Raw genomic sequence first — 129619 nt, 5'->3', positions numbered from 1 at the left:
ACTTACCATTGATACAAAAATACAGGGCAAAACAATACCCAAACAGAGTCCATTTTAAAAACCTAGACTGGGACTTTCAAAGGAGCCCAAGGGAATTTCAGTTAGATTTGGGCATCTAACTCCTTAAGGCTCCTTTGCAGATCTTATTAGACCTTGGCTTTTGTGGTCTGTGCCTCATGCTACCCATCTGTAAATGAGGACTAATGTTTCAATGACATGGTGTTCAAACCCCACAAGTCAGGAATGGTTTAATGGGCTGCTAGGAACCCAATCACCCCCCTGACACCTGAAGCAGGTGCCAGGCTTCAAGGGAGAAGCTATAAAGGTGAGAGCCCAGCTCTGTTGGCAGCTAGCAAGGAGGGGGAGCAGACTCTCACTGCAGGAGAGAAGGCTCGCAGGGGCCAGAAATTGAGGAAAATGCTGCCTATAAGAGTGTCCCTGAGGGAAGTTAGGCCCTGCCCAGGACCATTGCCTTGTTTAGCTGCCAATGACAACTTAGGCTTGCATGAGGTGAAGCAGGGCAGAGGCATTTGTTCTTGGTGTGCTGCAGAGCCCTGGAGAGCTGAAGATTCTGCTGAGGACTGAGCCCGGGGTGAGGGGGAGGAATGTGTTTCTCTGTGTGTATGTTTTGAGTGACTAAAATACACTTTTGCTGCTTTTTATTCCTGTTAAGCAATGGGTTTGCCCAAGAGAAACAGAGGTTATAATTTGACATGCAGCATCTTTACTTGTGATGATTTCAAAAGGAAAGAGCCCAGCTTGACTTTACAGATCCCCTGGTTACGCTCACAGGCTGGCAGTTATAAAACTCCTTTTTTTGACTCAACAGAGCAAGAAACAAATCTGGAACCCCATATTGCCATTTTTATCAAAATTGTGTATGTGCTATAAAATGGTATCTGTTGAATGACACTTGGACCAATGACTTAAACACTAAAAAAAATCTTAATATTGAATTAATTAATCCGCTTCTTTGGTAAACAAAGACTTTTCTGTATTTGTTGATCTGAAACTTGCTTGTTCATTTTGTCAGGAAAGAAAACACAACCAATAGCGATCTAGACACTCCTGCTTTTGCATATCAAATATAATATTTATTTGTGTCAGTGACTGTCACACAGTACAATATTGGTAAAGGGAAATCTAAGTACACAATTATTCCTAGGAAGCAATTTTTTCATATGAGCTGTATAGTTTTTGATGATTAATCAGAACAATGGTTTTAACCTGAAATGAAAACACATCTCTTGAGATAAAGAAACTAGAGCAAAAAGTTTATGCTGACAGCTTTGGAAGTGACTTGGATCACAACTAATAACAACACAAATCATCACTATGCCCATTTCTCTCCTTCCAAGTCTATAACATTTATTAATGAAGAGATCTGATTTACATGGGAACACTTACAAAAATATGTCAGTTTCAAGGGAAATGCAGTTAACTTTGGTACAGTATTAAATATAAGGGAAAGGTTTTATTCTGCAGAGATTAAACCAGAAAGCAGGTAGCCAGACCTTTGGGGGCCAGATCCTCAACTGGTATAACCTGTCAGTCAATGGAGCTCTGGTATTTTACGCCACCTGAGGATTGGGCCCCGGGATTCTACTTCCAGCTCTGTCACTGATTCTTGGTAAAACTTTGGGCAAGTCATTTAACCTCTCTTGCCTCATTTTAGCCATCTGTAACACAAGTATAAGAATATATCTCCTGGAGGTATTAGGAGAATTTTATTAACTAGCAATTGTAATACACTTGAGATTATTAGACCATGAGGGGTATATAAGAATTATTACTCTGCAAAGTGAAAGATTTACCTGCAATATATAGTAATGGCTGACAGACAAATAATGTAGCTAGATTATCATTTTCTTATTAAACATACACATGGCAAAGTAAATTCCACAAGTGCACAGACCAGCCATAAAACATTAATGCAAAGATATTGAATTCAAAGTATTTACAACAGATGGAGCTATATATTTCACTTTGATCAACTCACATTTTGTTCAAAGGTAGCATGTATATCGAGGCAGGGGGGAAAAAATCGGTAGCTAACAGCACTACCCACTCAAGGATTGCATAAAGTCACTAGGAAGGCATTTTAGAAATGATTGTAATAAGCTCTCCTGAAGATTATCTTTGCAAGTCAAAAATTACCTACATACATGTTATTAATATCTAAGGACAGAGGTGTTGGTCAAGTCTGAGACTGTTGCAAATGTATAAGCCATAGGCGCCGACTTCGTGGGTGCTCCGGGGCTGGAGCACCCATGGGGAAAAATTAGTGGGTGCTCTGCACCCACTGGCAGCCAAGCTCCCCTCCTCCCCCCTCCGAGCGGCCACCACCAAACAGCTGTTTGGCAGCTTTAGCACATCCTGGGAGGGGGGCAGGGTAGAGCGGGAACATGGTGCACTCAGAGGAAGAGGTGGGGCCAGGGAAGGGATTTGGGGAAGGAGTTGGAATAGGGGCAGGGAGGGGGCTGAGTTGGGGTGGGGACTTTGGGAAGGGGTTGGAATGGGGGTGGGGCCTCATGGAAGGGGTGGAGTGGGGGCATGGTGGGGGCAGAGGTGGGGTCGAGCACCCAGGGGAAAGAGGGAAAGTCGGCGCCTATGGTACAAGCAATTACATGTGGCATTACTTTCAGCTCCTAGTAATCCAAGTCCATCCACTCATACATTCCCAGTGTTCAAATCCTGCACTCCATACACACACGACTCCTAAGGCCTGTAGAACTTTGGCCCTACACGCTTGGGCCTCAATTCTGCAGTTAAGATTCACCTGATATCAGGATCTCACCAAGCCTGCTAAGTACTTAGGCAGTATCCTTAGCCACTGTACCACAACAGTGCACTGAAATGCTACCCCAACCAACAGCCTTAGTGCTAAAGGCCTACAGACCCACAGCAGCCACACCCCAGGCCCCTCATTGGATGGCCCGGCAGCACTCTCATTAGGTACCGGGGCTATTTAAAGACCCCAACAGGAAGAGGATGGAAGCTATCTGAGCAATAGACCATTGCCTGTTGGATGCTGCCTAGATCGCCTTGCCTGACCCTGCCTTGCTGCCTCACCCAACCTCACCTCCCCAATCAGCTGATCTAGCCCCATGGATTGGAGCTTCCGGCTACAGACTCTTGTGAGAATGCCAACCATTGCCCCAGACTGCCTCTGATACTGATTGACCTCCTGCCAACCTGACCACCCATGCACACTTGACTGCTGCTTGGACTGCCCCTAGTCCACCTTGACAACCAGGCATTACATCTGAACAGTCCCAATTGCAGGATCAGGGCCACATATTGCAACAAATGTTGCAAATGTTTTTGTTTTGTTCCTAACTCTATCCTCATGCAAGAACCATTAAAAACCACAAGCTGAGTTCCATTGTTCTAAGCATTTATTATATCTAGGGACCAGATCTTGCATTGCTGAAGTGAGTGGAAGTTTTGCATTTACACCACTGGAAGCAGGATTGGGCCAGTATTAGTAACAGATCCTTAGAGGTACTTACTACCTGCAGGATTTAGGTGGGAAAGGATGGTCCAATGGTTAAGTACTTCCCTACCTCAGTGGGGTATTGTGGAGGATAACTACATTAAACAGTGTGAGGTGTGTGGATTCTACAGTAAAGGGGGGCCATTTAAAGTACCCAAGATAGATAGCCCATTAAACTTTCTGCTCTGATTCAGGCTATCACACATTTATTGAAAGATAACCCACAATTCTCTTCCCTACCACCTTCCTTTGTTTATGTGCATGTCTAAGTTTGTCCGTTTTAGATTGTAAGCTCTTGAGGACAGAGATCCAGGCCCTGGTTCTCTGTGTTTCATTGTGCTTCTGCTACTTCCCCATCACTGATGTTCTGCAAGAGAAGTGACTGGGGAACACTGTAAAATGGATCCAGGCATCAGCTATTCACCTATTGAGCCACCAGTTCAAATGCTTAAAATCATAAGTGAAAAGGAGCTCAGTAAGTCTTATTCTAAAGTTGACATTTATCCACCTCTGGAAATGCATGATTCAGCAAAATTATTTTTGGAAGCTTACATAAGGCTTGACCCGATATACCTGATTCTACATGCTGGTAAACCTTCACCTTCCTAAACTCAACATCTACTCCTTTTAAAAAGTGACTGGGAGAGAAAATTAGGCTCCTGTTTTCTAACAATCACTGTCTGTAAGTTTTCTGCTTGTCAAACTGTTTCTTAAGATTTCTTTATAACAAGCAAATACAGTCTCTTAGCATGAAAATAACATTATTGGAAACAGAATGGTTTCTCCTGAAAAAGTAAATGTAGCAAAGGAATTTCTCAGCATGGGAAAATATGCAGACAACAGATACGTACAGAAATTCTGTCCGTTTATTTCAAAATTGGAGGTTTTATAAAATAAATTTTGAAGCTATTCACTCTTGCATCCTAGTGTGATTACAGAGCAACAGTTTCCAAAAGTTACCTCTTTTTGCTATTTGTATCAACTCTACACAAAACATTTTATTTCTCTTAATTTTTTCTTCACAAAAATCAGCATTGAACAATAATTGCAACCATTCAGGGTGGATCACTGTACTGACCAAGAAAATATTCAGAAGTATTTACAGATAAACGTCACTGTCTTTTAAATACATACTTCCTTCTTAATACCAGTTAGAGTTTCAGATTCTCCTCGCTATTCAATACAATGCAAGTGTGTGTGTGTGTGTATAGAACGAAGAGGGCCAAGTTCTGCCCTCAGTTATCTCCCTGGAACAAGTCAATGGGGGTCTAACAATCAGATCAGTGGGGTTGCATTAATGTAACCAAATTAAAGAATTTGGCACATATATTTGAACAACTTGCACAGAGTTGGTTTGATGGTGAGGCAGCAAACACTCATTTAAATAACGAGCATCCTTGACAATTAGTCAAAGAAAGGGAATGCTAATTAAAAACAAATGTACATTCATTTAAGTTTGCTGATGGATGTTTACTCCTGGCACAAAAGTCCCTCTAACTCCTTCAGTAACCTAGCACTTTACATATTAAAATTTAAACTGGAAAACAGTAACGAAAGTACAGTAAGTTAAGTAAGTTCATCTGCATTTTACAGGTAAGAGTAACATAGCTGAAAGTGTTAGCATACCTGAAGCACCAGTTAAGTTATGGCCCGTTAAGTCAATTATAATGAGATCACAAATGAAAGAAGATGGTATGATCCTTATAATTAAAAACAGAAGAGTTTGACTAAACAAAAGTAATACATTATTCCATGTTTCAAAAAAAAAAAAAAGTGAACAGACGGGATCACTGATTTCTAAGGATGGGCAGCATTTAGTCATCGAGATGAGATTCTCCACCCTTAATCGTTTTGAGGGTACCTAACCAGACATTATTAATATTTATTTGTTACCATAGCACCGCGGAGCCCCAGTCATGGACCAAGACCTCATTGTGCTAGGCCCTGTACAAGCACAAAACAATTTACAAGAAGAATTTACAAGAAGTCCCACTGAAACTAATGAGGCTATTTGTGGAGTAAGGTACCACAGAACATGAGCAAGGTTATTGGAATCTGGTCCTTGTTGAATTGGCATGTTTTTGTATTCTCGTGAGGTGAATTTGTTTCCCATTCCCCAGCAGTAAAACCACAAATCAGGCTGTTAGTGACATTTTATTTCCTTCTCATATAGAAGTTAAAAATATAATAACCACTACTTAAGGGGTGATTTCATGTCCCTTAAGCAGAGATAGCTATTGCTAACATAAGCCTAGTGTTTCTTTCAGAGTGTGAAAATAAGGTATAATTCTCTCTCTTTTTTTTTTTTTTTACCAGCAATAACCATTGCCTGGAAAGGGGCAGGGCCGGCTCTAGGATTTTTGCCGCCCCAAGCAAAAACAATTTTGGCCGCCCCCCCGTTTTTTTCTTACCCCACCCCCGGCCCCGCCTCAACTCCGCCCCGTCCCCAAATCCCCAGCCCTGCCTCCTCCCCCCAGGCTCTCAAGCCTAGGAGGGAGGGAGGGGGAGAAGCGGCGCGCGCGCCGCGGCCACTCGGAGTCTCCCCCTCCCTCCCAGGTTTGAGAGCCTGGGAGGGAGGGCGAGCAGCGGCGCGCGAATCAGCTGTTTCGCGCGCCGCAGCCGCTCGGGATCTCCCCCTCCCCCCCAGGTTTGAGAGCCTGGGAGGGAGGGCGAGCAGCGGCGTGCGAATCAGCTGTTTCGCGCGCCATGGCGCGCGAGCGGCAGCAGCGGAGGTGAGCTAGGGTGGCCGGGGCACATTTTTAGGGGCGGCAGGGGCGGCATTCTGGTGCCGGCCTTGCCGCCCCTAAAAATGTGCCGCCCCAAGCACCAGCTTGTTTTGCTGGTGCCTAGAGCCGGCCCTGGAAAGGGGGTAGCAGAAATTCTACTGAAGAGGAAGGACACTTTTTCTGACAAAGACTTCAGAGTGAAAGAACAATGCTTTGATGGTCACTCAAGAAATGAAACATGGCTTTAGCCCTTGAGAGTAAAGGCATCATCCAAGGTTCCTAAAAATAAGAAGCATGATTCCATTTCCCTCCCATGCCTTATTGTCGTATTCTGTTTAAATAAATTATATAAATGGATTAAGCATTCTGATTATACTTTCCCACATAAATTAATACCTAAACATCCACTCCTTCACTGTACCGCTTTGGCAGTTTTGTGCTGTTCCAAAAAAATAAAAAAAATAAAAAATAGTGCAACTGGTATACTTATTGAAGAGAGGATTATAACAATTACAAATTAGACGTCATCGAAGTAGCATTATCACTGCACACAGTATTGCTTCTTGAGAAAAAAACAACTTTTTTACTGCAGTGTTAAGGTTGCAAAGTAAATAAATAACAACATTAGGAAATGGAAAATGTAAGGTTCCTACAGCAATGCTAACCTGTCCCCATTGCACATAAATGTATGCAATAAAATACTACACATGGGCAGATTGCGGCCCAGCTCGCATGGCAGTGCAGGGACATAATGGGGGTACCGTGCAAGATATTGTATATCAAGATACTTCCTCCACCCTGCACAGATGGAGACAGATTGTCAGATCTTATCGGCAAGGACTGTCTTTTAGTTCTGTATTTGTATAGTGCATATCTCAATTGTGTCTTGGTCCCGGCCTAGGGCTTCTAGGCACTATGGTAAAACAAATAAAGAATAATGAGGAAGTGGAATGGGGCAGGTGGAACCACAGCTCTGCTCCCCAATGCACCAGGTGGCACAGCTATGCCTGGTATGGATCCAGCACAGTTAACTCCCTCCTTGGAGAAGGGGAAACCAGGAGGGAGAGTGACACTCTCTAAATCACAATCTCCCCACTTGTGCTCCAGAGGTCACGTGCCCATGTGCTGCCCCTCACTTAAGTCTGGTCTACACTTAAATATTAGAACAACCTAGTAGCTATGTCACTCAGAGCTGTGAAAAATTTCACACCCTGAGCACCATAATTAGGTTGACCTAATCCCCAGGACAGACACAGCTAGGTCAGAGAGGTGGACTGACTACATGGATGGAAAAACCCCTTCTGATGATGTAGGAAGCAACTACATTACTGCGCCTCAAAGGTGTAGCTGCAGCCCTGCAACTGTGCCACGGTAGCGTTTGTAGTGTAGATATAGCCTCTGTCCAAATACCTATCTCACAATCTAGCCCTTAAGAAAATGAGGAACAGAAAGTGAGCAACATAGCATCAGTACTGTAGGAACCTTCACTCCTGCATTTCGTGGGCTTTTAGAAACCCCATATTAACTGTGCAATCTTAATATTGCATTTGTACATTTTTGCATTTAATTTCCCTGTTTTTCTTCTCGTGTGGGTGGGAGGAAGGGGGGGGGTTAAAAAGTCTCCATTAACTTGCTTGAAAGACTAAGGTTCTGATCCTGCAACTCTTATTCATGCAAATAAATCATCTTGTTCACATCGGGAGACTCAATGAAGTGAATGGGACTATTAAGTGAATAAGGACCTAGGTAAGCTGGCTCTTAAAGTGGCAGGTGCTCTTAGTCTGCTTTATGGTGTATGTGCTTAAGCTGATTTAAAGCCACCATAAGGTTCTGATCTTGCAAGCTACTGAGTGCCAATACGTCCTATTGACTTCAATGGAAGTTGAGGACACTTAGATTTCATAGGACACACTCAATGCCTTGGCAGGATTTAGCCCTAAATCCTTAAAGCTGGCACAGATTAATTGACTATTAGATTACATTGCTAAGTGCTCACTTTTGAAAGACCCCATTTCTTTAAGGTCCTGGTCCTGCAATTGGATCAGTGCAGGTGAACTCCTGCGCCTGCGTGAAGTCCCACTGAAATCAATGGGGCACTGTACACCTGTTACATCTGTATAAATCAGAATAAATTCATTGACATCAATAGAGTTATTCCGGACTTACATTTCTTTAGATGAGAGCAGTGTTTTGAGCAATGCATGGAAAATTTCAGCCCCTAAAGTGAGTTTTTTAAAAAGCTAAGGATGCAGTGAGGAAAAGTGGGTCATCACTTAACCTATTTTGCAACCTTAACTACAAGTTTTACCACAAAACAAAAGCTGTAAAGCATCTATTTTAAAGGTTGTATTATATACAATTTTATATGATCATTCACCATATTTTTCAAGACTACTATTTATTGACTCACCTGACATATTTGCAGTTATTTTGTCATGTCTGCAAATTATGCGTGAAATTGCATTACTTATTTGATATTAAATTTTCTCATGATTTACAATGATTAATAAGTATAACATTCATACAATTATACATACTCTTAAAATGTTTTTACAGCTTTCAAACATAGATAAAATAAATCATTGTGATACAAAATAATATTTCATCTTTAAAACAGTTTTTAATAGCTGAACTTTTAAGCTTTCTATAAGATTCTGTAGACACTTCAATTACACTGTAGAAATTCCACTAAAATAAGTTTTAGAGCTCAATCCATCAAAAATATTGATGGTATTTAAAATGGGACTGTATTTTTTAAGGCTACACAAATGAAACTTGTATGGGTCACACCCACTGTGCTGACCCATTATTATCTATTTGGCAAGGGCTGCATTAATTTTCAGTTTGATTATATGCTTGCCTAATTTTGCATCTGAAAATGGAGTAAGAATCTGCCAGATAATTTATATGAAATTTCCTCCTTAAACATCATACCCTTTTTTACATAGGCCCAGATTATTAAAGATAATTATGCATTGCTGCACTCAGCGTCACAATGCCTACTTGATTTAGGAGCCTACATGTAATTTGCAAAAGGGATTTAGGCACCTATGAGTAAAAAACTGAGGCCCCAATTCAGGAATGCATCCTTATTCAGGAAGGGCACTTAAGTAAGTACATGCCTAGGTTTAAGCGTATGCTTAAGTGCTTCCCTGAATCAGGGCTTAATTAAGTGCCTGAATATGGATTTGTGTGTCTAACTTTAGACACTCAGATTAACAACTTTGGCCTCGGTGACTAGATCAATGTTACACAGCTAGGAACAGAACTGAAGAATCCCAGTCCTCTGCTCTAATCACCCACTTTTAATTTCTCCTCATTTCTGCCAAGCAACATTCCTATTGCTGCTGACATTGCCCACCAGCTCTTAAAACATTAGATACCCCTGGCTAGTCCTGCATTCTTTAGGCAAAACTCTCATGAACTTAAATGGGAGTTTTTCCGAAGTAAAGACTTCAGGATCAGGCTCCCAGGCTGCAACATACCAATAGTGTACACAAAGTCTGATTACAGGTTAAATGCCTTGGTACATTTTAAGTACGCTGCTTGTGGAATGCATTATTGAAAGGAATGGGAGTTTTTTCATGGACTTGAATAGGAGCAGGATTGAGCCCTAAATGCATATCATTGTAATTAATGGGACTTGAGTGCTTAAATGGGTGCCATTTGTGTCCAGTGCTGAGTATTCCAATAGACTGAGTGTTCCTTAAGGTGGGTGAGATCATATCTTTTATTGGACCAACTTCTGTTGGTGAGATAGACAAGCTTTCGAGCTACACAGAGCTCTTCTTCAGGTCGGGGAAAGGTACTAAGAGTGTCACAGCTAAATACAAGATTGAACAGATAGTTTAGCATAATTAGTTGCACATATTGTAAGGGACCATTCAAGCTGAATTGTCCTGCTAACACCCCTGTAGTTTTAGGACAAAAAGGGGGGTTAGTGGGTTACAGATTGTTATATATAATAAGCCATAAATCCAGTGTCCCTATTAAGACCATGATTTTTAGTGTCTAGCAAAGTTATGAATTTAAGCTCCCAGGCTCATCTTTCGAAAGTGTTGTGCAGATTTCCTTTGAGGATGAGGACTGATCGGTCAGATAAGGAGTTCCTTAAGGAGTTTATCAGAGGTTAATCACACCAGTAAGAATCACCCTTTGTTCTTTACCCTCAGTCCCCTTATTTAACAGCTGAATAACAGAGGCAAGATCAATTTTGTAGCAGTGAAAACAGCTCAATACATCATGGGTCCATCTAGAACTGTACTCATCCTTTTAACACAAAGGGACATAACCCCACCCCACCCCCACCTCTGTTCATGGGATAGATTTGATAGCATTATGTTTAATCTGAATGATCTGTTATTAACTGCATGTTTAAGACAACAGCTGCAGACTATATGAGGTTTAATCTGCATGATCTGTTGCTTGACTAGATATTAATCAGTGGGCTGGAATGGAAAATAATATAGCTGTCCTTGTAGCCAGGTATTTCCTGGCAAGGAGATCTTTTTGGAAGGCTCTCACAGACACTACTAGCATCAAGCTGTGTTATATAGTTTCTGAGTTATCATGATGATCTTTATGGTTGACTTTGTTTATTTCCTTGAGACATCCAATGAGCTCCTCTTGGTGAAATCAGTTTTTTGAGGAGGGATGTTTGGTTTCTTTGTTATAACAATGCCAGCTTTCTAAATATTTGGGAAACAGGAGATTATATCCAAGTTCCAAGTGATTTCTCTTGAAGCTCAAGAGTCTTGCAAGAACCAGAAAGAGCCTGATAAAATAATCTATTCAAGAATTTGTCATGAACAGAAGGAGTCTCCCTGTAGCGTTAACCAAATGTTACAGAGAAGTGAAGTCTTTTGCCCTAAATTACGGTATAGTGTTACTATGTGTGTTAAACAGCTGCCATGCTGTACCTCGGAGTTGGCTGCACTTCAGAAGTGGGTGCAGTGATTCTCATATTATGTTTTGCAAAGGGATCCTTTGGGAGAAAAGGCACTAGTTCAACACAAGATATTTATCTAAATATGAAGATTCCAGAATTGTCATTGTGTGTGTGTCACTGAAACCTAAAATGTTTGAGTCAGTGTGAAGTGATGGAAACAGCTACAAGCATGGCTATGAGTTTTTCTTGTTCAGACTATCACCAGGTTCAACCATCACTGGAATTCGTGGCCTCTTACTGTCTATTTTTTTGAGTATTCAGACATTTTGACTTCACAAATTACATTCGTGCAGTGTACAGCTACAGTAAGGCATGTACAGTAACTCCTCGCTTAACGTTGTAGTTATGTTCCTGAAAAATGCGACTTTAAGCAAAACAATGTTAAGCAAATCCAATTTCCTCATAAAAATTAATGTAAATAGGGGGGTTAGGTTCCAGGGAAATTTTTTTCACCAGACCAAAAACTATATATATATATATATACACACATACATACATACATACACACACACACACACACACACACACACACACACAGTATAAGTTTTAAACAAACAATTTAATACTGTACACAGCAATGATGATTGTGAAGCTTGGTTGAGATGGTGAAGTTAGAGGGTGGAAGAAGGTGGGATATTCCCAGGGAATGCCTTACTACTAAATGATGAACTAGCAGTTGGCTGAGCCCTCAAGGGTTAACACGTTGTTAATGTAGCCTCACACTCTACAAGGCAGCACAAATGGAGGGGAGGGGAGACAGCATGGCAGACAGAGACACACACCCTGTGTGTGTGTGAGAGAGAGATGCGCATTGCCCCTTTAAGTATGCTAACCCCACTCTAAGTACATTGCCTTTTTAAGTAGATCAGCAAGTTGATACAGCAGCTGCTGTCAGCAAGCTCCCTCCGTCCTGAGCCCTGTTGTATGTCCCTTCTGCTCTATGGAGATGGGGTAAGCGGGGGGCAGGGGGAGGGGGACACCCTGACATTAGCCCCCTTCTTCTCCCCTCCATCCCCCCCGCACAGCAAGCAGAAGGCTCCCGGGAGCAGCTCCAAGGCAGAGGGCAGGAGCAGCATATGGCTGGTGTGGGGGGAGGGACAGCTGAACTGCCAGCAATTGATAGCCTGCTGGGCAGCTGCCACACAGGGAACTTAGGGGAGCGGGGAGCTGATGGAGGGCTGCCAGTCCACCCTGGTTCCAAGCCCCCACCACTAGTTCCAAGGGGCTGCTCTTTCTGCAAGCAGTGGACAAAACAGGCAGCTGCCAAACAACATTATAAGGGAGCATTGCACAACTTTAAACAAGCATGTTCTCTAATTGATCATCAACGTAACAACATTAACCAGGATGACGTTAAGTGAGGAGTTACTGTATCTATGCCATGCCAAGAGTCCTAGTCCATTGTGAGATCAGAGGTAACTCAACCAATCACTGCCCTTACACTACAGCTAAGTTGCATCCAACGATTTGATTGGTTGTATAGGGAGACTGCACAGATGATGGATTAGTTGGCCCACTTGCCATAACCGTGCAACAGCACAGGCTTTTGGCCACTAATTATTAAATAACTCGTCAGACTTCAGGGATAGCTGCATGAAGTAAATGTCACAATACAAAAATCAGTTATCGTCCAATTGTCTGATCAACAAAAAGTGTACTCAGCTCAGTGTCTGGTTTGTGGTACTTTTTTTCCTTTTTAACGAAGGCAGTGAGACTTTATCCAGGATCACCCAGAGTTCCTCCAGAGAAGTGCCAGTTATGCGGAGACTTTTCTCAGTTCTGTCATCTCTCTTCTAGAGATAGGCCTGAACCAAAACCTTGGACCTACTTCCCCTCAAATTTTGGGTGAAGTCCAGATCTGAATCTGCTTCTCAAATTTATGGCTTGGACCCATCTCTACTCTCGTCTGATGTTGGCAAAGGACTAGAAGATCCTTATAACGGACAGATGGAAAGAGCCCAAGGGTGAAATCCTGGCTTCAGTGATATCAGTGGCAATATGCGTATTGACTTAAATGGGCCATGATTTCACCCCAAGTGTTTAAACTATCATCCTATGCAGCATTATCCTCTAATCCTAATTGCACCTCCAAGATGAGGTGTTACTGAAAGAGGTCATAACAAGCTAATATCAAGAACCTATACAATAATTTAGTGCAGTGTGCAACGAAGGAAATACTCAGCAGACAGCAAGCCTTTAACAACTTTGAAGCATGTGCAAATGAAGTGCTTAACATTCAAGTACATATATATGTCCTGTCTCCAAAGAGCTTTTATTTAAGATAAGCACTAAAAATAGCGTACTGAAAGGGAATCTTAAACATACAGCCTCTTATTATAAATACTTTTTATTCTAACAAAGTTGAGTGCAAGCCCATGAAACACCTTTTTTTTTATGAGGCGCTTTGTGGTCTGATGTATGGATGTTTAAATAGAACCAGCAACATTACATGTCCTCATGAGGGCATCGTGAAGTCAAAATGTGCCTGTGGTGGCAGATGACTACACCAGAAATACCATGGGTAGAAGTTATTGCTATTGCCAAGTAGGCGACCCCAAGCTTATACCTGATTCCCATTCTGGCTAAAAGCTCAGTATAAGCTATAAAGAAATCACTGACGTCTTCATGCTTTTACTGTCCCATTTCTATACTGTTTTTGATCAAAAGACTAAGACCAAATGCAAGCCAGGATTTTTGTTATTTGTCTGGCGCTAGAAGTCCCTTCATATGTACTCGAAATTTTCAGAAAGAAGAAATATAGGCTGCCGACATTTTTCTGGATCTATTTCTCCAGTAGTCATTTCTTCCCCTATTGATCTCAGTGCTTATAATCCTCTTGAGTTGCACCTCCACCTCAGAAGGTGATAAGCTGGGTTTTTTATGATTTTTAGTGTCTTCAAAGGCAGAGTCTTCATATGATCTGATAAGTGCAATTCACTGATGCACCTGATCCAGAGGCTGAATGGTAAAGGACAAGGAAGTAGATAACTCAGCAGAAGAGGCAAGAGATCCCAACTGATGTTTTCCTTCTGTAAAAATCTGCTTTGGAGTGAATGATTAATAATTTATTTTAGACAGATGCTCCTTGAAAGATATTTTAGAGGGTGGCCTCTTTGTCAGTGGTGTATAAAAAGAAGAAATGTCAATGTTTCCTGAGGTATCCTCTATCAAAGTCTCTATACCAGGCTCTCCTTTCCTTCCTTTAAATCTCTTCTGGTAAGCAGCTACCTTGATCTTTCTTTTTTCACAGCCAATTTGCTAATATAGAGGGTACAATGTTCAAAGATGAGAGGACAAAGATGAGAGGGCTCAGAATAATGTTTCCTTGTATTTCACTAATGGAAATGTATTAGCTTCTCCTTCACCTTCACTCCAGACTTGAGCAAAGAATCTATATACAACAGAAAAACTTGCCCAACACCACAGATTCTGAGTGCCTTCCAGTAACGCATGACTATACATCTGTCATGTACTATTTGTTCTCTCACATTATTCCCAGGAGAAGTGTGTGCAATAGAGTATCTTGTTTTGGTAGCATTTTAGGTTTTTATTAATTATAGCAAGATTTATATTTGCAATTCCTCTGCCAAGACACAGTAACAATATGGGCCAAATTTTGATCTCAGTTAATGAAGTCAATGAAGTTATAGGTGCAACTGAGATCAGAATTTGCTCCCATGTGTTTGAAAAGTCCTTTCAACTGAAAACAAAACATACGATGGAAGAATAATTGATGGAGGAAGGTTAAGCTTCTTCTACCAAAGTATTTCCACTGGAAATACAGAAAAGAGCTTATTTCAAGCCCTGCCAATGTGGATGACCAAGCTTTGACATGAAGTCACACATTACCCTTCTTTCACAGCTACATGGCCCTACGTAAATAAGTGTAGCCAGAGGAACAATTTTTGAAGAACCATTTTTGAAGAGTGGAGCTCTAAATCATCTGTGTCTCTACTAATAATTATCAATTTTATTTAGCATTTTATAAAGCAAGGCACAAATGTACAAAAATTGTGTATATTAAATCATCCCATTTTCATATATATATCTATATATATATATCTACACAATGTCACAATATAAAATGTGCTACAACATTATAAATAGCACAATAGTAAGTTAAGACTAATCTTCGTATCAGCTTTAAAACCAGACCCTATATTTATCTGTGCTTCACCTGAAGGAACCGATTTATATGCATACACATGAAAAAAATCAAGCCACTGTCTTTTATTATTCCCACACTCACAGAGATCAAAATTTGTTACTAACAAGATGCGGAAGGAGCAACAGGCAGTAGACCAGCACCCAGAGGAAAACAATGAAGTAAAATAACTCGGGTTGCTCTACATATGGAGGTTCAGGAGGTGGAATAGCATTCTCCGGAGCCTCTAAGTCTTTTTTCTTCCTGCAAAAATGGATGAGAGAGAGGTTGGGTTGGGGGAGGAAAACAACTGTAAATGTGCAGTGGATTGACTGAAGTTGTTGATGGAAAGATGGGCAGAACTATGAGGCAGTAGTTCAATTAATCTTACAGTCCAGCCAGCTAGAGAGCGAGTCAGAACTGTGAGGTACACAAGGGGGTTGTGCAGTATCACTTCTTAGAAGCCAATGCACACAACTGTTTTAAGCCTCTGACAACTTCGGGCTGATTCTCAGGTAGCGTCAATCAGTGCAACTCCCACTGAAGTCAATGGAGTTATGCCAATTTACATCAGTTGAGGTTCCACCCCTAACTGTAAACACCTATGAATATTGGGCAGTGTTCAAATATGGATTTTTAATTGAAACAAAGCTAAGATTATCAAAAATTGTTAGTGATATTGGGTGTCCAACTTGAGACATCTTAAAGGGACTTCATTTTCACAGGGTGGACCCGCAGCACTTTTTGAAAATCAGATCCCATTCAGGTTTCTCAAGATGGGCACTCACAAATCGCTAGTCACTTCTGAAAATGCTCTCTGAAAAGGGTTTCAAATACTTGGAGTAATGAAGCCATTTATTTTGAAAGTTCTTGCCCAGATGGGTTTTGAACAATTTAATTATACATCGATAGCATACATTGGAAATCTTTTCTTGAGGGTGGGTGGATTCTCTGATGCTATTTGGTCAAAGTTCTCAAAAGTCTGAAATGAAATTTAAGGACTAACAAGAGCAACTCCAACATTTGCAAACTGGGAGATTTCATTGGGTCCTGTAATGCAAAACCACCACCACTTGGCACTTATATAGAGCTTTCCTTCTTCAGAGTGCCATAATTAAATCAGGAGAGACCTCAGGAGCACATTTTAAATGACACAAGATGACCCGGGACAGCAAACCATCCACATTTTACTAATGTGAACACAGCATCTTCTTCAGTGTGGTTCTTTTTAAATTTTAACTTTGAATACATTTGCCAGTTTTTCAGTGAAATATATTCCTATGTTCTCTTTTGGTTTCGGAGTAACTCTGCAGATTTGCTTTCATTCTTCTTACTGAAAATCTGACTGGATATCAAAGGTAGTGAGTTTCATGCTAGAGTTTCGCAAACAGTCATAATGTGATACATTGTTTACACAGTTTTCAGAAAGTCTGGCACTATCAATCATGTAAGTGAGAACTGGACACTCCTGTTTCCAATAGCATTTTTGCATGTTTTCCGTAATTAACTCCTGTGACCACTAATTAAGAGCCAAATTCTGGCTCCACTCAAGTCAATGCAAAACCCCCTTTGGCCTCAAGTAGAGGCCTTATCTACACTGTAGCTGCATTCCTGCAAAAAAAAGTCCCAGGATAGACAAGGCCATGCACTGGCTGGAACAGTCTCCTAGGGGCCACTGGCCCAGGATCATTGGAGCACATCACATTTTAACTCCACCCTCTCCCATTCTTTCCTTGTCCTGGAATGTCCCCTCCACCAAGTGTGGTATGCTGTAGGCTCATGGGGGATCCTCAGCATCCCAATTAACACAGCTCTAAGTCTCCCTTGCTATGTGCAAAGAAGATCTAGCCAAGGCTGACAATCTGCCACTATATATCTATACCTACCAAATTTTGTACTTCAGACTTGTGAGGAGTTGTGCTGAATCCTATTCCATGCCAGTGCCTGTAATTTTCTAAAGTATACATCAGTCTCAACCACTGCAGAATAATTCTGAATCTCACTTTAGAACACTTGTACAAGATTCTAGAAGTCTTGGATGCCATGAAAAAGACACTACCCACCTGATAATTAACAGATTTGTGCTTTCATTTATGTCTGTGTTCTTCTGTTTATTTTCACTAACGTGTTCCTAAAATTACATATTTATAAACAAAATTACAATGAAAAGAGTCAAATGGCTTTCAAACAAGCATCAAAGACAGCGACAAAGATAGCAGCTGATTTTAAGTTATGTACAAAAATCTTTCTAAATTTTACTCCAACAAAATAATATCTGGCTTCTAATACATTCCCCTTGCATCCAACACCTCAGTCTGATATCAACAATAGTGAAACACAAGCAGCCACAGACATTGCTGCTTCCAATATTTTTTATTCACAGTGGGTGACATTCTCGTTCCTTGCATACAATTTGAGTAGCTGAGCTTTATGGATGAAGTGTGTGTGTGCATTAAATCCTGGCTCCACTGAAATTAATGCAAAATTCCTATTGACTTCAAGGTTGTCTGGATTTCACCTTGTGTTTGGCAGAGCCACAGTCCCAGCCCAAAGAGGTGGAATGCAGCTGCATCATCACCTATTGCCTCTTTGTGCCACATACATCAATCTAGGGCCCAGTGAGGTAATGAACACCTCTTGAGAGAACAAGACAAACCACGTCTACCACTGTGTTCTATTGTGCTATTAATTTCAGTGGCATAGGACTGAGCCATTAGTCAAGTGGCATGATGCAACAACCAGTGCAGGTTTGAGGCAATAAACCCAATCCTGTGAGGTACTTGTGAAATGCTCAGCAATTTGCAGGACGGGTCATAAATGAGGTGTTGGGAGGCTACTGCACATAAAATACAGAGCATACATCATGTTCCTTGCTATTTACTGAAAGCAGAAAGGGTCACTGTAGAATTAAAGAAAACTCACTATGCAAAGAATGGCAGCCTCAGTGAAATGTCAAGTCACTGACTGCTACAAAAATATTGAAATTACAATGTAGTCCCCAAATAGTTTGTATAATTGCATGATTAGACATTCCTTTGTGGATATACTTAATAACCCGAGGTTTGATTAAAAATTGTTTGTATTTTCCTTTAAAGCTTTTCTTTATTCCTAATATCTTAGTGCTTAAACCAGAAATTCTATGACTTTCATTTAATCAACAGGTTTATATTTGGTTGTGTTTTAGCAATCACATATAATTACTTTTTATAATTAGTAGTCTACCACTTATTAGGCCTGTGATTTTAGGAGATAATTAGAGGAAATGAATGGGAGACACTAAATTTTTCCACATACTAACCTTTTCACTGGGATTAGGAATCCTTTTTCGGAGGTAAACATTGGAGTCGCTGTAGCTAACCCTGAAAAGTAAATAAAAATAAAACTTTAAGTTCACAGAGGCAAATTTTCATAGGGGCTTTGACCTCAACAAATGCCCCTGCAGTTTTATGTACATCATCTTCAAGATATGCAAAACTTCAAATACACATTCAAATTCATGTTTTTATGCATACAAAATGTTCAGGTGCAACTTCAGAAGCTGCTTTGGAAAATCTGGCCATGATATGAAAAACTAGCAACATTCCACTTTGAATAATTTCTGAAAAGCAATATCTTGATAGGTGTTGAAGGTGCACAAACCTAGGGCTACCATATGTCTGGATTTCCCCGGACATGTCCGGCTTTTCGGTCTATAAATAGCCGTCCGGGGGGGATTTCTAAAAATCTAAAAATGTCTGGGATTTCCCCCCGGTCGGCTATTTATAGACAGAAAAGCGGCGGCCAAGCGCCATTCGGCAGCCAAAGCCCCTTCTCTGCTCCCCCCATCCCCTGCAGCCTTACCACGCCGTCCGGCCCCGCAGCTGTCTTCCCCCTCCTCCCCTCCCCTGAACGCTCCACCCCCGTGCTTCTCCCCCTCCCCTGCTTCCTGCAAATCAGATCTTCGCAGGAAGTCTGAAAAGAAGCAGGGGCAGGCAGGCGGCAGCAGCAGGTAAGCTGGGGCGGGAGAGCTCCGGGGAGGCGCGGCCCTGGCCGAGCGGCTCCCTCCGGCCCGGACCGAGCAGCGCCCGGCAGCCCCAGCGGCTCCGGCCCTGGCCCCAGCGGCTCGGGCCCGGCTTGGGCCCTGGGGCACCGGCACCGGTTCCGGCCGAGTGCGCTGGTCCAACCCCGGCCGAGCACCTCCGGCCCGGCCCCAAGCCCTGCGGAGCGAGCCCGATTCCTGGGCTTTTTAAAGCCGGCCCTGGTCAGGGGACAGGGAGGGGGGGGGTTGGGGATTCTGAGGGGGGCGGTCAGGGGATGGGAAGTGGGAGGGAGTGGATGGGGGCGGGGCAGGGCAGGGGCGGGGCTAGAGCGGGGCTCCTCCCCCCCAGTGTCCTCTTTTTTGCTTGTGGAAATATGGTAACCCTAACAAACCCCATTAGATTGAAGTGAGACTAGATCCCCAAACTGTTACCATTTGTGCTCTGTTTTCTTTTTTGAACTTATTTTATCATGAAAGGTATTAGAATGGTGGTTAATGTATAGGAAGCTTGGAGAAACTGAGTTAATGGGATTCTGGAAGTGAATTTCTATTGAGTTTGTTGCAGCTCTGATTAAACTCTTCACCAAAATGGCACAAATCCATTTTTGTTCAAATATTGCAACTAAACTAATATTCAAAAGAAACAGGAGTGAGAGTTAACTGAATGTTTCAATCATATATGTATAGAAATAATATGGGACATCAACCATTAAAGTAGTACAGTTGACACAGTGTCCATGGTTATCTCTCCACTATAAGTACAACACAGTTGTGTGTTAAACATGTTTAGGAATCTGTTTGGCTTTGCACGTGTAGACAAATCCAGTTGTGTTATGACAACGTCACATTGTTATTGGTTTGTGACTGTAACATAGAGAAGCCCAGTGCGGATAACATGTTCTAGCTAAATGAGATTTGTTCAGAAACATACTACTGAAACACAGTTTCACATCAAGGCATATTGAAGACTCCATAAAAGTTAATTAATTACCTGGAAAACTCCTGATAATCAATGATTTCTTCTTTTTGTTTATCAGGTAACTGTGTAGTCCCAGTTTCTGAAGTCTGAAAGTTTTCTGCTTGGATCACATTTTTCCTTTTTTCCTTCCTTTTACTGCTTATTTCTGATCTCAACATTGCTGATGATATATCCTCCAACTGGTCTACCATGACCTGTTTTAAAAAGAGATTTTCCATTAGACAATGACAAAAATAATACAGCTTTGCCATGACCCAGCTTTCAGATGTCTAATGTCTAGTCTGCGCTCCATAGCAGGGAATTGCATTTAATGCATAAAGATCTCACTGAACAAGGTAAAAAAGAACAGTTCTTCTTAGTAAGCAAGTTGTTGCTTAAAGGTTGAATTCGGCACATAGGGCTACATCATGCTACCAGTTCTTAAATAAAACTCCTCATTTCTTTCAAAGTGGAATTTTGTATAAGAAATAATGGCACAACATGGCCCCTGGAAAGGATCACTTCAGATTTTTCTAACACATCTCTGATAAAAGCAAACAGCCTGTACTCTGTAGTAGTTTTAGTTCAGATAATCTATATAAGGGTCTGTCTTCACATTAAAGTTCTAGCAGAATACGATAAAGTGTGAATTTAAACTGCTGTAGTTATACCAGTGTAACTCCCCAGGTGAACACGCTTATTACAGAATAAAAATGCCCCTTTCCAGTTTATCTTATGTCATTTTGGAAGGGGTTTAAGCTAAACTGAAAAAAGACACTCTTATTCCAGAATAAGTGTGTCCACATAGTGAATTAGACTGGTATATCACTTTAACTATACCAGTGTAATTATAACAGTATAGCTGGTACAAGCCTTAACTTTACTTGTGTGGTTAGTCCCATTCAAGTTAATATGACTACTTATGTGAGGAAAGTTACTCAAGTGTGTGAGTGCAGGCCCTTAGATTTATACTCTTTAGGGCAGGAATTGTCTTCACTTGTATGTTTTGTATAGCAAGCATGCCGCTGGCCCTTAACAGCAACAGCTGTAATACCTAGGAGCCATCCCCATGACTGAAGGTTTATAAGCCAATATGATCACAATGTCAGCTACACAGACACATTAGACAGTTATTTTAAATGCTAGTGGTATCCCATGAAAAAGTCGCATTTGGGTAGTAGTATTAGGGCTCATATTATATTGCCTGCAGCTGTTATGAGAACAACATTATCACACGAGCCAATTCTGACATTCCATCCAGCAGAGGGCAGTGGTAAACAATGTTTTGCGAGAATAGACATAGCATATTTAATACAATTATTCAAAAGTCTTGTAGTGAAATTAAGGTGTTGGGGCCAATTTATACAAGCTAGTAGATGGCTGAAATTTAAAAATCAAGATGAGTACCTCAGGATTTTCTGGATTTGTAGAATCTTGAGAGTTTGTGGATATGCTGCTGTCTTCCTTGAGTTCCATATTCTTTCCTATTCGGGCAGCCTGTACTTTTTCAGAGGAGGACTTAGTGGAACTGTCAGGATCCACCTTCTCCTCTTCCATGTCCTCAACAACCATTTCTGCTGGAGAGACACTCAGGTTGGTTTGCAGACCTGGGTCCAGAATGCCTCCTTCATTGTTTAGTACCAATGGCTCCCCTTCATGCAAATAATTCACTGATAGCTCACCACAGTTTTTGCTGTTTTCTGAAACATAAGAGGCAGGACTAGGCTTAGCAAAAGCTTCCAAAACTGCTGATATGGGAACATTGTAATGTGGGTAGTAGAAAAGATCGTGGGGAATTACAGAAACTTTCAAAGAATTTGATGACATTTTAGCTGAAGATCCATCTTCACTATGACTATCGAGATTCTCAGGAATTTTTGTAACTGGTGAGGTTGAATTTTCAGATTTGCAAGACAAAGATATTTCCATTTGACCTTTGAGATCAGAATCCTTGGATGAACAATTGGTATCTTGTACTGTCTGAAAAACAGGTGATTGTTCTGGATGTTCATACCCGTCTGGAAGTTTTTTAGATATTTCTTCATCTAGTAGACACAAAACATATTTACGTATATCCTCTTCTTTGGAAGCATTTTCCTGTAGAAAAGTTGAAGTTATGGGTTCAGTGTTTTCTACTAGATTTGTTGGTTCATTTGTATGTGCATCTGAAGTCTGAGATAATGGGCTCAAAGAACAACTATCCCCTGTTTTGTTGACTAATGAGTCCTTAATTTCATTGTTGCATTCAGGAGACATCTTTATAGTAAATTCTTCTTTAGAAGATGATTCTGAATCAACTGTGTCAACAGCATTTTTCTGATCAGGCAAAATAGTTGCTGAAAGGTCATCATTCTGTTTCAGTTGATCATCAGATATGCTCCTCTCATTCTGAATCAGTTTATCACTAAGAACTTCCCAAGAGGAACTGGATTCAAAACTGACAGATCCTGTAATTTGCAAAGAGGTAGGCCTCTGAGGTTCTTCTGCAGACAACAAAACCAATGACTCTTCTGAGACTCTCTGTGAATTATCTGATAGTGATTGATTCAATCTGTCATTAAGTTCTTCATCTGCAATTTCTGACTGGAGTTCCTCAGGCAAATCACGGACACAAACCTTTGTAGGAGGAGAGTGGCTCCTTTCATGGTTAACAGTGTACGTACGTTCTCCATTTTCATTCAATATCAAGATCTTGCCCTCTTGTTCTGAAGATGCATCTTTGATTTGGACATATGTGGCTTCAATTGGGATTTTCTTATCAGGATCCGAAAAATCTTCCTGTAAAGGATGATATAGCATTAAACAGTAATTTACATATCACTTTACATTTTCAAATTGCTATAGAAAGAGTCATTAATCAACCCTTACATCATCCTTTGAACTAGTCAAGTAATGATTGTCCCATTTTGTAAGTCAGGAAACTGAATTAACGAGGTTAAACTGTACAAGGCCACACAGCAAGTCCCTGACACAGCCAGATTAGAATGAGAAGATTCTAATCAGGGTGACCAGATGTTCCGATTTTAAAGGAAAAATAACAGGAGTACTTGTGGCACCTTAGAGACTAACAAATTTATTAGAGCATAAGGTTTCGTGGGCTACAACCCACTTCTTCGGATGCATATCCAGAAGTGGGTTGTAGCCCACGAAAGCTTATGCTCTAATAAATTTGTTAGTCTCTAAGGTGCCACAAGTACTCCTGTTATTTTTGCGGATACAGACTAACACGGCTGCTACTCTGAAACCGATTTTAAAGGGACAGTCCCGATTTTTGGGTCTTTATCTTACATAGACTCCTATTACCCCCCACCCCTGTCCCGATTTTTCACATTTGCTGTCTGGTCACCCTAATCCCAGTTCTCAATCATTAATTCAATTCACCTCTCCATACGGCCTTTTTGGGGATACCTGCTTTATTAAATACAGAAACTGGAGTAAAATAAACCCAAGAGTCCACTAACTCTACTGTAGATCATATTGATCTGCTAGTCTGATTTTTTTATTTACAATCTGAGCTCGGCAGCTTATCTGAAAAGTAGGAAGAAATTTGAGTTTTTTTTCTCACTCATAAAATACAATTAACGAACCGTAAAAATTGATGCTGTAAAACACAAGTAGCTTGAATAATGCAACTGGAGGCTTTATTAAACATAAATCTGAAGAAAACTAGTAGCAAAGTAACTTGAATGTGTAAGAGCTGTGTTTTTATCTGCTACTTGAGGAAGAACAAGAAAACTATCATCCTGCTTCTCCTGGGGAACAAACATCCTTGGAATCGCCTTTTCATACCAAAAAGGTGTAATTTAAATTAGTGATGACCAACCTCAAGAGGTCTGAGGTTCAGATAAGCCCTGAAATGTCTGCCTGCTTATACAGATTTAAATGTGATCTCTCCAGTTCCTACTTCGCTCTCATTCTCTTCAGCTCTTTGAATGTCTCCTATCCTTTAATTTCCCTTCCTCTGTTCCACAAGAAACTCCTCTACCAGAGCCCCAGAAGGCCCTCTTCATCCCCGACATGAAGTTTGCTTATCTATCAGCTCTTTCCCATAAATCCCAAACTGGCCCCTTATCAAAGGTAAGGACTGTAGTGAAATCCTGGCCCCATTTAAGTCAATTGAAGTTTTTTCCACTGACTTCAGTGAGACCATGATTTCACCTCTGCGGTCTTGAATCTGGTACTATGTCTTTTGAACATCACCACCAATCTGAGCTCAAATCTCATGAGATTTGAAGACAGAAACCAGTCCAACAAAGTCTGCCAAATTGTCTGAAATCTGGAGGTAGATTTTAGCACAAGGAGAAAACCTATTAAGATTCAGGGATGAGAGAGGAGTGGGGTAGTACTTATTTGCATTGATCCTAACTTTTGTAAAACAGCTTTGGGTTTAATGTTTGGATTGAGTCTTATTTTCTCCAAAGCAGTTTCATGGCCCCAACTTAAAACCTAAGGTATTGGATCAGACAAACACAACAGGAATCACTAAAATATGATGTGGCTTTTAAACCACTTGGAATAAATTGTTTGTAATAATTATGAAGGTAAAAATGAGAACATATATCTGACTTCCTCAAGGATGCCATGACAAATTATGAAAATACTACTTTATGAAAGAAAAGCGTACCCCTTCTATCTCTTGGAAATGCTCCAGAAATTGTGCCACATACGTCATAATTGATTGTTCATCAGGTGACTCAACCATTATATCTATGGAGAAAAAACACAAAGCACTTGGCCCTTAAATACTGAAAGAGGACTTGCACAGAAATGGGCCTTCAGAAGCATATCCTACTTTTATGATTCAAGGTAGAAACATTCTTATGAAAACCCAGACTTCTTATTTTATTTTATTTTTGAGGAGAGAAGGCAGAATCCTCTTAATCACTGATGGAACCCAGAGGATCCCTCAGTCTCCTCCACCTTAATACCCTTCCCCCACTCCCCAAACTCAAACAAGTCCTAGGTCAAGGTCACCCTCCTTAGGATATTCCATCATAGCCTGACAGTGCTGCTCTTTCACCAGTTAGTGGTTTCGTTGAGTGACAGGCAGTGATTTGTTTCCAGTGGGAAAGCCAGGGATATCCTATGGCTCTAAATGGGTACCACTTGCATGCAGCCATCTGCCCACTTGCCATCAATTGCAGGATCGAGGCCCAACTTCAATTTAGGCTTGAATCAGACAGAGTAGGGACAGGTATTACAGCAGAAGTTTCATTTACTCAAGTAGAAAAAAAATGTGAGGCAAGGAAAATTTAAAACTAAATTTAAGACAATTCAAAATAGGCAAAAAGGAAAAAAAGGAATTTTAGAATAAGCAAGGACAATTTTAAAAAAGGAACAGAGAGAAAATAACTGGAGCTAGCAAGACATATGCCTACCATCCACCTGATCATTTTGCTCATGTACTGGATCCCTTTATCCCACCCTTTGCTCATTTTGTCTTTTTAGATTGTAAGTACTTTGGGACAAAGACTGCTTTTGTACAGTACCCAGCACAATGGGGACCCGATACTGACTGATGCTAATGGGAACTATTGCAATAAAAATAAAGAGTCATACATTTTTAATTATTTGACAGATGCACCAAGGAAGGCTGCTGTGAATGTGTTACCTTCTGGCTCCAGAAGTCTAGGAACACCAAGATTATCTTGTGCTATGCTGAAAGCATCCTCTAAGTTTTCCCGAGCTGATTTCTCCAAAGCTTGCTTCATGTCTACCAAGTTGGAATCTATTGCTTTTATTATAGCTAAGAAAGCAAGGCCACTCCGCCAACTGCTGGCAAAATCTTGAACTGCAACACCATATCTAAATTAAAAAACCAACAACAACAACAAATATATACTGTAGAAATATATATTAAAAATAACAACCACCATCCCACAACAAAAGCAGTGCCACCATCTAAAGCTCCTGAACTATAAGTAAAGTTGTCTGGCTATAGTCATTACAGGAGAGAGTTTCTTGGCTCTAGGACAGTAGGAAACGCTTTTATACAATATAAAGATTCACTGTAAGTTGAGCCAACAGTTTGGCTACCAACTGAGACCAACCTGCTTATAGGAAGTAGTTAACAAAAACAAAACCCACAAGTACGTAGCAACTGTATTTAACATTTACAAAACCAAATGTCTGAGTAATTACTGATTTTACTTTGCTATAGCGTTTTAATGCCATAGTATGGGGAAGGGGCCAACACATAAGCATGTTAAAACCTATCATAAATGAGTCACATTTTGTGTACACTTGGCATCAAATATAGAAATTTATGCCATACAGGATACAAAAAAGTCCACATTTGACAACTTTTGCATTTTTACAAGAACGAAAATGAAAGACAGAGAGTTTTGAAAGTTTCATTGTTTAAAACGCTACAACCAAGTTTTCACTATCCTGGTACTTTGTATTTTCTTTCTATGGAAGCTATAAAATGATTCATTTCCCAACCATTGATTTCCTTCCAAACTGTATTTCTGAGTGGCACTGAAAACACGATGGCCTTGTTTATCGTTTCCTTATTGGTATTCCACAGTTATCAATCGTATTGGTCAGCGTCATAGTTCTAGAAATAGGATTTATTCATTAACTTGTTCTTTCTTTGCTGTCTGGATTGGCAGCAGCTGATCACGAAACAACAGGCCAAATTCATCCCTGGTTTTTCAATTCCACTGACTTCACTGGAGTTTCACCAGGGATGGATGTGGTCCAATGGAGAAGATTTTTAGAAATGACCTTTTAATTTTGCATTTGCAATGTGGGCCCAAGTGTTCTCTTGTGAACAGCAAAGATTTGTACATGTCAATCCCTAATATATTAATTTGGGTAAGTGAATTTTGACCCATATGCCTCATATAAACTCTGGCTTTTTCTTTACCATTTCTTTATGATTCAATGGGACTATATGAAAAATCCAGAAGAGACCTCTGCACTACAACAATTTTACAGTAACTAATATTTTTGGCCTAAACTACGTGACAGTGTCCCTGTCAGTAATGTTTCATTTGAAATCATAACCTGGTTTTATTACAGAGTATCTTGAGATGCAAAGGTCAGATTAAGATGCAAGTTTCACCAAAGTTTAAGGGAGTTTTTCATCCAGTGTTCCCATTGGAGCCCACCTCTTGTTGCATAACACATGAAATGGCAGTTCTTATGCAAGGACAGGTCTGATTCTTTAGAATGAACAGAGCAATCCCAAAGAGGAAAACAACAACAACAATTATCTTAAATGCAATCAAAATATGTTGATATTAATTATTAGCAGATTCAAATCCTTCATTTATATCTAATCTTTTGATTTACACAAAACACTCAATAGATTGCAAATACCTCAGGACAGGGGATGAGTCTGCATCTGTGTCTTGCATACTGCCAAGCATACTGATTGCAGTTAACATATAATGCACAATATTGTGAAATCAGTGGCGGATTAGCCACTGGGCCAACAGGGGCCCCGGCCAATTCAGGGCCCCCTGAAAAATGGGCGCCCTTGCACTCCGCCCCCTCCAGCGCTCCAGCTGGGGAGCAGGGTTAGGACTTGGGGGCTTGCCCTGCTCCGCCCCTCCCCGCCGCTCCAGCCAGGGACTGGGGTCAGGACACGGGGACTTGCCCCGCTCCATCCCCCCGCCCGGTGCTCCTGAGGGGATGCGGAGTCAGGACGCAGGGCTTGCCCTGCTCCGCTCACCTGGTGCTCCTGCCAGGGAGCAGCAGGAGCGTCGGGCAGGCAGAGCGGGGCAAGTCCCCGCACCCCAACCCTGCTTCCTGGCTGGAGCATGGGGGAGATGCAGGGGGACTGCAGATAGAAGGGGTGGGGAGGGACCCCCACTTGCTCTGGCCCAGGGCCCCATAACATCCTAATCCGCCCCTGAGTGAAATAAGGAAGATACAGGACCTGATATTCTGCCAGTTTAAGTCAGTCAATTTAAACCACCTGAGGATCTCACCCAAAATATGTGAAAATATAAATTGCTCACTCTAAAACTTGAACACACTAAAACAAGGAAGATCCTACAACATGTGTTATTGTCATAGATTCCTCCCATGGACTACAGAGGGAAATTAGTTTCAACCTCAGAAACAAACCCATTCACAGCTGGTAAAATGGAGACTCTTCTAAGCTACCAAAAGGAGGTTGGCTTACTTTCTGGTTTTCCTTTGAACCCAGGTTAAAAGGGCTCGGATTGCTTTTCGCTGATCCTTCACTGAAAGAGACATGCTTCTCTCTATATTAGGAGTGCTCGGATGAGATGTGTCTGAGTCAGCCCCGCTGGGCCCAGATGACAGGCTGGAAGAGGAGGAGTTCCTATTGAGGTTGCCTGTCAGTTCTTTAATCTGTGTTGAAAAAGGTAAAACACAAGGTATTTCAATTTGATACAGACATTCAATCATCCATAAATCCTGCTTTCAAGAAAAGTAACTCTTTTGTTTCCTCTGAAATTCAGTTAACAGTCTAATTATAGGTCTGTGCATTAAAGAATTCAGCAACAACTACACCAACCAGAATAGACCTAACTAGCAGCACCCTTGTTGGCAGTCTCAACAGAGATGTCAAGACTGATGGGCAAGGATACATGCAGTGTTGTTATAGCCATGTCGGTATTAGAGAGACAAAGTGGGTGAGGTAATATTTTTTATTTGAGCAACTTCTGTTGGCCCGAGAGACAAGCTTTCAAGATTATACAAAGCTCAGATCTGGCAAGGATATAGATATTAGTTTGCACTGGTTGAAAATTTTAGAACAAAAAAATTGTCCCATGGGGAAATGGGTTTTAATTGAAATCAAAGGATAGATTTTGGTAGAATTTCCTGTTGAGAAAATCTAAATGAAATGCTAACCAGAGGGGATGGGTTACTTCGCCTTTTAATAACGAGTTCTTCGAGATGTGCTGTCCATATGCATAATAGTGCACTTCAGGTTGTGCATGTGCTCCATGCATCCAGAGCCAGAAATTTTTCCTCTAGCAGTGTTCATCTGGGCCACGCATGGTCTCCCCACACTCCACACCAAGGAGATAAAGGGGGCTGACAGACCGCTGCCATCTTAGTTCCCTCTCTACCACCAGTTCCAGGTTGAGGTTGACCAGGCAGTGGAGAAAGAGGGTGGGTAGTGCACTGCAAATGTCAAAGAACTCAAGCTGCTGCAAGGTGAGTAACTTTCAAGTGATTGTTCCTATGTGCAGTGCACAAAGAGTGTCTCTTTCAAGGAGGTGGGTGCCTGAAATCTTATGACACAACAGATTGCAGACTGAACTGCCCTGCCCAAAGTAGTATCAGAAACTGCTGCTTCCACCAGTGCATATTGTCTAGCAAAGGTGTGACCAGAACTCCAAGCTGCTGCTCTGTAGATGTCAGTAGTAGGGACATCTCTAAGGTAAACTACCCATGCTGCCTGAGCTCTTGTCAAATGTGCTCTCACATTGCTTTTGAGGGGGGATATTGTTCATCTCATAGCAGAGTAGGATGCATCCTGAGATCCATTATGACAGCCTCAGGGAGAAAATGGCCTCTTTTCATTTGTTCCACCAATGATACAGAGAGCCTAGGAGACTTTTGAAATGATTTTGTCCTTTGGAGGTAAAAGGCAAGAGTTCTAGGCATGTCCGTTGAGAGTCACACCACTTCTTCCCTGATAAAGTGAGGTTTAGAGTAAAACACCAGTAGGTGGATACTTTGGTTATGATGAAAGTCCACCACCACCTTCAGAAAGAACTTTGGATGCAGTCTCATGGATACCTCATCCTTGAGAAAAACTGTATTGGGAGGGGGGTCTGCCAGAAGCGCTCCATATTCCCTAGCTCTTCTGGCCAATGTGATAGCAACTGAAAATGCTATCTTCATAGAGAGATGTAGCAGACATGAATCTAGAGGCTTGAATGGCAATTTAGTCAGGGATGATAAAACAAAGTTAAAGTTCCAGGCTGGTACAGGTTTAGCCACTAGAGGGAAGGCCTAAATCATACTCTTCAAGAAGTGGAAAATGACGGGGTGAGAAAAAACAGAATAGGTAACTACCGGTGGATGAAAGGTGATGATGGTTGGCAGGTGTATTCTGGGGGAACTAATAGACAGCACCATGGATTTTAAGGACAGCAGGTAATCCAATAAATTCAGACTCTTAGCCTATAAGGGGAAACTCCTCATTGGTCATACCAAAACACAAATATTTTCCACTTTGCTTCATAACATTTCTGGTAGAGTCCTTCCTACTACTGCTCAGGATTGCCCGGACGTCAGCCAAATAGGCTTTTCTAACTCCAACTTCCATCCAAACACCATGCCCTCAGATGAAGCATGACTGGGTTGGTGCAGTAAATCCTTCCCTAATTCTCAGTTAAAAGGTGAAATATGCTGAAGATTCCTGACATATTGTCTGACAACCTCTAGGAACCCTTCAGGGCATATTCTGGAGATGGGCATCAGTCATAGTCCTTTCCAACTCGAGGATTTGGACTGCAGATCCAGTGGAGCTCTGGGTACTGGAGGAGGCGGCCACAACCTGCCTCAGCTAGTTGATGGTACCAGTGCAAGTCTGGCTCAACTGCTACTCAAGGTCGGGGGTGAAGAGAGATACCATAGGGAACTCAGTACCAGCTGAAGTCCCAGTACTTGGTGCTGGGCTCTGGAAAGCTGAGGGGATTCTGGTTCCAGGAATACCAAGAGATCATCTGGAGCCAAGAAACAAGCCAAAGTCGATGAAGTCATTTCTGTAACCCAAGTCATTGAGGCAGATGGCACCAGCAGCGCTGATTTTGTAGATTTTGGTGCCCAAGTTCCAACCCTGGTACTGGAAGGAGCTGAAGTCTTCCCTTCAAAGAAATCCCAGTACGGTCCTTCCCAGTACCAGACCGTCCCGCTCTGGAGCATGAAGCTCCAATTACTTGGTTTGGAATGTGGACTTCTGCCTCTTCTCAGATGGCTTGGAAGGGGATCCTTCCCTCTTGCTGTTGGGGAGGCCCCTATGTTTTTCCCTCCCATTTGTCTGTCCTGGCTCTGCTCTCCAGAGTCTGTCTGAGCCAAAAGAGGGGTGGAAGTCTTGGAACCACCCAGGACTGAAGAAGTGGGGCCTCTCCTACCTTCTTCAGGTCAATATACAGGCAATCTGTATGGTCAGAGGCTGTTCTCACCTCCAGGAGGAATCTTTAGAGTTTAGTCCTACTTGGGAACAACCTGGAGGTACTGTACCTGGATGGGATATGCGCTTCCTCCAGGCAGTAGAGACAGGTGTTGTGATGGTTTGTGACTTGGAAGGGCTTGTGGTACATATCGTAGTTTTAAAGCCAGGGATCTTTGGCATACTGCCCTGCAAGCTGGTTCTCTTTGGATTGGGGGTGTGGGGGAGAGATACATCCTGGCTGGGGGGTTCCAAACTCGGGAACCAACCCCCTAAAACTATCCTAAGTAACTATATTAAAGAGCAAACTAAACAGACTTTTTTTTAAGAAACTATTTACAGAGAGAACCTGAAGAAGTCAGCATGGACACAAACTCCATCTCAGATCACAAGAGGTGAGAAGGAACTAAGATGGCAGTACTCCAGCAGCCCCCTTTGTCCCTACATTGTAGAGCAGGAGGAGAGTGGGGATGCATGTGTAGACCAGATGAATACTGCTAGGGGAAAATGTCCAGTTCTGGGTGCTTGGAGCACATGCACAACCTGAAATGCACTACACAGAAAAATCACTCAAGCAGAACAAAGTGTTTCATTTTGGGTCAACATTAACTTTACCATCTGCCTTAGGCCTGGTCTACACTAAAAATTTAGATCAACAAAGCTACGTCACTCGGGTGTGAATCACAATGCTAAGTACTGCAGCTGTGTTGATCTAACCCCTGGTATAGACACAGCTAGGTCAATGGAAGAATGTTGACGTTGACCTAGTTACTGTCACTCAGAGAGGTGCAGTTCCTACAGTGACGAGGTATGCCATTGTAGCCCCCATAGTGTAGACAAGTCCTTAGCAACTGTGTTGCTTCACTGTACTTGTAGTTCTAGGTCCCTCAACCCCCATTCTCCCCTCTGGGCCCTGCCCCCTGGTTAGGCTACATCTTCTTTGATGCACCAGTTCCTCTCTGTAGCTGAGCTGCTGCAATGCATCCCACAATGCTCAGCCACAGGGGAGAGACCATGGTGCATCTTGGAAGATGAAGTCAGGCTCCTAGACTTGTAGATCACTACTACAGGTGATACCTCTAGATCAGGGTTGAGATACTAGGTATAAAACTGATGTAAGTTAGAGGACGATCAATCCCTCTGTGCTTTATTTCTGTCTTTATGGATATAGGTCAGTACAGGTCTGTCGCATCTTACGCGCATTTAACATGCGCGATTTCAACTTTACGCGGTCGGCAAAAACAAAAAAAACAAAAAGAGAAAAACAACAGTTTTAATACTATACCTGTAGTGCGGGCGATTTCGCACTCCATTGAACTCAGTGGGGTTTTGGCTATACGCGGTTTTCGCTTTACGCGCTTACCGCGGAACGGAACCCCCGCGTAAGATGAGACAGACCTGTATTCTGCTGGAACTGAATGATTTTATAGACATAGTTCTCTTGTGATTACAGCATATAAATGGTTTTACCTGAAAAAACAGGATTATATTCCATATTAGTCCAAGTACCAGAGAAGAGTTTCCATCCACTATTTCTGCTGCATCAATGCTAACCAGTTTTACCTATAGAAAAGTAGGTTATAAGCTTAAGGGGATCTGTATATACGGATTACATAAGAAACACAGTTTAAATGTAGAAAATGCATCAATTCAAACCCAGACATAGGACAGTCACAGAACCCTTCTACATCCCAAGAAAGAGTCAGTTCTTGGAATGAGCTAACAAAAAATTGTCCTTGACTGGGTAACTTTTTTTTTTGGTAAAAAACAGTCCATAAAGGCATCAAAAACTGCACACAGTCTCCAGAGCTGTTCTGGACACTCTTCAGAGGTGTCTGTCCTAAAGTCATTACAAAGAAAATGACTGCAAAAGTTAGACATCATAAGGAATATATATTTACTGGCCTACTCTTTTCTTTAAAGACCACTTGGGCTACCAGCTTTCTCTCATCTGCAGGGAAGATGCTGTTTTTATACACTCCCTATTTCCCAGCAAGCTTTACCAGGAATTAGGGTTATACATATGGCTGCTCGGAGGGACTACAAGTCCCAGCCCCACCCTGTTTTCATGGATCTCAGAGAGAGATGAGAGCTTGGAACTACCAAGAGTCAACCTTGTCTCTCACCATGAAGGAGATGGGTAAGTCCTAGCCCACGCTGCTCATTTCCAGCCTCAGTCCCTTTAGCCAAGGTCAGCAGAGCAAGTATAAACCCAGTACCACTTCCCTGAGACTATACTTCCTCCCCATCAGTGTCAGCATCTCCTTCCCTCTCATACTGGTATTTCTTCAATACAAACTTGGAACAGGCTTGTTCTGGCTCAGAAGGATTCCACTTGTAAGCCTCAAAGGGTCTGCATACCTCATTACACTTTCTATACTTATAGTGAGAAATGAGACCACTTCAAAATTCAGACAGTTTGGATTAAATACAGTACAAACTCAAGGGAAGGGTAATGTGATCTGAAATCACTTTCTGTGCAAAGGAAAATAAAGCTTCCCAAGACTTCACTTTTCTTTTTAACATGCATCTCCCTTCCCCACACTTTACCTTATGGCTTCTTAAAGAGTTTATCGCTGATCTCTGACAAGATCAATTAGAATAATTGCTGGGTTTGCCTAATCCTAGCAGATCCCAAAGTTCCCACATTGTGGTTTCCTTCACATAACAACACCACGATATTATTCATTTAGACAATGCTGCCTTGTTGTTGGCAAAGTAGCAGAGCAGGAAGCAAGGAAGTTGTCAATATTGCAAATGAACCTCCAACTGAGTTAAAGCCCAGTATATAGTCTGTATTTATCACTCAGAAATGTCATTCATGTGAATCACTTTATCCCACTACCCTACAGAACTGCAGACTGTGACAGGTTCCACCCCATTTGTGGTTTAATAAATAAACTTATAGCTCCATATAGCCAAGGCATTTTGCCAACATTTTCATCACCACCCTTCACTCCCAGTTTGGTTTAAACTGAAATAAGATTAAAATAGCATTGCAACCTGTGTTTTACAGAATAGTTTGCTATCCCAGTAAGAGGACTTCTCTAGCTGTCATACTTCAAGATTCAAATTTTCTTACAAAATAGATGGCATGGGACAATTTTTTAGCCTATTGCATTTTTTAAATGCCAGTCTGTCTAAGGTGGGAGCTCTCAGCTGGAGGTTACTGTTGGACTGCTTCCAATATCAGCTGTTGTCTATCACTGCTGCTTACCTTTGTCAACCCATCCCTGTACAGATGACATTCAGTTGTAAGGTTTTAGCCGCCTACGCTCTTATGGAAACAATCAACATAGATTTGACTGTCAAATTGGCACTCAGTTAAAAGGCTGATTGTGCCTTGGGAAAGCTCTACCCACTCTGTTCTGCCTTTAGAATCTGTAAGTGGGTTACAGACTATGACATAGAAGGGCCCTTAGCAACAGGGTGAGTGTAGACTGTGATGACAGCAGCATATGTAGAATTTAGTGCTATCAATGGGTGGAGCAACATGGGAAGAGAGGTGTTTTCAGTCTGCCCCTGGGTGTTGACTGGCTTTGTGACTGAATTGTCAGCTAGGATGGGCTTACTTGTGTATTTATTGCAAAGCTGGAGGGGATGACTTCACAAAGATGGGTCATCTCCCCCCAGTCAGCCCTCTCTGTATCCGCAAAGCTTAACCCTGCAGAGAGGCCACCGAGGAGCTGCCATGGGGTCAGTGACAAAAGAGTATACTGTAGAAGCAGTGTTTTCTCTCACAGCCCAGATCCTCTCCATTCATGGAAGTGGAGGAGATGGTCTGCAGATCCAGCAGTCCTTACTGAGGCAAAATACTCATGGGCAACAAATCGCACTAAAGAAATAGGATTTTGCCTTAATAAGGACTAAGGACTGCATGATTTGGCCTTTCCCTTTCTTAATCTAGTCACATTCTGTGGTCTGCATTACGTACATTAAACACAGAAGAATTAGGGCACTGAATTTACTGTTTAAAAACGGTATTTGTTTTAAGAAACCTGCTGTACAGGCTTCTATTATCTCACTCTTCTTGTATACACATGGATTGTCAAGAGCTCTTTAACACTATGGGGTAATCCTCTGTGTTCCACCACTTAATAGGAGGCCACATAACTCCATATTAATTTGTCTCATCTCATGCCTACTACTCTGTGCATATAGCCACTGGAAGAGAGTAACACGGGAGACAGTGTAACAAGGCAATTTCTGTTTAATTTTTTTTTTTAAATGAAACCCATTGCAAATGCTACTAATGTGTTGTTTTTAAATATACAGAACCTGGTTATGGTGTCAGTTACACTGCTCTAAATCTGGAGTAGAATATATTTTTGAAATCAATGGGGTTACACCAGCATAGATGACAGCAAAATTTGGCCCAATATTCAGGAGTGGGAGGTCTAGGAAAATGGCTCCTAGGCAGCAGTGGAGTGGAACAGAAGAGACACAGTATCTGGGAAGGCAGAAGCACAGAACAGCAAGGAGAGTTAGGTTGGTGGTAGGATCGTAGACAAGTAGCAGCTGGCTTCCAGCATAAAGTTAGCAGCTTTAGTTGTGCTAGACAGCTAGCACAGGGGTGGAGCTGTACAATGGCCAATAGGTGCGGCATTTGAGGAGCTGCAGATTTAGCTGAGTTGAAGAAAGAAAGGGCTGCAGTATGATGAGAATGCTGCCACCCTTCCATCTCACTATGAGACACTTTAAAGGGAGTCTCACTATTATAGGGTTAATTTACCTATTAAAAAGAGTTGGGATATGTGATATACAGGAATCATGACAGAGAAAGTATAGCATGGGACTTGGATGTTTCCACCATCACTTCCAATATCTCTCTGCCATGTTGTATCTTATAAGCAGTAGAGAATATTTTCATAAAACATCCATAACACCTGAACGTAAAAAAACTCTGGAGGAAAAAATCAATATGGATTATTTCATTTTAAAATACTGGGCCAATGGTGTAAATTAGTAGCTCCACTTAAATCAGTGACATTGCACTAGTGTAAAAGTGGCACGAGAAGAAAGTGCGCTCTTATACTGTTTTGCTTGCAAAAGTTATATATTTATTTATTATCTAATTTTTCCAGATTTAATTTTCTCCTGCCTTGGACTCATGATCAGCTGCTGCTGCAATTTAGTAGAGAAATGCAGAATTTATGATACTTAAAATACTTTTAATCAAAGGAAAAAAGAAAGAAGTCAATTATTACCTTCAAAGTAACTGAAATCAAGGCACTTAGAATCAATTCAGTAAAGATTACTTGAATTTCTAGTTATTTTCTTTTAATATTGGTCTCCTGATCCTTTAATCCTGTTGAACTTTTACATTATAAAATGAAAACATAATCCTTGTTTTTTAGACTCTGTAGGTGTTCTTCTACATTTTGTGTGGTATTTTAGCCTTGCTGTTAAACAAGGCACAACTTTTTTCGATCAGTGCACTCCTCTTATGGGCATGCTGCGTAGAAAATTAGGTGCAATTATATTTGCAACAGATACTGAGGAAAGTACGAAATTGAGACCGAGCTTTGGAAATACTTACATTACTATCCTCCAAAAACTTCAGTGCTTTAGCTATGTTGTTCAACCGAAAAATACGATGGGTTGAGGACTTATATTCATGCAGCTAGAAAACAGAAATATGTATTGTTTTAAAATGCAGACTAGTGATGAACACTTTGGATTATTTAAGTGATTTGTTTAACATGAAGAAAAAAAGCACACAGCTGATCACAATGGTTCCTTCTGGTCTCAGAATCTAAGAATCTCTAAGACATTGTGCATGTGTAAAAAACAAACACCACCCCCAACCCTCCCCCTCATCCCCACTGTCTTCACTTCAGTGGCTAGCAAAGTGATAGAAACAGTCATGAAAAAGGGCCAGTGCATAGCTTAGTGAGTTAATCATTTAGGCTTTGTCTGCACCAGTGTTTCTCCATGACCGGTTAGTGGACTAGTGCCAGTCCCTGCTATCTCCCTGACACAGTTTAGGAAGCAGGGCCGGCTCCAGGCACCAGCCCAGCAAGCAGGTGCTTGGGGCAGCCAACGGAGAGGGGCAGCACGTCCAGCGGCAATTTGGCAGCAGGTCCCTCACTCCTTCTCGGAGCGAAGGACCAGCCGCCGAATTCTGAAGCGGCGGCAGCGCCGCAGATCACGATCGCGGCTTTTTTTTTTTTTTTTGCTGCTTGGGGCGGCAAAAACCCTAGAGCTGGCCCTGTTAGGAAGGCAGTAAGCCAGTCCCCGGTATCAAAAAATGTTGAGAAAAACTGGTCTACACTATATATTTAATCAAGTTTATAATTAGTTAGTGGCATGACCGGTTCTAAACAGGTTTTGTCCGCACATGATATGGTCAAGACTTAGTTAATAATCATCGCAACTAACAGCATTTCACCCTTGCCCGAGATCTAGGGTTTGTTTTCACTGCTAAAAAAACCCCTACTTTTTACCTCAAGGTAACTAATGAGCATGAGCTAGCCCAAGGTAAAACACATGAAGACCAGCACTGTAGTTTTACCATGAGGTAAACAGCCAGGGGTTGACCTTGGCACATTTATCTCATGATAAAACTAAATGCCTTGTCTTCATTGTATTTTTACCTCAGGATAGCTCAAGCACATCAGTTACCACAAGGTAAAAAACGCACCTTTCTTAGCAGTGAAGTGTGAAGACAAGCCGCTAGCTGCCCCATGGCCTTGTAACTCCAGTTTGGTGTACTGTTTTTTGTTATGTGGCTAGACTTCTGCCTGTGTAACCAGTTTGGCCAATTCTCTTTCCTCCAGGCTACCTGTGCAGTAGGACGTCCCAGGATGCATTGCTACACAGGTTGCTCACGCCATTCTGTGTGCATGCCCTGAGGACCTCTATCCCCTGCTGAGTCAGTGTGAGAGAGCAGCACAGATTTCCCCAGGCCGCACTAATACATACCCAGTTAGACAGGATGATAGGTGTGGACACACAAAATTGGTGACGCACAAAAACTGCAGTGTGCAGACAACTCTCATGCTTTCTGTACCCAATTCAGATGGGAGTTTCACCAGCTGATTATGAGAACACAATTACATCTGTAATGTGGAGTGGATCGTGGGGCCAATTTCTACTCTTACTACAAAGCAGGATTACATCCACATAAGAGGGGCAAATCTGGTACTTAGCAAGTATGAACAAAAAGACCTACCAAGCAGTTAAAATGGGCAGAGGATTATCATCTGTAATTGATTGCTCATGTCTATAGCAGATGTTTCTATTTTCCAGGCACTGGGAACTTTGTACACAGTTTTTCAAGGTAATAAATGCCAGCAAGGTCAAAATCTGGAAACACATAGCTCCACATACCAGAGGGATTGAACTAATCTGAACCAAGGTATCAGGACTGAAACCAAGGGCTACTTCAGAAAATAAATCACATGCATTAAGCCACAGATCTTTTGGTTTAGTGAAATCTACCAAAAAATAAAACTATAATTTATAAATAAAAAATACAGCTCTACCAAAAATACTTTGCCCCTTCCACAGTACCCTCCATTTGAAGAAGATCTCAAGGCACTGAACAAACATTAATAAAAACTTGACAAAACTCCTGTGAGGTAAAGGAGTTTACGCTGGTCCCTCACCAGTGTAAGGTCCCGTAAGGACCACATGACAGTGGGGGTAAGTTAGACCACAGGAGGCCAACCCACAGATAAGGGAACTGTACTGGGCTCACTGATGTGACCCTCTCCCCCACTCTGCTGTGCGTGGGAGAATCTGGCCTATTACACGTTCACACATGTACCCACACAAGGATAATTCCATACTACGTACAGGTTTTTCATCCTTGTATACATACCAGATTTTGCCCCGACAGGACCTCCAGCAAAGCCATCAAGATTTTCCCATCTTGAATATCAAGAAACAAATCTTTCACTTCCAGAGGAGGATTGCACTGTGAGGAAAGGAAGCAGTGTTATCTGGATAGTGCTGGATAATCTTTTAAAAGCAGGACTTGGTAAATCATCATTATTTTTGAAGGAAATATGTGGAACTTTACAAAACAGGGATGCTTCTTCTTCTTCACTATTTGTATTACTGTAGCACGAGAAGGCTTCTTATAGAATCACAGAATCGTAGGACTGGAAGGGACCTCAAGAGGTCATCTAGTCCAGTCCCCTGCACTCAAGGCAGAACTAAGTATTATCTAGACCATCCGAGAGAAGTGTTTGTCTAACCTGCCCTTAAAAATCTCCAATGACCTCTCTAGGCAATTCATTCCAGGTGCTTAAGTACCCAGACAGTTAGGAAGTTTTTCCTAATGCCCAATCTAAACAGCCCTCGCTGCAATTTAAGCCCATTGCTTCTTGTCCTATCCTCAGAGATTAAGAAGAACAATTTTTCTCCCTCCTTGTTGTAAGAGCCTTTTATGTACTTGAAAACTGTTACCATGTCTCAGTCTTCTCTTCTCCAGACTAAACAAACCCAATTTTTTCAATCTTCCCTCACAGGTCATGTTTTCTAGACCTTTAATCATTTTTGTTGCTCTTCTCTGGACTTTCTCCAATTTGTCCACATCTTTCCTGAAATGTGGCGCCCAGAACTGAACACAATACTCCAGTTGAGACCTAATCAGTGCAGAGTAGAGCAGAAGAATTACTTCTTGTGTCTTATTTACAACACTCCTGTTAATACATCCCAGAATGATGTCTGCTTTTTCTGCAACAGTGTTACACTGCTGACTCATATTTAGCTTGTGATCCACTATGACCCCCAGATCCCTTTCCACATTACTTCTTCCTAGGCAGTCATTTCCCATTCTGTATGTGTGCAACTGATTGTTCCTTCCTAAGTGGAGTGCTTTCCATTTGCCCTTATTGAATTTCATCCTATTTACTTCAGACCATTTCTCCAGTTTGTCCAGATCATTTTGAATTTTAATGCTGTCCTCCAAAGCACTTGCAACCACTCCCAGCTTGGTATTGTCCGCAAACTTATAAATATAATATGTTTATATCTACTGTGGGCTCTATTCTGAAGTTCTTCCTCCGCTTCTCAGTCAAAACTCTTATTAGCATCTATGGAAGTTTTGCCCAAGTAAGGACTGAGTTAAAACTGAGGGCCAGATTCTGATCTCATTACACCAGTATGTTGGAGTCAAGAGAGTTATTTCAGATTTACATCAGTGTAACAGAGACCAGACTCTAGCCATATAGACTTCTGGGCTAGGCCCTATGTAAGTATTGGATAGGCCAAGGGCCAGATTCTGATCTCTTACGCCAGTGTCACTCTAATAGACATCAGTGCTGTTACTCCTGCTTTACCTTGGGATAAAGAAGATTACAGTCCAGGTCAATGACAGTATTCGGTTGCTTATGCTGTAAAGTTTTCCTTGGTGCCATTATACTTCCAAGTATACTGAATATATTTAAAATGACATGGCAACTTCATATATAGCAGCTCTCCTTTTCCTGCAAAGCCCTCCGAAGGGAACCATCTCCTCCACCCACATAAGTGTCTCATGATGTGTGCACTGTGAGGCACACGGCCAAATCTGCTCACTCCTCCAGAGTCAGTCCCAGCTGCAGAAATTACCTTCCGTTTGGGCGTCACTTGCTCATTCATCCCTAAGGAGACACTTCTTTACTTCTTTGGTTGGACTGCATACTACTGTTTGATTAAGCACAACTTCTGGCAATTTGGAACTGGGCCTTTTTGTAAATAGTCTTCCTCCCATGCAGCCAAAAAATATTATTCAATGCTACCCATGGGTCTGAGAAAGATATTAGTTTCTAAAGCAATAACCCACTTTGAACCAAAAACTTCTTTTATAACTTCCAACACCAGAAGGACCAAAACCTGCAATGTGCGGAGCATCCACAACTCCTTCATTACGGGGGTTGTGAGTAACCAGCTGTTCCCAAAACCGGGCACATACCAAGGGGAGCAGTGGGGGGCAAAACGTTTAACTCACTTCAAGACTGATCTTGCTAAGTTTATGGAGGGGATGGTACGATGAGACTGCTTACAGTGGCATATAGCCAATCTGCAACTGATAGCAGTGAATATCTCCAACGGCCAGTGATGGGACACTAGATGGGAAGGGTTACTACAGAGAATTCTTTCCCAGGTGACTAGCTGGTGGGTCTTGCCCACATGCTGAGGGTCTAACTGATCGCCATAGTTGGGGTTGGGAAGGAATTTTTCCCTGAGTCAGATTGACAGAGGAGACCTTGGGGAATTTTTGCCTTCCTCTGCAACATTGGGCATGGGTCACTTGCAGGTTTAAACTAGCGTAAATGGTGGATTCTCTGTAACTTTAAGTCTTTAAACCATAATTTGAGGACTTCAGTAACTCAGCCAGAGGTTAGGGGTCTATTACAGGAGTGGGTGGGTGAGGTTCTGTGGCCTGCAATGTGCAGGAGGTCAGACAAGATGATCATGATGGTCCCTTCTGACCTTAAAGTCTATGAATCTGCACTGTGGAAAATAAGGACACACCAAGTCACAGAAGACACTTGAAAGAAGTTTTTCGTATCTGTAAAGGCAAAGCAACAAAATACCCATCCTTTAGTCGTATCCCCAGTTTCTGGAAATCTCACCATCATCATGAAGTGTTCTGGCAATGCTCTCGTTCAGTTCAATATGTTTACTTTGACAGTTTCAGCAAACCTAGCGTCATCAACAGCAGACATTGGCTGTTGTCAAAGAGCATTTTGCTTTGTTGCAGCCGGGGAGAAAAAAAAATGGTAAGTAATCCAGAGAAAACACTCCACTTGCCCATAACGTTCCTAAGACTTCATGTGCTTGGTATGGCAGAATTAACAGCACCCCGCAGCCTTTTCATGATCTAATTCCTTTTGTAAATTAAAGAACTTTTTCAGAAGCCAGATGCTCAGCAAGCATTTCTGACAGCCTTCAAATTGCAGTTAGTTTAAAATCCTAAAGTCTAATTCACAAAGGAATTACACATTTTCTATTTATAATGTGGATTGTTCCCAAAGATCTTTCGGTCAAAACATCACTGCTAATCTTATTCTGTATTTCCAATGAGATTTAAGAAGATCCTTTCATCTCTTCAGTAACATAAACTGCAAAACTCTTAAGAAATAATATATTTAGTGACTTTTATCTGAAAACTCTTTACAAATCACATACCTACACCACCACTGAAATGCAGCCACCTCTGTCAGGAATTGTGGCAACTAGACCAAAAACTGCACAAAAATACAGCACATGTAGCACAATCCCGCACTTCCTGAAGCTTGGCCATTGATTCCAATGGGAGTAGGATTAGTCACCTCAGATAGAAGACTCTTCAGGGCAGAGACTTAGGCCTGGTCTACACTACAAGTTTAGGTCGACTTTAGCAGCGTTAAATCGAATTAAGCCTGGACACGTCCACATGACAAAGCCCTTTTTTCCGACTTAAAGGGCCCTTTAAACCGGTTTCTTTACTCCACCTCCAACGAGGGGATTAGCGCTAAAATCGGCCTTTGCGGGTCGGATTTGGGGTAGTGTGGACGGAATTCGATGTTATTGGCCTCCGGGAGCTATCCCACAGTGCTTCATTGTGACCGCTCTGGACAGCGCTCTCAACTCAGATACACTGACCAGGTAGACAGGAAAAGCCCCGCAAACTTTTGAATTTCATTTCCTGTTTGCCCAGCGTGGAGAGCACAGGTGACCACGCAGAGCTCATCAGCACAGGTAACCATGATGGAGTCCCAGGATCGCAAAAGAGCTCCAGCATGGACCGAACGGGAGGTACGGGATCTGCTCGCCATATGGGGAGACGAATCAGTGCTAGCTGAACTCCGTAGCAGTAAACGAAATGGCAAAATATTAGAAAAAAAGTCTCAAAGGCCATGAAGGACAGAGGCCATAACAGGGATGCACAGCAGTGCCGCGTGAAAATTAAGGAGCTAAGGCAAGCCTACCACAAAGCCAGAGAGGCAAACGGAAGGTCTGGGGCAGAGCCGCAAACATGCCGCTTCTACGCGGAGCTGCATGCCATTCTAGGGGGTGCAGCCACCACTACCCCAACCGTGTGCTTTGACTCCATCAATGGAGAATCACGCAACAGGGAAGCGGGTTCGGGGTACGCGGAAGATGATGATGATGAAGACAATGAAGATAGCTCACAGCAAAGAAGCGGAGAAACCGGTTTCCCCAACAGCCAGGATATGTTTATCACCCTGGACCTGGAACCAGTAACCCCCAAACTCACCCAAGGCGTGCTCCCAGACCCTGAGGGCACACAAGGGACCTCTGGTGAGTGTACCTTTGTAAATATTACACATGGTTTAAAAGCAAGCGTGTTTAATGATTAATTTGCCCTGGCAATCGCGGCCAGTACAGCTACTGGAAAAGTCTGTTAACGTGTATGGAGATGGAGCAGAAATCCTCCAGGGACATCTCCAGAAAGCTCTCCTTCATGTACTCCCAAAGCCTTTGCAAAAGGTTTCTGGGGAGGGCTGCCTTATCCCGTCCGCCATGGTAGGACACTTTACCACGCCAGGCCAGTAGCACGTAGTCTGGAATCATTGCATAACAAAGCATGGCAGCGTATGGTCCCGGTGTTTGCTGGCATGCAGACAACATCCATTCCTTATCTCTCTTTGTTATCCTCAGGAGAGTGATATCATTCACGGTCACCTGGTTGAAATGGGGTGATTTTATTAAGGGGACATTCAGAGGTGCCCGTTCCTGCTTGGCTGAATAGAAATGTTCCCCGCTGTTAGCCACGCGGTGGCGGGGAGGGGTGAAGTGATCATCCCAGAGAATTGGGTGTGTGTGTGGGGGGGGGAGTAGTTGGGTTTGTGCTGCATGTTAACCCGGAAACTGCAGCCCCTCCTTTTACATTGCAAACCCATTTTAAATGGCCAACCCAACGGGTCCTTGGTATGGGAAATGAGGGCGCTGCTGTTTGAAACCATTCCCACATGTTATGAAAGTTAAAAAAGCCAAAAGACTGTGGCTTACCATGGCTGCCTGCAAGCAGAATTCTGTTGCCTAGCACTGCGTGAGTGATCTCTCACACCAAACCGGCAGGCCCTTAATATAAGAGGAAAAATGCGACCTTGTAATGAAAGCACATGTGCTGTGTAATGTGAACAGCAAAATTTAACATGAAAGAGTGTACCCATTGTTCTCTAAAATGTGTCTTTTTTAACCACCTCTCCCTTCTCCTCCACCAGCTGCAAATGTTTCTCCTTCGCAGAGGCTAGTGAAGATTAGAAGGAGAAAACGGCGGACTCGGGATGATATGTTCTCGGAGCTCCAGATGTCCTCCCACGCTGACAGAGCACAGCAGAATGCGTGGAGGCAGTCAATGTCAGAGTGCAAAAAAGCACAATATGAACGAGAGGAGAGGTGGCGGGCTGAAGAGAGCAAGTGGCGGACTGAAGAGGATAGGTGGCGTCAGCTTGCTGACAGAAGGCAAGAGTCGATGTTCCGGCTGCTGGAGCATCAAACTGAAATACTCCAGCCTATGGCTGAGCTGCAGGAAAGGCAGCAGGAGCAGAGACTGCTGCTACAGCCCCTGTGTAACCAACAGCCCTCCTCCCCAAGTTCCATAGCCTCCTCACCCAGACGCCCAAGAACACGGTGGGGGGGCCTCCGGCCACCCAGCCACTCCACCCCAGATGATTGCCCAAGCATCAGAAGGCTGGCCTTCAATAAGAGTTAACGTTTTAAAGTTTTAAACTGCAGTGTGCCCTTGTCCTTCCCTCCTCCCCCACCCCACCCGGCGCTTCCCTCCTCCCCCACCCCTCCCGGGCTACCTTGGCAGTTATCCCCCTAGTTGTGTGATGAATTAATAAAGAATGCATGAATGTGAAGTAACAATGACTTTATTGCCTCTGCAAGCGGTGCTCGAAGCGGGGAGGGGAGGGTGGGGTGGTTAGTTTACACGGAAGTAGAGTGAACGGGGGGGGGGGGCGGCGGAGGGTTCATCAAGGAGAAACAAACAGAAGTTTCACACCGTAGCCTGGCCAGTCACAAAACTTGTTTTCAAAGCTTCTCTGATGCGCACCGCGCCCTGCTGTACTCTTCTAATCGCCCTGGTGTCTGGCTGCGCGTAATCAGTGGCCAGGCGATTTGCCTCAACCTCCCACCCCGCCATAAATGTCTCCCCCTTACTCTCACAGATATTGTGGAGCGCACAGCAATGGGGATATTGGTTTCGCTGAGGTCTATCCGAGTCAGTAAGCTGCGCCAGCGCGCTTTTAAACGTCCAAATGCACATTCCACCACCATTCGGCACTTGCTCAGCCTATACTCCAGGACGATGCGCGTGGTGTTCATAGTGCTCATAATTGCCGCGGTGATCTGAGCGGGCTCCATGATCCCAGTGCTATGGCGTCTGGGCTGAAAAAAGGCGCGAAACTAGTGTCTGACGGAGGGCGGGAGGGTGGGGCGAGTAACGACATGGTGTACAGGTACAGGGAATTAAAATCAACAAAGGTGGCTGTGCATCAGGGAGAAACACAAACAACTGTCACACAGAATGGCCCCCCCAAAGATTGAACTCAAAACCCTGGGTTTAGCAGGCTGTTGATTTCACGGAGGGAGGGGGAAGCAAATGAATACAGAACAAATCTGGTCCATCTATTTTTACATCTTAAGCTGGCAGCAGACGGTGCAGCATGACTGATAGCCATCGGCATCTTCTGGGTGCTTGGCAGAAAATGCTGTATTACGACTGCTAGCCATCATCGTCAAGACGGTTCAATAGGACTGCCGGGTCTCCAGGAGACAAAATGAAGAATCAGATGCCCAGAGTGGAAAGTTTGGTTCAGTATTTCTTAGAGGAATCTGCTGAAGAAGTTTCCCGGGTGCCTCTGATTGAACTCACTGAGGAATATGACGATGACGGATATCAATCGTAATACACCATCCACTGCCAAAAGGCAATTAGCTGCTGCTGTGTAGCAATGCAGTACCACGTCTGCCGGCACCCAGATGACATATGGTGACGGTGAGCTGAGCTGAGCGGGCTCCATGCTTGCCGTGGTATGTTGTCTGCACAGGTAACCCAGGTAAAAAGGCGCGAATTGATTGTCTGCTGTTGCTCTGACGGAGGGGGAGGAGCCTGACGACATGTACCCAGAACCCCCCGCGACACTGTTTTTGCATCATCGGGCATTGGGATCTCAACCCAGAATTCCAATGGGCAGCGGAGACTGTGGGAACTGTGGGATAGCTACCCACAGTGCAACGCTCTGGAAGTCGACGCTAGCCTCGGTACTGTGGACGCGGTCAGCCGACTTAATGCACTTAGAGCATTTTATGTGGGGACACACACAATCGGCTGTATACAACCGATTTCTATAAAACCGGCTTCTATAAATTCAACCTAATTTCGTAGTGTAGACATACCCTTAGTTGTGGGTCTTGTGCTGCACTGAGCACACTATTGCCACATTAGTAATAATAATTTCCTTTTCTGCAACCTTCCCACATTGAGTAGCGCTTACTCCTGAGAGTAGTCTGACTCTCAATGGGACTATTCAACCAAGAAACTACTTTTCAATGTTAGTAGGAGTTGCAGAATCAGATCCAAAGCACAGTGTGCGCGTGTCTGTGTGTGGGAGGGCGGGGGGAGACACAGAGGAGATTGAGACAAATGACTCATTATGAAAAATACCATGGGGTCTTTAATATCTACAGAGCGCAGAAAAGACCTCATTTTTAAGGTCTCATCTTACCAACCCACAAATAATAAAATACAAGGAACTTAAATTATCAATCTGAGATGAAGGGTTGAGCTATGTTCCAAGGAACGCATGTATCTTAAATGTGACATTTAGAACTCTGACTTGCTAACCCAATTTGAAAAGGACACTGTCAAATTTCTATTATGTATTTCCCAATGTGATGCCCAGAGCAACCAAACCACACACATCTATTTCTCTGTTATTTCTTTAGATTTAAAAAGACAATAAAAATCTCCTACGCAGAAATTTCCATGTGCCCTAACGCTAACAATTAATTTAATCACATAATGACCACCCCACAGCATTAAATAATCATACACATGTAACAAATAAACTCAGTCAGCCAATGAATCAAAGCAACAGAAAAGCGCCTTTCACCCACACAGGAACATGCCCTCAACCTTCCCCACAAAATAAAGAAACATTTCAACTTCGCTATTTATTTTCTTTTAAAATAAGAATAATCCTGAAGTTCCAGAGTCTTTAATCTGACACTTTTTAAACGCTTTTCGCATTGTGTTGTTCTTACATATCAGTATATAGCTAGTTTCCACTTTTCCTTCACACCACAGATGTGTAATTTTAGCTTTAACTCTTCTTTTGTTGACAACCACTTTCTTTTCTGGAGGATCATTCTTTTCAGGGCTCCAGTACAGTATAACCTAAGGAACCACTCCAGCAAAAGGAATGTAGTAGGATCAGGCCTATATTTTATATAGGCATACTGTATTCTAAAACTCTTTACAGTAACAGTATATATGAATAACACCAGAAGGTACATGAAATCAAGAAATATGCCTGGGTAAGGCAGAAGTTACGTTTTCAGCAGACTGGTGTGTGTATATATATATATATATATATATACACACACCAATCTTAGCATGGAGGTATTTATGGAAGATGTATGAACAGTTGTCCATTTGTAAAAATAAAAAAAGTATTTGTTGGCCTTACCTTCTCCAAATGTAGATTTATCCACCTGGTAAAGGTTCTCTTCTGCACATTTTCCCTCTCCACTACAAATAAAAAAGTAGGTGATTTATTTTTCAGAAGTGGAAAAATTCACAGCAGTTTCTAATGCATTACAAAAATAATCAAACCCCATACAATAAAGAAGTTGTGTGGCCAGTGGATCACACACAGTACCGTGAGTCAGGAGACCTTGGTTTGATTCCTGGCTCTGACATGGGGTAGGTCTACACTTTGAGTTGGGGGTGTAATTCCCAGCTCAAGGAGGCATACCTGTGCTAGCTCTGATCCAACTAGCATGCTAAAAATAGAGTGTCGCTGCAGTGGCATGAGGGTCCAGCCGCTGTGAATACATAGCCATTTGAGGCGGTAGGCACGTACGTGGGAAAGCTACCCCTCTTGCCACTCAGCATGAATCCCATGGACTCAGCATGTGACCCTGGGCAAACCATTTACGCCTACATTTTGAAGCATATGGGTGTAAAACCACAGAGACCCAGATTCTAGCAGCTGATTCATAAAGGTAAACCCTTCTGTGTGCACAGAGCTCTATTCCAGTTAATAGGGCTCTGCACAAGCACAGTTCCACTCACACAGATCAACTTGTGGGATAATCAGGACCCGGAGACACTCGGGATGGCATAATGCTCCAAGGTGTTTGAATGCGCATTTTGAAAATAATAGTGCTAAACCTCTCTCTGTCTCCCCATCAATAAAAAGTGTAAAGGATAATTATATTTAGATCTATGGATGAAAAAACACTACAGCCTATTATGATTATGTATTTTTCTATTATTGCCATGATGAGATGTTGCCTGCTGCTGGGAGTACAATGTCAGCCTAAAATGGGTGCAGTGAATATAGGCTGTCTAGACACTTTATATGAGTGACAAATGGGAGTTGGGGAAAAGGTTCAAAAATGGAGAAGATTACAGTTTCTCTCCATTTTAAGCTTTCATGCATGGGATTAAGTGAAAGACTAGCCATTGCTACTTCAGTTATGAGCTAAACTGTTTTAAAAATAAGAATACATGTAGTTGCTATGAACAGTGAATTTTTGGTTTTGGTAATGAAAGAATTAGAATGAAGCCTTTACCCCTTTAAAGATGCTTTAGAGACAGGCTTTTGGCTAAGATCTACTGTAGTATGAGGTTATTATCTGATATTGGGATACTAAATCCTGCATTCACTGAGAGATGTTCTTGATTACCTAACAAGTGTTTTCCATTTCTAAATACTAGAAGACTAAGTAGCCTGGATTTTATTAACTTTAAATATTTAAAACCTAAATTAACAACATGAACTAAATCTATTTCCATTAAGATAAAAGCAAATTTTAGTGGCTAAATTTAGCAGGAATAAAGATAAAGAGCCAGCTGGTGTGAATCAGCATAGCACCACCGAGCTATACTAATTGACATCAGTCGTGGGTTTGGCCAAAAACTAATAGTAGTAGTAATAATAGTACCTAGGAGTCCGAGCCATGGACCAGGACTCCATTGTGCTAAGCAATGTAGAAACAGAACAAAATGATGGTCCTTGCCCCCAGGAGCTTATAATTTAAGTATAAAACAAGGGACAACTGATGGGGGAAGTATAAAGAAACAATGAGACAATATCGGTCACCATGATAGGTATGAGTCATGATAGGCACAAGTCTCATTATAAAAAGTTTGATTTACGCATCTTTTAGGGAAATGTTCCCATCTTGATTTAAGCCATTAGATAAGACTCTCATCTTCCGAACCTCTGAGCTATTGTATTTTGCATCAAAATGCCAACTTCCCTCAAAGAATTTATTATTATTTATATTGTGATAACACCGACAGGCTCCAATTAGGACTAGTGCCCCATTATGCTACGTGTTGTACAAGTACTTAGGAAGACACAGTCCTCACCACAAAAAGAGTTTACAACCTAATGTAAAAGGACTCAGCAAATGGTACATTTCCCTATTAAACAAAAGGGACAGCATAAAAAAAAGAGTCATATTTTTGCCTGATTTCTATTTACCTACTATTATAAAAAGTAACACCCACATTTCTTTTAACTGAAAGAGATTAAAGAGAAAATATTTTCATTTCAGGCATACAGTTATTCTCAGGTGGTTCTCAGCTTTCACTTAAATGAAGGAAATTTGACAACTTGCTAACAAAAATACCATATTAAACTAGTCATGTTGTGTTTCAACTTACTTGAAGAGCATATCACAAATATATTTAAATTATTTTGTTTCTTTAGCAATAAGAAAATAATAGCTAAGCTACCTCCTGGGTAATCATGTCCTGTAGAAGTCTGAATTGTTTTTATTGGTCAGCCTAATTATGGGTTAAGCAGTAGCTTCCATAAATCACATTTTTAATATTGTGCTTTTTGATCATTTTAATTCAAGGGTCAGCAACCTCTAATGACACATACAATTTTTTGTATTTTGATGTATAGGAATTGAGCTTTCAGTGTGAATTGTATCTGTCACTGCCAGCCATTCAAGCCTTTTAAATCAGCTTATTTCTGCAAAATCTGATTTTATGTAGGACTGAATAAAAGAAATTCATTACCCTTTAAGTGCTTTAGAAATCACAAAAAATGCCAAACTAATTATTGCTATTGGCTTTTTTTCCCCAAAATATTTCAGAAAGTATGTGCACAGATTTCCTCACACGTGAAACTGAAAGGTCACATTTATGGCTTTAGAATATCAATAAAAAAAGTATCATCTATTACCTGCAGGTTTCAATATAAAGTATGGACAATGGCACATGCTTCCAGCACCTCCCCCCCTTTTGACAGTCTGTAAAGCACCAGAAATGGCGTTATATATGGTCAGGAAACTGAGTCTACCCAGGCTATGTGCCGGCTGTCCTACAGAGCGAGGGATGTATATCTTTTTTGGTTTAGAAAAGGACTGGAGATATCAGGAGACTAGATTAGTGTTTTTCCAATTCTAGTTAGGAAGAAAATACTGTCAGAGCAGTATTCTGGAATTTCTGCCCCAGGTGAAACCAGGTAGTCCAGAAGCATACAAAAGTCAGAGATGGGAGAAGGGAAGTTAACATTTTCTAACTCAGAAGAGGTTTCATTTCGGTCAGTTTCTATTTTATCCCAATCAGTTTGTGCATCACTGTTTCTAGGGTAAAGAAAAAATATTCTGCAGGCTGCATGTTACAAATGGGTACCTGCAAAAGTGAGCGTACAGTATGGCATACACCTAATTTAGCTATATAAATCCTGCGATGCACGCAAGGCTGGGTTGCACATATACATGCAGATGTGTGCACACAAATCCAACTTGTACATCAGATGATTTACATACTTAGGCATGCTCATGCTTTTGCCCACAACCATATGAAAATTCAGGACATAATTTCTACAGAGAATAATCACTGGGCACAAAACTGCTACGAGGAAGAACAGTGACCCTGACAGAAACACACTAATCGCCTATGTGATATTCCAGTGCTACAGCGTAGCAGTAATTGGACTGGGAAAAGAATATAACAGCTTATGCAGTCCATATGCTGATCTGGAGAATTAATGGGGGAAAGGTCCACACAGGTATTTTACTGACATGTGCCTTAAGTGTTTTTCTCCTCTAGTTTTGTGGACCTCCCAGTTTTGATGCAGCCTCCCCTCTCTACAAGCCTTCTTCATTTGTGAGGGTTGTAGAGACTCAATAAACTTTATACAGTTTCCATAAATCAAATGGAACCTTTTTTCTTTGCACCTACCATTGCATAAAGGTGCAGAAAATCAGTCAAGTCTAAGATTTCTGCCCTGATATATACAGTTTACTGAAATTGTGCTGGGTTTACTGGGCAACTAGAGAGCAATAACAGCATTATAAAAGAATAATTACACACACCATATGGCCAGCCTGCACACAAATCGAGTGCAAATGCTGGAAAGGAAGAATGCCTGCTGTGAGGGCTGAATTTAGGGACATAATGTTAGATGGTAGTAAAGCTATAGCATTCTGGTTTTGGTTTAACATTTGAGTTTCAGGGGTCAAGCTCAGCTTTGACCTTATCATAAAAGCCAAACAAAAATTCAAGATGTGAAGTGACTCACAAGGCAGTGACTGCTGTTTTCAGAGAGCCAAATCTTGAGTCCTTTCTCAGGTAAGACTTCTATTCAACTTAATGGGAGATGTGCCCAAGTGAGTACTCAGAGACAAATGCTGTACTCTAATACCACACCCCAGTACACAGACTTGGTGCAAATATTATGTGTAATAACTGAAAGGGAAGGAAAGTCCCTAGAGGCTACAGAGAAAACAGTGGCGTTATTGCAACCTTGGGAATTCCTCCCTGGCCTACAGCTACACCCTAGAGGATGGCAGGAATTGGATCAGAGATATTAAGTGTATGTTAATTATTAGAAAAAGTTTGTATCTCCTGCTACTCAGAGCCAGAAAACACATGCTACTATGGTGATATCTGTCAAACAGATTGCCATCTTCCTTTTGCTAACTAAACTGCATTCTGGGGTTTAAATTTTGAGTCCTAACTGGGATCAATCAATGCAATTTTTCTGGTTCCCCTTGTCTGCTAATGGCACCATCCCCATCCCCATCTTCTCCATCAAGGATTCCAGCCTTGAATCTATTCCTGTACTAATCTTTGAGGCCACTACTTTCTCCTCCTTCAAATTCCTCTTCAGGACCTACCTCTGCTGTGATGCCTACAAGAAATTCACCCACTAATGGTGGTGACATTGAGTGGCAATTGGAGATAGCGGTTTTTGATTTGTTTTAAAGTCCTCTTTCTTCTGTTGTGGTAAAGCCAGCTGTAAACAGCCCTTTGGTATATGGTATCAATGGGCTGGGCACATTGAGGAGTTGTGAAACATGGAGAAATACCAGACCCTCTGATTTGAGAGCTAAAAGCTTTTAGATGTAATTAGAAATCATATTATTCTATAAGACTAATTACATGTCCAATTGTAAATTAGGAAGCCCATAGGGCCAAGAGAGAAAGTCACTAAGAACAGGACTGATGGCACCAAGCAGCCATCAGGTCACAACAACTTTTAATAACTACCGATCTGAGCTGTAGCTGAATCAGCAAACTAGAGGTGAAAGGATCCCATTATCAGTCTCCTGAACCCACCCACTCCCCCATGCTCTGCTCAGGTATACTTTCATTTTGTGGATTTTATACTGTTTCACTTGGGAAATAAAATTACAAAATGGAAATGGCAGTGCTAATGAAAAAGGCTTTGTGTTTGTTTGTATAAACAGAGAATATCCTACCCAATAAGGTCTGGTTAAGGGGGCTGTGGGAGCTTCACTTCAACTTCCGCCCTTTAATGGATTTAAGGTAGAGTTGTAACATGGTTTTAATATGCTCTAGCTGCATGTATTTAATTTCCTTTGTCCCCCCCCCCCCCTTTTTTTTTTTTGGAATGGCAGCATGATGACCATGGATTGACATCATTTCATGACCTGGCCTTGATTATTTCCACCTTAATGACATATTTTAATATAATATGAACTCTCGATTCAGGTGGAGTAGTCAGGGATGGGTTGATGGTCATACAAGCATTAAAACACTGAATCCCACTCACCCTCAGTAGCTATTTCTGTTTCTTTGAAACTCTTTTCTTACCTGTGTTTTGTAATGTCTGTAAGTGAACTGCCGACTAAGAACTGGCTTCAGTAAACTTCCCCTGTGCAGAGCAGTTAGCATATCTGACTCCTAACTTGCTACACCCCTTGCAGTTCTACTCTAGGGCTTCTCTCCATGTTTTGTCATCTGAGCAAACGAGGACTAGGAGCAACACGAAAAGTGGACTGAAAACAGTCTATTGTATGTATGGGGGGAATTTATTTTGATCTGGGAGCAGCAGCCTAGGTAAGGCAGTGCTTAAAATCTCAAAGACATGGCTTGATTTAAAAAAAAAAATTGTGTCAAGTCTGCAATCCCTTCCCACACACTTTAAGCGTTGACTAGGATTGTTTGTTTGTTTAGGTAGTGGTGTCTTACATGACGCTTTACAGAACCAAAACGCATGTGCAAGAACTAGAAGATCGGTGTGGGAAGGATCCATGAAAAAAGTAGCTTTTCCAGGAAGGATTTAAAGGAAAAGAGAAGGAGGGGACCTGGAGAGTGGAAGATTGATAAAAGTTGTAGAAGGCAGCATGAAAGAAGTTACAAAGGCAAGTGTGGGAGGAGTTGATGAAGGGAGCGATGAAGAAAGATTGGATGACGGGAGGGTAAAGTAGTGACTAGGCCTAGGATATTGCATTTATTTTCCCTTGTGATCCAATCACATTTGAACATAGTGCTCTTGCCCAGAATATTGCACTAACACACTGGCACTCTCCACGCCTGGATTGCAGCTCTGTTCTACATCGGCTTTAAAATCGCTGTAAAACAACTAACTCACGTGACAATATATAGGTAAAATTCTCCTCTCCCCCAATCTGCTTGGTGGAGTCCACCCCTAATATTCTGTCCTCCTTCAACGTGTAGCTCTCCCACTGACATGAACAGCAGCTCCATGTACAGTATGTAAGTATGCAGATTTGAGCAGTGGAGCCAAAACCCCAGGTGAGAGTTTTATTCAAACTGCCCACAAAATTCATTTTTATAGGCTTCAGAATTCCTGAGAATTGTATTTTTTGTGTGTGTGCTTGAGAACTTACAACCACTTAAAGCATTAATATCAATTTTCTTTTTGAAATACATCTTGGCTAGAAACTTTTTCAGCTTGATGAGATTTGGAGCACATGAAATATTAAATCCTTAAAACTATGGGTTTATAAAGGAAACATTAACTTTAGCATATAAATGTAGAAACCAATCTCAAGTTACCTACTCTGAAATAGTGCCACTGAACTTCCAGATGAAGTCGTTAAATTAATTGTTTGTTGAAAATGACCCACTTACTGGGCTACTTATTAAACTTCTATGGCAGGTGTTGAACATTTGAGGCTCTTTTGTTTGAAGGAAAGTTGCAGAGTTAAAACCTTATTGCAGAAATTCTTAACGCTCAGGCTGCTATTACTGTTGTACAGAGTACAGACACCCAGAGGTCTCTCACAGAACCGGATTTTCATTACATGAAAGTACATTTTTTAGACAGAGTGCAGTTTTTGGTTAGGGCCGAATCTGCAAATCAATAACCAGATATTCCTTTCAAATGTTGAAGGACGAATCTGAGATTCCCAGACAATTTTACTCAACTTATTTTAGTCCTCAGTATGTCTGAAGCTCATGATCTTCTCACCAGCTCCCATGTAATAGCGCTGCACGCTCCTTTGGAGGACAAAGCTGAACTCTTCTACTCCAGGATCCCCCTGAACCTTTTCTACCTATTCAAAGCTATGGGGCTTGATTCTCCTCTCACTTACTCCAGGGTACATCAGGAGTAATTCAACTGAAGGCAATGGAATTATGTCAGTGTATATGAATGTATAATCAGGCCCATAATGTACATTCGCCAGGGAGAAACTTATTACCCCCACCTTCCGATAATTAAAACAATGGCACTGGACCCACCTCAGACTAAACACTTCTATTCTACTATCCCATGAGGCAATAGCTTCACTTCACTTTCCCTCCTGTTCACACCTCTATGCCTCCTTGCATGGACATACATCCCAACACCTGTATACCAAACCACCACCTGCCTTTCATTCAAAGCTCACCTAAACTCACTTCAGTGCCAGGAGTTTAAAAAGATTACAAAAACTTCAAGATGTTCACTGTGCGAACTTATCACTGGAACCCAATCCTGTGTCATCCCTTCCCCTCCTTTTGTTTACCCTCATTTGTTGTTGTAAGTCTAAAATCTAGACTGTAAACTCTTCAGAGCAGGGACTTGTCTTTAATTTGTTCTGCAAAGCACAGACCACATTTATGGACTCTGAAAAATATATATAATAATACCATCCCATGGGGGGGAAAACCCATCTTTTAGCTGACCAAGGTTATAGACACACACTAAAACCTGAAATGTAATAAGATGCACAGTATTCAGGAGAGTATCAGCTCTCTGAGAAGGAATGCAGCGACAGCCATGTTAAAAATCAAACAATTGGAGACAAAACAGCAAAATCAGAGTGGCTATCTGAACACAAGGATAACAGAGACAAAAAGCTGAATATTGAAGTGGCTTGGGTTAAATAAAGCATTTTAAAAGAAACTCTGCTCTCTCAATCAAGCATGACACTGATGGGCTTTCAAATCCCAGTGCTTAATAAAAGCAAGCCACACATTTAAGAAGGAAAAAAGAACTGCTGATGAAAAAAATCAGGGACATTTCTCTTGACATTAAAAGACAGTTGAGAATTACTCCGCGTGCTTATGTTTGCTACAGCTCTTATCTTAGCAAAGCTGATGAAATCATTGTGACTAGATGCATTTTTATATACAAATACACACTATAAATGATACAGTTCGATAATATGAGCGAGAGTGTTTGTGTGCCCAGCATGTATCTGATATGATTAAATAAATAAAATTACATGACAGCTTTCTGAGGTGAATTTCAGATGTTAGTACGAAGCCCAGATTTAAAAGCAGAATTTGTTTGACCTCTTTTGCCTAGAGCGGTAGCTTCAAGATACAATACCAGGTCTATGGGACGATTGCCAAAAAGAGGCATAAAATATAGCTAGGTCTTTGCCTTATGTGTACAGGAATCCTGTGCTCAAGAAAATGCAGTTCTGTTTTCTGACCATACAGTAAGTCAGGTAAAGAAAAGTACCCACAGGACGGGAGTGATACGGAGTTACTTTTCTGAGCCTGTCGAACAAGCTAGGGTTTCCCTGCCAGAACTATTTTTCACTATGAAAGACAGCAGAAACAAAAAGCATCACCCAGCTGATATAAGGCAGATAAAAGGTTTATGGTACAACTTTGAACCACAACATCCCAACACCAGAGGAAATGTACAGAAATGAAAGGAGCAAGCAAAGCAAAGCCAAGTTATGTATGTACACTACTGTAGGTCCAGTATTAAAAGCTGGCTGTCTACATTCATTAATTGCCTAGGTCCCCAACCTGGAGCTGCCACTGCTAATGTGCTCGGTCAACAAACTTAAGGAAGAGGCTTCAAAGCTCTGACTGCACTCCATGATGGCTGAGCCACATAATCACAGTGGGTTCCATGTTTTCTCCTGCCTCTTGAACTGAGTTTAATTGCCTCTCAAAAAACTACTAAACAATTCAGAGGGAGGAGAAAAAGCATGAAGACGAACATTAAAAGCATGTAAAAGTACATGCAATTCTAAAATAAAAGCTTGAGAGATTTACTGAGATTAGTATTAACTGGAACAAAATCCTGCAATTTTAGAGAATAAGCAAACGTTTTGTGCATCATGGATTAAACATGTGATATGAGATAACGGGCTGCAGATCATTACAGAAAGAGAAAAATCAAGTGCTCTAAGATTTGAGCTACAGTCTGATCTGCAATGGGAGAAAGGGCAGGCCAACAGAATAACAATTGCAAGTACTATTTAAAACTTATGAAACTCTACTGTACACTGGAGTGATCTAGCTGAAATCACCACCACAAGCTGAACTATAGTAATGGCTCATCATCAGTTGTATTAATGTACAGGCAAAAATCTAATGGAACCCAGTGGTTACTCTTTAAAAATCTGCCAGTTTCCTTAAATGACATGATCTGATTTTTTGCAGTATGCATAAATTCAGGGAATACTGTAAATACTAAGATAAGTGGATACTGTAGAAGAAGCTGCATACATTAGAAAAAGGAAGCGTTACTTAGTGGACAGAGCATGGAACTGGGAGTCAGTAATCCTGACTATTATTCTCAGCTGAGCGACTGATTTGTCAGAGGCGACACAGCGAGTCATCTATTTTCTCTGGACCTCAGCTTATTTTTCTGCAAAATGGGGATTATACTGCTCCCATAACTCTCAAGAGTTAGGTGAGGTAATGTTTTAAATTGAAATGGAGATACCTAGATGAAAAGCACTATGCAAATACAAACTATTATTATTTTTATCCATATAGAGGCAAACCTTTTGACAGATTACTGATTTGCTCATACAGGCCAGGAGAACCCTATGTTCACTATGGTGCATGCAGAAACCATAAGCCAACATGAATAGAGATCATTCATACAGCAGGGGAATCCTTCCATAGGTATTGGGAGCACTGCCTCTGCAATGCTCCTAGAAGCGACCAACTCATCAAAACAGATAAGAGCTCAATTCTTCTCTCACATGGGTCAAGAGGGCAAAATTGGGTCATAAATTTGAGTCTCAAACCTGGATCCTCATGTGGTACCATGCTGTACTACTGCTAGAATAGACCACTTGCTGTTTTTATATATTTATATACATAGATTTAAATAATAAAAAAAAAGATTTCTAATGTGAGGTTCTAGATGCCCTCACCAATGCTGGTCAGAAACTGTTTGTCCAAACTTTATATACGGAAAATGCCATTTTTATTTAAATCAAAACATTCTGAAAAATGTGTCAATTTCAATGACCATTCCCACAGGAAAAGGTATTTCTGAAAAAAAAAAAAAATCAGAGTAAAAAAATATTTATTCCATGTGCAGGCTTAGGCACGAAGTACTGCATAAGCAAAGAAGATCAGAGGTAACTGTTGGGAACAAATCATAATTGTTTAGGGTTAGGTTTAATTTAGAGAGAAGTGCGTCTCATAGTCCACAGGCCACTTCAGTTCTTTGGCTGATGTGCTAATGAATGAAGAGAAGTTAAAAACTCTTTTCTCACTTCGGTAGTTATTTTCTTTATGCAGAAGTAGGAACAGCAGTGAATTCACAGACACTATTGTGTGACAGTCTAGAAACAGAAATTGTTATAGAGAGGGCAAGAGTTCAGATCTCAGAATACAGCAAAACCCCAAAAGCATGTCTGTCTGCTGAAAGAAAGGTATATAATCAGTCCCCAGGTGGGCAGAAAGGGAAAGCATGAAAATATTTAGGGGGAAAAAACAAATGTAATTTAGGAGTAGATGTAGAATAAATCTGTGCTACTGATAGAGTGAGTGACTGAAAGAACTTGTGGATAAATAAAAAAATAAATAAATAAAATAAATCTACCAGTTAAAATATTATCAGGCCCCATGAGCCTTCCCCTATGCAAAATACATACTAGTATCATGATCAGTGCAGACAGCACCTCTACCAATAGGTAGTGCTATATCTTTATCTGTGTGTTAAGTTGTTGTCTCGTTTTGATATGTTGTAGACTTGGTTCAGGGGTAGAAGGCTAGGAAGAAGTTCAGTCCTGCCTTTGGGTGCTGGAGTTGTTTCTTGCAGTGTTCCATAAATCTCTGTGGTTCTATAAGGAAGTATTAGAACTGGTGGCAGCAGCTGCAAGATGGCAAAAGCCCTTTTTTCTGAGAAGTTTACTGATCATGCTGATGAGACTGAAATCTGGGTGTACTTGACAGACTTTGAGCTGTTGCTCTCTGTGAATGAGTTGTCTGAAGAGAAAGCAGCACAGTATCTAGCAATGTTTTTGGATTATAATGCCAAAGCCTTTTACCAGTAGTTTCCCAACCCAGTGTCTCTCATGGATTTTACAAAGAGGGGCCATGCTCAGTGTCAAATCATGAGAGAATCCTGTGTGAAAAGTCAGTTTATCAACAATTTAACAGGGGAACTTTGAGTATTCTAATAATAATCATCAGAGAGCATTAGGATACAAGGGGCCATGCTACCAGTTAAACCATAAACCCAACAGAACGTAAAGAAGTTGCATGGGTAAAAATGTGAACAGAATATAGTTCATAAAAATCTCATCCCGTTACATTTTAGTGCAGTGCTAAAGACTAAAAAGAGATCTAATTAAGTCTCTCTCTTTGAAAATGCAAGTTATAGTTGACCTACAGAAGAGGTAGCTGATCTTTGCCAGAAGCCAAAGCAAAAAGCACACTCATTCAGATTTTGGACAAGAACAGTTAAGGCTTCATAGACTCAGCAGCAAGCTGTACCTAAAAACCTGAGGCACAGTCCCAGGAAATTCAGAAACATCTTATTTAAGTTAAACCGATTTTTTTAATGAGTTAAATATGAAAATGAATCATCCAGATAGTACTGGTATTGTGTTGATGTTACACTGCATTTGGATCATGATGATGTCATAGACTAAGGTCAGAAGGGATCATTGTGATCATCTAGTCTGACCTTCTATATAACCAGTATCCATAGACATTACCCAAAATAATTCCTAGAGCAGATTTTAGAAAAAAATCCATCTTGATTTAAAAAAAAAAAAAAATTGTCAGTGATGGAGAATCCACCATGATAACTTGCTCTAATGGTTAATTACTCTCACTGTTAAAAATGTATGCCTTATTTGCAGTCTGAATTTGTCTAGTTTCAACTTCCAGCCACTGGTTAGTGTTATACCTTTCTCTGCCAGACAAATGAGCCCATTAAATATTTGTTGCCCCATATAGTTACTTACTGACTGTAATCAAGTCACCCATTAACCTTCTCTTTATTAAGCTCAATATATTGAGCTCTTTGAGTCTATCACTATAAGGCCTGTTTTCTAATCCTTTAATCATTCTTGTGGCTCCTCTCTGAACCCTCTCCAATTTATCAACATCCTTCTTGAATTGTGCACACCAACTGGACACAGTATGCCAGCAGCAGTGGCACCAATGCCAAATACAGTTGTAAAAAAACTTCTCTATTCCTATTCAAGATTCCCCTGTTTATGCATCCCAGAATGGCATTAGCTCTTTGGCCACAGCATCACATTGGGAGCTCATTTCATCTGATTATCCACCACAACTCCCAAATCTTTTTCAGAGTCCTCCATCCTGTAACTATGGCCTACATTCTTTGTTCCCAGATGTATACATGTACGTTTAGCCATATTAAAATGTATATTGTTTGCTTAGGTCTACTTTACAAAGCGATCTAGATCCCTCAGTCAGTGATCTGTCCTCTTAATTATTTACAAATCCCACACATTTTGTATCATCTGCAAACTTTATCAGTGATGATTTTATGTTTTCTTCCAGCTCATTGATAAAAATATTAAATAGCATAGGGCCAAGGACCGATCCTTGTGGGACCCCACTTGACGATTCCCCTTTTACAGTTACATTTGGAGATCTATTAGTTAATCAGTTTTATGTGTGCCATGTTGATTTTACATCATTGAAGCTTTTTTTTTTTTTTTTTAATCAGAATGTCATGCTGTATAAATCAAATACTTAGATTTCTGTAAGGTATGTTACATCAACACTATCATCTTTATCAACTAAACTTGTAATCTTATTAAAAAAATATCAAGTTAATTTGACAGGATCTATTTTCAATAAACCCATATTGATTTGCATTAGTTACCCCCTTTTGTTCTTTATTAATTGAGTCCTGTATCATCTGCTCCATTATCTCGCCTAGGATTAATGTCAGGCTGACAGGCCTAAACTTACTGTGTCATCCCATTTCCCTTTTTAAAAATTGGAAAAACATTAGCTTTCTTCCAGTCTTCAGGAACTGCCCCAGAGCTCCAAGACTTACTGAAAAATCAACATTAAATGGGCTAGTGACCTCCTCAGTCAGCTCTTTTAAAACTTTTGGATACAAGTTATGTGGACCTGCTGATTTAAAAAATGTCTAGCGTTAACAGCTTCTGTTTAACGTCCTCCTGAGATACTAATGGAATGGATAGAGTGCTATCATCATCAGATAATGAGACTTCATCTGTTTTCCCCCCAAATATTGGACAAAAATATTTATTGACTACTGCTGCCTTTTCTGCATTATTATTGATAATTCTACCATTTCCATATAGTAATGGATTATTTTTGTTCCTAAAATACTCAAAAAACTCCTTGTCTTTAATGCTACAGGCCATGGATTTTGCCTCGTGTCCCTTGGTTTCCCTTATCCATTTTCTACAATTCCTAACTTCTGATTTATATTCATTAGTCTCAACTTCACCTTTCTTCCATTTGTTTATTTATTTTTTGACACCTGCCTTCACTTCCTCTCTAAACCAGGCTGTGCTGGTTTAATAAAAAAAAATATATCAGTCTTCTTCCTCAGTTGTGGGATTGTGGCTTTTTGGGCAACTAGTGAAGTATTCTTAAGTGATTCCCAATTATCATTCATATTTTTCTGATTAAATTCTTCCTCCAAGCTGATTTGGGTCATAATTGTTTTCATCTTTGTGAAACTGGCCCTTTTAAAGCACCAAGTGTTTATTGCTTGTCTGGACCTTATTCTGTTTGCATATTATAAATGTGATCAAGTTATGATCACTTGTTCCTGAGCTACCATTAACTTTTATTTCTGTAATCAGTTCCTCTATCTGTTAGGACAAGGACCTATACAGAATTCCCTCATATTGGCTGCAACTCTTTTTGTGTTAAGAAATTGTCATCTATAATGTTTAGAAATTCCAAGGATGTTTTAGTGCTGGCAGCATGAGCTCTCCAGCATGTGTCACTCAAATTGACCTCACCCATGATCACACAGTATTTCCCCTACACATTAGACACAGGTCTGTAAGGAGGTGGTCATCCTGTTATGTAGTGTGATTTGGTGGTCTGTAGCAGACACCAACTAATACCCCATCTTGTGCTTTATTTGTTAGGACACTGATCCATAAGCATTCAAGATTGATCACTTGGAAGAAAATAGTGACTTGGAAACAGAGAATGCCATTTTTTACATAGCGCACCACTCCCTCTCACCTTTCACTCACTCAGACCTTCCTAAATAGTTTATAAACATTGACTTTAACATTCCCGTTGTGTGAATCATCCCATCAGGTTTCAGTAATACTAACTAGATCAAATGTATGCTCATAAATGAGCAATTCTCTTGTTTGTTAACCAGGCTCCTAGAATTAGTATATAGGAAATTCAAGCATTTCATGTCCTTTGGTTCCTTGATTGATTTTGTTCTCAACATCTCAATTTTGTGCTAAACGAGTGCTCATATTGTCCCCCTTTTAACCCTCCCCTTTTGCTATTAGTTTAACCCCCTCCTGACTACTCTAGGCAGTCTGTCCACAAGCAGATTGGTCCCCCTTCTACTGAGGTGGAGGCCACCCAAACTATACAGCTCCCTTTCCCCATAGGAGAAGTGGGCCAATGTTCCACAAAACCAAAGCCCTCCATCCTATACCACTTACCTACCCAGTGCTTCACTTCCAGAATCGTCTGCATTCTGCCTTCCTTTGGTCATGGGACAGGATGTATCTCAGAGAAGATCACTTGGACATTATTCTTCTTCTGCATGATTCCAAGTTCCCTAAATTCATCTAGTATCCATGAGATAGCACTAATGACACTGTGTTGTGGGATGATATGAACCATCACCAATGGATCCTGGCCTGTAGGCTTCAGAAGCCTATCCAATCCTAGAGGGACATCTGGATTTTTGGCTCCAGAAAGGCAGCACATTGTCCTGTTGTCCACCTTTCCCTTTTGGTTCTTCTGAGTACTGAATCTCCCACAAGGGTCTGACTTCCTTGGATGGTTAGAGAACTCTTTTAAAGGTAAGCTTGATTTTCCTACAGGTTAGACTAAGCTGCCATCCATATGTGTGTCCTGTACATCTCTCCATTCCTTTGGACCTCCTGGATCTTGAGAGGCATTTTCCATAGTTTCCACGCTGAAGACCTGTTATTGATTTGAAATGTCTAGAGCTGTGTGGAATTCCTCCGGTTTCTCTTCTTTCTGGTGGCCATAGTCTACCTATCCTCATCTGTCGCCAACCATGAAGAATGTTGCCATGACCTCTTGTCTCCGGTGGTTACAAGCTGCCAGGCCTTCTCTCTGACTTCTTCTCTCTCCCCAGTTCCCTTGTGACTAGCTTCATTCTTCCTTAGACCTGGGGTACTGGTGTTTCCTGAATCTGGTTGTCTAGGAACTCCTCCAGTTCTCTTATTAGAGTCTCAACTTGCCCCTCCAATTCAAGAATCTTTTCCTCCAGTACAGTCACCAACTTGCACTTCATGCACAGAAAATCCCTTCTGTCCTCATGCAGGAAAGAGAGCATAGCACATTCCATTGCAGGCCACCACCACTGTTCTATCACAGGCCATCTGATCATATATAGTGCTGAACTGGGAAGGAAAGCCTCTCACACTCCTTCTGTAAGCTCCCTCTTTTCATGGCTCAAGTTCATCTAGCAAGTGACTTTTTATATCAAGTCTTCCTTGCTTAGCTCAGTTCTGCTCTGCCTCTCACCACCAGAGAGTGATTAACCACTCAGAAATTTCAAACAGCTGATCAAAGCTCCAAGAGGTAGAGCCTCACAGTCTTTAGCAAAGCACTAATTAAAGCTCCAAGGGCTTACTTAGAGGCCCACAACCTGGCTACATAGCCTGTACCCAGAGAACAAACAAACAACCCACAGATGGGCCAAACACACCACTCACCAAGTCCTGCTACCTCAAAACACAGTCTGTAGCTGGAGCTACTCCCTCTGAAACTCTCCTGTTCGCTACCTTTGTTTACTGCTTTTGAGTTCATCTGTTCTAGCAAGTGACTTTATATCCTATCTCTTCCCTGCTTTGCTTAGCTCGGTTCAGCTCTGCCTCTCACCACCAGGGAGTGATTAACCACTCAAAGACTTCAAACAGCTGGGCTGACGAAAGCTCCAAGGCATAGAGTCTTGTGGCCGTTAGCCAGGCACTGATCAAAGCTCTAATGTCCCCACACTCAGTATACTGCACATACTGCATTGAGAATGCAAAACTGCATTGCACAAGTAAGTCATCAAGGAACTGACAGTTTTGGCAGCTGTAGTGTTGTCAACTCAGGATTTTACCACAAGTCTTATAATATTTAAAGTTTTTCTTAAAATCCCAGCTCCTAAAATCATATAATTTCATGAGGATCTGAGTTTTCCTTTGTGAGTGTGTGTGTGTGTGTGTGGGGGGGGGGGGTTGTTTATTTGTTCAAAGTAAGTTCCTACCCCATGATTGCAGAGAAAAGCTAGAAACTGTGATGCAGATGTACCATAAAATATTCAAAAACCAGAAAGCCAATTTAAAAATGAAGTATCGGGGTTTAAACATCACATGACGTTTAATCCAGTCTCATGATTTTTGGGTCCCATCTCATGATTTTTAAATGCTACGTGTTGAAAATAGTGCAGCTGGGAGGGGCTTTTGACAGGGATTGTGAGACAGCCCATTTTCTAGATGTTTCTGTTAAACTGCTCACCAATGAAGTATTAACAAGTAAATAATCTTCCATCTTTCTCAGTTAGTGACCCAATTAGATGAATATGGATGGGTATGGGGGTGGTGTTTACACCTCTTTTACAGCTAGTGTTTCAGACCATATCTGCAGCAGAAAAGCACAGCATCGGAAGATCACGGCCTACAGCTGACTCAATACAGCATCAGTTTGCACTGGGCTGATGTTTTCAAGGTTATTGTCACAATAATGTAGGCTTTTTTTTGTTTTTGTTTTTAAATAAAAGTTTAGGGTTTGTTTTGAGATTTAATCCAGAAAAAAGTAAATTTAAAGCGGACTAACTATTCCTGATTAACTACATGTGTGGATGCTCTTATTCTGGAATTATTATTAGTTGTATTATCATAGGAGCCTTAGTCCCGGGCTCCATTGTGCTAGGCGCTGTACAAACAGAACTAAAAGTCTGTCTCTGTCCCAAAGTGTTTACAGTCTGGCCTAAGTATAACATAAGACAACAGATAGACAAAGACAGATGGGGGAATACAGGAAACACTGAGACAGTGTTGATCAGCAGATAGGCAATGGCCTCAGCACACCAGGAGCTTAACTGTTGAGAGTTTTTTGTCTCTAAAGTTTGCAGTGGAACATCCTCTTCTCTTTTAGTTAAAGGTAATGGTCTTGCGTTAAAGCACTGGACTGGGGCTCAGAATATCTAGTTTTGATTCATAGCTGTGCTATGGATTCCCTGGGTGACCTCAGGCAAGTCACATGGTCTCTCTGTGCTTCTGTTTCCCCATCTTTAACAGGGGGATAATTCATGTGGCTCATGCATGTCATGAGATTAAATCCACAAATACTTGGAAGGCACTCAGTCAGACCTTGCAGTGACAACTCTGGCCTGATCCTGATGCCAGCAAAATTGATAGAAGCCAGGCTATAATCCATATGATGGTTGTTTCTGTGATATTTCTGGTATTGCTTCTGTGATAATCATCACTACTTCTCCACATTATTGCAACGTCTCTCGATACCTTGACCTAGTAAGACTTGGGGAATGCACTCTGCATTCCTCAACTAGCTTTTTAAAAAATAATTACATACAGTTTTGGCTGCCCTACCACTGCACTGTGCTTTAGCAGTAAATGGCTGCAATACCCTTTTCCCCTGTATATACTGCAAGAAATAGATCAAGCTTAAATATTAGACAGACAAAAATTCTTAAAATGAACTCTAAAAACAGACCATTCTTCCCTTTCACATAAGTAAATATCTGCAAACAGATCATCACAGAAACTGGGTGGGAATTTTTGTTCCCATATAGGATTGTGCAACTTTGGAAAAATGCGAAACTTCCCACATTTCTACATTTCGGTGGTGTTTTTCTTTTTAGTTAATTTCTCCATTAATAAGAATGTCTGTAATTTAGCTGCAATCATGACTTTGAAAATATACACAGTTTTTTTTTATTTATTTCCACAGCTGCATAGTCACATTATTTTAACTTTTTTTTTTAAAGTGGATTTGCCTTGTCTTTGCCTCCCATTTAATAAAGTGATGAGTTTACTGAAAACGGCCTTTCCAGTTTCACTGGATTAGTAAGGTAAAGCCTAATTTGATTGAAAAATAACTTCACCCCATGTTGCTTTACTGCCATTCAAATCACACCATTGCCTAAAGCTGTGCTTGGCCACAAGACCCATTGGTTTCACTCATTTGTTTGTTTTTAAATGTTCAGTAATAGCAATACCAGTAATATCCTCACACACGCACGCAATCCAGTGCTGAGCAGAGTGTTCAGTTCAAGGTAAGTAGGAACTATCAAACTGGAGACTAAGCCTTCAGAGAGGGATTCTTGCTAGCCTTGGTATACTGTAGGTCAGTGACTATAGCTTAGGAAATTCTGGACCAATAAAAAATAATGCAATCATTTACCAAGCGATACACACAGACGCCAGATAATTTTTATCCCTGCTTTATAATGTGGCAAAAGCCTGCCAGAAAATCCCAAGGAGCAGGATTTGATGCTTTGATACACCACCCCTGTGTGGTGCTGAGTGCCCTCAGCTTCTACTGATATCCCAGACTGCACTCAGCTGCTTGTAGAGTTTGGACGAGAGAGAGAGAGAGAGAGAGAGCATACATGTGCACAAGGGCAGGCCTTTTCCTTTGATAAGTCCCACAAGTAGTGGTAGAGCCAAATCCTGTTCACCTTACTCACTTGAGTGGTTAAAGCGAACAGATACGGCCCATCGTCATTTCCCTTGCAGACAGGAGCACAGTGCCTAATCAGTTTGTTTGACATCTAACTACAAGGTTTAAAAGATGTTTTTGGATGCTTGTGGGATTTTTTTTTTTTTTTTTTGTCAAGTCCAAAGAGTACCTTTAAAAAAAAAACCTGTGCACACAGATTGTCACATGAAACCAGGAACATTAAAAGGTTTTCCGCTCTCCTTTAAAAATGTAGTTTAATTCAAACAAAACAAATATAGACCCTCCCTACCTCCTCCTACTTGAACTGATGTCCTAAAAATGGAGAGCCTAGGTGCAGACTTTAATAGATATAGGGCCTACCTAGCGCACTTGTTTGTGTGAGAAAGCCACTGCTCCATTGATTTCTGCTGCTTTTGGCAACTCTCAACACACTGCATAGTATAAAGTCCAGTAAATCGTGACATTTATACCACTTCAAAACCATCAAAAAAATACAATCCCACACCCTTATATAAGTGTTTTTAATGGAATTGACACGTCTTTTTCTTGTCAATGACTGAAAAGAAGAACCTGGAATTTGTGAATAAGAAAATTACAACTGACTAGATAATTACAGTATTCCTTACAAATGCACAATATTAGCAATTTTAACAAATATTTATTGCTGAAGACCATCATCTCTGCTCACTGAAATATAAATAGGGCCCTACCAAATTCATGGCCATGAAAAACACATCACGGACAGTGAAATCTGGTCTCCCCCCGTGAAATCTGGTCTTTTGTGTGCCTTTACCCTATACTGTACAGCAGTGGTTCTCAAACTAGGGCCGCCGCTTGTTCCGGGAAAGCCCCTGGCGGGCCGGGCCAGTTTGTTTACCTGCGTCCGCAGGTTCGGCCGATCGCGGCTCCCACTGGCCGCGGTTCGCCGCTCCAAGCCAATGGGGGCTGCAGGAAGCGGCGCGGGCCGAGGGACATGCTGGCCACCCTTCCCGCAGCCCCCATTGGCCTGGAGCGGCAGGTAAACAAACTGGCCCGGCCCTTCAGGGGCTTTCCCTGAACAAGCGGCGGCCCTAGTTTGAGAACCACTGCTGTACAGATTTCACGGAGGAGACCAGCATTTCTCAAATTGGGGGCTCTGACCCAAAAGGGAGTTGCAGAGGGGTCGCAAGGTTATTTTAGGGGTATTGCGGTATTGCCACCCTTACTTTTGCACTGCCTTCAGAGCTAGGTCTGCACTGCCTTCAAAGCTGGGTGGCCGAAGAGCAGCAGCTGTTGGCCAGGTGCCCAGCTCTGCCCCTCCAGCAGCAGTGCAGAAGTAAGGGTGGCAATACCATACCATGCCACCCTTACTTCTGCGCTGCTGCCTTCAGAGCTGGGCTGATTGAGGGCCCAGCTCTGCAGGCAGCAGCACAGAAGTAAGCATGGCAATACTGTACCAGGCCATCCTTACTTCCGCGCTGCTGCTGGCGGTGGCTCTGCCTTCAGAGCTGGGATCCCGGCCAGCAGCCGCCGCTCTCCAGCTGCCCAGCTCTGAAGGCAGTGCTGCCCCCAGTGCAGAAGTAAGGGTAGCAATACTGCAATCCCCCCTACAATAACCTACAATTACAACACTGTGAAATTTCAGATTTAAATAGCTGAAATCATGAAATTTATGATTTTTAAAATCCTATGACCGTGAAATGGACAAAATGGACTGTGAATTTGGTAAGGCCCTAAATATAAACAAACATTCTGTGGGTAAGTTCTTATTGTGAGGGACTCATACCAAGTGTCTAACAAGCAAATTTTGCCTTAGATTTCAGTCAGAAATTAAATCAAAGAGAAAACTTTTATACTGCTTCCTCATAAGATCTTTTATCTTAGAATCTCAACACACTTTACATATATTAATGAATTACTCCTCAACTCAGGGAGGTAGGTAAATATCACTGTATTCATTTTACAGAGGAGTAACACGAGGTACAGAGAGGTTAACAGACTTGCCTAAGGTGACACAACAAACTGAGGACAAAGCTAGGAATGGAATTAGGAGTCCTAACTCTTAGTCCATAAATCACACTGTCTGTATCTTGTTTACAATATGGAGGAAGATAACAAATGAATCAAACAAGTGTCTTCCAAACCTATATAAAGGGACAAGGACTCTGAATTCCAAATACTTTAAGCCCTTTTCTTAGTGGTGCCCCATATTTGTTTATTTGCTTCAAAATTTACAGTAAAAACAAAACCAAACCAAAACCCCAGAAGAATGTTCTTTCTATAAAAAGGGAAGAAAAGCTTCAAACTTACATTTTTCCCAAGAGCCACATAAAAACCATGTCCCATGGTTAACTTCCAAAGCAACTAATGTTTCCCTGGAAACATGTTTCTAAATCGAGTTGCTTTATTCATATCTTGTACTAACAATTTGTTCAGAAAATGCAAAGACTGAGCTCAAATCCCCAGACTTGCCTTCTGCAACCAAGTCCCACTGTCCTTCAGAACACAGAATACTCTGGGTCTGTTTATTTTAATTGCTAGATGTAAAAAAACAGAAAGTAAAGAAGTATGACCTAAGCCACATCTGAACACACTTCTAAAGTTTGACTCTAGCTTAGGCCACAAGTGAACTGAATTTGTTTTCATCTTAGTAGGTTTCGGAATTCTCATCCTGAATGTATATTTTTTTCATGTGATAAAACCACTCTACATTATGATGTTATGCAATTCAACTGGCATTCTTCTCAGAAAAGGCCCAAAGGTGCTGCCTGCCAGAACGGAGATGCACTGGCAAAGCTGTGTGGGAGTCCAGGACAGAAATAGCTGGGGTACCGCCAATCAGGGTTGAAATGCATTACAAGAGCTGTGTGGGGGTACAGGATGGAAATAGCAGAGGTGATGTAGGTTAGGTTTCATAGATTGCAAGGCCAGAAGGGACTATTATGATCATCTAGCCTGACCTCCTGTATAACACAGGCCATAGACCTTCCCCAAAATAATTCCCGGAGCATCTCTTTTAGAAAAAGATCTAATCTGGATTTTAAAATTGTCAGTGATGGAGCATCCACCACAACCCTTGGTAAGTTATTCCAATGGTTAATAACCTTCACTGTTAAAAATTTACACCTCATTTCCAGTCTGAATTTGTCTAGCTTCAACTTCCAACCATTAGATCGTGTTACACCTTTGTCTGCTAGACTGAAAAGCCCATTGTTAAATATTTGTTCCCTATGTAGATACTTTTAGACTGCAATCCAGTCACCCCTTAACCTTCTTTTTATTAAGATAAATAGACAGAGCTCTTTGAGTCTGTATCTCTACACACCAAAAAACCCCACGGCAGCAAGTCTCAGAGTCTGGGTCAACTGACTCGGGCTCACGTTGTGGGGGCTAAAAAGAGCAGGGTAGATGTTTGGACCTGGGCAAGAGCCCAGGCTCTGCGACCTATCCCCCTCTCTGCATTTCGGAGCCCCGTCTACACTGCTATTTTAGCCCCGCAGCTCGAGCCCCGCAAGCCTGAGTCAGTTGACCTGGATTCTGAGACTGGCTGCTGCAGGGTTTTTTGTTTTTTTTCCTGTGTAGACATACCCTGTCACTGTGAGGCATATTTTCTAACCATTCAATCATTCTCGTGGCTCTTCTCTGAACCCTCTCCAATTTATCAACATCCTTCTTGAATTGTGGGCACCGAAACTGGACACGGTATTCCAGCAGTGATCACACCAGCACGCTGACCAACATAATCTCAATGTTTCCTGTACTGCCCCCTCTGTCTGTATCCATCTGTTGTCTTGTCTTGTACTTACATTGTAAACTTTTGGGAGTGAGATTGAGTCTTTCTGTTCTGTTTGTACAGCACCTGGCACAACGGGGTCCTGGGCTATGGGCTAGGTAATAACAAATAAATAATCTGGGGGTTATGGTAATAACAAATAAATAATCTGACAAACCAGGCAATATTTACAAGGGGTTGTCTTTAAGTGAAATTGTCATTGCTGAGCTATGTTGACAACCAAACTGTGGAAACGTAGCAAGAAACAAAACAACAACAAAAATAATGAACATAAAAGCTAAAGCAAACAAATAAGTATTGTATCCTGCCCTGAAGGCTGCTACACACACACACACACACACACACACACACACACACACACACACACACACACACACACACACACACACACACACACACACACACACACACACTGGTAGATGGCCACGGAGATCCAATCCCAAAGGCAAGGCCTTCCATACTGAAAATGCCCTGCCAATTATGAAGTGTAAACTCCTCAGGCACTATAACAGCCTTAATATGAGTCACAATGTAAGCAAAAGCCAATGTATCTTGTGCTCCAAAATCTAAGCTTTCATTACAAAAAAATTAAGTCTCTAATCCTCCTGCTTGTGAAGGTAATACTAAAAATGTGAATGGAGTGTAAACCAATCCAGTGATATCTGCCTGAGTCTGCAGACAGCCTGAAACAATAGCTCTGAGAAAGTTGGGAATTGCCCCATCCATCTCAATGGGGTGATCTGGCACAGATAGGAAAGCAATAGGAATATGGGAGCCATAATGTCACAAGGTTTGTAGATGCTCAAGGAATCGCACAGCTGTTGAGTCTTTGTGTGAATGTACTGTACTTCCATCTGTGGATGTCCACGGGAATTACCCATGGATTTCAGGTTAGGAGGCTATGCCATTTGCCTGTGTTGTGAGCAGTAAATCCCATACTGATGGAATCATAGAATATCAGGGTTGGAAGAGACCTCAGGAGGTCATCTAGTCCAACCCCCTGCTCAAATGACTTACTGGAAACTCTTTCTCAGCAATCTGCTGGCATTTCCAGGGGCGCAGGAGGAAGATGGTAGGATTTGTATGACGAACCTTTACCATTACTGCAGTTACTCCCTATGCCAGGTTTCAACAACAGCCAGAGTATTTGCAGAACTTTCTTTAAAATATATCCCTGCCCTTACCACACACATATCATTTACACTGCTTATCTCCCAGACCTTTCCTTGCTCTACAGCACAAGAAAAGACAAACAGTTAGAAACAGCATAAAATTGAGTCCTTAAAAAAAAAAAAAAAAAAGTACCTATGTGATTAGAGAGAAAATATCTAGTTAATTTTGGTCCAAAAATGTAGATTTTGTAAAATAAGACTTTTCATACATTAAAACAATTACAAATATTTTCATGAATGTTTGTTCATTGGTTAGTAAAACTGCCTCAGCTGAAATCAATCTCCTGAAGAGTTTACAAAGTGAAATTAATTAAGGGTGAAACTGACTAGTCCAGCAGTTCTCAAACTGTGGTTCGGAACCCCAAAGTGGGTTGCGACCCCATTTTAATGGGGTCACCAGGGCCAGCACTAGACTCGCTGGGACCCAGGGCAGAAGCCCGAACTCCACCCCCAGCCGGGGTGGTGGGGCTCAGGCTGCAGCCCTCTCTCCCCCGACCCGAGACAGCAGGGCTTGGTCTCCGCCCCTCACTCTCAGGGTTATGTAGTAACTTTGTTGTCAGAAGGGGGTCGAGGTGCAATGAAGTTTGAGAACCCCATGACTAGTCCATTTTCATTATCCAAGTGGGAAAAAAATGCAAAAAGTAATTAAGCAAAAAGTAAATTCAAGGTTTTAAAATTCTTTCAATTTCAACAAACTAAGACATTAGTGTGGTTACCCAGGAAATTAAGATTCTTTTAAATATAGCAGCCATTATTGTCAGTTACCCCATTACTGCATCAGTTCAGGGCCCAAAGGGAGGAACAAAGTTAGCGTAAGTCACCTTTGCACATCCTGGGACAGCTGAGGCTTGCCCAGCCCCCAGGGTAAGTTAGAGCTTCTCTTACAATGTTCCCCATGGTGCCTGGGGGGGACTGGAAGCAAATAATAGTCTTAGTACAGCTGGCTCCGGCCATAATCCTGGCTTGCCTTCTACCTTCAACTCCTTGCCCCTGATGCACCCCCTGTGCCAGGCGCTGGAAGAAGGCTACAGTCCATACATGAGTTGTATGCTGGCTGGGGAGGGTCCCTGAGCAGGGAATATTCTTAGGGGTCCAAGTCCAGGAATTCCACCCTCTTTGTGTTGCCAGAGCGGTGTAAAGACATCTTTAGCAACAGAGAATCAGGAATCTTATTTTTAACCAGGTAGTGTCCTTTTAATAGTTTTATGCCTCATTTTCTCTTATGGTGATCGGGTCTTTGATGCAGTGGCCTCTTAGTTATTACTAGTCAGCACATTAAATCCCTTTTTATAGGCTCCTTTGTTAATGTAGATGGACTTCAAAATCTTCACTCCTGAGGTAAGCCCTGAAGCAGGCACATGCTATAAACTAAAAATATTAACCACCTGTAACATGCTTCACCATCAACATAATGTGTTCATTTCACAACTGCAAAAGGCTAACCAGAATACCAATCAACACCTTATGGGGAGAGTGAAAAAACGCTTCACGATGGACTGCTAGAATGAGAACTTAGACACATGCTTTGTATTAAGCCTTTCAGCGCCATATGACTAGCCTGGATCTACAATGCCATATGTTCTTTTCTAGTTCTATCACTATATCACTGCAATTTACATACCATCAGAGGGCATGCAGATATCCTTTGTGCAGAGATCTGCTTAACATTCAAGAGCAGTGAAAGGACTAAAGTGGGCCAAGCTTCCACGAACAGAAAAATTTGGAATCCTTGATTTACTCTATTCAGTCTCAAAAGTCCAAGGAGAAAACCATCTGATATTTTATTTAATAACCAACTACTCAAAAAGTATCTAAAATATAAAATGCAATTGTAACACACACACAAAATTTAGCAAAGCGTAGTGGCTTAAGGATGGACTCTTCCCTGGGTGTACGCATTTAGCTGCTAATTGGGACTATGCATAAGTACAAAGGGATAAATGACCCCTATTCTATTTTACATTACTCATTCTTTTCCGTTTCAACTTTTTCCTTTCCCTGATTTTTTTCCCTTTCATTTTATTAACATTGTGTTAAAATACAATACAGAAAAGGAACAATGACTGAAACAAGGATGTTGTGTCTTTCATTTTTTTAAAATTAATGATAGTTTTATTTCCTTAGATTCTGGGCCCAATCCTACTTCCCCAGAATCAATGGCACTTTTTCTAATGACTTTACCTGGAAAAGGATTAAGATCTTTCATTGTTATTCTCTCTCTTTCCATTTACTATGGCCATTTTTCTGTGTACCGGTGCTAATTAGTTTCTGCCTCAGTCTTTGATCTCTTCTGCTCCCCCCCCCCCCGCATAGCCTTGTTTGTTTCAATTTCTGTCTCTGTACCCATTTTTCTTCCCATTGCTTAGATCCCTTTGCCCAGAAGCTGCAGAGTTTGGTGTCATGCTAAGCAGTCCTCACAAGACCCTAGCAGACCATCGTCTGGAAATTGATAATTATTCATAGTTCTAATGCTGCTCTGAGACCCAGATGCAGTAGAAGGGGGGTTATCTATTTCAAATCACTTCAGCTGTGACACTTCAATCAGGACAAAGACTGTCCCTCAGGCACCTAACCATTATGTCGCCCAGCAGCAGCTGATGCAGTGTCTCAGGCTGCTTGGTAACAGGATTTGGTCCCTGCACACTCATTAAAAAGCAGCATCACAAGGGACCGAGGTCTTTGCATATAATGCATTCTGTGAGTTGCTCAAGCATCAAAGGATCCTGTACATTGATTATTGGAAGGTCTGAAGGGATGAAAGAATGAATAATTTAATGAACCAGGTAGAATGTACAAATACAAAAAATAAATTGAAATCCATTAGATATGGTAATTGAGACTTCTTTTTCCAAGCTTAAAATCCTTCAGACTATTAGAAGCTGAAACACAGAGTTTGCAGTGCTCTGCAAACCAGGGTCAAAGCCTGAGGTCTATAGTCCAAGCTCCTATGGATTTCAATGAGAGCCTTGCCTTTGTAAGGATTAATAAAAGGCAGAATAAGGAGTTCAAGACTAGGCCCATAACAAACAGGTAAGACTTCTACTTCAATCAGACCTTCAAATAGGAGCAGAATTGAGTGTAACAGAACAAGCCTTCTGTATACAAGTTTGGCTGGTCCTTGACTTCTAACCCAATTGTAAACTAAACATACTTTAGAGAAAAAAAATATTCAGACCTATACACAAAACACTGTCTAGTAGTTCTCCTTCTCTCAGGATACTCCTAATCTGGTGGTATGAGGTCCCATGTCCCAACCACATGTTGGATAGTCCTGAAGTACTACTGCTCAGGGAATATGAATTAGATGAGATGCTCTTCATCCACTGTCCAATGCTGTTATGCAGCGTTGCTATGAAACAGGAGCCGTGTTTCATCTAAGACGGTTGTGTTTCATTGGTGGTTGAAGATTCTATTGCAGTTGAACATTAGGAAGAGTTCCAAGATTCTCCAGAATCAAATATACTACATCAAGTTAGAGGCAGCTCAAAGTTCTATTTTTTAAAATTATTGTCTCAGCTGTAAGATGTGTTCTACTAACTGAGATGGAATAAATGGGCCAAAGGTGTTAACATAACCCAGTCACCGTCCAATATTGAACTATGTTAAACAAGGTTTGGGATTGGGTATACAGAGACTTCAGCCTGCTTAGTACCATACTAAACACACCATTAAAAATCCTTTTAATCTTTTATTAAAGATAAAGAAAAGATGGAAAAACAATTAAAGCATTTGAAATGTAAAGTATTAAGTCAGGCTTTCATTTCAACAACACCCCTTGTTCCCACGTCCTTTAGCTGGAGACAGTTTTTGAAAGGAACAAAAAAACATTGTTTGATAGTCTCTTAGATGGTATCAAAGATGGTAATAAGTATCCTTATGGGAAAAAGAAAAGTCAGTTGAGATGGGCTGAAGCTGTGGTGGTTGTTAAAGTTCAATCCTGTTTCATCCCAGGTGGTTTTTTGGGATTCAGCTGGAGCTGGTAGAGGTAGCAATGTCATCGTGGTCCCTCTCTGTGGCTTGGTCTGGTCAGGACATCTCTCAGGATCAGGATGACAAAGGACCCAGGTCCCAGGAAATGGTGGGGTTCTAGCTATGATTATGAAGCTTGTTCCATTAGCAAATTTTTCTCCCAAAGTTTCTTTCTTTAAGGGTCCCAAAAGGGAGTGATGGGTGGAAAAGCCCATTCCCTCATTATTTTGTCCACCAATTAGGCCTAGTTTCCAACACACCAGTTTTGGTTCACTGATTTCTGGTTCTACACTCTTGTTTACCAAGCATGATCTTAACACAGTCCTGGATTTATATTAGTAGGCCTTTTGTTTGTACTAATTCATCCTGTTTCCCTTTTGTACCTTTTCTCTTCAACATTTATCGTAGGCTATTGTGATATCTTATGAACTTTCACGTAATTTTTACAGTTGAGCTCACAGTTAGGTACATCTGTAGGCCGAGTTATCACAACAGATGCCACCAATGTTGAAACTAACAATAAACCCCAGTCTTTCAAATGACTGGATAGTCTTGCCATTCACTCTACAATGGAAGCAGAGCTAAGATTCTTAATGTCTACAAAACTTTTTTTGACTGCTGACATTTCCAGGAGTGGTGTATCAATCAGAAGCCCATCTTGATAAATCGCTGCAAAGGTTGCTGTTAAGTAACAGGTCCTGATCTGCTTCTCCTCTGGCTATTGTGTGAATGTAGCCTATTTCCTTTGCTTTTATTTTTTAAATGATTTGTTTCAGGGCAAACTAAACATTTTGTCTGACCTGAAACAAATTTGTGTTGACTTCTTTGATTCACCAAATTTTGTTGGAATTTTTGGTTTCCATTCAAACCTCCAATTTTTAAAAAAATTTATTTACCCAGTTCTGTTTGTAACATGTTATCATTCTGTTTCTTAAGTTGTTTCTGTGACTGCTCACGGCTTCCTTTCAGGAGGTCAAAATCACCTGCAGAGTTACCCATCTACTGAACATCAGGTTAGTCATGAAGCAATACTGAGACAATGAAGGCAGGTGGCCAGAAGGTCACTTCTATTTACTCCTCTAGTTCTTTTGAAGGGTTAAGATGGCTATCTACCAACACTGAGCTCACTATGCTGTTATATAGAAAGAAAAGCCATTGTTTGAACTATCAATAACTACTCCTTAAGTTTTTCCTGTCTTGGAATATTAATATTCATTCACGCCCCCTTTGGAAGTGTAAACAGGCAGAATTAAAACAGAACTATTAGAGAATAATAAGAACTTGCCAAGCAGGTGGGGGGAGTTATCATTCCCCAGGTCATGCAAATATATGGTGTGTTGTCACCCACCCCGACTGTCTCTAGACACCAACATATGCTTTAGAAAGGGTGCAGCAGAACCATACAGCAGACTGAGACCATCAGAATTCCTCCAAGAGACTCCCAGACAGAATTGCAGCAGCTACATCATCCTTGCCTTTGCACATACCTCCTTATCGCCTTACAGGACTTTAGTGACCCACTAGGGGATAGTAGAGACTACGCCCCATGCACCCCCAATGGCCAGATCTTGAACAAGGGTGCAAGAGAGAAGCAAGTCTCTTGTGCTTTCTACCATCCTTCACCAGGGCCAGATTTACACCTTACATGCCCCTAAACACAGCATCTTCAGCCCCCCCCCCCGCCTACAGCTGACCTTCATGTTTTCCATAAAAAATTAAACAAAAAGAAATATAAACACAGCCTCCCTGGGAAAGCTCAAGACCCTCCGTCACACACGGCGCTTCCAGCCTGAGATGGGGCGCAGCCCACCCGCCCCAGGCGAGGCACAAGGTGGGAGGGACTACATCTCTCTCCATGGCAAGTGGTTCCCGGGTGTCTTCTGTCCCTCCTGCAGCCCGGTGTGGCAGCCGCGCTCCGGCTCTGCCTGTACAAGTGAATGAGGCGCCGGCCATGCCCCTCCCTCTCCAACACGGGGCAGAAGCAGCAGGGCGGCCAAGACTGGGAAGGGGCTGGGACGCTCCCAGCACTGTCAGCAGCCGCCCTGCCCGGCCGTGGCTCACAGCACCCCCAGATGGGCTGACTCGGACGCTCACCCTGCTCCAACCCCAGACTCTGGGCGGCCACCAACCCGTGCCAGGAGACCGCCTGCCCGCAGGGGAGCTGTATGTATTAACTTTAAAACTTTTAACCCACTTTTAACTTTTAGGCGCCCCTAGAACACTGGCACCCCTAGGCACACGCCTACTGTGCCTAATTGGAAATCCGGCCCTCTCCTTCACACCCCGTCAGGAACTAGGCAGAAGCTAGTCCTTGCTATTTGCATGTAGCCCTGTGTAATTGCACAGCAATCCAATGCACAACATTAAATTCCCAATCAAGTTTAAGTTAGAAGTATTTGAAATATACTGTGCATTTCACAATAATATGAACAGATAAACTAAACATATCCAGACCCAGACCTTTCCCTGGAAAACTTCCCGTTGATTTCGATTAATCTACCCTGACAGTGTTTCCTGACTTAAAATTAGAACTGCCCAGTTCAATCTAGTCCTGGTTTCTGTTCTCTCTTACATACTTATGGAAATTCCAAGGCAAGTTTATTGTCGCTGGCCATAGCAAACCAAATGCCCTTTCTGAGCAGAGCTCTCTGTGACAAACAGGATGGAAAAGCATGGTGCAGCTCGCCTAGCTGAGCCTTGTACTCTCTTGAAATATGAGTGACAGAACAGAAATCAAGCTTATGAGAACACAATTACTTCCCTTAGGAAAGTTTCAGCCTAGTGCAATTCCAAGATGATTCTGTAACAGAGACCATTTGTCTGTTTGTTATGCAAGGGCCTGATCCTGTGAGTCAGCCTTCCATTTTGCAGGATCAGGGCCCAAGTTTGGGCAGCAAGGTTTTGACTATGGATTTTATCCAAATGTAATCCAATCAGAGGAAAGCAAGGGTTTTTTTTTTATATATTAGCTCTTTGTTTTCTGGGAAGTGATGTCATCAAAAGCTTATCAATTCTAATTCTTCATGAAAAGACATTGCTCTTGTCACAGGCCCAAGTGCACCACTTCCTGGCTATGCTCCGTACTGTGGTCAGATGTACTCTGTGAAAATATCTGTTGCCAACAAATATCATTTAAATAGTAACAAATGGGGGACACACTTGGTTAGCCAATCAAGTTGTGAAAATCTCATTCAGTGTTGTAGATCATATTAAGACTGTAAACTCTTCAGGGCAGTGACTGGCTACTACTCTGTGTCTGTACAGGGTCTAGCACAATGGGGCCCCATTTTTGGTTAGGCTCCAGTCACTACCATAAAGAGACGTGCTTCTAGGTTCTACACACATTACCTTTATTAGTGAATGTAAGCAGGTGTGAGCCCTAACACAGTAAGTGATCTACATGACAGGATTACCTGGATTCCTTAAAATGGGGCCTTTATAGTTCCAGTTCCAAACTAGTTGCCCTGGGCTTCCAACCATGCACCCTGGTTCTTATGATAAAGGACAGGAGTTCTGTGATCTACTTGGAAATCTTTTGTCGTCTCTTTTCTGCTCTCCCTCACCTGAAGTTTGACACCCCAGTGAATGGAGTTCCAAGACCCAGCTCCTTCCTGAAAGAGCCAATTCTAAGAATCACCTTGAACCATAAAGTCCTGCAGATATCTCTAGTAATGAAGTCCTTTGACATCCCTGATAAAACAAATTCACTCTATACAGGGAGAATCGCTGTAACTCAAATTTCTACTTTGCAGTGCAAAGAAACAATTCAGGGCATTTACACTTTTGGAATCCAAGCACTCTTGAGTTCTAATCCCAGCTCTGCCACTGATTTACAATGTAGCCTTGGGCAAATCATTTAACCCCTTTCTCTCAACCTCCCCATTGTACAGATATGGAAGCTAATACCTACTTACTTGTTTCACAGTAGTGTTCTGAAGATTACTTAGTGTTTTTGTTATTCCCCACCTCTCCCACACAGCACTTGGAATAATAAAAAGCATTTTACAGTATAAGTATTATCTCAGAATTCATTATAATCAGATTCCACTGCATTGGGAGTTGGAAAAGCCAGAATGGAAGAACAGATCCTTCAGAGCAACTGACACCAAGGTGCAAGAAACAGAAAGTAATTTCCCTCTAGGGATGGGGTGCAGAGAACTCCCTGGTTGCCTGGAAACAAAAGACTAACTGCAGCTCAATTTCCCCCTCCCTCTGCACTCAGGGGAAGGTCTTGCTGCTTGGGAGACAAAGAGGAGAGAGTGTCTGTGAAGAAAGACCATGGGTTATAGCACTAGGTCAAATTCCAAGGTGGGGGAGTTTTCTCTTACTACTTTTCCCCCCCCTTACGCTGGCTTGCTTTAATTTCTGAATATAAACATTATCTTGTAGAGAAAACCATTGCCAACTACCTCTGTGTTTTGTCCACCAGATAGAGACACTAATTGGATAGCTCAGTCACACAGTCACGGGTGAAAAGTCAGCAGTGGCATTGCTGCCTGCTGCTCCCAATGTGTGTCATTGCAGACAAAACTCTGCCAATTCAGTGAGGGAATATAATTAGGGAAAGGAAATAACCATTCAATAAGAAATATAAGAACAGATGATGATTTAAAGCAAAATTACATTAATTTCTATCATGTGCTCATTAGTCATATTTTCTGTGTATGCTGCCAAAGTGTTAGTAGAAATAACTGTGTGCCTGTTGCTAAAAATGTTATAAATCTGATCTGAGTTTGAAAAGTAATAATGATTAGAAACTTAGAAAACCTAACAACTGCTCTGCTTATATAGCTTCATGTAACAGATCAAAAGACAGAAGACTTAAGCATTCATTTTGGAAAACTGTATTGTTAGAGACAGAATACGGTGAAGTGATCTACTTTTATCACATAAATATTTTAGTAGCCACCAACAAACTCCTGAGTGCTCCACACTTCTGGTCCTGACATATGTTTAGAGCTATTTTTAGCAATTTGAGTTTTACTTAGATGTCCAAAAATTGGGGGTTTTCAGGCTCTCCTTATATATATTGCAATGAATAATGTCTAATATACACATTATTCATTACAGTAAAATATACTGTAATGAGGAATCTCTTTATAAATGTTCCCCAGTGCCCTTAACATATTACTGTTCCAAACAGCACTACATTAAAGAGCATCTTAGGGTAGGTCTACACTTACCTCCGGGTCCGGCGGTAAGCAATCGATCTTCTGGGATCAATTTATCGCGTCTTGTCTAGACGCGATAAATCGATCCCGGCTCGATCCCGGAAGTGCTCGCCGTCGACGCCGGTACTCCAGCTCGGCGAGAGGAGTACGCGGCATCGACGGGGGAGCCTGCCTGCCGCCTCTGGACCCGCGGTAAGTTCGAACTAAGGTACTTCGAATTCAGCTACGTTATTAACGTAGCTGAATTTGCGTACCTTAGTTCGAAGTGGGGGGTTAGTGTGGACCAGGCCTTAGTGTGCACCAGCAGGGTCTACATGGATCAATTAATGTGCACACATTAGTGCACTTTAGAAATCACAATTACTGCTCTGTGTAGACAAGCCCTTAGATACAAGTAACAATTTATACTGTTTACTGGATAAACATCTATTTTTTTTAAACGAGGATGTTTTATCTGTGTTTACTGTTTCCAATGTAAAATCAGAAGCCCTACTTATGTTATATGCCTAACCCCTTGCAACTGGAACAGTGGAAATTCTGGGGTGCACCATGGAACTCTGTTGTGCTCAAAGGGTGCTACAATCTAAGGCACAGGTCGGCAACCTTCGGCACGCGGCCCATCAGAGTAATCCGCTGGCGGGCCACGAGACATTTTGTTTATGTTGACTGTCCTCAGGCATGGCCCCCTGCAGCTCCCAGTGGCCGCGGTTCGCCGTTCCCGTCCAATGGGAGCTGCGGGAAGCAGCGGCCAGCACCTACCTGCGGCCCGCGCCGCTTCCCGCAGCTCCCATTGGCTGGGAATGGCGAACCGTGGCCACTGGGAGCTGCAGGGGACGTGTCTGAGGACAGTCAACATAAACAAAATGTCTTGCGGCCTGCCAGCGGATTACCTGATGGGCCTCATTCCGAAGGTTGCCGACCCCTGATCTAAGGGTTAATAATAATTGATGTTTAGGGCCAATACTGAGTTTAACATTTACAAGTAAATGTACAAAACTTCTGCCCCAGGCAGCTTACAATCTTAACTAATTTTGTAACACAGTGTTTGTTTTGGGAATTACCTAAGTTTTGTCTAAGGGCAGGTCTATACTTAACATGCTGCAGCGGCACAGCTGCCCCAGTGCTGCTGTAGTGCTTCAGTGAACATGCTACTATGCCAATGGGAGAGCTTCTGCTGTTGGCATAGTTAATCCACCTCCGCGAGAGGCAGTAGCTATGTCGACGGGAGAAGCTTTCCTCTTGAAATAGCATTGTTTACATCAGGGGTTAGATCGGTGTAACTGCATCGCTCAGGAGTGTGGATTTTTCACACCCCTGAGCAACGTAGTTATATCAGTGTAAGTTTATAACGTAGACCTGGCCTAAGAGAATTTTCTTTATCTTAGATGGTAGAAGCCTGTGTCGTTAGTGCATCCCAGCTCTCCTCTTGTATGTTTTACTATGTAGTAGAGTTAGTTTCTCCAAGGTTAAGGTTGCAAACATAGTCCCGTAGTAAGGCTGATTTTGATAGCTTTTGTAATTTTTTTTTTTAAATACAAATTTATGCTCTCAAATTGGAAGGGAAACCAGCATCAGCGAATAGTTTCAGAGGACATTCAAACTGGCTACTTGTCGCAAATGAGAGGAAACTCCAACATTTGGAAACTCCCTCTCCTCCATTCCCTATAGCAGAATGCTCCGTTGGCCTACCAGGAGGAATGTGCATAGGTACTTTACCAAATGGAGTAAATGACAAACAGAGTTTAAGTCACTTTGTAACTGTTCCCTAAGAGGTCTATAGCAGAGGTGGGAAGAGAATGTTGATGTCTGAGAAGGCAGAGCCACTTCTTGTCAGTAGAAGACACTGTCCCTCATGCAAAACAGCTCAAATCTCTGGATTTAGGTAAATTGTAAAATTGGGATAATAATGTGCACTCACCCTTATAATGTGTTTTGAGGTCTACAAGTGAAAAAAGCAGTAGGAAAGTTAACCCATCTGAATAAATGTGGCTGATAATCATTATACAGCTAATACTTCCAACTGGTTTCCCCTCTACTGGATGGAGAATACATAGGATACTGGTTGGCAAACACATTTAATCCCTAGTAAAGACGGGTGTCATAGATTGGAAGCCACTCCCTGCAAATGAAAATATAGTTTTAAAGTCCATTTAGGCAGCTTGCAAAGGAATCAGCCCCAAAAGTAAACAAGGCTGACGCATAAAGCCAGCTGACCTGATTCTAATAAGCACAGCTTTAAAAATTTATAGACATTTGGTACTGAAACAAAGATTTGGCAAGAAGTTAAGGAACTAAAATGCAATGAAAACAAACGGAGATCACAGAACTTCAGAAAAAATGTTGGAAAGTATGAAAAAAGGGAAGTTCTCTGTTTCAGTCACATGTACATGTCACAAGCCTCCCAAAACCATGCACACAGGAAGCTTTCAGTGCAGACATAGTGAGCTTGAACCCCATATGATTAATACATGGACTATATCATCTTTTATAAATGCCACAGAAGAGTCAGGAATTTAGGCAGCTAAAATGAAACAAAAATAAATAGCAAAACTGCCTAAACAAGTCTACATTTGTATATAATGGGGTTAGGTCCAGCCCAGAACATTCTGCTCTTTATTTGTTTGCACACTGCATACTGTACATAAACACAGGCTGACTAAGTGCTCCCCACAGAAGAAGAGCAGCTTTCGTTTGACAGAAAGGGATTAGCATCTGCCAACTTTGTCACCAGCAAAAAAAAATCAAAGTGACCTTTGCCTTCCCACCCCCAGAAGCAGCAGGGATTAAGCCTTAGCTATAAGGGCTGGTCCACACTAACCCCCCAGTTCGAACTAAGATACGCAACTTCAGCTACGTGAATAACGTAGCTGAAGTCGAAGTATCTTAGTTCGAACTACAAGGTACTTACCGCGGGTCCACACGCAGCAGGCAGGCTCCCCCGTCGTGGAGCAGGAGTACCGGTGTCGACGGTGAGCACTTCCGGGATCGATTTATCGCGTCTAGACAAGACGCGATAAATCGATCCCAGAAGATCGATTGCTTACCGCCGAACCCGGAGGTAAGTATAGACGTACCCTAAGTGTTTAAGTCAATGGGTCCGATTTTCATCTCTGTTACACTGGTGTAAATCTGGAGAAATCCCACTCAAATCAGTGGAGTTACACTGCTGTAAATGAGAGAATTAGGTCCCATTTCTAAATCAGTCTTCTCACCCTTCACTCCTTTCCATTTGTCTTTCTTGGTCTTTTGCTTTCCTCACTCACTCAAGACACCAAGGGCCTGCTCCTGCTCCCATGAAGTTAATAGCAAAAAAACTTCCATCAGTTTCAACTGGAGGAAGATCAGACTGAGAATTAGTTTCACAAAAATGCATTTTTCCATTTCTAAACTTTATCCCCCTCAGATAAACTGATTAAAATTTAAAGAGTGCTTCCTTATACGTTCCCCCTTCCACCAACAACTACGTCGAGGATTTGGGCTGGATTCTTAGCTCAGTTACACTGGTGTGAATCCAAGCTAACTCCATTGTCTTCCCCCGAGTTACACCACATTTATATTGGCGTAACTGAAATCAGCATTTGACCCCATCGTTAGCCTGCTGGAACAGAAAATGTATACACTTTATTCTGTTCTTTTCCACAGTTACTTTGAATATATACCAGAATTTCACCCATATCCATGCACTTGTATCACCATTTATTCAACAATGCAAAATATTATGTATTATGAAGTACACTGTATTACAGGGCAGTATTGCAATGTATTACAGGGTCAACTTATAGCATTGCCCATTATTAAGTTTGCCCAACACTTTCCATTATAAGACCCTGTTTTCAGTTGCTTATACGCTTTGCTAAACTTAAACCATTCATGCTGAAATTTTCCATGCTGGGTGTCTGCCTCAGACTTCTTTGATATTTTTAGGGCTGTCAATTAATCACAGTTAACTTACACGATTAACTCAAAAAAATTAATCGCGATTAATCGCATTTATAACAATAGAGTACCAATTGACATTTATTAAATATTTTGGATGTTTTTCTACATTGTCCATATTTATTTCAGTTAAAACACAGAATACAAAGTGCACCATGCTCACTTTATATTATTTTTTATTACAAATATATGCACTGTAAAAATGATAAACAAAAGAAATAGTTTTTTTCAATTCACCTCATACAAGTATTGAAATGCAATCTCTGTATCATGAAAGTGTAACTTACAAATGCTGATTTTTTTTTTGGTTACATAACTGCACTCAAAAACAAAACAGTGTAAAACTTTAAAGCCTACAAATCCACTCAGTCCTACTTCTTATTCTGCCAATCGCTAAGACAAACAAGTTTGTTTACATTGACAGGAGATACTGCGGCCTGCTTCTTATTTACAATGTCACCTGAAAGTGAGAACAGGCGTTCGCACGGCACTTTTGTAGCCAGTGTTGTAAGGTATTTACATGCCAGATATGCTAAACATTCGTATGCCCCTTCCAAGCTTCGGCCACCATTCCAGAGGACATTCATCCATGCTGATGATGCTCGTTAAAAAAATAATGCGTCAATTAAATTTGTGACAGTACTCCTTGGGGGGAGAACTGTATGTCTCCTGCTCCGTTTTACCCACATTCTGCTTATATTTCATGTTATAGCAGTCTCGGCTGATGACCCAGCACATGTTCATTTTAAGAACACATTCACTGCAGATTTGACAAAACGCAAAGAAGGTACCGATGTGAGATTTCTAAAAATAGCTACAGCACTAGACCCAAGGTTTAAGAATCTGAAGTGCCGTCCAAAATCTGAGAGGGATGAGGTGTGGAGCATGCTTTTAGAAGTCTTAAAAGATCAACACTCTGATGCAAAAACTACAGAACACAAACCACCAAAAAAGAAAATGAACCTTCTGCTGGTGGCATCTGACTGAAATAATGAAAATGAACATGTCTGTCCGCACTGCTTTGGATCTTTATCAAGCAAAACCCATCATCAGCATGGAAGCATGTCCTCTGGAATGGTGGATAAAGCAGGAAGGGACATATGAATCTTTAGCGCATCTGGCACGTAAATATCTTGCAACGCCGGCTACAACAGTGCCATGCAAATGCCTGTTCTCACTTTCAGGTGACATTGTAAACAAGAAGCAGGCAGCAGTATCTCCTGCAAATTGTAACCAACCTTGTTTGTCTGAGTGATTGGCTGACCAAGAAGTAGGACTGAGTGGACTTGTAGGCTCTAAAGTTTTACATTGTTTTATTTTTGAGTGCAGTTTTTTTGGTACATAATTCTACATTTGGAAGTTCAACTTTCATTATAAAGAGATTGCACTACAGTATTTGTATGAGGTGAATTGAAAAATTCCTTTTTTTTTGTAACCAAAAATAAATATAAAGTGAGCACTGTACACTTTGTATTCTGTGTTGAAATTGAAATTAATACATTTGAAAATGTAGTAAACATCCAAGAATATTTAAAGTAGATGGTATTCTATTGTTGTTTATCAGGGCGATTAATCACGATTAATTTTTTTAATCGCACGAGAGCCCTAAATATTTTGTTTCATTTTCATTTCAGACAAAATGGGTCAGTCATTTCTGAGAATGAGGCTAGAGAAAAATATGTATTGCCTGTGCTGAAAAGCTCTAGTTCCCGCATCCTTTGGAGCAGGGACCTGAAATTTAGCACGGGATTCCTTTTGTGTCGGGGGATGCGCCTTTTGACATGCCTGGAAAAATCTGCCCAAATTGTAAGTCTTATAAGGAGTCATGTGGAAAAAATAGCATGTGATCATGTAATTAAAGACAGACAATGCTAATTCTGGCAATTCCTAACTTTTGAGTGCTTGACTTTGCATCCTTAATAGCATCCTTTTAATGTAGTTTTTATGTGTAATATTGATATGCAGTAATACTCTGCACTTCTAAACATCTTTTAGTCTAAGACCTCAGACCATTTAACAAACATCAAATTAATTCTCACACAAGTTCTGTGCAGAATAAATTTACACTTTACAAATACTGTAAAATGTTATGGATATGGAAGACACAGATATGTTTAGAGCAAAATTTTCCACCTTGTGTGGCTAAAGGCAGGTACCTAAATCCTCGAGTTGCAAAATGTTGGTCTTAGATACTTGTCTAAAATATCGCAGAGAGACAGTGGCAGATCTGGGAAAAGAACTCAGCAGTCCTGACACCAAATTCTCTGCTCTAACTGGTATCTTAATGCTACCTCTTACTCTCCAAAGTAATTGATGTATCATGGCTAAGGCTGTTCATTTGTCACTGCAAATTTTTTTTTAAAAGTATAGGGTCATATTATTGTAAGCAAAATATCCTTTGTTTTCCAATAAGCCATTTTACACTGCTTAATTAACTAACAGATTTAAATCACTTAAAAACTGGAAGACTCCCAAATCCACAACATTGGTCCTTTATAGAACCAAACTGTAAAAGTTCAGGGGAGTCCTGAGAGATAGCAGAGTGGCTGAGGTTACATGTTATGAAAAAGCCCTAAAAGTCAAAGGTCTGTCATTAAAGTGATGGCCATGGCAAACATATAGCTTTAATGAGAACTAAGCTAATGCTGGATCTTGTAAGCCCCTACTCATGTGAGCAATCCCAGTGACTACTTGCATAATGTAAGGACTACTTTGAGTAAATTGCAGGAACACATCCCTAGTTAGCAACCCAAACAACTTCCCACCATTCACAGTGAAGGTCTCCCAAGTGGAGCTGGCCTGTGAATTTAGAAAAGGAAGATCCAAGTTCCCACTCCATTAGTCTTCATAAGTCCATACAAAAAGTAAATGCAACACTGAACAATGCAACTGCTTCTCAAGATATACAATCCCACTATGATAAAGTTAACACTGCGACTAGTGATAGGGAAGTAGAAGTCTCAAAAGTGTCTCTCAGTCTTCACTGCTATTTGGAATGCCTTTCTAAGATTTTCATGCATAAATAAATTAAGCAACAAAGGATTTCAAATAACAAAACCCTACATAGTCAGATAAGCCAGACGAGATATTTGGATAGTTTGTTTAGTTTACACTAAAGCAATGACGCTGATTTTGGCATATTATACATATTTGTATAAATTGTGCATATAAATTCTGCAGCCTCAGTGAGAATAAATTGCTTTGCTTCATGTAAATTACCTCTGTAACTTCTTTACCCAGAAATCAGACAGACTGCCGAAGATCCAGAATACAGCGGCATTTCTAGATAAGAATGTCCTGCCTCTGACCTCTTAGACAAATCTATTCAGTTTTATCATTCTAACCCAGAGGTGAAAGTAAGCCGGTACACCCTGGTACGGTGTACCGGCAAGAGCTGGTGCACCGTACCAAGGCGGATCGGCTTCCCCTGGCAGCAATTTAAAGGGCCTGGGGCTCCCAGCAGCGGCTGGAGCCCCGGGCCCTTTAAACTGCCGCCAGAGCCCTGATGCCAGAGCCCTGGGGTAGCGGCAGCGGGGCTCTGGCAGCGATTTAAAGGGCCAGGGGCTCGGACGCCGCTACCCCAGGGCTCCGGCAGCAGGGCTCCGAAGACGATTTAAAGGGCCCGGGGTGGTAGCCGCAGCCGGAGCCCCGGGCCCTTTAAATCACCGCCCGAGCCCCGGGCTGCCGCTGCTACCCCGGGGCTCCGGCAGCGCGGCTCGGGTGGTGATTTAAAGAGCTCGGGGCTCCCACTGCCGCTACCCTCTAGGGCCCTTTAAATCACCACCCGAGCCCCGCTGCTGGAGCCCTGGGGTAGCTGCCGCGGGGCTCTGGCTGTGATTTAAAGGGCATGGGGCTCCCGGCTGCCGCTACTGCAGCTACTCCTAGCCGCCTCTGCAGCTGGTAGATCCGGGGATGACTTAAAGGGCCCAGGGCTCCCAGCTGCTGCTACCACAGCCCCAGCCCAGGGTCCTTTAAATCCTGATTTAAAGTGCCCGGGGATTTAAAGGCCCCGCCTCTTCCAGTAGAGGCCACACCTCTTCCAGTTGAGGCCCCCCCCCCCCCCCCCCCCCCACAAGGACTCTGGAGTACCGCTAAGTCCTTTAAGTTACTTTCACCCCTGTTCTAACAACTATTAAGACCCAGCTGTCTGGTTAAAAATGGCATATGTAGTTTCTTTACATGTTATCTTCAGTGATATAGTATATTTGATATCATGAGGTTGAAGCTTCATTAAGAGATTAAACACACAAAATATTCTCTGGTAAATATATAAAGCTGAACATGTTCCAACTATATTAGGATAGTTGACCAGAAAACAAAAGCAATAAGGTTCAATACTGTGCTACTAATTTAAGGGAGTACATAATCTTGATCTTTAAAAATGACCCTGAAATTTGTTAGCTTCACAGTTTATAGCTTCTGGAAATGTGACCATTCACACTGTATTTTCTGAGCCAAATTCACTGATTTCTATAGATGCATTTGTTCAGAGAAGGGCATACTACAGAATACGTGTTTACTATCTCTTCTCTCCAGAAATCTCCATAAGTATATTTAAAGTAACAAAGCCTATTAAATCACAACCATTATAAAAAGAAAAAAATCCTACAGTATTTCCAAACCCTCTAGTAACCATGGGCTAGCTACATTGTGTTGGACTGTTACTGTAAAACAGTGTAGTGATTTTTAGAAAGGATGGACCAAAAAAAAAAAAAAAAAAGAAAAGAAAAGAACACCCCCCGTGCTGGACTAATGGCATTGAAGCTCTATGTTGCAGCGTAAGCAATAATTCTGCAAACTCCCCCCACACACTACTGTACCAGCGATATGCCTTAGCACTGTCATCTATGGAGAGTCTCTATAGGATGAGCTCCATCTGCACGACCCATTAAATCACTTGTCTCTCTACTGTGACTAGAAATGGGACTGAAAAACTAAGGCCATGTCAATACTACTGCAACTGCAGCACCACAGCTATGCTGCTGTAACTCTATAGTGGAAATGCAACCTACAGTGACGGAAGGAGTTTTTCCAGTGCTGTGGAACTCCACCTCCGGAATGATGGTAGCTAGGTTGTCAAGAAACTTTCTTCTGCCACCCTCACTGCATCTACACTGGGGGTTAGGGTCAGCAGAGCTATGGCACTCCCAGGTCTGGATTTTTCACACTCCAGAGTGAGGCAGCTACGTTGACCTAAGTTTTAACTGTAGACTAGGCCTCTCAGTCTTAATTAGTTCTGCAGACCCCTTCTGTGGCTGCAACTGCAGTTCTGGGGAGGCTTCCCCCCTCAATTTTACTGTCTTGGAGTCAGACACCAGAGGCATTTTTCGAAGTTGGGGGCGTAATTGTATCTATTATCAGGTCATCCAAGCAAATTTATATACACAGAAATGAAGCCTATTCAATAGCTCTTGCAGCTGCTGAGGGTTAAGAAGGGCTCAGACTTCCAGATTGGGTTAATTCCTTGTTATGACAGAAATGAGAGGAAACACACTGGATTTTCTTTCCTAGTCTATTTTTATTTACAGTATACACATTGTTCTGCTGTTGCTGCCTTGAGCATAAGCAGCAGTAAAAGCTTATACACAGATAGAGTCCTCCTTCCAGAGCTCCAGCAAGACACAGCTCTGTGCTCAGCATCCCCAGCCCAAGTGTTTCTCTCTCTGTTGCTTTCCCCAGCACAGTTTCCAGCTGTAGTGCCTGTGTCTTCCTTAGCCCTCCTCCAAACATGTTAAATCCTGTTATAAGAACATGTTTGGCTTGTCACTTCAAAATCACTACCCTTGTCTCCTACAGTCTCTTCTCCACCCCTCTACACACACACACATATGTAGTTAGTGCTAATCTGTCTGGGGCTGTCTTGCTAATAAAGAGCCAGATTATACACACCCTTTATATGGGTGTGCAAACTGGAAGAGGGTGGTGGAGGGAAAGTCTCACCCTACTTTGCTTTCCCATTCAGGGCCCAAGAACAAATTGTAGATATTGCACCTAAGTGAGTACAAGGACTGTACAGAACTAACATCACAACCACCTCAAAAGTGGCAAAGAGGAACAACCTTCCCTCTCCACACCTGCCAACAGAACCTGAGAGACAGCCATACAGGGGGGACCACATGCTGTGTCCTCCTCAGCGACTCTGAAAAAGATTTGGGGGTCATGGTAGATCATCAGCTAAACATGAGCTCCCAATGTGATGCTTTGGCCAAAAGAGTGAACACGATCCTGGGATGCATAAACAGGGGAATCTTGAGTAGTAGCAGAGAGGTTACTTTACCTCTCTATTTGGCACTGGTATGACCACTGCTGGAATATTGTGTCCAGTTCTGGTGTCCACAATCCAAGAAGGATGTTAATACATTTGAGAGGGTTCAGAGAAGAGCCACAAGAATGATGAGGATTAGAAAACCTGCCTTATAGTGAGAGACTCAAGGAGTTCACTCTATTGAGTGTAACAAAGAGAAGGTTGAGGGGTGACTTAATTACAGTTCATACAGAACAAATATTTAATAAAGGGCTCTTCAATATAGCAGAGAAATATATAACATGATCCAATGGCTGGAAGTTGAAGCTAGACAAATTCAGACTGGAAATAAGGTATAAATTGTCAACAGTGAGAGTAATTAACCACTGGAACAATTTACTAAGGGTCCCAGTGGATTCTCTATCACTGAATCATAGAATATCAGGGTTGGAAGGGACCTCAGGAGGTCATCTAGTCCAACCCCCTACTCAAAGCAGGACCAACCCCCAGACAGATTTTTGCCCCAGATCCCTAAATGGCTCCCTCAAGGATTGATCTCATAACCCTGGGTTTAGCAGGCCAATGCTCAAACCACTGAGCTATCCCTCCCCCCAAAGGAACAGGTTTGTAAGAGGGCACTTGGCAATTTTTAAATCAAGATTGGCTGTAATTCTAAAAGATCTGCTCTAGGAATTATTTTGGGGGAGGTCTCTGGCCTGTGTTTTACAGGAGGTCAGACTAGACAATCACAATGGTCCTTCCTGGCCTTGGAATCTACGAATCTCTTAAGGAGGTGTCACAGTAGCCACGCTCCCACATGGGCTGAGGAGCTAAGACACAATGCATTTCTTGGAGCTCCCACACCACTCCCAGTGCAGAGCAGTGTTGAAGCAGCACAATCCTGTCCAAAAGGGAGCTATTTTAACCTAGCAAATTTGGAAAAATACAAAACAAAACAAACCTCCTCTCCTTCAGACAATGTGGTGATTGTTAAAAAAATTCCCCACGCTATTCTATTCCGGTTCTTATCTCACATTCATCACTGCAGTGTCAGAACCAATGCCTTAGGCCCATCTACACTTCGGAATTCGGCCTTGTCTACATTTGGGGATTGTCTAAACCAAGGGTAGGCAACCTATGGCACGTGTGCCGAAGGCGGCACACAAGCTGATTTTCAGTGGCACTCACACTGCCCGGGTCCTGGCCACCAGTCTGGGGAGCTGTGCATTTTAATTTAATTTTTAATGAAGCTTCTTAAACATTTTTAAAACCTTATTTACTTTACATACAACAATAGTTTAGTTATATATTTATAGACTTATAGAAAGAGACCTTCTAAAAACATTAAAATGTATTACTGGCACGTGAAACCTTAAATTAAAGTGAATAAATGAAGACTCGGCACACCACTTCTGAAAGGTTGCCGACCCCTGGAAACAATTTCCACCATTTCTAACACTGGTGCAGTTCAGTGATAAAGGACTGATGCTGTGAGCACTTAAGCCACATTAGGGTTGCCAGCACTGTTAACAACACTGTTAGCAATGGTGGGAAATTTTCAGAAATTCCCTTAGATAAGGCTATTGTGCAGAGGGGCAAAATGAGGGCAGAACTCAGCCTCCATGTCAGAGGTCCCCAAACTGTGGGACGCACCCACCAAGGGTGTGGAGGAATGTTCAGGGGGACACGGCTGCGGCCTGGGCGAGCCCCCACGTGGGGCAGGAGGGAGCACCACCCAGCTCCACTCCTGGCCCTAGCTGCCAACCCATGTCCGGGGCTCTGCTCCTGGGGCCCCGTCCCCAGATGTGGCCCCAGCCTCAGCCCCCTTACTCCTGTCTGTGACAGGCCACCCGGAGCTGTGGCCTCGCTCCTTCCCCTGGGGGGGCAGACAGAGGTAAGGGGGGCGCGACCCTGAAAAGTCTGGGGACCACTGTTTTATGTTATGTTACCTCATACAAGGAGAAAGACGTTAGTGAAGCAGGCAAGACAGAATGATTATATTACTTATACAATTAGGTTACATTTTGACGACACTATTTACAAAGCAGACAGGAGACAAATACCAAAAGCAGGCAGCCTGTTCATTTCCCAGGGTCAAAAAGAAGAAAAACTGAAAGACACAGGACACTACATGACAGGTGAACAAGAGAACTTCTGAGAATTAAAGACAACCAGCTCAGGTGGAATCCAAATGGCACATAATTCTGAGAGCCATAAATAGAGCTATCAAATGCGAGGGGAGAAATTATTCCAGGACAGAAAGACAAGTAGATAGGGTTACCATTCGTCCGGATTCCCCCAGACATGTCCGGATTTTTGAGCTAAAAATAGCGTCCGGGGGGAATTTGTAAATGTCCGGACTTCCCCCTCCTCCCCCCATGCAGAGCGCGCGCGGCTAACAGGGCAGCCGGCCGGATGGTGCCACTTACATGAGGCTCTGACAGCCAGAGAGAGCCCCTCCTCCTCTCCCCTGCAGCTGAGATCACTCCCTCCCTCCCTGCATTCGCAGATCGCCTCCGGCAGTCTGGAGCTCCTACCCCGCTCCTCCTCCCCTGCCAGCCAGCCTGCCGGGACGAACTGCTCAGGCCGTTCCTGAGCAAGTTCACAGAGACATTAGGCGAAGGCCAACAACAAGGGGGTCAGGGGGTCGGAGAAGGGGCAGGGAGGTTTTGGATGGGGCAGTCAAGAGATGGGGGGGGGGTCGGGAGTTCGGGGGGGGTTTCTGGGGGAGGGTGTGGATAAGGTTTTGGGCAGTCAGGGTACAGGTAGGGGGTAGGGTTCTGGAGGGCAGTTAGGAGCAGGGGTCCCAGGAGGGGGCAGTCAGGGGACAAGGAGCGAGGGGGGGGGTTGGGAGTTCTGGGGGGGGCTGTCAGGGGGCAGGAGTGGGGAGAGGGATCGGAGCAGTCAATGGGACAGGGAGCAGAGGGGTTTAGATGGGTCGGAGTTCTGGGGGGGGGGCTGTCAGGGGGTGGGGAGTGGTTGGACGGGGCGTGGGAGTCCCAGGGGTCTGTCTGGGGGTGGTGGTGTGGATAAGGGTTGGAGCAGTCAGGGTACAGGTAGGGGGTAGGGTCCTAGGGGGCCAGTTAGGATGGGGGGAGAGTCTCGGGAGGGGGGCAGTCAGGGGACAAGAGGCAGGGAGGCTTAGGTAGGGGGTGGAGTCCTGGGGGGCAGTTAGGGGCAGGGGTCCCAGGAGGGGGCAGTCAGGGGACAAGGAGCGGGGGGGAGGGTTGGGGGTTCTGAGGGGGGCAGGAAGTGGGAGGGGCAGGGGCGGGGCTAGGGCAGGACGGGGGCGGGGCTAGGGCAGGGCTCCTCCCGTCCTCTTTTTTGCTTGCTGAAATATGGTAACCCTACAAGTAGAGCCACACCCTGAATGCCTTGTGGAGTTCTGGTCACACTACAGGAAAGAGACAGAAAATAAACTAATAATGCTTTGCACTATTGTGTCCTATCCAAAAAATCTTCATGCATTTTACAAACAATTAGCTAAGTCTCACCATCACCCCTTTGTTTTACTTACATTTGATAAATTGAGGTAGAGGATTCAGTGACTAGCCCAAAGTCACACAGTGAGACAGCAGTAGGAGGAGGAAGAGAAGCTGAGAGACCTTAGTTATTCAGGTTTCAGAGTGGTAGCGTGTTAGTCTGTATCAGCAAAAATAACAAGGAGTACTTGTGGCACCTTAGAGACTAACAAATTTATTTGAGCATAAGCTTTCGTGGGCTAAAACCCACTTCATCAGATACATGCAGTGGAAAATACAGTAGGAAGATATATATACATAGAGGACATGAAAAAATGGGACATCCTGATTATCACTAAAAAGTTTTTTTTCTCTTGCTGATAATAGCCCACCTTAACTGATTACTCTCGTTGTAGTTAGTATGGCAACACCCATTTTTTCATGTCCTCTATGTATATATATCTTCCTACTGTATTTTCCACTGCATGCATCCGATGAAGTGGGTTTTAGCTCACGAAAGCTTATGCTCAAATAAATTTGTTAGTCTCTAAGGTGCGACAAGTACTCCTCGTTCTTTTCGCTTAGTTATTCAGTAAGGTTAGAGTCAAAGTAATCTATTTCCTGGAGAGGAGGAGACTGGTTTTTATGCTTTGAAAACAGATGTTATAAGGCTATTTGAGCTAATGTCTAATACTGGAGCAACAAGGCCTAAAATAAGTTATCATCTATTTATTCAGCTTTCTCAGAGTTTTGTTACCTCACCATAGTATCTGAATATCTCCCACTTTAATTAAATTGGCAAAGCACTTATTTGCATAGGACCAAAATTATGTTTTTCACTTTATAAACAGGGGACTAACCTACAAACTACCTAAGGCTACAGTAAGTACTACTGGGACACATAAATAAAGCGTTAGACAAGCAGTCGGGGTACAACGGCAAATTCCAAGAAGAAAATGCACTAGCTAGCAATTCTAGACTCCTATCTTATGTTTTACTGAATTGATCGGGGCAGATGAGTCATTTCATAAAGTATAGTTTGCTAGTCCACTGCAACTGCAGCACAAAATGCAGTTATAACATTAGGCATGATCTTGTTGTACAAATAATACATATCCAGATGGCAAATCAAGCCTCTGTGTGGAAAATCTATGTTAATGAGAAAAAGACTAGGGGAAGACAGTATTATATAATGTAGTCATTACATTAGTGGTGATTTGTTGCACAAATGTATGTGTCCAGATGGTACCAAAAAATACCCCTAACTTTCTACACATAAAAATCTGAGCTTTTTCTTATTAATAATGAGAAATGGCTTGAGTTAGAAGAATTTAACATATTTGTTTCCCCACTAACGGCCTAATTCTTATCTCTATCTACTGAGCTCCGCTCTATATTTGGACAGTATGTCCACACTACTGCATGGAAGTAAATCTATTGGAAAAGCCACAGGTGAGCCATGCAGAGTGAGGAAGTGGTCCTGCAGGATACTTACGTGCAGTCACATTTCCAGCACCACATAACATTCCACACTCAAAGTGTATAGAATGCGGCAACCACCTAACTCAGTCCCGCAAGAAACACCTTAGCCACCTGGTCCCCATTTGCGCATCACTAAGCAGAGACAGGCACTGCCCTACAGCCCAGACTTCGGTGCCAAGCTCTGAGAAAGGGCCAAGGCTTAGCACACACCTCTCTCATCAGCATCTCCCATTGGCTAGCTTAGGAGGCTCCCCACCTAGCGTTCTGGATTTTGTGTATTGCATTCTCAGGTGCCTGTTTCTCCCCATTCATTGCATAGGGAACCTAGGCGCCTAACTTGGCCTTGTGGATTGCAATCAGGGTGACCAGATGTCCCGATTTTATAGGGACAGGCCCTATATTCATGGCTTTGTCTTATATAGGCGCCTATTACCACCCCCTGTCCCTATTTTTCACACTTGCTATCTGGTCACCCTAATTGCAATGGTGTTCCTGTGATTTTTCTATGTACCTAAAAGTTAGGAGCCATGATGCTCAGAATTGCAATGCCTAAGTCCCTTTGTGGATATCCACTCTCTGTGCCTCAGTTACCCTTCTGTAAAATGGGGATAACTTTACAACCTCACAGGAATGTTGTGATAATAAATACATTAAACATTGTGAGATGCTCAGATGCTATGGTAATGGGAACCACATAAGTACCAGGGTGGATAAAAATCAATTACACCTCTACCCCAATATAACGCGGCCCGATATAACATGAATTCGGATATAACGCGGTAAAGCAGTGCTCCGGGGGATTGGGGCTGCGCACTCCAGCGGATCAAAGCAAGTTCGATATAACGCGGTTTCACCTATAACGTGGTAAGATTTTTTGGCTCCCGAGGACAGCATTATATCGAGGTAGATGTGTACTTGAAACACAAAGAAAAGAAAAATCATAGTTTTATTTAAATCAGGTTTTCTTTTCTTTTTTTTTAAATAATCATACTTAAAATTAAATTTTAAACTATGTTAAGGCCTAAACTTAGTATAATCTATTAAAATCAATTAAATTAATTTTTTTAAAAAATAAAGTAAATGTTTGCTGCTGAAGTTTTAAAGAAAGTAAAAACCACTGACCTGGTGGAAGTGACTGGCTAAGTGCTAAAACTGCTCTTAACAGTGGTAGCCTCTTCTGCAGATACAGAGAGAATATTTTCTTAATTTGTTTATTCAAATGGTTCAGTTCAATGACTAGTTCATTCAAAGTTAAGAAACTGATGGAGAGTTGAAAAAGCAGGAAAGTTTGATTTCCTCTTCCACTATATGAATAAAAATTAGGTGTGAGAGGATAAGATCTACTAGTTCTAAAGTCTTGAAGGACATGGTGACCAGAAACTGTTCATCTCACTAATTACAGATAATACTTCCCTTGTTTAATAAATCAGTTTTAAATGCAAATCAGATTTTGATAAACATTTCCTTTTCTTATGTATCCAGCACATTTAAGGTAGTTTTAGTTAACTAATAAAAAACAATTTTAAAATGCTGTTTTCATGCATTTTAATTGAATTCCAATTTGTATCCAATAGACCTTGACATATATCACAAGTAAAAAAAATTAATAATCATCTAGTAAATAAGAAATGCATTATTCACCATTTTCTGATATACTACAAAAATGTAAAAAATAATAATATGAATAAATATATAATTGCTTTAATAAATGTGTATAGATATAGTGTATCATCCTGGTTAACAAAAAGAAGTACCAAATTTAGTGTAAAGGCTATATTTGGTTGCAAATCAACATGTTTTAATAGTTACCGATCAATAAGAATCAACCTTTCTTCAGGAAAATAATTAAGAAGTACAAATGCAGAACAAGTTTAACATTGATTATTTAAATCAAGATTTCCTGCTTGCTGATTTAAATCATGATTAAAATTGGTGATTTCTCAATACACCCTGATAAGTGCCTTAGATAGCCAGAACTCGGCTAACTAGTACATATTAAAAGCACTGTTAGAATGTGTCAATGTGAGAATTTTCTGTAATATTTTTATGAACCCTATGTGTGCCTAAGTTTCCTTCTGTATTTTGCATTCCTACCCAGTGTATGCAAAAGGGTTAACACTGCCCCTGCAACTGCCCAGGAGACATGAGGTCTTCCTGTCACCTGACTGTCTGGGTGGAATGACTGAGTTGTTAAAGAACTGGTTGAAACCCACCAAAATCCAGAACAACAATGACAACTCCCCTTTCTCCACTGAACAATCAACACCTAACAGCAGGAAACCTCATCTGGCAGAATATGTGAACTGAGCTGGAGAACAAAGGGGGGGGGGGCAGGAAAGGAGTCCAGTGGCAGGAATAAGAGCTGTCCTTGGAGGGACTGAGGGCTCTCACCGGGACTAAGGACAGACAGACAGGGAGAAAGAGACAGAAATGGGGTCCATACCAGCTTGGCTGGCTCATTGCACTGGCTTGCCCAGGATGGACTATGGCATAACCTTTGCCTCTCACTGCTAACTGAAGCATTTTCAGGTTCTGAATCCCAAGTGACTAATAAATTGTTAACTCGCTTGGAAAAGGCTGCCTGTGTCACTGCAAATACTCACTGGGAGCATTGTGCCCTGAAGGAGTACAGTACAAGCCTCCCGCTGGAGTCTCGCTTGGCTGGGTTTGCTGCAGAGAGCCACAGAGAGACACAGGGATTGCTGGTCTCGGAGTCTTGGGGTACATCTACAGTAGAATAAACAACACATGGCTGGCCCAGGTCAGCTGACTCAGGCTCGTGGTGCTTGGGCTGTGGGGCTAAAAACTGCTGTGGAGACATTCAGGCTCGGGCAGGAGCCTGGGCTCTGGGACCCTCCCCCCTCACAGGATCCCAGAGTCCTAGCCTGAATGTCTACACAGCAATTTACAGCCCTGCAGCCCAAGCCCCGCAAACCTGAGTCAGCTGACCTGGGCCAGCCATAGGTGTTTAATTGCTGTGTAGACAAACACTTGGAGGCCACAGGCCTGCCCCTGTAGAACTGTGTGGGTCCTTGGGGCCCAGCACAAGAAAAGGGTTAGTCCCAACGGACTGGTTATAGGCTGGGGCATAGACCAGACTTTGTGGATCTGTGACAGTCAGTTAACATCTTCTAACCTTTAAACCAGGGGTGAGCAAACTTTTTGGCCCGAGGGCCACATCTGGGTATGGAAATTGTATGGTGGGCTGTGAATGCTCATGAAATTGGGGGTTGGAGTGTGGGAGGGGGTGAGGGCTCCAGCAGGGGGTGCGGGCTCTGGAGTGGGGTTGGGGGTGCAGGAGGGTGTTCCGGGCTGGGGCCGAGAACCCATCCCTCCAGGCTGCCTGGTGGCGGGAGTGATAAGACGTAATGGTCCCAGCCCAGTTCCTTGTAAACAGGTGCCTACACCACAATAACGACCTCTGCAATAGGCATTAATTGGCATTTTCAGCATAAAGACCAAGGATTGAATATGCATGGAAAACAACCCACTCCACAGCCAGCTGTAGGACAGCCAGCAAGATGATTCTTTGGGCTCACCAAAAAAATCAGAGGACAGTCAAGGACTTCACAGGTCCCAAAGCATAGCAGCTGACGCAACCTGAGCTGCTGAAGCAAAGTCTTTGAATGAACCAGGATGATAATATTATTTCCATTTCTGCATTTGAGGGAGGAATGGACATAATAAATTCCACAAGTTTTAAGAAATTGTGAGAAGAAGTTGGCTACCATGTTTCAAAGCCCCACTCCTTCCCCTGTACACAGAACTCACAGACCCTTTTTTGCAATACAACATATTAGTGTCCATATGTGGCAAACATTTGCTGTTTACTTAGCCATTAGTGAACCTTTCCCTTTCCAGAAGTTTTCTAAATTCCTCCTAGCATTTCCTTACCTGTGTTACAATTGCAAAAACAGAGGCCTGGGGCGGAGAAACTTCTGAATATTTAACATGATGTTTTAACAAGCAAAGTCTCAAACAAGCAACCACATCCATGATTTTTATTTCAGGTGCGCAATTCAGTGCACAGGAGAACTCTTTTAATTTTTTTAGTTTTGTGGTTAGTTTTTGTCAAAACACTAGGTTTCTTCAGGATGAATTTTACACTGAAAATAAGTTTTAATCAACATTTACATTGCTTAGTACTGCTCTGCACAGGTTAGATTCAACCTTCCCTCACTTATGCAACAAATCAATAAAATAAGTGAGTCAAGGGACATCCCTCAAAATAAGTGATGGTTGGCCACCGTAGGAGTCATGGTCACAAAATTTATTTTCCTTGTGTAAACAGACCTTGGACAGATTGCAGAACCCAGCTAATTATTGATTCTGTTAAGGCTGAGCTTCAAATTAAAGTCAATTTCAATTGCACATGTAAAGAGTTTTATTAATTGATTTTAAAAAACAAAGATGGAATGAAATGTATTAAAACTGATAATAAGTATCATTTTAAACATTAAACTGAAGCTTATCATAATTGCATTGTATACCTGAGTGCAGTAGAAATGTACACTTGAGAGAAAAATACATGGTATGTTAAGGGAAATGGTATTTCCCTAAAATATCCCTTAAAATAAAGCATTGTCCCTTGTTTTTCCATGTGGTTTTCCCAAAGGCCACCACCCTAATGCCACCACATATGCAAGGGTCTCAAAAGTCAGGAGACACACAGACACTGACTTTGCAGGCTCCTGGTCATGTTGTGGAGTATAGAGGATGTATGCAGTGCTATCCTTTCTTTTTAGATACAGGATATCATCCCTGGGGCGTGATTATTTCCTGACTTACAGTAATGGAACTGATGCAACCTTGAGATTCTGAAACTACAATATATTTATAAGTGACATTTCTACCATCAAGTGAAGCATTACACAGTAGACATTTAACACTGCTGCCTAGTTGTATTAGCAACCAAAACACGGCGCCTCCTTTTGATACACATTTTTTAAGACAATTAGATCTCCCCTTCCTTTTGATCCTTCTGATAAATGCGTAGTATTTGCAAATTTTGAAAGGCCAGAATTAAACACTTCAAAGCACTGTCTGTCATAGGAAGAAGAAATTCAGCCTACCAAGCAAAAATTCATACTCAATCCTGTCTCAGCCAAGGTCAATAACTGTATCAACTCCTATAAGGGAACAGAACAAAAACTCTTTTTAACCTTCCAACTTTATGTCCTTCTAAACAAATGTGTTTCAAAAACTGAGAAAAAAGGAAGAGCTCATGCAAGAGTCCCAGTGTTTCAAAATGATGCCTTGTCCTGCCATAAGGAAGGGTCTTTTATAAAGAAAAAAACAAGAACTAAATATTATTCAATGTAATTCACCATCAAGGACAGGAAATCCCCTGCTGACAGATGGCATTTTAAGGGCAGAGGCCAGATTCTGCTCCTAGTTACACTGGTGTAAATTCCAACTTACTCCGCTGAAGCCTCTCAGGATTTACAGTAGAAGCAGGCCCAGTAAATCCCTGGCCAAACAGGTGGAACCTTAAGGGCAGGAAATGCCCTGCTGGACAGGTGGAATTTTAAGTCTCCAGGAGTTATACTTCAGTTAGCACATAATGTTCTACTAGAAAATAAGAGTTTACATTTTGCACCACTCACCAAATTCTCCTAGGAATAACACTTAGTGCAGTGCCATACATCTTCAACACGTTTATAAATATTAACTAACTAATTCTTACAAAACCTCTATGAGGCAGGAAATTATAATAATCATATTACAGATGGGGAAACTGAGCCAGACAGGTACCTAAGGCCACACAGCAAGTCACAGCAGAGCCTGGACAAGACCCCAAGAAGGTCTCCTGACTCCCTGGCTTGTGCTTAATCCACTACACTCTGCACCATCTCAAAAAACCAGAGATATTTTGGATATTATTTTAATAGCCTAAGCCAGAGGTACTTAAGTATTAACTTCCAAAATCTCCTTTTCTCCCTAAAAGCCACCACAGGTCAGTGAGTTATCCATCCTCACTGTCCCAGAGTTCTATCTGAAGTGGGCAGGGTCTTTTTGGTTCAGAGACCCCGTCTATGGAAGTGAAGGTGTTGAACTGTCTTCAAGCCTGTGACTGAAGAGGCCTCCCTGTTGGAGTCAGTATAGGTTAGGGTATTTTGGCGTCCCTCCTCTTTGTAGTGGCTCTTCCCTTTAAGGACATTTTTTCCTGTTTGCCCACTTTGTTTGTCTTGCTACTGTCTCTGGGCACTCAGCCCAAATAGATTTAATTTTTGTTCCTTATATGCAGAGTCCCATGCATCCGAAGAAGTGGGCTGTAGCCCACGAAAGCTTATGCTCTAATAAATTTGTTAGTCTCTAAGGTGCCACAAGTACTCCATGTCAGATACTATTTCTGAAGTGGGGACTTTATAAATAAAATATTATAACCACAGTTCATGTCAAAAAGAAGGAATTTATAACGAATGCCAATAAAAGCTAGAAAGCGCTGTGTATTAAGGACCATTCTAATGGGAATCAGTTTTTTAACAGAATAAACCATGCACCAATGGATATTTTTATTTTTAAAGGACTTTGAACATTGGGGACCTGGTTCTTCTCTCACTCACACTTATTTTCCACTGGTGTAACCCAACTGATAGTGGAATTACTCCATCTTTACACCAGTGTGTGAGAGGAGAATTGGGCCCTAGACATATTCTACCCTCACTGATATCAATAGGGAGTTTCTTTACAATGACCAAGATGGAAATGACATAGGGTTATATGTACCCTTCAGTGCACAAAATTAATAGAATCCATGCATAAGAGCAGTAGCTGCACTTTGGTTGCACACACAAAGCTTAATCAAAAGCCCCTTGAAATCAATGGAAGTAGCGGCTGTGACTGAATTGGAGCTGCTCTGTAGTAATTGATGAATCCTGTATGTTGACCTGGCCATTGGGATGGTTACTGAATCAATATGTGGTTTTTACTAATACAGGACCATAGTGGGAAAACAGGCATGAAGGAAAAGGAATGGCTCAAACTAAGCCATCACTCAGCAACACTAGAGGGTTCTTAAGAGACAGCACCAGGATAGGAAAAGGCCCGTGCATACTGGATATCAAAATAACTGTGGCAGGTTTTTTTTTAAAAAGAACATTTTCTCAAGAGGGTGGGGGAGTTGTTCAGGGGAACCAGCTGGAGACACTCGACACCCTGCTGGTGGTGTCTGAAGAAGCTAGGTTACCAGCAGGAGGGGATGGGAAGCCTTTGGGTAAGATAGACACCCATGTCAGCCGTTGGTTGTTTTCAAATACTTTGTTCTGACTACAAAATAAACAATACTTTGGTTTAAGAAGGCTGTCTGATCACTATATTCACCGCTAGTCACAGTCTCCTGCCAGGAAGAACCACAGGTGCTAGAACTCAGTAAGCATTGTCAATACAAAGGGTACCGTGACCCAGAGCCTGGTCTATGAGTGAGAGAACTATGGAATTCTACCACAGGATAGTAAAGGCACAAGGCCCGGCCCCAGAGGGGGTGCACTCAGACAGACCAGGAAGAGAAAGAAGTGCAGCTAGCCTGCAACTGCAACAAGGACATTAAACCAGGCCCACAGTGTCCAAAGTGTCAAAAGTTGAAGAATTTTACTGCCTGGCACAACCACAGGCCTGGTATGGACAAGGGAAATTTAGTAACTTGGGGCTGCATGCTCCAACGGAGTTAGACTCCTAACTGCCTACCAGACAAGGTATTGATCTTGTATTTAAAATCCCTGTGCATATTGAGGCCTCAATGCTACAGTCTACCTCAGCAGGGCCCTATGCCTGTGAAGAACTCCACTGACTTTAACAGAACTCAGAAAGGGCTGATATGTGTGGAGTCCCATTGAAATCAGTGAGGCTCGCCACATGTACCAGAGTCCACAGGCCTGGATCAAACTGCAGGACTGGGGCCTGACTAAACAGGAAATTTACCAGAGGCTCCATGTAAAACAGGTGTTCCACCTTACTTTCTTTGTAAATGATACTGAAGAGCAGAAGCGAAGGATTTGCCTGCCCAACCTGCTAGTTTGCAAAGTTCCTCCTCCACTCACATGGTTAATTATGTCAAGATAAAAAATTGGGACAACAATATACCGTATATACTCGTTCATAAGCCGAATTTTTATAGTAAAAAAGGGAAGCATCAAAGAAGGGGGTCGGCTTATGAACGGGTATAGAGAGGGAGAGGTGGGACACAGCCCCTCCCCCAACAGAGGGGGCAAGGAGAGGCAGCACAACCAGCAGAGACAGAATCAGGTCAGTGGGAAGGGATGGGATGGGGAGAGTGTGGGGGTCCCGGGCTAGGGGTGGGACGGGGTTACACGGGGAGGGGTCATGTGGGGAGGTCCCAGGTTAGGGGTGGGGTCATGTGGGAGGTGGTCACAGGGGTTATTCCCTGACCCCCGGCTTCTCCCGCTCAAATTTCCCCTTCGGTTGCTGTCCCGGCCCGTCAGGGTAAGCAGCTGGTGCGCTGGGACACTTTGTTTACTTAGGTTTACCTCTGTGCCTGCGGACGCTCGAGGTAAACAAACCGTCTAGGCCCGCCAGTGGCTTATCCTGATGGGCCAGGAGCCAAAGTTTGCCGACCCCTGAATTATAGGGTCAGCTTATGAACGGGTCATAAAAATTTGCCATTTTTACTTATCCATCTTGGGGGGAGGGGGGTCAACTTATAAATGAACTGGCTTATGATCGAGTATATACAGTATTTTTTTTGGCAGCTAACCAGATCTGAGATCCAGGTTATCCACAAACAAGCCACCTTAAAAAGAAAAATACCCATCTTGAAAGACAAATATTTCAATTTGATCATAATCTTGTGGGGGAGAGGTTATGCAGATATTTTATAAACAAATAGATCTGCAAGACTGCAATATGAAGGGTATAGAAATGAATTCAACATTTTTCAGATCTTATAGAGTCACTGGGTCTTATTATGCTCTGAACTATACTAATGTAAATCAGGAGGAACTCCAGAGTTATGCCAGTGTAAAAGCCCTGTGAAGCCAGAATCAGGCCCTTAATATTTGTTGTGTATGTCAATATTAGTTCAGCCCAGCTAGCAGCATTCCCTAAGCACTATACTATTTTAATGATTACATCTTGAGTCCTACCATCAAACAGAGTATTGTGTGCAGAGATCGCAATCCCCATTAAGTATTATTGATCACATCTTTTCAGGTTCAGCAGGATCTCTGATGGGATTTCTGACTGTGGAATTAGAAATCCTGTCTGCTTCCAGAATTACACCCTCATAAGCTCTCATTCTGCAGAAATCCTGGCTTTGCTGTTATGAGCTGCATTAGAAGAGGATGATTAAAGTTGTGACTGTTACTTTAAATCCTCAAACTGAGCTCTACAATGTAGCTCGGCTGTTTGTACAGAAATATGCAACAATTATGATGAAGTCAAATCCATCCTACAATTCCAGTGATCATTATAGTAACCTGCATTCACAGTATTTACCTGGAGATAGATAAAAATAGAATAACAGATAAGCAACCGTATATCATAGGTCTGTTACTTATCTAAATGTTCCAGTGACATCATTTACCACACCCTCCTTGATACAAATATGACTGCTTATCTGGTATTTTTTTTCCATAATATGTGAATTTTGAAAATCCATTTGACTTATAAACGAAGTGAAAGATAATATTCTGTGGCTCTTTTTTTCCTCCCATTCCTTCTCCTGATCTGCCCTTAACATCTGCCCTATAATAGTTGTAACTTTGATCATCATTGCACATAATCTCACTGGTATTTGAAAGGACAATGTTAGGTCAAATAAAGCACCAAATTTACGGGCTTTCCCTTAATTCCAACTGAAAGGATTTTTTAAACGTTCCTTTTTAGTGTTTGCAAATACAAATACTGTAGAGTTGTTTTTGAGAACAAGAAAGTAAAATAGCCTCGCAATTTTCTTTAAATGTAATTGAAATTCACTGGTCTGTATTTTTGTCCAAGCTAACTAGAAATGCAAAAAAAAAAAAAAAAAATAGCAGAAAGAGTGACAAGTATATTAGCTTTCTAAATCTCTTTCAGTTTTAATATGGTGCTTTGAGTTTTGTAACAACATTTGTTGTTTAAAAATGTGACTTTTAAACTGACACTGTCCTTTTAACTACAGCCAAACTACCTAGGTGTGTGACCTCACCAGGTCTCATTAGACAAGTGAGTGGGGTTGGGCCTTGTCAAAATGTGTATGGAAAGTCTACATGGAAAGAAACAGGACATGGTGTTGGTGACTGTCATCAGCAAAATATCCTCATGCTTAAAGTTAGCCACATCCTTAAGTACCTTGTGGAACTGGTGCCTAAGCAGGTGACATTCCTCCTTGTGAATAAATATTGAATCCATGGCCCAGCACAGAAGACACTACACCAGTTTTACATGTAACTGAATGGAGAATCAGGCCCTCTGTCTTTTGGATTACTTGGAACAAAGAGGTCTTGATTTTGTCAATTCCTTGCTAGTGAGTAATTAAACATGCAATTTTACCTTTCTCTTAACTCCCACTGCTTACTTGTCTCTCATTTTGAGAGACTTCACTCTTTTTAATGCCATAGTTTCCTACATTCCATATAGATGTGGTCTTCCTTCATGTTTACAGCTGAAACTATGAAATTGAGGATACAGAGATATTTACAATAGAGGAATTAATCCGCTAAACTTTATGTTTCCTGCATTAACTTTTTTTTTTAAATCTCTCTATTTGGGTCTTTGTCATACACTATGTTCCACATTTAGGCCTTCACAGGTTGAGAGGTGCATTTAATATTATTATTCCATACAAAAACTAAATTAATTCACAGTTCTACAGCACTTTTCATCCAAGGTTTCCAATGCACTTCACAAACATTAAGTCCCAGATTTCTCACTCCAAATGCACTTTACAAACATTAAGTCCCAGATTTCTCACTCCCACTGAGTACTTTACTCTGCAAGCAGTTACTTTGAAATCAGGTTACTCAATCTGGAAAAGTTCTATCTGTTTGAGATATATTCCCTATATCTGAAATGCACACTGCTATAACCAGTAATAACTACAAAAAGACAACTATTTTTTAAGAGTGACCATTGTAGGTATTATTATAACCAATATACATATTGGTAAACAAAGAGACAGAGAGGTCAACATTTTAAAAAACAATCCACTAATTCTGAAAATCTCGATTTTTAGGTGTCTGACTTGAGACACATATGGCCTCATTATTTAGAAGTGCTGGGCATTTGAAGCTCATATTGGCTACAACTGGGATTGTGGGTGTGCAACACTTCTGAAAAGCAGGTCCTAGGTCTTAAGTTGAGTACCCAAAACATGAGACACCCAAAATTAGTGGACCCTTGAAAACGTGGCTCTAAATGACTTGCCCAAAATTAGACATTGAGGGCCTGACCCAAAGCCTACTGAAATCAACAGAAAGATTCCCATGGATTTCAATTGAATCAGAACCTGAATCTGTGGCACAGTGAGGAAAAGGACCCACGCATTCTGATTCTGGTCCACTCATCTCACATCTTAACAACCATAGAACTCTACTACCCAGGATTCGTACAGAGTGTTAAAATCATAAGAAATGAAGAGCACAGTTTTCAATAACTGCTATAGTACTAACTTCCTAAAGGTGCATAAAACCTCTGACTACAGAAGTGTCCTTCTCTACATATATCATTCTAGCTAATGTAGGGAAAGATGTGTACAGTATAATATACATTACTCAGACTATTACAGAGCACTGGATCACAGTCAAAAAATATTCTTTCAGGAATTATTTTCTTTAACAGATGTTGCTTCATTCTAGTGAATAAAGCTAGGCAAATGAGCACACTCACTCATATGGCCATTTTTGAATATGCCTAAACTAACCTTCCTGTTGGGAAGATGTTAAAATATTCATACGTTGTAACAAAATGTTCTTGCTGTTATTGTGATAAAAATAATCTTCTTCTCTTGGCTGAAAATTAATTGTTGAGCATTCCACCGCTTTATGATGTACTCAGACATTCAGTGTATTTTTTCTTTTCTTTTTGGTGTTTAGAGGAATATGGTACAGAGAATTGATGAACCGAGCAAATAGCACAAGGATATAAATATATCAAAGGCACCTAGCTGCATCATAAAAAAATAAATAAATAAATAAAATAGGAGAGAGACGCTTCAGTGATTTGTATGTCAACAAGCCAGGTACTTATTCCACATTTTTTCTTTCCCTTAGATTGTCACTTTTCTGAGTCTATGCCCTGAAATCACTCCTGGTTCTCTTATCTAAAATGGAAAATATTCTTGTAGCTTTTAGCAGCATTTACCTGAGATGGCCTTTTACTATCACTTCCTATTTTAAAACATTGAAAATAGGAGTTTTTAATAAAAAGGGAAAGTAAAAACCCATCAGCATATGGCCCTCTCTAAACATCCAGCTGGCAGTTCCATTTTTAAAACTGGCATTTATTTTCTTATATACCATGTTTCAGTAGTCGCAGTGGTTAGCAGCTTTCGCCAATGGCTGTGCCAGTTTTAATCTTTTAGTAAAAAAGCAAGAATGTTAGCACACTATAATCTACCCCAATCAATTTTTAATAGAAGTGTAAAGTTATCAGGCCTAATTCTGCTCTCATACCAATGTATAAATCGAGAGTAATTATTGGAACCACATCACTGTAGAAAGTTGTGTAAAAGGAGAGCAGATCAATTCCAGTAACTGGCAAGACCTCAGTGCTTAATTTATGCCAGGGCTAAGCCCCGGCATCTCTACGCTTGGCAGCTCATAGCCCCAGCACCTCTAGGCTTGGCAGTTCATAGCCCCGACACCTCTGGGCTTGCTGCATCTATGAAAGTAAAAAAATTGCTTGGGCTACAGCACACTTTTCATTACAGATTAAGCACTGCTTGGCCTACTAGCAATTTTAATTTACACAGGGATTTTTAATATGTAAATTACATTACAGTGAATTATAAAACCAGAGAGAGAGAGAGATTCTGATGAAATCATGAACTATAAGTGCAGAGTTCAGATAGTTTGTGAGATCAAAATTTCACAGTTTAGTTACTACAGAACTACAAAGGTTCAAAATAAAGTTGAATTGCAAGAATTACATTAGCTATTTAAAAAAAGAAAATAACTCTTCATCAGTGAAACAGCATGAGAGGGCATTTGAAGTTAAGGGCAAAACTCCCACTCACTTCAGTGAAGCCAAGATTGGGCACAAAATATTTCAAATCATTTTTAAGCCTTGCTACAATAAAAGCATGCATTCCAATGTGAAAAAAAGATAGGGCCTACTTAAATAAACAATAGGTGTATCAATACAGATTGAAACAGTGTATCTATTCCACAAATATTTATAAATATTCATAAACTCTTTCGAATACTGATAGGAGTCTTTATAGATTCTGCAACTAATATAGTACTGGTGCGTTATAAAAATTTTAGATTTGGATAGAACTGAGATTTATACACGTGTAACTGAAATCAGCATCTTGCCCTTTTTTTAAAAATTGTATTCTCAGCTAGGCAGCATGTTACAGTGCATATTGCACTAGACCAGGGGTAAGCAACCTATGGCACCCGTGCCAAAGGCAGCACGTGAGCTGATTTTCAGTGGCACTCACACTGCCCAGGTCCTGGCCACCGGTCCGGGGGGCTCTGCATTTTAATTTAATTTTAAATGAAGCTTTTTAAACATTTTAAAACCCTTATTTACTTTACATACAACAATAGTTTAGTTATATATTATAGACTTATAGAAAGAGACCTTCTAAAAACGTTAAAATGTATTCCTGGCACGCGAAACCTTAAATTAGAGTGAATAAATGAAGACATGGCACACCACTTCTGAAAGGTTGCCGACCCCTGCACTAGACTGAAAGGCAGGAGACTCAGGTTCTGATCCTCAAAGGTATTTAGGCACCTAACTCCCATTGAAATCAATGTAATGTAGGCACCTAAGTATCTTTGAGAGTCCGGGCCTTGGGCTTTATTCCTGGATCTGCCACTGAGTTTCTGGGTGATGCTGAGCAAGTCTCCTAAACTCTCTGAGTGCCAGGTTCTCCCCATTTGTAAAATGTAGAGAATAATTCTTATTCACTTTTATAAAGTTACATGAGATCTATGATTTAAAGGTAATATATAAGTGCTAGGTATTATTATTTGTTCTAGAACTAAGTCATTGTACATATCCTCATCTGATGCCTTTTCCCCCTTTAATAGCTAAGGTAAGACATGTCTTTCAAATATCTTATAGTGGTACATGCAGTGAGATGACAACTAATATTCAGAATTCCTCTTATATTGTAAGAAGGGAATGTGGTTTTTCGTGAACTCAGTGTTATCCAACGGAATTTGCCCCACAGGATAGGCTATTCCTCTGCAGGACTGTAGGAATTTTAAGAGAGAGGCTCTCTAGAACAGTGTGTCTCTGTATCTTTAAGTTTCACAGAGGGTAATGAAGTTTAATTCATTCTTAAACAAATGATTAGGAGGTAAAGAAAAGAAGGGGTGATACATTTTTAATTAATTTTCTTTTATGGAATCATTTCCTCAAAAATACACCAGTGAATTTTAGGGTAAAATCTTATTGTATATAATCAGCGGATAGTTATAAAGTTGGGTCATTCGGGGGATTTGGGGGGAATGGGTTCAGACAGTCCATGTTATTCGTCAGTGGAAGAGAGATAACCAAGAGTGGGTGAAATACTGCAATTATATTGTAATGAAGGATTGCTAAAACTAGAGACTGATTCAACCACAACCCCCCAAAATTTGGATAAATTCAAAATCTGAATATTGGAGTGTTCATGATGCAGATCACCATTTTGCGAAATGAGCCCATCTCTTAATTAAAATTCACCTGCACTTCCACAAATGGATAGCTAACAGAAAGGCTGGTTTTGGTCTCCTCCCAGGTAAATTAAATACAATATATTATGTAATAAAACCACCTTCCAGCAAATGCAATGTCTCTTCCAACATGTATTACTTTCATATCATTAGGCATCAACAGCAAGAAATAATGGCCTATAATCCAAGCCTTTTATTTTAATAGGAGATAGAGTTTATATCTCAGTTTAATGCAAATTGTTGATTAAGATGATTGGTAGGTTACATTAAACAAATTGTTTTCCTATCCCTGCACAGCAGAGCTGCTCTTTATTGTTACATCAGTTCACATTATCTCTGCCAACCATGGGTAATTGGAGAGGGGCAAACATAACTTTGGAGAAAACAGTTTATCGGGGCTGTACTATTTAACGGTAATAGTTATATCTCAGTGTAGCAAGTATGTCCCACAGAAAGATAGCAAAAGTATCTGATAGTCAGTGTATCAGCTCTGCTTATGCTTATTCGACTGTAGCTCACAAGGGGGTATGTCACCTTTTTTTAATCAGATGGTGGGCTAAATTCTGTACGGTTACACTAGTGTAAATCTGAAGTGGCAGTATTGACTTCAGCTGAGTTACTCCAAATTTTACACCAGGGCAACCGAGCAGAATTTGCTCCAAAGTGTGTAAAGCACTTTGAATACACTCCAATTGAACTAAAAGGCAAAGCTCCCACGTACCCCAACAATGCAGAATCAGATTTTGTGTTATGATCTCTGGCCTCCCAAAACACAGTGTTAGCTCACTGTTTATTAATTATTATCTAAATGAATGACTTTACATTAAGGTTAAGACTATTTTTATCCAGAGTTAAAACAAAAGAGCCCAAGCATTCTGTCAGGGTGATTCCCTGTGTTATCTTTCTGCAGTTCAGAATGTGGGCCTCTCCTTTTGGGTCTTCACCCCCTGTTTGAAACCTTGGCAGGCTGAGACTTCTAGCCCTCCCAAAATGTAGGTCCTCCCCAAAGGAAGAGGACATTAGCCAGCTGTTACTATTTCAGGAATGTGACTGGGTAGTGAAGGAAGCACTGCCTGAAAGTAACAACCTACTGTTACACCTCAGCAACTTTCCCAGCCCCCTTTCTACCTCTTACACACACTGCCCTCCCTTTCTTGTTTGTTTCCTTCCGCTAGTGAAAAGCCTGATCATTTCTTGCTGGGATTTTTGTCCAGGCTGCCTTTCGTTTAGGGAGATCCCTGAATCACAGCGCCAGGCTAGGTGCCCCCTGCACCCTGCTGCAGAAACTTCTCCACCCTTGAGATCTCACCACTGCCATGAGTGCCATAACACTGCCCCCTTTTGTACCGTGCCATTGATCTAACCTGTCCGAACGTGAACGTCCAGCACTAACACATTGTTGTCCTCCCCTACAATACAGAGGCTCCTTCTGCAGGACCCAAGCAAAGCAGGAAAGAAAATTAAATACAAATCTGACCCCCCCCCCCAGCAATCACCCCTCCCCTCCCTGCCCAGCCTCCGAGGGAGCCCCGTGCGCGCCCCGATCCAATGCACAAATGCCACACACACGTTTGTTTCCCAAGCTAGATCAAAGGAAACGGTGAGGTCAGCCCACGGCCGGAACGGGGCAGGCAGGAGGGAGAGGGGAACGGAACCGGAGTTTTCAAAGCCCCAAATCGAATCCATCTGGGAGCACAACACTCCGGGGGTGGGGGGGCGCAATATAGGGATATTTACCTTGGAGGTTTTGCACTCGGATGTCGCTAATCTGCCCGATCAGCTCCTCCCGCTGAAACCAGTCCCACTCGTGCCCTGCCATGGAGGAGCAAGCGGGGTGGGGGCGCACACAGTGCTGCTTGGGAAACGGGGATCCCCCCCAGACACACGCACAACCGGGGTCTGGAACCGGGAGAGAGGAGAGAGCCGGAGGAGAGGCTGGGGGCGGGGGAGCAGCCGCCGGCTGGGGGGCAGGGAGAGAGGCAAGGGGATCAACAAGGCGCTGCGCACACACAGCAGCGGGGGCCAGCCAAGCCCCCTGCGCACAGGGGAGGGGGCCGGGGAGCCCAGCAGAGCCCCCCGCGGAACAGGGGACAGGGAAAGCCCACAGCGAGGGGGGAGCAGGAGACGGGGGTGGAAGGGAGCCCAGCCGAGGCGCCCACGCCGCTCCCTGCCCCTCTCCGCAAGGGGCGGGCGGGCGGTCCGCTCTGAGCAGCCCCGGGGCCGGATCAAGTTTTTATGGCTCTTGCTGAAGTCGGAGGTCTCTAAGTTGCATATTGTGATGCCGCCTTGTGTCGCTGAGTTGACGCAGCCGCAGGTTGGGCAGCGGCAGCAGTGGGAAGCGGACACCCGCCCGGAGAGAGGCACCTGGTTAGTATTTACTGGAAAGCAAAGCAGGCGTGGTACACGGACCTCACATCCACACCTTCCAGCCCCCAGGGGCTCCCCGCGCCTCCCTGGGCGGCCAGCCTCTACTTAGTAATGGGCACTGTTACTGTGACCAGATGTCCCGATTTTATAGGGACAGTCCTGATTTGGGGGGCTTTTTCTTATATAGGCACCTATTACCCCCCACCACCATCCCGATTTTTTACACTTGCTATCTGGTCACCCTAGGCACTGTTCATGAAAAAGGAAGTGAAAGCCCAGGCTCGGGGAGCTGATATTAACACACCCACGATAAATAAACCCCTGCATGCCTGCGGGGCATCGCCGACCAGTGCCGGAAAAACAGCACCGACAGGAAGGATGGGGAGGAGCGAACGTATGTAACCCTCCAACCTGTAGATACTGCGCATCCAGGGCTGAATCGGACACAGCAGCCACTGGGAAGCAGTAGTTACCCCAACTGGTCTGTTCCAAAAGGGCTTCTTCTGACATCTCTGGGAATAGCCATCAGGACAATCCCTTTACATTGGTCATATGCTGTCTCCTCTCTCCTAAAATTCTCTTGATCTGTGCCATTTACTTTAAGAACAACGCCCGAGTCTCCACTCCCCCCCCCCCCCCCGCCACACACACACACACTCCACCCGCAGATACACAGAAATCAGAAGGAAAAGACCTTGTACGATCATTTGTGGTCCCGCTCAACACTGGATATTTTACAAAAGTCAGTTTGCTTGCACTGGCAGCAGGGGACCTGGATGAAATGTAAAGCTCTTTTCTGTTCCAGATGGTGGGGAGGATAGTCCTCTAAAGTAAATTGCACAAATCAAGAGAGATCTGCAGCAGAAAAGGAAGAGAGAGGGAGTGTCAGGCAAAATAATTTTTCCCGATCAGAATTAAATAATCACCACTAGCAATTAAAATAAATAATTGATATTACAGTTTATTTTTTGTGTTCTAGCATCTAGTCTGGTAAGCTTTATTTGTGGTCTGTTGTGACATTTATGGTCTTTTCCTGTCATGCCATGTGGCCCCATATTTGAATCATTATTGGACAAGGAGACATTAGGATTATTGAGGTGATTAATTACTACAGTGATGGCTGTCATATAAAAACCTAAATAGATAGTAAAAGCATGTACATTTTCTTTATATATAGTTATTTAATCTGTACATTGCATTGTTTTTATTATTATGCTTTCCTTGGAAATCTACAACATTAAATAATTTTTTAAAAAGGAATTACTAATACAACCAAGTACTACTAGTAGAGTATGATTAGTTGGACTAATAAATGAATTGGGATCTGTAAATTTTAATATCAGTGTATTGGAACTTGCAAATTTAAATATAACTGAACTGGGATCTGCAGGTTGTATCACTTAATACTTTAAAGTGCTTGTGAGATGCCAGATAGAAATTGATGCCATGCTCTCAGGCTGTTTCACCCAGTTCTGGAATGGACTCATAGTGTTCCCAGAGCCGGTCTAACAACTTTTCCTATCCTAAGTAAAAATCAGATGAGGAAAGCGGGGAAGCTAAATTATGAGCACAGCAACCAGTAAGCAAGCTATTTATCACAAGAAAATACCAAGAAATCGCTCCACACTTGGGCCTAGAATCAGCTCTGACTACTAGCATAATTATTATTTAGATTAGAGTAGGTAAAGACACAGCCTACCCTGAGGAGTTTACAAATGAAAAGGACAAAGAACAGAAGTAGTGTAATAGGGAAAGGGATACATTTTTAATTAATTAAACATCTGACTCATTTCTTGTAGGCATCAGGCAGAAGGGGCTCTTCGGGAAGGATCATGGTAGTGGCCTGGCATAACAGCTCTGGCAAAATACACAGTGTTTAGGGATGCAACTGAAAATAGAGCAGAGATGGTTGTGAGAGCAGTAGATTGTATGGGGCATCAAGGCTAACATAAGTAACTTAATGGAGAGGATAGAGAGTGACACAATAAGGGACATGGTCAGATAAATTGGGAGAGGCAGAGCTAAGTGGGATCTTCAAGGATATGATATTTACTCCTGATATGGCAGCCCAGGGAAGCAGGATTCAGAGCAACATGGTCACTATAGACCCTGATATTTAGCACCAGAAAGTATGTCCCATTCAGATGGGAGAAAAAAAACAGTATTGCCAACCCCAAGTATTGAAAAATCGTTAGTCAGGTCCCAAAAAATTGTGAGAGGGGCTTAAAAATAATGAGATTTTTTTTAAAATAATAAATGTTGGCTTCTTATTTGCTTTTTGCTTTCAATCCTTTAAGGGTCATATTTTCATGTTTTCCCCCCACAACCATGAGGGCTAGAAACTTATGTAACCTCTGCTTGCTCAGAGTGGCACTCTGTCCCCCTCTAGTAGTGGCTAGGCTCTCTAGAGCAGTGTTTCTCAAACTTTTGTATTGGTGACCCCTACAATGGGACCCCTCTTATAAATTAAAAACACATTTTTTATATTTAACACTATTATAAATGCTGGAGGTGAAGCAGGGTTTGGGGTGGAGGCTAACAGCTCGCAACCCCCCATGTAATGACCTTGCGATCCCCTGAAGGGTCACGACCCCCAGTTTGAGAACCCCTGCTCTAGAGATTTATGAGCCTGCTACAGCTGTGGCTAAGAGACATGCATTTTTTAACTCATGCATCTTTTAGCTCATGCAGTAGAGACTTGTGCATTAAGCTCCAGAGATCCCAGGTTTGATCCCCACTGCCGATTCCCCTGAGTGGGTTGGTGTTGCACTTACTTTTTAAAAAATATAAAAGCAGTGTGTCTTCCATAATCACCACTCCAAATATTGTGAGACTCACACTCAAAATCACTGAGAATTTGTGGGAGAGAAAGTCTATGAATGAGCTACATGCTTACTAAACAAGTAAGTGATAACATGCAATGAGGACTGGAATATTTCTTTTAGGCAAATAACCGATGAAGTTTTTAATTAATAAGCTTGATTGCCTTTTGATTTTTAAAGGTAACAGTTTACTGTTTAATTAAATCCCTTGGCTTTTGCTGATTGGCCAGGGCAACACTGTAACCACCCAGGGAAGGATCTGAAGTATAATGTCAGGTTTATTTTAAAAAAAGATGGCACACTGGAAGGTGGGGAGTCTATCAGTTTGTACCGCACCTTGCACAATGGGGTCCTGATCCATGACTGGGGCTCCTAGGAACTATGATAAATAATATTAACAACAACAACAGGGTGTTCTAGGTGAACTGATGTTACTGAACCTCTTTTCAATTTATTCTGCAGTCTGTGTCTATGCATAATTCAGATATCTGTAAAGTTTATTTGCTTAATATCGGTTACCTGTGGATAAATTGGTGGATTATATTCTGAGTTAAAGATAATTGTCAATATTTAAAGGTGGCCTGATAAGGAAAAAGAAGCAGAGAACTTGCAGCCCAGAGTATGGAAGGGGGTGCAGGGGAGGTCTAAGGTGGTTTAAACCCCCTTTGTGCCTTCCCAGTTCTGGGCTGCTCTATAGCTCCTGCTGTAACATAGTCATCCCTGGGGCAGGGGTGTCTAAGCACTTGTTTACTTGGAAAGTTATTTCAATAGAATGATATTGGCATAGTTAAACCGCTATATTTATATTGATACAACTTCCCTCGTTGACACACAGACTGTATCCCTGATAGCTAGTTTGGGGGTGGCTTGTCTGCAGACTGCTGATAGAGCTTTTTAGTGGCTTCTGCATGTTCTATGAGCTCTTGTATGTGATACATATGGGTGACCAGGTCCACTGATGCAGGAACCCAGGAGCTTGTGGGCAACAGAGGGTAAAAGCCATAATTGGGCAGAATGGGCTCTGCCAAATGGAGGCGTGGCCGTGGACCACCTTGTTGTAAGTGAATTTGGCATATGAAAGCAGGGAGACACAGTCCTCCTGGTGGCAATTCAGGAAGCATGGGATGTACTGTTTGAGAATCCACCTGCTTATTGGTCTGTGGATGATATGGAGAGGAGGTGAGGAGTTCTACCTCCAAAAGTTTGAAGAGCTCTTGCCAGAAACGGGAGACAAACATTAGGCCTCAATCCAACACTATGCTGGTCAGTAGTCCGTGGAGCTGCAAGATGTGTTCAAGAAACAGGCAGTTCCAGGGCAGTGGGAACGATGCAAGAGGGGATAAAGTGTGCCATCTTGGTCAGAGATTGACGGCGACCAAAACAACTGTACATCCATAAGAGTGAGGTAGTTTTACTATGAAATCCAGGGTTATAGTAGACCCAGGGAGGGTGCAAGGATGTTTTGTGCCCTAGGCGAAACTTCCACCTTGCGCCCCCCCCCCCGAGCCCTGTGGCAGCTCTCCGCCCTAAGGCGCCCATCCCCACCCCGCCCTGAGGCGCCCCCCCCCCCGCGGCAGCTCCCACCCTCCGCCCTGAGACGTCCCCACCTCCCCCGCAGCAGCTCCTCCCGGCCCGGGGAGCCATGCGGCAGCTCCCCGCCCCAGCTCACCTCTGCTCCGTCTCCTCCCCGAGCACGCCGTCACTGCTCCACTTCTCCCGCCTCCCAGCCTTGCGGCGCCAATCAGCTGTTTGGTGTCGCAAGCCTGGGAGGGAGAGAAGAAGAGCGGGGCGGCGTGCTCAGGGGAGGAGGTGGAGCAGAGGTGAGCTGGGGCAGGGAGCGGTTCCCCTACGTGCCGCCCCCCCCCCCTTACTTGCTGCAGGCGGCCCTCCCCGCGCCCCCCTGCCCCAGCTCCCTCCACCTAAACGCCGATGACGACCGGGGCGGCCGAAGATCCGGCCGCCGCCGAAGGACCCGAAATGCCGCCCCCCAAATGCTAGTGCCTTACGGTCGCCTAATGGGTTGCACCAGCCCTGAGTAGACCAGGGGTAAGATGGGATGCATAGGAGCTGAACGAGCCCTGGCTTTAGTTTGGCCCAAATGGCCAGCGAGCTGGGAATCATGCCATTATTCGAGAACTGAGAGTCTGGGCTGGTCATCTGGAACATAAATGCACTCTCACGGTGGAAAATTCCATTCTGCATTTGAAACTCCGAAGCAGGCTTGGTGTCTGCATCACCCAAGGTCTGCCGGGGTTGAGTGGTCAGGGTCGCAAGGCAGCAGGGATTGAATGAGTTAGGTCCATGTCCACTGTTCAAGTTGGCTTAAAGATGGTTGAACATGGTGTCATGCAGGACTCAGCAAGTTTATCTCTGTGTGACAGGCCATCTACCATGCTATTCCTTGCACCTGGGCAGTATGTCACAATGAAATCACATCAGGTCTGGCATTGGTTTCGGTTTTGGGCCAAATGGAGGTACTGCAGATTTTTATGGTACATAAGGACCTGGACTGGAAATTGGGCTCCTTCACAAAAATGAAGCCATTCCTCAAAAGTTGCCTTAATTGCAAGCAGCTCCTTGTCCCAGATGTCATAGTTCCACTTGGCTAGGCTTAGTTTTCTGGATTAGAAAGCAGAAGGGAGGAACTGGCTACTGGGTCTCAATTGTTGGGATAACACTGCTCTTATACTGAAGTTCAGTGCATTGGCCTTCATGATGAAAGGCTTGGTAGGGTCAGGATGGAGAAGGATGGGAGCAGTAGTAAAGACCTTCTTCAGCTGGTCAAAGGTGGAGTGGGCCTCAGGGATCAGACAAACTGGCTCCCCTTCCAGGGGAGTGCTGTAATGGGAGCTACCAGCAATGACCAGGGCATGGGGGGATCATGCCTAGTGGTTGGAGCAGGAGTCAGGCCTAATGGGCAGAGCAGAGGATCAAAACCAAAGACAGTATCATGTACCAAGCTGAAGATCAGAGCCGAGATGAAGTCAGGTGCCAAGCAAGGGGTCAAAGATGGAGACAACATCAGGTATCAAATTGAAGTTCAGTGATGGAGACAGCATCAGGGGTAAAGTGGAGGAGCAGGGGCCTGGAGTAGGGCAGGACAGCAGGAACTGGGAACAGACGGGCATCTGGGCTGGGAGGACAGGAACCAGGAGTAGGCAGGGAAGCAGGTTCCAGGAGCAAGCAGGAATGCAGGGCTCAAGAGTCAGGTAAGCAGGAGGGGTCCGTAGCAGCCAGGCAAGGATTTCTCTAGTTGCTCAGACAACTTCCTGTTGTTACTTCATGGTTTATATAGTACTCCTTAGCCAATCGAGGGGCTGGATGTTTCCTCCCAATCAGGAACTTGGAGGGGGGGGAGAGAGCCTCTGTGTGCTAGCCCTCCCTGGATCCTTCCTTGGCAGACAGTCATGGCCTGTGTGCTGCCTGGGGACCTGTGGGCCTGGGTTTGAGGCCTGTGATCCCTCACACTACCAGGTGGGAAAACCCCTTGATGAAATGCCAATAAAAGTTGGCAAAACCAAGCAAGCACTGCATCTCACGCATGTCACTTGGAGCAGACCACTCAGCGAGGGCAGACATTTTCCATGGATCCATAGTTTACCCATAAGGAGATATTACATACCCAAGGAATTCAATCATGTTACGATCAAATTCACATTTCTCTAATTTACAATAGAGGTGGTTTTGGCAAAGCCTCTCCAGAATCCAGCATGCATGTTGGTCATGAAGGACCTGGCTCTCAGAAAAGATACAGATGTCATCTAGCTAGATCACTACAAATTGGTCTGATATGTCTCTAAACGCATTGTGGATAAAGTGCTGAAAGGTTGCTGGAGTGTTACATAGACCAAAGGGCATCACCAGGTATTAAAAATGCCCACAGAGTCTGTGGAATGCCATCTTCCATTTATTCCCTACTGGGGTATGGAGCAGGTTGTAGGCCCCACAGAAGTCCAGCTTGGTGAAAATCCTTGCAGAATGAAGTCTCGTGAAAAGTTCATTAGTGAGTGGCAAAGAATATCGGTTCCAAATGATAACCTTATTCAGAGCCTGACAGTCCACTCAAGGGCACAGAGAAGGAAGTTGGGGCACCTGAGCGGGGGGGATGTGCGGATGAATGCCTCAGAGTTCAGTCTCAGAGTACCTCCAACTTGGGCCCAAACAGGGAGTGAATACGGCCAAATAGAATCTTGGGCCCTGGCTGGAGGTCTATGGGGCAATCGTAGTGACAGGGGTTAGTGGGGAAACATCCACTCTCCCCTTGTCAAAAATGTCTGCAAGGTCCTGGTATTTCCTGGTACTGTTTGGGTAGCCCATATTTGGGTTTTCACAGAGTCTATTCCCATTGTTCTAGCGCCCCAGAGAGGCAGTGCATCCTCAGGGTCAAACTGTGAATAGCTTCCAATTTGAACCTGGGTTCAGGGAGGCAGGACTGTTGGGAGAACGATCAGCAGAACCAAACTCACTAGCCTTACACAGGATATATGGGTCATGAGAGGTAAGCCAGGTGATCCCAAGGATGACCAGAATATGTGGGGATGCACCAGACCAAACTGCAAGGTTTCATGCTGTCTCATGCATGACAGGACCCAAGAAGAGGAGTGACCCATCAATGGATTTGCCCAGGTCAGGGACCTCTGACATGGCAGAACATCACAGACAAAGTGGGAGTAGAAGGTGTGTTGGATGTTGATGGGCTGCTGCTAGGGTACAAGTGGACAGATATGGAGATCATATGTGGTCTGGAGGGGAAGATAACCAGCCCAGGCTGGACCCATCTATTCGGGCTGGGAGCTGGTGTTTCCTGACCAAGATGCAGACCTGGCCTTTTGCCAGACAGAAGGCCCCCCACAGTAAAGACAGAGGCCTGATGCCCAGTGCTGAGCCTTCTCAGTGTTGGAGAGATCAGGCCAGGCTGTGTCGACCTGCATGGGTTCAGGCTATGGAGGTGGGGGGTACTGGCAGTCAGCTGGCCAAGGCCATGGGAGGAGGTGTAGAATGGGTGTTTCTCTTCCTTTCCTGCCACTGTTCTGATAGCCAGTCATCAATCTTAATACATAGGTCGATAAACACATCCAGGCTGGTGGGGTTTTTACCCACGCCAGCTTGTCTTGGTGTCATTATGCAGGCCAAGCCGGAAGTGGTAGCACTGAGTGGCCTTGTTCCATTTGGTATCTGCCACAAAGTGCCGAAAGAACACAGCATAGCTGGGCTCCCCATTGCGGGGTCAGGATTATGGCCTTGGCTGTTTGCATATGGTTTGGGTCATCGAAAACTACTGACATGGCCTGGATGAACTCAAGCTGTCCCAGGAGAGGACTAGACTTCTCAAGCAAAGGAGATGCACATGGCAATGCTTCTCCAGACAGCAGACTACAGATAAGAGCCATCCTGGCACGGTTAGTGGGGAACGTCTGTGGATGCAGCAGGAACAGGAGCTGGCTTTGGTTCATAAACCCACAGAAATGTCTGCAGTTGCCATCAAACTTGCCAGGCATAAGGAGCTTTGGTTCATAAGGGTGTGTACTGCTGGTGGTATGGCGTTTACATGCAAGGCTGCAGTCTGTGCCTACAGGGACTAATATGAGTCTGTAGACTCTGAAGAACCTCCACTAGCTCTGTCATGAGGACATTGGCCTTCATGGATCCATCCCAGCAGCACAGCCTGCCTCTGTCTCTTTGGGCTGCTCAAAGTGTCATGAACTAGGATCTGGGTGATCAGACCTAGGGGTTGGAGGACAGCGTGATGGGTTCGGTCACAGAGATCCCCTTGGGACTGTCACCTGATGTGCTGAAATTACCTCTCAGCCCGTTTTCCTGCCAGCTTGGGACTTCCAGAACCCTGTCTTGTTGAGCCAGACACACTAGCCTGCTGCAACACAGACCCAGGGTCTGGTCCACGCTGCCAAAGCTGCAGACTTAACTGAAAACAGCTCAGCAGGTTACCTATCTTGAACACCCAGACACCCAGTTCCCAATGGGATCCAAACCCCAAATAAATCCATTTTACTCTGTATAAAGCTTATACAGGGTAAATTCGTAAATTGTTCGCTCTCTATATCACTGATAGAGAGATATGCACAGCTGTTTGCTCCCCCAGGTATTAATCACTTACTCTGGGTTTATTAATAAACAAAAGTGATTTTATTAAGTATAAAAAAGTAGGATTTAAGTGGTTTCAAGTAGTAACAGACAGAACAAAGTAAGTCACCAAGCAAAATAAAGCAAAAACACACAAGTCTAAGCCCAATACATTAAGAAACTGATTACAGGTAATATCGCACCCTCAGAGATGTTCCAATAAGCTTCTTTCACAGACTAGACACCTTCTTTCACAGACTAGTCTGGGCCCAATCCTTTCCCCTCATACAGTCTTTGTTAGTTCCAGCAGCCCTCTCAAGTAGTAAGCAGGGGTTGTCTCATGACTGGCCCCACTTTGTCCTGCTCACCCCCTTTTATAGGTTTGGCACAAGGCAAGAATCTTTTCTCCCCACCCCTCCTTCTAAATGGAAAAGTACCAGATTTAAGAATGATTTCATTATCAGGTGACATGGTCACATGTCACTGTAAGATCCCTAGTCTCCATTCTTGTTGGCCCACACATACACAGGAAGGCTTGCAGGTAAATAAACCATTTACAACCAATTGTCCTAGTCAATGGGAGCCATCAAGATTCTAAACCACCATTAATGTCCCACACTTTGCATAATTACAATAGGACCTCACTGTTATTCTTCATATTTCTAGCTGCAGATACAAGAATGATACATGCATACAAATAGGAGGAATATATTCAGTAGGTTATAACCTTTGTTATGATACCTTACAAGAGACCTTTTGCATAAAGCATATTCCAGTTATATCATATTTACACTCATAAGCATATTTCCATAAAACATATGGAGTGCAACGTCACAGACAGACAATCATGCCTAGTGGGGTCAGAGCTGGAGTCAGGGACCAGGAGCCAGAGCAAAGGGTCAGACCCGGAGTCAGAAACCAGGAATCACAGCAGAGTCAGACCCGGAGTAAGGAACCGAGCAGGGCTGGAGCAAGCCTAGGAGCGGACAAGGCACAAAGAAATCACAGCTGTGGGCATGTGTGTTGAGGAGTAAAAGATCAGTTGTTGTTGGGCTTTAGAGAACACTTGCTGATTTCCGTGGCCAATTCAGGAGTGGTGGTCAATCAGATGGCCCTGCTGTGGCTCAGCTGTGCTCATAGACTGTCCCGACACAGGGCAGACACAGGAGTGCTCATTCCTGACACGAGCTATGAAACAAAAATGTTTTAAGACTTTCTTTCCAAGTGGGGAGAGATGGCTGTTATACCCCTACAGCCAAAGCCCAACATGCAATGATGACATCCTTGAAAGGGAACTTCTGTGTGAGCACAGATACCCATCAGGTCTTGAATGCAGCAAAGGCCTCTCCTGATCTGTGCCTTAGTTTAGAAGTTAATGGAGTTACACCCGGGATGACATTTTGTCCCACATCGCCACATGATGCTGCAGAAAGGCACAAACCCCGTGTGCAACCTAGTCTCCACCCCATTCCACTCCACCCTGTCCCACCATCCTTCTCCCACGGTCAGAAATTCAACATTCAGGCAATGTGGATGAACCACACTGTGGTAACATTTATGAAAAGTGTTAGTTTGTTAACAATTGGATAGCATTTGTGGAGTTTGCCATGGGTCTCTGCTTGTCATGGGTATGTGGCAGTTTCTTTACAGGACTGCTAGAAAAGTGTCAGGAGTTGCTGCCACCCTGAATATATAAAACTGTGCCTGTCTTCCTAGATTGCTGCAAAGACACAGCCAGTTTGCAGCAATTTAGCAGCAAATGCTAAACTCCCATGTGGGCAGCAACAGCCGCAGGACTGAGTATTTTCTGATGGAAATATGAATTCTGTAACTGGAGAACAGGACCTATTGAACAGGCTTGTATGTGGGCAAGGTGGTATTTCTGCAGATATTATGCATAAATGTGACTGGTGTGACAAACTTGGAGTTTAGAGTAAGGGCTGTGTTTTTTACAGCTATTACTCATTCTCCTGCTGGCCCTTTCTCTGGGGTTCATCTTCTTTTGGGTGTGATTTACATTAAGGTGTGTGTTATTTAAAGCACTGGTGGTGGGGAGGAAGAGGTTCTGCTCTAGCGTGGATGCAGTTTATTTTGTTACTCAGAAGTCTTCAGGCTGCTTGGGGGGGGGAAGGCAATAAGTGCTAGTTATATAAAAACTTATTTGAACACTATATACCTGGAGTTGTTTTCACTGGCCCAGATCCTGAAGTCCGCACCCTTTACCGAGGCAAAATCCCTTACTGACTTCAACAAGAGTTGGACTGAGTAAAAACTGTCTAAAGAGTTCAGGATTTTGCCCATTACCCTTTTTTCCTGTGGATCTGTTAGCGATAGCTGCAGTTGGCCAGATCCACACAATGGCTTTACTTACCTGTTTAAACTTTGGCCTGATTTTTGTTGTCACTCGTGTGTGACTGGCTGACCTGATGACCCGCAAGCCTATTTCTTTATGTTCTAGAATGGCGTAGGCATTAGGAATAGGACAAAGGTTGCAAAGCTTAAGGAAGAGAGACCATTTTAAAATATATTTTTTTAGGAATAATATCTTATATGCTACCCTAAAACAAGAACAAGAAATGACAAAGGCATAGGAAATAAGGCCTCAATTTTGAGAGTTGCTGGGTGTCTCCTAGGAGATATTTAAATTCCTCAACCACTGGCTCCCACCATGTCATTTTCAATGTCTTAATCTATCCTGCTTGATCTTAACTTGAAGGGGCACAGACAATCCCAGCAGAAAACAGAGGGCTGACATAATAATTGAGGAAACAGAGGCGATTCATGGGGGGGGGGGGGGGGGGGTTGCACATGACTGTGCCCCCCCCAGATTTCTGCCAGGGTTTATATGCCCTGCACCTCGCTGCATACCATCAGAACCTTTAAATAGTGCCCCTCCACTGTCAGCAGTTATATGTTGTCTCTGTGTGGAGGTGAAAGAACCTTGACTGCCTAATGCATGACCAACACATAGAAATCAAGTGGGTGTGGGGGAGAGGGAACGTATAGTAGGGATTTTAAAAAGATATTTTTGATTCTCTATGGTTCATATTTCTGAGAAGAGCTGTAACTTAGGCCTCTGAAATACTTGTGTCATTAGAAAATACTGTTTCTAGCCATCTTTTAAACAAAGCCAAATATTTAACTTCATTATCACTCATAAAATCAGAGGACTTGTTTTGCTGGAACAGCCCAATCTTTAACACTGACCAAAACTGGATGCTTCAGTGGAAGCTGAAAAAGTCTCACAGTGCATTTATGGGGTATTTCTTACTGACCTCCATGAACAGCTTACGACCTCATCCATGAGGGTGATTAGGCATTACAATTTATAACCTGTTTAGTGTAACCACACATGCTATTCTAATAATAATAATAATCCCTAGATCATATATAGCACATATAGAGCTTTTCATCAGTAGATCTCAAAGGGCTTTAAGTATCTAATCTTTTTTTTTTCTTTTACATTGCAGTTTTGTGCTATTTCTTGGTTTATTCAGTTTGAAACAAAATCTATGAGCCCTGAAACAATATTGTGTCATGGAAAATAACACAGTATATTTTAGTAATAGACTGCAGGAAAGGAGGTTGTGTGTAATTTATGCCTGGCACTTTATTGTAATACAGCAATGTGCACTGGCGTGCTATAGCATTATATGCAAATAAACAATAAGGTTCCTGTTAAACTGCCTGACCTCTGTAACAACACTGGAAATGTTAAGTATTCTCCAAACTGCCTGTCATTCATCTCACTTCAGAGGTAACTCAACCTCTCTCCTGTTTGTTTATTTCTATTTCAAGATATGGGGTCAATTCTGCATCCAGTGTCAAAACAACTCATTTGAGAGCAAAAGAGTAAGGAAAAATTCCTTCCTTCTTCCATTACCATAATATTAACTGTTCCTGTAACAAAGATATATATGGATATGGCTGTGGGAGGTGCCCATTATCTGATGACAGTGCTGTCTTGTGAGGAACGTTAGAGGTGAAAGCTGATGGACTCTGACACCTATATTGCTAAATTGGGATTTTGTAGCATAAGATACACTGTGAAATGACTCCATATCCTTCAAAGTTAGGCATTTTCAAGCCATACTTATATTTCAGTCAGTATTTAATTTAGCTTTTCTTCCAGAAACCAGTGTCAAATAATTTTTTTTTTAAAGGAGAAAGAACTGGGATCAAATCCTGCAGTTGCTCCTCAGACAGAACTAACTAGTTAATGGAGAATTTTGCTTTTAACGGCTTTTCACCAGAAAGCTAAGTCATTTTAGCGCATGATCTGGAGGGGTCGTACTAACACAGGGGTTCTCGTGAGGTTATTACATGGGGGGTCACAAGCTTTCAGCCTCCACCCCAAACCCCACTTTGCCTCCAGCATTTATAATGGTGTCAAATATATTAAAAAGTGTTTTTCATTTATTAAGGGGGTCACACTCAGAGGCTTGCTATGTGAAAGGGGTCACCAGTACAAAAAAGTTTGATGACAGTGCTGTACTAACATGATGTTAACCATGACTTTGCAGCTAATGTAAGTGGCAGTGTAGAAGTCATGGTTAACTCTTATGCTTCCAGTAGTGTTTGCTAGTTGCTACACTGTCCTGTTTAACCTCCTGCTAGGTAACACACAGTTGTGATCTAACATGACCTAATTTTCTGGAGTGAAATCCTGGCCCCACTGAAGCCAGTGGGAGTTTTGCCATTTATTTCAAAGGGGCATGAAGACTTGTCCTACATGAAGACTGATGGCCTGATTCCTCTTTACACTGCTCTGTAAAGGGGTCAGTGATGGGGTGTCCATCCACACAAGGCCTGAAGGGATAAATTAGGCCAATTAACCTATCGGCCACACCTGTTGAGGAAAGCCAGGGAGCGCTAAAGCCTAATTTTCTGATGAAATCTAGCAGGAGGTGGTCTGGGTTTATGAAGACAGGAAGTTGGCAAAGAAAGGGGCTGTAGGGAAATAGGCTACAGTCACTCCCTGGGAGTAGGGAGATGTGTTTGAGGCAACAGGGTTCAGTAGTCTGTAGTTACTCCCTGGGAAGAGGGAGTTTGAGCTGGTACACATGGGGGGACCAGAAGCTGTAGGAAAGAGTCCAGGGAAGGAACAACAGGGTCTGAGGGAAAGCAGACCACAGTTGCCAGGACTGGAACCCAGAGTAGAGGACAGGCCCAGTTTCCCCTACTGGCCCCTGGGAAAGTGGCGTCATCAGGGCAATACATGAGAAGACTGCCTGAGACTGTTGGTGTGGAAGGACTTTGATACCTTGGAAGGGGAAGACTATAGCGACCTGGCTGTTGGGCCAAGCCACGAAGACAGAATACTCTGAATCGCAGGGAATGAGGGAGAGACAGCAGGGCATGCAGAAAGCTGCAGAAGGGTGCATCAGACCTGAGTGAAGCTAATCCCCAGATGCGGCCACAAGGAGGCACCCTACTCACCATGAAGAGTGACTCATCACAGGGCCTTAGCATACGCAAGAATCAAGTCCCGCTAGAAGACTTCAGCATTTGGCCTTTAACTAGGAAAAGCAGCAGAGAATACAGACATTTGCACTTTCAAATGTGGGTGTAACAAGGGCAACCTGTCAAACTGTGTGCAGGCTAAGCCCTTGGAGGTCTGTAAACAAACTGGCATTTGTGTATGAATGATCCAGCTACTGTGGGTAGAAATGATGTGTTGCCAATATTTTAACAGGATCCCATTCAAATTCTGCTCTCTCCCCCTGTTCACCTTTAACCTGTGTTAAACTCCATGTCCTACTGATAGATGTGCTGTAGAGAAAAGAGTTGAGGGGCTGGGGAATTTATTTGTTTTCCCCATTTTAACAAAAAAAATTCTTTTAAATAACAAACATCAGCTAAGGAGGGAGATGACACCATTTGGCAAACAAACAATCTTAAGTGCACTCTGATGAAAAGGTTATTTTGTTCTTGAGAAATGGACTGGAACAAATTATTCTCTGCTGTAACATCATTGATTTACACTGGTCCATAGAGCATGCTGATATCGTAGAACAAAGTTCAACTTGCGTAATTTGAAAAGGAGGTGGGGGGGAGGGAAGAAGAGAAGACCTTGTAGGGAGATTCTGGGGTATCCTTTGGAAATTTGGTGAAAATACCCCAACTCTAGGTGAAGTCTGGTATAGTCCAAAGCTGAACTATTTCCTCATCAGGAATACTCTTAGAAGCTCAAAGGGATAAAAAACATCTCTGGCAGATCTAGCAATCTGTATAGAGAAAATAAGCTCCATCATAGGCAACAAAAATTGCTCAAATTCTACCGTTAATGTAGTGGTGGAATATTAAGCCAAGTCCCTCTATTTTCAACCCATTTTATAATTACTGATATAAAAATGCCTTTCACCAACATAAAAGTCTGCCAAGGAAAACTCACAGCCTCGATGATACGTGGCAGTATCCCTGATTGTCCAGCAGTTGGAATTTTAAGAACTTCTTTGTTGTATTTCCAACATGTCAATACAGTTCATTAGCTTATCAAATGTAATTCAAACAAGGCATTTTATCAAGTATCAGGGGGTAGCCGTGTTAGTCTGTATCTACAAAAACAACAAGGAGTCTGGTGGCACCTTAAAGACTAACAGATTTATTTGGGCATAAGCTTTCGTGGGTAAAAACCTCACTTCTTCAGATGCATAGAGTGAAAGTTACAGATGCAGGCATTATATACTGACACATGGAGAGAAGGGAGTTTCTTCGCAAGTGGAGAACCAGTGTTGACAGGGCCAATTCAATCAGGGTGGATGTAGTCCACTCCCAATAATAGATGAGGAGGTGTCAATTCCAGGAGAGGAAAAGCTGCTTCTGTAATGAGCCAGCCACTCCCAGTCCCTATTCAAGCCCAGATTAATGGTGTTAAATTTGCAAATGAATTTTAGTTCTGCTGTTTCTCTTTGAAGTC

General features: G+C 42.4%; 1 protein-coding gene across 1 annotated transcript; it reads right to left on the bottom strand.

The window, feature by feature from the left end:
- Positions 1-15424: 15424 nt before the first annotated feature.
- CLMN (calmin) lies at positions 15425-113249 on the bottom strand. Its single transcript, XM_065404244.1, has 13 exons — positions 113168-113249; positions 48038-48099; positions 39223-39318; positions 36937-37020; positions 32868-32960; positions 28428-28618; positions 25902-26095; positions 24915-24997; positions 21698-23068; positions 20324-20505; positions 18613-18673; positions 17378-17445; positions 15425-15578 (listed from the first exon to the last, which is right to left on the bottom strand). The coding sequence occupies exons 1-13, from the start codon at positions 113247-113249 to the stop codon at positions 15425-15427; spliced, it is 2721 nt and encodes a 906-aa protein (XP_065260316.1).
- Between the last annotated feature and the right edge of the window lie 16370 nt (positions 113250-129619).

Source organism: Emys orbicularis, chromosome 4, assembly GCF_028017835.1.
Source record: "Emys orbicularis isolate rEmyOrb1 chromosome 4, rEmyOrb1.hap1, whole genome shotgun sequence".
In the NCBI taxonomy this organism is placed as follows: domain Eukaryota; kingdom Metazoa; phylum Chordata; order Testudines; family Emydidae; genus Emys; species Emys orbicularis.
This window is presented reverse-complemented; position numbering and strand designations above follow the sequence as displayed.

Coding starts and splice junctions, on each gene's coding strand:
- CLMN (XM_065404244.1), bottom strand. CDS start 113,249: ATGGCAGGGCACGAGTGGGACTGGTTTCAGCGGGAGGAGCTGATCGGG. Junction 37,021..39,222: donor TCCTGTCGGGGCAAAATCTG/GTATGTATACAA, acceptor TCTGTTTTCTAG/CTGCATGAATATAAGTCCTC. Junction 17,446..18,612: donor TTCCTAATCCCAGTGAAAAG/GTTAGTATGTGG, acceptor ATGTAATTTTAG/GAACACGTTAGTGAAAATAA.